We start from the raw sequence: 144,179 nt of genomic DNA, 5'->3' as shown, positions 1-144,179 counted from the left end.
ATTCCCCACAGGCAAATGTATGTAGAGATGTCTATTGTAGCATGGGCAACATATACAGGGATCACCCCAAAGAAGACTATTACTCCCATCAATTTCTTTAGGTTAGGGAAGTTTTCTTCTATAATTTGTTGAAGATATTTATTGGTCCTTTAAGATGTAAATCTTCACTTTTTCTATTCCTATAATCCTTAGATCTGTTTTTCTCATTGTGTCCTGGATTTCCTGGATGTTTTGGGTTACAAGCTTTTTGCATTTTGCATTTTCTTTGACTTTTGAGTCAATGTTTTCTATGGAATCTTCAGCATTTGAGATTCTTTCTTCTATCTCTTATATTCTGTTGTTGATGCTTACATCTATGACTCCTGAATTCTTTTCAAGGTTTTCTATTTGCAGAGTTGTCTCACTTTGTGATTTCTTTATTGACTCTATGTCTAGTTTTAGATCCTGGATAGTTTTGTTCATTTCCTTCACTTGTTTGTTTTTTCCTGAAATTCTTTAAGGAATTTTTGTGTTTCCTCTTTAAGGGCTTTTGCATGTTGACCCATGTTCTCCCATAATTCCCTATGGGATTTTTGTATTGCCTCTTTAAGGGCTTCAACCTGTTGACCATGTCCTCCTGTGTTTCTTTTAGGGATTTTTGTGATTCCTCTTTAAGGGCTTCTGCATGTTAACCCATGTTCTCCCATAATTCCTTATGGGATTTTTGTATTGCCTCTTTAAGGGCTTCAACCTGTTGACCCATGTTCTCCTGTATTTCTTTAAGAGATTTTTGTGTTTCCTCTTTAAGGGCTTCTACCTTTTGATCCATATTCTCTTGTATTCTTAAGGGATTTTTGTGCTTCTACCTGTTGTCCCATGTTCTCTTGTATTTCTTTAAGGGAGTTATTTATGTCCTTCTTGAAGTCCTCTATCAGTGATATGCGATTTGATTTTAAATCTAGTTCTTGCTTTTCTGATGTGAAGGAGTATGCAGGATTTGATGTTGTGGGAGAGCTGGGTTCTGAAGGTGCCATGTTGGTCACAAAACAGATCTCAATAGATATACGAAGATTGAACTAATCCCATGACTCCTATCAGATCACTATGGAGTAATGGTGGTCTTCAATAGCAAAAAAACAAAACAAAACAAAACAAAACAAAACAAAACAAAACAACAACAAAAATACCAAAAAACCAGAAAGCCCACATACACATGGAAGCTGAACAATGCTCTACTCAATGATACATTAGTCAAGGAAGAAATAAGGAAAGATCTGTAAAGTATTGTGTTGGAATTTTGGATGAAGATTGTATTGAATCTGTAGCTTGCTTTTGGATTACTATGTCAATCCTATCTATCCATGAACATGAAGACCTTCCTCTCTTCTGATATCTTCTTCAATGTCTTTCTTCAAAGGCTTAAAGTTTTTGAAATATGAGTCTTACATTTGCTTGGTTAGAGTTACCCCAAGTTATTTTATACCTTTTGCATCTATTGTGAAGGGTGTTGTTTTTCTGATTTCTTTCTCAATCCATTTGTTTTATGTATATAAAAGGGCTACATATTTTTCTTTATTTTTATTTTATTTACTTATTTATTTCAATGAACTTATTCTCTCATATATTACATACTTACCACAGTTTTCCCTCCCTTTCTCTTCTCTACCTTCTCCCTTTCTATCCAATCCTACTGCTTCCATTCCTCAAAAGGGCAGATATCCCAGGGATATGCTGCTAAACATGGCATATCAAGTTGCAATAAGATTAGGCAATTGCCCTCATTATGGCTAGACAAGACAACCCAATAGGAATCAAGAATCCCTAAATCAGGTAAACATATCTGAAATAGCTTCTGCTTCCTCTGTAAGAACACACACACACACACACACACACACACACACACACACACACACAAACACACAAGCTTTACAACTGTAATGTATGTGAAGAAGGCCTAGGTTAGTCCCATGCAGGCTCCCTGATTTTTGCTTCAGTTTCAGTGAGCTCCTATGAGTCTAGGTTTTTTGATTCTGTAGGCATTGTTGTGGTGTCCTTGAACCCTCTGGCTCCTACAATCCCTTCTCCTCTTCAGGAGGATTCCAAGCTCCACCTAATGTTTGTCTCTGGATCTCTGGATTTATTTCCATCAGTTTCTGAATGAAAGCCCTTAGAATGACAATTGAATTAGGCATCAATCTAAGAATAAATAATATCACTAGGCATTATTTCATTAGCATTTTTGACAGAAATATTTGATTCTATCCTATGTCTCTGGGTTATCTGGCCTTTGGTTTCTAATCCTCCAGGCAGTGACTGGGGTAGACTTTCTCTCATGGCATTAGTCTCAAGTTGAAACAGTCCTTGGTTAGCGCCCCCACAGTGCCTGTGCCACTTTTACCCCAGCACACCATGCTGGCAGGACAAATTTTAGGTTAAATGTTTTGTGGAAGATTTGGTGTCCCAACCCTCAGCTGGCAGCCTTGCCTCATTTTTGGAGATGGCTGGTTCAAGCTCAGTTTCCTCACTACTAGCAGTCTTTGCTGGGGTCACACTATTAGATTCCTGGAAGTTTCCATTGTAAAGGTTTCTAACTTGCCCCTAACTTGCCCACCCCCATTTCCAGTCTCTCCCAGTACACTTTCCCTCTATCCTCTTCCTGCCTAATCCCATATGTTCTCAATACAATAAACAAACTGGAGTAGCCATTCTAATAGCTAATAAAATAGGCTTTCAACCAAAAGGAATCAAAAGAGATGCAGGACACTTCATACTCGTCAATAGAAAAATCCACCAAAATGACATCTCAATTCTGGAAATATATGCCCTAAATGCAAGGGCATCTACATTCATAGAGGAAATATTACTAAAGCTTTAACCACACATTGAACCTCACCCATTAATAGTGGGAGAACTCAACACCCCACTCCACCAATTGGTAGGTCATCAAAATAAAAAAATAAACAGAGAAATAATGAAATTAAGAGAAGTTATAAATCAAATGGACCTAACAGATATCTATATAACATTTCAACCAAACATAAAAGATTATACCTTCTCAGTAACTCATAGAACCATCTCCAAAACTGACCATATACTCATTCATAAAACAAGCCCCAATAGATAACACCATGGCTTAAAGCTGGACTTCAGCATTAATAAAAACAAGAGAAAGCCTACATACTCATGGAAACTGAACAACTCAATAATCAATGATCACTGTGTTGGGCATTGGTGAGCTTAGCTCAACTCCCCCAGCTGAGCTGTTTGCACAGGAATCATCCTGCAGAACATCCTGTGGCTTAATTTGATTCCTGTTTTCCCACCCAGTGTGGTAGGGACCTCCCTACCTATGACTATAATTGTTTTTGCCTGTTGTTTTCCCTGGCCTCTAGTATGTATTACTGGTCCCTTAGTAAAGCTTCGCCATTCTTCTTACAGAATGACCTGTGGCTGTGTTTTCTGTTAATCCCCCAGGCCTATGCCCGGTACTCCTTACTGTGGCAGTGCAGTCACAATGAAAACAAAGGCAAAACATACCCAAACTTATGGCACACAATGAAAGCAGCGATAAGAGGAAAGTGCATAGCATTAAGTGCCTTCATAAAGAAATTGTAGAGTTCTTATACTAACAACTTAAAAGCATACCTGAAAGTTCTAGGGGAGAAAGTAAATAGACACCAGAGGTCTAGAAGGTCAAACTCACAGCTGAAATAAATGAATTAGAACAAAGAGAACAATACAAAGAGTTAACAAGAGCAAGAGCTGATTCCTTGAGAAAATTAACAAGATAGAAAACTCCTTAGCCAAACTAACTAAAAGATAGAAAGACAGTACCTGAATTAACTAAATCAGAAATAAAAATGGAGATATAACAATGGATACTGAATGGCTAAGATAAAAAACTCAGGTGACAGCAGATGCTAGCGAGGATCGGGAGAAAGGGGAACACTCCTCCATTGTTGGTGGGATTGCAAGCTGGTATAACCACCCTGGAAATCCATCTGGCAGCTCCACAGAAATTGGACATAGTACTACCTGAGGACCAAGTTATACCACTCCTGGGCATATACCCAAAAGATTCTCTAATATTATAACAATGACACATGCTTCACCATGTTCATAGCAGCCTTATTTATATTATCCAGAAGCTGGAAAGAACCCAGATATCGTTCAACAGAGGAATGGATACAGAAAATGTGGTACATTTACACAATGGGGTACTACTCAGCAATTAAAAATGATGAATTCGAACTGGAACCAGAGGGATCCAGGGACATAGGAACCCCTTCTGACCAGTGGCACTGGTACTTTCTGGTCTGGGCTGGTTTACCTTGGATGTGAATTCTGTAGCCAGTCATGTAACACCCAGAGGAAGCAACATTTTCAGGTGTTCTAATATGCCCAGGATCATAGGATCAGAGAGGACGAGGACATAACATCTGTCACAACACCACTGGGTGTAACTGGTACCAGAAGGATCTAGGGATACAGGAACCCCGCCTGACCACTGGTGTGGATACCTTCAGGTCTGGGCTGGTTCACTTGGGCACAAACTCTGCAGCCAGTGCTGTAGCACTCTCTAGGCACTCTAACATGCCCAGGATCACAGGATCACAGGATCACAGGATCACAGGATCACAGGATCACAGGATCACAGGAGCTTGGTCGCAACAGGATTTCAGGGACTCAGAGGCACTTGACATCCAGGAGCTCTGACACACCCAGAACCTCAGGATCACAGGGTCCTGGAATCACAGGACCACAGAAATAGTTGGACTCCGAGGAGTTCTGACACAATGAGGATCACAGGAAGGACAGATATATTGAGAGCAGGTAGCACTAGAGATAACCAGATGTCAAGAGGCAAGCATAAAAAAAAAAAAAGAGGCAAGCATAAGAACATAAGCAACAGAAACCAACGTGACTTGGCATCATCAGAACCCAATTCTCCCACTATAGCAAGTCCTGGATACACCACCATACTGTGAAAACAAGACTCTGATCTAAAATCACTTCTCACAATGATGATAGTGGACTTTAAGAAGGCCATAATTAACTGCCTTAAAGAAATACAGAATACAAGTAAACAGGTAGACACCTTTAAAGAGGAAACACAAAAATCCCTTAAAGAATTACAGTAAACCACAATCAAACAGGCAAAGGAAATGAGCAAAACCATCCAAGATCTAAAAATGGAAACAGAAACCTCTGCCTGAGCCCGACAAATACAAATGCAGATGCTTGTAGCTAACCATTGGACTGAGCATGGGGTCCCAGAAGGAGGAGTTGGAGAAGGGACTGAAGGAGTTGAAGGGGTTTGTAACCCCATGGAGGGAGCAACTATGTCAACTGGCCAGATACCCCATAGCTCCCAGGGACCGAACCACCAACCAAAGAATATACTTGGGGGGACCCATGACTCCAGCCACATATGTGGCAGAGGATGGATTTGTTGGAACACAGTGGGAGGAGAGGCCATTGGGCCTGAAGGTGTTTAGTGTCAAAGTGTAGGGGAATGCCAGGGAGGGAAAACAGGAGTGGGTGTGTGGGTGGGGGAGCACCCTCATGAAGGCAGGGGGAGGGTGGATGGCATAAGGGGTTTTCAAAAGGGGAGACTTGGAAATGGGAAAACATTTGAAATGTAAATAAAGAAAATACCCAATAAAAAACAACAAATAACCAAAAAACCTATGGGATAAAGGAAGACTTGTGTTTATACAGTTAAAATGTTCTGACTGTTTGTATATGCAAATTTTATTTTAATTTCATGATAAGAATAAAAGAGATTAAGTCTTACAAAAAACAAAAAAAAACATAAAAAAGAAATTAATAATAACTTTTCTACCTTTTGTATTTAGCATTTATATAGGCACACTTTAACCAGTAATCCCCACTGCTAACATTCATAGCTAGTGATTTAGACCTCAGGTCAAAAACAGACACTGTGGTTACTGTCTTGTCATATTTTTCTCTAAGATTACTCAAGATGAATAAAGAGATACTATATAGTAATGCAAGTTTCTTCAAAGTCCCATGATAAACCAAGTCCTCTGCTGGTATTTCATCATTTTGAAGATAACCATAATCTGAGGCAAGTCTTTACTGTATTTACTGTTGATAGCTTAAGTCATACCACACACAAGTACATAAGTCAAAGGTTCTAGGTATTATAAAATTGTAAACCCTCAGAAACCATTTTTAATGAGTGACTGCTATGAAAAAGTTTGCTAGGTTTCAAGAGTTATCTGTGGTACCAGCTAATAAGTAATGTAGACATTGGTCACTGCAGTTAGATGTCATTATACTAAATTTGTAGACTTGTGACAGTTGCTTTTAAACTGGTCAGTGGGAAGAAGTTTGATGAGGTTTTCCAAATGGTTAACATGAGTGAGAGGATCCTTGATGAAACTGTTAAAGAAATTATAGTCATTTCAGTAAAGACTAAATGAAGCAAAGACATAGCATATGTCCATCTAAAGCATACCTTTGTGAGACAGGTTTTACAGTTTTCTCTCAATCTTTGAGTATTGAGTGACCCGCTAAGGATCAAACATTTAAAATATGAGCTGACAGGATGCCTAGCATTATAGTATATCAAAGTGTGCTGTGTTACTAGCACCATGAACTACACAGGACTACATTGTGTGCTTCCCTCTGTTGGCATAGTAGTATGAACATTTGGTTATTTTGAGTAGGATAAGTGGAGTTTACATGTAGAAGAAATGTATATCTTATTCAGTGGCCAGAGGGGATTCTGTGCTGAATAGAAAATATTTCTACTAATGGTTTGTTATTCCTTGCATCAAGACACAGACTAATTTCCATATATTTTTAGATAGACAAGATGTCTAAGTGGTAGTCTCTGACAGTAGATGTATCCGATGGGGTTACTATTGCTGTAATGAACCACCATCAGCAAAGAAACTTGGGGATGAAAGGGTTTATTTGGCTTACATATCCTGAATCACAGTCCACTGAAGGACACCAAGGTGAGAACACACAACTGGATGGAAACCTGAATGCAGAAGCTGATGCAGAGTCCATGAATGAGTGCTGCTTACTGGCTTCTTCCTTGTGGCTTGCTCATGCTGCTTTCTAGTAGAACTCAGGACCACCAGTCGGGTTGTATTCTCATTCACGGTGGGCTAAGCCCTTCCCCCATGAATCACTAATTAACAAAATGTCATGCAGATTTGCCTGCCTGTAGCCTAATCTTATGGTCTTTTGGTGGCATTTTCTCAATTGAGATTTCCTCCTTTCTGATGACTTTCACTAATGTTAAGTTGACACAAAACTAGCTAGGGTACGAGACCATAGGAAAGCAATACTTTTCACTCTTAGTCCCACTTTCTGCTGGGATCATGAAAGGATAGAAAATAATACAGCCTAACTCTAATGACCCCAAGAAGTCAGAAGTTTAAAATGCAATCTCGCTTTGTTAGAAACTAGGTAAAAGGTCACATTCCAGAGCCCGTCCTTTTGTTTAGAGCTAGCAGAAAGTCCTTGAATAGGTGATCCTGGCCCCATAAGGTAACTGGAAATGGGCTAAACTTATCTTGCTTCTGTAAATGGCCATTATCCCTATGCAGGAGGAGTTCACATAGCTATAGACATTCAAGAAAATAGGAAACTAATTGGTCCACTGAGAGTGGGCTTGGATAATTTAAATTGATTGGCTCACATTTTGCGGGCTCTCCATGCTAAGAAATGATTGGTTTGTGATTCAAGGGCTTTGTGGTAAACTTATAAAAGCTGTAGCAATTCGGCACTCATGGTCCACAGTCCTCTAACCCTGCGTGGTGTACGGCTGTGGAACCCAGAATTCTGGAATAAAGTGAAAGGATAGAAAATAATACAGCCTAACTCTAATGACCCCAAGAAATCAGGAGTTTAAAATGCTATCTCGTTTTATTAGGAACTAGGTAAAAGGTCACATTCCAGAGCCCGCCCTTTGTTTAGACCTAGCAGAAAGGCCTTGAATAGGTGATCCTGGCCCCATAGGGTAACTGGAAATGGGCTAAGCTTATCTTGCTTCTGTAAACTTATGCCATTACCCCTAAGCAGGAGTTCTCGCAGCTGTAGACATTATAGGAAACTAATTGGTCCTCTGAGCATGGGCTCCAATAATTTAAACTGATTGGCCTAAAAACTATGGAGTGGTACAAATTGATTGGCTCACATTTCGTGGGCTCTCCATGCTAAGAAATGATTGGTTTGTGATTCGCGGGCTCTGTCGTAAACTTTTTTTTTCTTTTTTTTCTATTTTTTTTAATTTATTGATATATTTATTTACATTTCAAATGATTTCCCCTTTTCTGGACCCCCACTCCCCGAAAGTCCCATCAGTCCCCTTCCCTTCCCCTGTTTTCCCACCCAACCCTTCCCACTTCCCTGTTCTGATTTTGTTCTATAGTGCTTCACTGAGTCTTTCCAGAACAAGGGGCCACTCCTCCGTTCTTCTTGTACCTCATTTGATGTGTGGATAATGTTTTGGGTATTCCAGTTTTCTAGGTTAATATCCACTTATTAGTGAGTGCATACCATGATTCATCTTTTGAGTCTGAGTTACCTCACTTAGTATGATGTCCTCCAGCTCCATCCATTTGCCTAAGAATGTCATGAATTCATTGTTTCTAATGGCTGAATAGTACTCCATTGTGTATATATACCACATTTTTTGCATCCACTCTTCTGTTGAGGGATACCTGGGTTCTTTCCAACTTTTGGCAATTATAAATAGGGCTGCTATGAACATAGTGGTACATGTATCCTTATTACATGCTGGGGAATCTTTTGGGTATATGCCCAGGAGTGGTATAGCAGGATCTTCTGGAAGTGAGGTGCCCAGTTTTCGGAGGAACCGCCAGACTGATTTCCAGAGTGGTTGTACCAATTTGCAACTCCACCAGCAGTGGAGGAGTGTTCCTCTTTCTCCACATCCTGGCCAACACCTGCTGTCTCCTGAATTTTTAATCTTAGCCATTCTGACTGGTGTAAGGTGAAATCTCAGGGTTGTTTTGATTTGCATTTCCCTAATGACTAATGAAGTTGAGCATTTTTTAAGGTGTTTCTCTGCCATCCGAAGTTCTTCAGGTGAGAATTCTTTGCTTAACTCTGTACCCCATTTTTTAATAGGGTTGTTTGGTTTTCTGGAGTCTAACTTCTTGAGTTCTTTATATATATTGGATATTAGCCCTCTATCTGATGTAGGATTGGTGAAGATCTTTTCCCAGTTTGTTGGTTGCTGATTTGTCCTTTTGATGGTGTCCTTTGCCGTACAGAAACTTTGTAATTTTATGAGGTCCCATTTGTCAATTCTTGATCTTAGAGCATATGCTATTGGTGTTCTATTCAGAAATTTTCTCCCTATACTGATGTCCTCAAGGGTCTTCCCCAGTTTCTTTTCTATTAGCTTCAGAGTGTCTGGCTTTATGTGGAGGTCCTTGATCCATTTGGATTTGAGCTTAGTACAAGGAGACAAGGATGGATCACTTCGCATTCTTTTGCATGCTGACCTCCAGTTGAACCAGCACCATTTGTTGAAAAGGCTATCTTTTTTCCATTGGATGTTTTCAGCCCCTTTGTCAAGGATCAAGTGGCCATAGGTGTGTGGGTTCATTTCTGGATCTTCAATCCTGTTCCATTGATCTGCCTGCCTGTCACTGTACCAATACCATGCAGTTTTAAACACTATTGCTCTGTAGTATTGCTTGAGGTCAGGGATACTGATTCCCCCAGAATTTCTTTTGTTGCTGAGAATAGTTTTAGCTATCCTGGGTTTTTTGTTATTCCAGATGAATTTGAGAATTGCTCTTTCTAACTCTGTGAAGAATTGAGTTGGGATTTTGATGGGTATTGCATTGAATCTGTATATTGCTTTTGGCAAAATGGCCATTTTAACTATATTGATCCTGCCGATCCATGAGCATGGGAGGTTTTCCCATTTTTTGAGGTCTTCTTCCATTTCCTTCTTCAGAGTCTTGAAGTTTTTGTCATACAGATCTTTCACATGTTTGGTAAGAGTCACCCCAAGGTGCTTTATACTGTTTGTGGCTATTGTGAAGGGGGTCATTTCCCTAATTTCTTTCTCAGCCTGCTTATCCATTGAGTATAGGAAGGCCACTGATTTGCTTGAGTTGATTTTATAACCTGCTACTTTGCTGAAGTTGTTTGTCAGCTGTAGGAGTTCTCTAGTGGAGTTTTTTGGGTCACTTAGGTAGACTTTCATGTCATCTGCAAATAATGATAGTTTGACTTCTTCCTTTCCAATTTGTATCCCTTTGACCTCCTTATGTTGTCTAATTGCCCGAGCTAGTACCTCAAGTACAATATTGAAAAGATAAGGAGAAAGGGGGCAGCCCTGTCTAGTCCCTGATTTTAGTGGGATTGCTTCAAGTTTCTCTCCATTTATTTTGATGCTGGCTACCCGTTTGCTGTATATTGCTTTAACGATGTTTAGGTATGGGTCTTGAATTCCTGTTCTTTCCAAGACCTTAAGCATGAAAGGATGCTGAATTTTGTCAAATGCTTTTCAGCATCCAATGAAATGACCATGTGGTTTTTTTCTTTGAGTTTGTTTATGTAGTGGATTGCATTGATGGATTTCCTTGTATTGAACCAACCCTGCATCCCTGGGATAAAGCCTACTTGATCATGGTGGATGATCGTTTTGATGTGTTCTTGGATTCGGTTGGCAAGAATTTTATTGAGTATTTTTGCATCGATGTTCATAAGGGAGACTGGTCTGAAGTTTTCTTTCTTTGTTGGATCTTTGTGTGGTTTTGGTATCAGCGTAATTGTGGCTTCGTAGAAGGAATTGGGTAGGGTTCCTTCTGTTTCTATTTTGTGGAATAGTTTGAAGAGTATTGGTGTTAGGTCTTCTTTGAAGGTCTGATAGAATTCTGCACTGAAACCATCTGGTCCTGTGCTTTTTTTGGTTGGAAGACTTTCTATGACCCCTTCTATTTCTTTAGGGGTTATGGGACTATTTAGATGATCTATTTGGTCCTGATTTAATTTTGGTATTTGAAACTGTCACAATTCGGCACTCGGGGTCCATAGTCCTCTAACCCTGCGTGGTGCATAGCTATGGAACCCAGAATTCTGGAATAAAGAAATCCTCATGCTATTGCATCGAGACCGTTTCTCGCGAGTGATTTGGGTGTTGCCTTCCGGGGCGTGGGGTGCTGGGGCACCCTCAGTTTTTGGGGGTCTTACAAAAGAAATCCTCATGTTATTGCATTGAGACTGTTTCTCGAGAGTGATTTGGGTGTTGCCTTCCGGGGTGTGGGGTGCTAGGGCACCCTCGGTTTTTGGGGTCTTACAATCACATACCTCTACCTCTGGACCAGGAGAGACTGCCATTAGACAAACAAGTGTGTTTCATTGTATCTCTTAATTCTTAACTCTCAGTAACTCTTGCCTGCAGCCAAGTGATGAGCAAGTGTCTTAGAAGTCTTAGAGTACTTCCAGGAATCGTCTTCACTTGGATATAAGCGTTTGAGATAGCCTGCTGATGGAAGGGTGACATAGAGTTTATTAAACATGGTATTTGACTTCAAAATTATGCAAAAAAATGAATGAAGTAGACAATGTATTTAGAAACAAATTACATGTTTCTTTTGGTGACCATACAATCACCTCTTTAAAAAGTAAATTATGATTGAAAAATGTGCTTTTGCTCATGTATGATAAGGTTAATGACACTTTATGAAAGTAAGCTATATGTTGTGGTTGGGGTAGTTAGTAAAATGTTATTCTCCATGTTATAGTTACTATAGTTACAATGGCCAAAAGCAATGCCACATTTCCATGTAACAGTTTACCATTAGAGGATGTGTGAGCAGGAGCTGTCTCCTGAGTTTTTGACCTTAGTCATTCTGACTAGTGTAAGGTGAAATCTCAGGGTTGTTTTGATTTGCATTTCCCTAATGGCTAATGATGTTGAGCACTTCTTAAGGTACCTCTAGGCCATCTGAATTTCTTCAGGTGAAAATTCTTTGTTTAGATCTGTACCCCATTTTTAATAGTGTTATTTGGTTCCCTGGGGTCTAACTTCTTGAGTTCTTTGTATATATTGGATATTAGCCCTCTATCAGATGTAGGGTTGGGGAATATCCTTTCCCAATGTGATGGTTGCCATTTTGTCCTTTTAACAGTGTCCTTTGCCTTACAGAAACTTTGTAATTTTATGAGGTCCCATTTGTCAATTCTTGATCTTAGAGCATAAGCTATTGGTGATCTGTTCGGGAACTTTTCCCCTGTGCCCATGTCCTCAAGGGTCTTCCCCAGTTTCTTTTCTATTAGTTTCAGTGTGTCTGGTTTTACATGGAGGTCCTTGATCCACTTGGAGTGAAGTTTAGTACAAGGAGATAAGAATGGATTAATTCACATTCTTCTGCATGCTGACCTCCAATTGAACCAGCACCATTTATTGAAAAGGCTATCTTTTTTCCACCGGATGTTTTCGGCTCCTTTGTCGAAGATCAAGTGACCATAGGTGTGTGTATTCATTTCTGGATCTTCAATTCTATTCCACTGGTCCACTTGTCTGTCAATACCATGCAGTTTTTAACACTATTGCACTGTACTATTGCTTGAAGTCAGGAAGTCAAATTATCACTATTTGCAGATGACATGATAGTCTACTTATGTGACCCAAAAACCTCTACCAGAGAACTCTTTCAGCTGATAAACAACTTCAGCAAAGTGGCTGGTTATAAAATCAACTCAAGAAAATCAGTTGCCTTTATATACTCAAAGGATAAGCAGGCTGAGAAAGAAGTTAGGGAAATGACACCCTTCACAATAGCCACAAACAATATAAAGTATCTTGGTGTGACTCTAACCAAAGAAGTGAAAGATCTATATGACAAGAACTTCAGGTCCCTGAAGAAGGAAATCGAAGAAGACCTCAGAAAATGGAAAAATCTTCCATGCTCATGGATTTGCAGGATTAATATAGTTAAAATGGCCATCTTGCCAAAAGCGATCTACAGATTCAATGCAATCCCCATCAAAATCCCAACTCAGTTCTTCACAAAGAAAAAGCAATTATCAAATTCATCTGGAATAACAAAAAACCCAGGATAGCTAAAACTATTCTCAACAACAAAAGAAATCCTGGGGGATCTTGAGCTTTTTAAAATGTGGCCTTTTTTACTTCACAACAGTCATAGAACTGTAGTCTGTAGTGTTGTTGGCACTAGGGAGGGACCTCTTTCCTAGGTAATAGCAACAAAAAAAATCACAAAAATGAATAAAAATCCCAACCCTGCTTTTTAAAAAATCCAGTCTGTTAAACATTTGTTTTCTGAGAAACTTTGTGAATCATGCTCTATGGTCAGTTATGGAAAATGATTTGTAAATTTCCTTAAAGATTAGCCAGAGTGATTCTGTTCCACAGCATGCACTCTTTTGTAGAAGGTAAAAATTATCAGGCACTACAATGAAACATTTTCATACTTCTATTTCCCAAAGTATTTTGCTTAATCTTGAATTTAACAGTTACTGACAATAATCTGGAAATATATGCAAATGAACTATGATACAATTCTCCACCTTTGCTACTGATCTGATATTGATCAATTCATTTCTACAGTAGACAAACTATTTAAAGTTTCAGAAAGCTGCAAAGATGGGGCTTTAAGGGCATACCAATGCAAATTTCACACAGAAGTTTGATGATTCAGATAGCAAGTGCGAGGGTTTTGTGTGGTCTAATTCAGAATATGGTCTCACTGTAAAAATACAGTAAGTGAAGATAAGTATTTGAGATTTTACAGTTCAGTGAGTAATACAGAGACATGTAAATAGTTGTATTCTGCTATTTTAAATCCATCTCTTTGTGTGGGATACATACATACATACATACATACATACATGAGGATGAAATTTCTTGGTAAGAAGCTGTTACTACAAAGGCCAATTAACTGTTTAGAATGTCAATAATGTGGAGAGGATGGAAAGTTGAATGAGCAGAGACAAGTCACTCTGGGCCATCTCTAGCATCTGTAATAACCATTAACTGTCCTTCCTCACTATATGTGACCAAACAGCTTTATCACTATTAGCAAATCCTTTGGAATGTATAAACAAACTCCTATTTTCTAACAACTAAAAGTCGGAGAGTGCCATCAGATAGTACCTTGGGCCCATAGCTGACATTTCCCCACTTCTCTGTGACCTGCCTATCAGATGTAAATTATCCTGATTTATGATTTTTTTCTTTCTGTTACTATCAAACTCCTGGAAACCATTACCACATAGGAATTGTCTGAAGATATATCTAGGGTCCTGGTCTCTTGACACTCATATTTGCATCCACTGTGTCTCTCTTTTATACCTTCCAGAAGAGAGAAATGTTTTTTTTTTTTTTTTGCCTTGAGACAGTCATAAGGTTTATAACACAGTATATATACTGACATAACATTATTTTGTCTTAATGATATCACTTGGATATGTTTTATCTCTTCTTCATTCTGAATTAACCCTCATCTATGAGCCTGCTTTCTTTTTAATTAGGTTCTTCATGTAATATATTTTGGCCATTTTCCCTTCCTCTACCTCTTTCCAGATCCTGTTCACCTCATCATTACCCTAACCCAGGCCTTTTCTCCCTCAAACAAAACAAACCAATAAAACAAAACTAAAACATTCCTGAATGGTGCTGGAGGGATGGCTCTGTGGTTAAGAGCACTGGTTGCTTTTCTAGAAGCCCTGTTTTCAACTTTCATACCTACAAGGTATATCACAGTTGTTTAGTACCAGTTCCCAGGTACCTGATTCTGTTTTCAGTCCTCCATTGGCAAAAGACATATAAATAGTATACAAACATATTATGGAAAAAACCAGTCATACACATAAAGTGGACATCTTAAAAATCCTTCAAAAAGCAAAATAACAAAAAATTGCAATATGATCAAAAATCAACAAGAACTAAAATGGCAAAAGAAAGCAAATCTTGCCTTTATAACAAATTCATGAGTGTGTGTGTGTGTGTGTGTGTGTGTGTGTGTGTGTATGTATGTTCTTCCTACTTCCTAACACACCAGAAAAGCAAGATTTGGATTTAACATCACATCTCAGTATAATGTTAGAGGACATTAAGAAGGACATATAAAATTCCCTTAAGGAAATACAGGAGGACACAGGTAAACAGCTTGAAGCCCTTAAAGAGGAAACACAAAAATCCCTAAAAGAATTATGGGAAAGCACAACCAAGCTGGTGAAGAATTGAACAAAACCGTCTGGTTATACAGGATCCAAAACTGTAAATAGAAACAATAAAGAAATCACAAAATATGACAACCCCGGAGATAGAAAACCTAGGAAAAAGATCAGGAGTCATAGATGCAAGCATCATCAACAGAATACAAGAGATAGAAGAGAGAATTTCAGGTGCAGAAGATACCATAGAAAACATTGACACAACAAAGAAACCACAAAATACAAAAAGCTCCTAACCCCAAATATCCAGGAAATTCAGGACCCAATGAGAAGACCAATCCTAAGGATAATAAGTATGGAAGTGAGTGAAGATTCTCAACTAAAAGGGGCAGTAAATATCTTCAACAAAATTAAAGAAGTATACTTCCCTAACCTAAAGAAAGAGATACCCATAATCATACAAGAAGCCTACAGAACTCCAAATAAATAGGACCAGAAAAGAAATTCCTCCTGTTACATAATAGTCAAAACAGCAAATGCAAAAACCAAAGAGAGAATATTAAAAGCAGTAAGGGGAGAAGGTTAAGTAGCATGTAAAGGCAGACCTATCAGAATTACACCAAACTTTTCACCAGAGACTATAAAATCCAGAAGATCTTGGGCAGATGTCATACAGACACTAAGAGAACATAACATCTTGCTTTTGGCAAGATGGCCATTTTAATTATGTTAATCCTGCCAATCCACGAGCATGGAAGATTTTTTCATCTTCTGAGGTCTTCTTCAATTTCCTTCATCAGAGACATGAAGTTCTTCTCATACATATCTTTTGTTTGGTTAGAGTCACACCAAGATACTTTATATTGTTTGTGGCTATTGTGAAGGGTGTCATTTCCCTAACTTCTTTCTCAGCCTGCTTATCCTTTGAGTATAGGAAGGCAACTAATTTGCTTGAGTTGATTTTATAACCAGCCACTTTGCTGAAGCTGTTTATCAGCTGTAGGAGTTCTCTGGTGGAGTTTTTTGGGTCACTTAAGTGTACTATCATATCATCTGTAAATAGTGATAATTTGACTTCTTATTTTCCAATTTGTATCCCCTTGACCTCCTTATGTTGTCTAATTGTTCTAGTTAGAATTTCAAGTACTATATTGAAAAGAAATGGAGAGAGAGGGCAGCCTTGTCTAGTCCCTGATTTTAGTGGGATTGCTTCAAGTTTCTCTTCATTTAGTTTGATGTTGGCTACTGGTTTGCTGTATATTGCTTTAACTATGTTTAGGTATGGGCCTTGAATTCCTGTTCTTTCCAAGATTTTTAGCATGAAAGGATGTTGAATTTTGTCAAATGCTTTATCAGCATCTAATGAAATGATCATGTGGTTTTTTTTTCTTTGAGTTTGTTTATGTAGTGGATTGCATTGATGGATTTTCTTATATTGAACCCCCCTGCATCCCTGGGATGAAGCCTACTTGATCATGGTGGATGATCGTTGTGATGCGTTCTTGGATTCGGTTGGCAAGAATTTTATTTAGTATTTTTGCATCAGTATTCATAAGGGAAATTGGCCTGAAGTTCTCTTTCATTGTTGGATCTTTGTGTGGTTTTGGTATCAGCATAATTGTGGCTTCATAGAACGAATTGGGTAGTGTTCCTTCTGTTTCTATTTTGTGGAATAGTTTGAAGAATATTGGTGTTAAGTCTTCTTTGAAGGTCTGATAGAATTCTGCACTAAAGCCATCTAGTCCTGTGCTTCTTTTGGTTGGGAGACTTTCTATGACCCCTTTTATTTCTTTAGGGGTTATGGGACTATTTAGATGATCTATTTGATCCTGATTTAATTTTGGTGTTTGGTATCTGTCTAGGAAACTGTCCATTTACTCCAGATTCTCCAGTTGTGTTGAGGATAGGCTTTTGTAGTAGGATCTGATGATTTTTTGAATTTCCTCAGTTTCTGTTGTCATATCTCCCTTGTCATTTCTAATTTTGCTAATGTGGATACTGTCTCTGTGCCCTTTGGTTAGTCTGGCTAAGGGTTTATCTATCTTGTTGATTCTTTGTATGGTTTTCTTTGTTTCTACTTGATTTCAGCCCTGAGTTTGATGATTTCCTGTCTTCTACTTCTCCTGGGTGAATTAGCTTCTTTTTGTTCCAGGGCTTTCAGGTGTGTCGTTAAACTGTTAGTGTATGCTCTCTCCATTTTCTTTTTGGAGGCACTCAGGGCTATGAGTTTTCCTCTTAGCACTGCTATCATTGTGTCCCACAATTTGGGTATGTTGTGTCTTTGTTTTTATTAAATTCTAAAAAGTCTTTGATTTCTTTCTTTATTTCTTCCTTGACCAATGTGTCAATGAGTAGAGTATTGTTCAGTGTATGTGGGCTTTCTGTTGTTTTTGTTGCTATTGAAGACCACTTTTACTCCATAGTGATCTGATAGGAGGCATGAGATTATTTCCATCTTCTTATATTTGTTGAGGTCTGTCTATATGATCGATTTTGGAGAAAAATTGTTCTGAGAAAAAGGTATATTCTTTTGCCTTAGGATGAAATGTTCTATATATATCTGTTAAATGTAAAAGATCCAAAGTTTCAATTTGTTTCACTGTGTCCCTGTTTAGTTTCTGTTTTCCTGATTGGTCCATTGAGGAGAGTGGAATGTTGAAGTCACCCACAATTATTGTGTTAGGTGCAATGTGTGCTTTGTACTTTAGTAAAGTTTCTTTTACAAACGAGGGTGCCCTTGCACTTGGAGGATAGATGTTCAGGACTGAGAGTTCTTCTTGGTGTATTTTTCCTTTGATCAGCAAGAAGTGTCCCTCTGTGTCTCTTTTGGTGACGTTAGGTTGAAAGTCAATTTTATGTGATATTAGCATGGTTACTGCGGCTTGTTTCCTGAGACCATTTGCTTGTAAAATTGTCTTCCAGCCTTTTACTCTAAGGTAGTGTTTGTCTTTGACACTGAGGTGTGTTTCCTGTATGCAGCAAAATGGAGGGTCCTGTTTACGAATCCAGTCTGTTAGTCTGTCTTTTTATTCGGGAACTGAGTCCATTGATGTTAAGAGATATTAAGGAATAGTGATTATCACTTCCTGTCATTTTTGAATTTTTTTGTTTTTTGATATTATTTTTTATATTTGATTGGTTATCTTTTTTTGGGTTTGAAGTAAGAAGGTTCTTGTTTCTTCCAGCATGAAGTTTCCCTCCTTGTATTGGTGTTTTCTTCCTATTATCTTTTTTAGGGCTAGGTTTGTGGTAAGATATAGGTTAAACTTGGTTTCTCCATCTATGGTGATTGAGAGTTTTGCTGGGTATAGTAGTTTGGCTGGCATTTGTGTTCTTTTAGAGTCTGCATGAGATCTGCCCAGGATCTTCTAGCTTTCATGGTCTCTGGTGAGAAGTCTGGTGTGATTCTGATAGGTCTTCCTTTATATGTTACTTGGCCTTTTTCTCTTACTGCCTTTAATATTCTTTCTTTGTTTAGTACATTTGGGGTTTTGATTATTATGTGATGGGAGGTAATTTCTGTTCTGGTCCAGTCTGTTTGGAGTTCTATACGCTTCTTGTATATTCATGGGCATCTCTCTCTTTAGGTTAGGGAAGTTTTCTTCCATAATTTTATTGAAGATATTTGCTGGCCCTTTAAGTTGTAAATCTTCACTCTCATCTATGCCTATAATCCTTAGGTTTGGCCTTCTCATTGTGTCCCAGATTTCCTGTATATTTTGGGTTACAAGCTTTTTACATTTTGCATTTTCTTTTTATTTTTAAATTTATGTACCTTTTTTTTCTGTTTTTTTATTCGATATATTTTTTATTTTCATTTCAAATGATTTCCCCTTTTCTGGCCCCCCACTCCCCGAAAGTCACATAAGCCCCCTTCCTTCCCCCTGTTCTCCCACCCACCCCTTCCCACTTCCCTGTTCTCGTTTTGCCTTATACTGCTACACTGAGTCTTTCCAGAACCAGGGGCCACTCCTCCGTTCTTCTTGTACCTCATTTAATGTGTGGATTATGTTTTGGGTATTGCATTTTCTTTAACTGTTGAGTGCATGGTTTCTAGGGTATCTTCAGCATCTGAGATTCTTTCTTCTATCTCTTCTATTCTATTGTTGATATTTGCATCTATGTACCCTGATTTCTTCCTAAGGTTTTCTATCTCCAAAGTTGTCTCCCTTTGAGATTTTCTAGTTGTTTCTACTTCTGTTTTTAGATCCTGGATGGTTTTGCTCAGTTCCTTCACTTGCTTGTTTGTGTTTTCCTGTAATTCTTTAAGAGATTTTTGTGTTTCCTCTTTCATGACTTCTGCCTGTTGACCCAAATTCTCCTGTACTTCTTTAAGTGATTTCTGCATTTCTTCCTTATTGGCTTATCCCTTTTGACCCATATTCTCCTGCATTTCTTTCAATGATTTTTTCTGTTTCCCTTGTAAGGGTTTCTAACTTTTGATCCATTTTCTCCTGAATTCCTTTAAGAGATTTATTTATGCCCTTCATGTGTTCCTCTAACAGCATCATGACCAGTGATTTTACATCTAAATCTTTTTTTTTTGGTGTGTTGGGGTATCTCAGACTTGCTGCTGTTGGAGAGTTGCGTTCAGATTGTGCCATATTGCCTTGATTTCTGTTGGTAAGGTTCCTACATTTCTCTTTTGCCATCTGGTTATCTCTGGTGTTAGTTTGTCTTGTTGTCACTGGCTGGTGCTTGAAACTCCTGTTATGGCTATTTCCGCACAGCTGGATGACTGGGTTTCCCCTGGCACAGATTGCTGTTTTGCTGCCCTCTTGGGTGCTGTTGGAGCCCTGGCGTGTTCTGCCCCAAGCAATGTCATACTTGGGTTGTCTCTGTGGACCGAACCTGGTGCTGCCTCTCTGCTCTGTCAGGGAGCGAAGATTGTGGCAGGGATCCTGCACGGCACAGGACCCACACCTGTCTGGCTCTCAGATGAACCACTGCTCTGCCCAGGACCTGGGCACATGTGGCAGTTCGCAGCTCAGTGGTCTTAATCCCCAGAGGTCTTATACTCGGGATATCTCTGTACCTGGGGTTGCCTGTCTCCTCAGCCTGAGCACAAAGATGGCAGCTCCAAAGTACACTTTCAATATGACAAAACAGCAATCCATAGATTGGGTAAAGATCTTTACCAATCCTATATCAGATAGAGAGATAATATCCAAAATATAGAAAGAATTCAAGAAATTAGACTCCAAAGAATCAAATAACCCTATTAAAAATGGGTACAGAGCTGTACCAACAATTCTCAGCCAAGGAATATTGAATAACTGAGAATCCCTAAAGAAATGTTCAGCATCCTTAGTCATCAGAGAAATGCATATTAAAATCACCCTAAGATTCCATCTAACACCAGTCAGAATGCTTAAGATCAAAAACTTAGGTGACAGCAGATTCTGATGAAGATATGGAGAAAGAGGAACACTCCTCCATTCTTGTGGGATTGCAAGCTGGTACAACTACTCTGAAAATCAGTCAGGCTGTTCTTCAGAAAATTGGACATAGTGCTACCCAAGGACCCAGCTATAGCATCCCTGAGCATATACCCAAAAGGTGCTCCAATATAGAGCAAGGGCACCTGCTTCATTATGTTCGAACAGCCTAATTTATAATAGCCCGAAGATGGAAAAAATCTAGATGTCCTTCAACAGAGGAATGGATACAAAAAATAAGGCCCAGCTCTGAATACCCAAGACACAACTCACATATCAAATCATTCCCAAGAAGAAGGAAGGAAAGGGCCCTTGTCCTAGAAAGGCTTGATGCAGCATTGTAGGGGATTGCCAGGACAGAAAAGTAGGAGGGTGTTGATTGGGGGAATGGGCAGAGGGAAGAGGGATTAAGGGACTTATGGGGAGTGGGGAACCGGGAAAGGGAAAATCATTTGGAATGTAAACAAAAAATATAGAAAATAATAAAAAAAGAGAAAAATATGGTACATCTACACAATCAAGTACTACCCAGTTATTAAAAACAATGACTTCATGAAATTCTTGGCAAATGGATTGAAGTAGAAAATATCATCCTGAGTGAGGTAACCCAATCTCTCTCTCTCTCTCTCTCTCTCTCTCTCTCTCTCTCTCTCTCTCACACACACACACACACACACACACACACACACACACACACCAAAACCACTCATGATGAACTCACTGATAAGTTGATAGTAGCCCAGAATTTGGAATACCCAAGATATAATTCACAGACCATTAGAAGCCCAAGAAGGAAGTCCAAAGTGTGGATGCTTCAGTCCTTAGAAGGGGGAACATAATACTCAAGGGAGGAAATATGGAGAGAAAGTGTGGAGCAAAGCCTGAAGGAAAGGCCATCCAGAGACTGCCCCACCTGGGGATTCACCCTATATACAGTCACCAAACCCAGACATGGTTGCAGATGCCTTAAAGTACTTGCTGACAGGAGCCTGATATAGCTTTCTCCTAAGAGGCTGTGCCAGAGCATGACCAATACAGTGGTGGATGCTCACATCCAAACATTGGACTGAACACAGGGTCCCTAATGGTGGTGCTAGAGAAAGAACCAAAGGAACTGAAGGGGTTTGCAATCCCATAAGAAGAATAACAATATCAGCCAACCAGATGCCCCTTAGTTCCCAGGAATTAAACCACCAACCAAAGAGTATACATGGAAGGACCCACGGCTCCAGCTGCTTATGTAGGAGAGGATGGCCGTGTCGGGCATCAGTGGGAAAACAGGTCCTTGGTAGTATGATTGCTTAATTCCCCAGTGTAGTGGAATGCCAGGGCAGGGAGGCAGGAGTAGATGGGTGAGTGGGGGAACACACTCATAGAAGCAGTGGGAGGGGGATGGGATAGTGGGTTTCTGGAGGGGAAACTGGGAAAAGGGATAACATTTGAAATGTAAATAAAGACAAATATTCAATAAAAAAAGAAGAGAGAGAGAGAGAGAGAGAGAGAGAAACCCTAAAAATTAACTTGCATATCTAAGTTGTATAATACTACTGTTCAGAGTGCTAACTATAAAACCAGATCCTTGTATTCAAATTATTCTGATTCTACCATTTAATCTCTATGTACCTTCAAAGTTTCTCTTGATCATGTAATCTATTAAATGGATATTATAAAAAGTATAGCATGTACTTTGTGGGTTTGTTATATTATGTATATTTTAAACAAATAAGGCACAGATATCAGAGTAAACTATATAAATACTTACATTTTATTTTAATAAACATCATTTGAATCTTCTCAAAAAACAAAAATTGAGTCAGAACAATGAATTTTTTCAAGTTCTTTATATCCATCTTACAGTCCTGTTACTAGAAAGGACACATAGTATGCTGTTGACATGTTGTTTCTCTGGCTGGTTGTATGTTTCAGAAGCTCAGTCTCTCTTAGGAGGGGAAGATTACCTTTCTTCTATAGAGCATGGAGGCGTGGGCCCTTGAAGGTGGTAGCTGGCCATTGGTTATGGCCATGCATCTTGGTTCACTCTGAAATGACAAACCTTGTTCATAAGCTCCTCTCTCAACATTGTTATGCCTTTTTCCTATGATTAAATGAATGTTGTGATTCTGTGAACACACATACTTTCTTTTAATTTTTCTATTTCTGTCATTAATATTTGTCACAAAATGTTGGTCATAGCAATGCTAAATTAGCCACCAAGTTTGAAGCTCTAAGTGCAGTTATTCTTCCAAGTCTGATTATGTTGTAGATCATGTGTTGTGGTTTGTGGTACATTTTGGGAGAGTGTGCAGAGGCTAAACTAAACTAAATAATACCTCACAGATGTTTTGTGAGGTTGTCTAATAGGTGACGCTTGATCTTGTTGAATGGACCATCAAAACTAAACACCATAGATTTGTTCCTGCTCAACTTTATACCCAAATAAATCACATTTGATCTGTAATCTTCTACCTCTAGTCTTTGTATTCTCATAAGAAATAAGTAAATGGAGAAATACAAATTATTTAAAAGTCCAAAGTCTCTTTTTACAGTGCCCTAATAAATAGTACTTAATTTCCAAAATCAATAAAATATCTCAACAAAGTCTTATATGATAAAATAGATGATTTACTGCCAGTATTCATGGGAACAGAATAAATGTTCATATTTTTAAAGAAAATAGTTGGAATATAAGAACAAATGACTAGACTAGTTCAAAACATTAAATACTGCAGGTCCATGTCTGGTATCCAGGGTTCATAATGGAATCTTCTGACTATCAAAGGAATTAAGTAGTTTTTAAATATTCTTGTTCATGGCCATAGGTTAGTATTCATGTCACCCACAATAAAAAATGTATTTAGTAGGTGACAGTCACTGAAGTTTCACAAGTAGTAAGAGTAATGAGAATGAAGGAGAGGCCACTGTGGTTGGATAAAGCCACAGCAATTGTCTTGTCTCAGGTTGGAGTCCAGTGGGATAGAAATCCTCAGGAGGTTATCTAGGCTCAAGATTCCACTGCCCTTGACAGAGACAGTATCATTGTCAAGGATGTGGATATAGCACCAATGACCAGGTATGGATGCAGTGAAATTCTCTAAAAAAGATCAAAAGTAAAGCCATCTGAAGGATCTGGAATCTTCTCAGGCTTCCAACTAGATCCAGGCAATCTTGAATAGCCATTGAGACTGTTCAATGGGAAGCAGAAATACTAATACTTATGGAAGTATAAACATTTAAACAAATTCTGTTTTGTTGTAGCACACTAAATAGTTTTGATTTTGTGTTCTTAATGTGCCCTTTCTTACTTCATATCAGAGTCACAGACCACAAAATGTAGTGTTGTTGGCATATCAGGAGAGGCCTGTTTTCTACCAAAAATACGAGAAAAAAAATCTGTGGATTTTTTTCTACTTGTAATCCAGTCTTTTAAATATTTGCTTTCCGAGAAACCTTGTGAACTTTGCCCCATGGTGAGTTCTGGAAAATGATCAGCAAACTCCCTGCAAATTAGCCAGAGTAAATTTGTCCCATGGCATGTTGCCTTTTGTAGAATGTAGAATTTACCAGGAACTACATTCAAGTACTTTTTTATGGAAGTATTTTCCTTAATCTTGGGTTTAATAGAGTAAATGAAAACAATCTGGAAGTTTATTCTGCAAATATATTATGCCACAGTTTTCGACCTTTGCCAACTGACCTGGTTTAGATCAATTAATTTTTTACTGTAAACATATCACTTCAAATTGTGGAGAATGGACAAATACAGTGCTTTAAAGGCTTTCTAGTAAAAAGCTCATGTACATATCTGATGCTTCAAATGGCAAGTGTGAAGTTTCTTGTGGTCTAATATCAGGAATGCAATAAGTGAATGATACCTGTTAAAGATTTTAAAATTCAGTGGCCAATAGAGAGGCACATAAAGATTACATTCAGCTATGTTGTATTTGTCTCTCTGTTTATAATATATTCATACATTCATATATACATACATGTGAATACATTTTCTAGAAAGGAGCTGTTACTACAAAGGGAAATTGACTGTTAATGTCAATGATGATTCTGCAGGGAGTGAGTGAGTTGACTCCCAACTTTGAAGGTCAGGCTACCACCAGCTTCTCTCTGGTGACTGAGCAGCAGGTACAGCCAGGAGGCATGGACCAGGAGCAGCAGAATTGAGTCAGTCTTGGCTCTACCTGCACCCAGAGTGCAGTGGGGCACTCTGGAGTGGGGCAGTGCCACAGCACTCTGTGCCAGGGGAGAGCTGGTAACCCAGGGGTGATGAGACAGGTTTGCAGACCCACAGGAGGGACAAGCACCTGCTAGAAACAGCAGGACCAACTAACACCAGAGATAACAAGATGGCAAAAAGGCAAACATAGGAAAGTTATCAACAGAAACCAAGGCAACATGCCACCATCTGAACCCAATTCTCCCACAATAGCAAGTCCTGGATACCCCCAACACATTGGAAAAGCAAGATTTGGATTTAAAATCACAGCTCATGATCCTGATAGAGGGCTTCAAGAAGAACATAAATAACTCACTTAAAGAAATATAGGAGAACACAAGTAAACAGGGAGAAGCCCTTAAAGAGCTACAGGAAAGCACAACAAAACAGGTGAAGGAATTGAACAAAACCATCTAGGATTTAATAATGGAGGTAGAAACAATAAATAAATCACAAAGGGAAACAACTCTGGACATAGAAAACCTAGGAAAGAAGTCAGGAGTCATGGATACAAGTATCAACAACAGAATGCAAGAAATAGAAGAGGGAATATCAGAGGCAGAAGATAACACAAAACACATTGAAACAACAGTCAAAGAAAATGAAAAATGCAAAAAGCACCTAACCCAGAATATCCAGGAAATCCAGGACAAAATGAGAAGAACAAACCAAAGGATTATAGGTATAGAAGAGACTGAAGATTTCCAACTTAAAGGGCCAGTAAATGTCTTCAACAAAATTATAGAAGAAAACTTCCCTAATCTTTAGGGAAGAGATTCCCATGAGCATACAAGAAGCCTACAGAACTCCAAATAGTTTGGACCAGAACAGAAATTCCTCCTGTCACATAATAATTAAAACATCAAATGTACTAAACAAGGAAAGAATTTTAAAAGCAGTAAGGGACAAAGGTCAAATAACATATAAAGAAAGACCTATCAGAATTACACCAGACGTCTCACCAGAGACTATGAAAGCCAGCAGATCATGGGCAGATGCTATACAGATCCTAAGGCAACACAAATGCCAACCCAGGCTACTATACCCAGCAAAACTCTCAATTACCATAGATGGAGAAACTAAGGTATTCCATGACAAAAACAAATTTACACAGTATCTTTCCACAGATCCAGCCCTCCAAAGGATAATGAATGGAAAACTCCAACAAAAGGAGGGAAACTACACACTAGAAAAAGCAAGAAATTAATTGTCTTTCAACAAAACAAGAAGAGAGACACACAAACAAAACTCCACCTCTAATAACAAACGTAACAAGAAGTAATAATTAATTCTCCTTAATATCTCTTAATATAAATGGACTCAATTCTCCAACAAAAAGATATAGACTAACAGACTGTATACGTAAGCAGGACCCAACATTTTCCTGCATACAGGAAACTCACCTCAGGCACAAAGACAGACACTACTTCAGAGTAAAAGGCTGGAAAACAATTTTCCAAGCAAACAGTCTCCAAAACCAAGCTGGTGTAGCCATTCTAATATCAAATTGACTTTCAACCTAAAGTAATCAAAAAAAGATAAGGAAGGACACTTCACACTCATCAAAGGAAAAAAATCTACCAAGGTGAATTCTCAATTTGAACATATAGCTCTAAACAAAAGGGCACCGACATTCATAAAAGAAACTTTACGAAAGCTAAAAGCACACATTGTACCCCACACAATAATAGTGGGAGACTTCAACACCTCACTCTCATCAATGGATAGATCAGGGAAACACAAACTAAACATAGAAACAGTGAAACTAACAGAAGTTATGAAACAAATGGATTTGATAGATATCTATAGAGCATTTTATCCTAAAACAAAAGAATATACCTTTTTCTAAGCTCCTCATAGTACCTTCTCCAAAATTGATCGTATACTCAGTCACAAAACAGATCTCAGCAGATATAAGAAGATTGAAATAAGTCCATGCACCCTATCAGATCACCATGGTCTAAGGCTGGTCTTCAATAACAACAAAAACAACAGGAAGCCCACATACACATGGAAACTGAACAACATTCTACTCAACAATAACTTTGTCAAGGAAGAAATAAAGAAAGAAATTAAAGAGTTTTTAGAATGTAATGAAAATGAAGACGCAACATACCCAAACTTATGGGACACAATGAAAGCAGTGCTAAGAAGAAAACTCATAGCTTTCAGTGCCTCCAAAAAGAAACTGGAAAAAGCACACATTAACAGCTTAACAGCACAACTGAAGGCTCTAGAAGAAAAAGAAGCAAATACACACAAGAGGAGTAGACAGCAAGAAATAATCAAACCCAGGGCTGAAATAAACCAAGTAGAAACAAAACTATACAAAGAACCAAACAAACCAGGAGCTGGTTCTTTGAAAAAACCAACAAAGTAGATAAACCCTTAGCCAAACTAACCAGAGGACACAGAGACAGTACCCAAATCAATAAAATCAGAAATGAAAAGGGAGGCATAACAACAGATATTAAGGAAATTCATGCAAAAATACTCAATAAAATTCTTGCCAACTGAATCCAAGAACACATCGAAATGATCATCCACCATGATAAAGTAGGCTTCATCCAAGGGATGCAGGGATGGTTCAATATATGGAAATCCATCAATGTAATCCACTATATAAATAAACTCAAAGCAAAAAAACCACATGATCATTTCATTAGATACCGAGAAAGGATTTGACAAAATTCAGCATACTTTCATGTTAAAAGTCTTGGAAAGATCAGCAAATCAAGGCCCATACTTAAACACAGTAAAAGCAATATACAGCAAATCAGTAGCCAACATCAAACTAAATGGAGAGAAACTTGAAGCAATCCCAGTGAAATCAGGGACTACACAAGGCTCTCCACTCTCTCCCTACTTGCTCAATATAGTTCTCAAAGTCCTAGACAGAGCAATTAGACAACAAAGGGAGGTCAAAGGGACTCAAATTGGAAAGGAAGAAGTCAAAGTATCAATATTTGCAGAAGATAAGATAGTATACTTAAGTGACCCCAAACATTTCACCAGAGAACTTCTAAACCTGATAAACACCTACTGCAAAGTGGTTGGATATAAAATTAACTCAAACAAATCAGTAGCCTTCCTATACTCAAAGGATAAGGAGGCGGCTGAGAATGAAATTAGGGAAATGATACCCTTTCCAATAGCCACAAATAATATAAAATACCTTGGTGTTAAGCAAGTGAAAGATGTGTATGACAAGGACTTCAAGTCTCTGAAGAAAGAAATTGAAGATCTCAGAAGATAGAAAGATCTCCCATACTCATAGATTGGCAGGGTTAATATAGTAAAAATGGCCATCTTGCCGAAAGCAATCTTCAGATTCAATGCAATCCCCATCAAAATTTCAACTCAATTCCTCATAGAGTTAGAAACAGCAATTTCCAAATTTATTTGGAATAACAAAAAACCCAGGACAGCAAAAAACTATTCTCAAAAATAAAAGAACTTCTGGAGGAATCAGCATTGCAGACCTCAAGCGCTGCTACAGAGAATCATGATAAACACTGTATAGCACTGGTGCAGATACAGGCAGGAAGATCAATGGAATAGAATTGAAGACCCAGAAATGAAAAAAAAAAAAAGAAAAAAAAAGAAGACCCAGAAATGTACCCATACACCTATGATCACTTGATCTTTGACAAAGGATCTAAAACTATCCAGTGGAAAAAAAAGACAGCATTTTCCACAAATGATGCTGTATCCACTGGCAGTCAACATGTAGAAGGATGCAAATTGATCAAGTCTTATCTCCTTGTACAAAGCTCAAGTCCAAGGATCAAGAACCTCCACATAAAACCAGATACACTGAATGTAATAGAAGAGAAAGTGGGGAAGAACCTGGAGCACATGAGCACAGGGGAAACTTTCCTGAATAGAACACCAATAGCTTATGCTCTAAGATCAAGAATTGACAAATGGGACCTCATAAGATTGTAAAGCTTCTGTAAGGCAAAGGACACTGTCAAAAGGACAAAATGGCAACCAACAGATTGGGAAAAGATTTGTACCAATCCTACATTTGATAGAGGGCTAATATCCAATATATACAAAGAACTCAAAAAATTAGACTCCAGAGTACCAAATAACCCTATTAAAAATGGGGTACAGAACCAAACAAAGAATTCTCAACTGATAAATACCATATGACGGAGAAACACCTAAAGGAATGTTCAATATCCATAATCATCAGGGAAATGCAAATCAAAACAACCCTGAGATTTCACTCCAGTCAGAATGGCCAGGATTAAAAACTCAGGGGACAGCAAATTCTAGAGAGGAGGTGGAGAAAGAGGAACACTCCTCCATTGCTGGTGGGAATGCAAGCTGATAAAACTACTGTGGAAATCAGTTTGGCAGTTCCTCAGAAAATCTGACATAGTACTACCTGAGGATCCAGCAATACCACTCCTGGCATATACTCAGAAGATCCTTCAAACATGCAATAAGGACACATGCTCCACTATGTTAATAGCAGCCTTATTTATAATACCAGAAGCTGGAAAGAACCCAGATGTCCTTCAACAGAGGAATGGATACAGAAAATGTCCTACATTTACACAATGGAGTACTACTCAGCTATTAAAAACAATGAATTCATGAAATCTTAGGGAAATGGATGGACCTAGAAACTATCATCCTGAGTCACAAAAGACCACACATGGTTTGCAATTGCTGATAGGTGGATATTAACCAAAGAGCTTGTAATATCCAAGATACAACTCACAAACCACATGAAGCTCAAGATGAAGGAAGACCACAGCCAACCACTAGAATATAATAGGGGCTCCAATGGAACAGTTATAGGACCTAAGGAACTGAAGAAGTTTGCTGTTCCACAGGAGGAGCAATAATTTGTACCAACCAGTACCCCCAGAGCTCCCATGGAGTAAACCATCAACCAAAGTGTACACATGGAGGGCCCCACCGCTCCAGCTACATATGTGGGGAACCAGGAAAGGGGAAATCATTTGAAATATAAATAAAGAATATATCTAATAAAAAAGAATTAAAAAGATAAAAAGACAATTAGACAACACTTTAGTATGACTCTAGCCAGTTCTGAGGCTGAAGGCGATTTTAATTTTTTCCAGTCTGCTTTTATATAATTTTTTTCTACATACAAAAATATGGGCAGTTCTGGAAGCATAAACAAATAAGTCAAGGAACAAACAAAGCATAAATAAAGAAGTCAAGGAACAAACAGGGCAATAAACAAAGTCCCTTGTCACTATGTTTAGGGGTTTGTCAGGATGATCCATATACCATGACACAATATATTCCTTGGCTGTATTTGCCTTGAGCCTGCTTTACTTTTGTGATATAGGAGTCAAGATTTCCATCCAAAGGAATCCCAGAGAAGACTTGTTTCATTCTAAGAACAGCTTGAGGAAACTTATACCTCCAAGCCCATCTACAGAGATACACTTCCTCCAACAACAACACACCTACTGCAACAAAGCCTCACCTCCTAATAGTGCCACTCTGCATTGGTCAAACATTCAAACACATGAATCTATGAGGGAAAAAATCCTATACAAACAACCACATTCTAGTCCCTGGCCTCCATAGGCTTGTAGTCATAACATAATGCAAAATGCATTTAGTCCAATTTCAAAAGTTACCATATTCTATTACAGTCTCAACAATGTTTAAAAATCTAAAGTTCAAAGTTTCTTCTGAGATTCATGCCATCCCCTATAAAATCGAAATCAAAAAGCAAACCACATACTTCCAACATCAAAGAACATACATTACCATTCCAAAAGATAGGGAAGGGAGCATACTGACACAATACTGTACCAAACCAAGGCCAAAAACCAGCTGCCAAATTCCAAATTCTACATAACCATGTCTGATATCAAAATGCTCCTCATATTTCCAATTTCTTTAACCTTTTTAGACTGCAATACATTTCTTTCTTTTAGGGCAGTGCCTGTTAGCAGCTTTCATTTGCAGACATCCCAAGTCTCTGGTATGTCTAAAATCTTGGGGCCTTTTAAGCAACTTCAACTTCACAGCTTCATGCAATGGCCTCTTTGGGATGTAGGGAGACTCCTATCACACAACAAGACTCAGCAACTTTTCTAAGTTGGCAGAGGGAGATTTTATAACCCCTTCTTTTAATGATTCTAAATCTAGAGCCACATGGCCCAACCTACCAAGTTCTGCTGCTTTCTAGGGCTGAAACACAGGCCCTTTGTTCTATTACATCATCACCAGCTTTTTGTTCTGTATGATTTCCTTTACTGCCTAAACTGGACTATTTTGAAAATTGCTCTGTAGATCAGGCTGACCTTGATCTGCTGATGCTTCTGTCTCCTGAGTGCTGGGACCAACAAGACTGGACATAAGTTTTCTTTACATGGAACTTGCTCTATAACTGTCCTTCAACTTAGAGATCTGTTTGCCTCTATTTCCTGAGTACTGGGATTAAAGGTGTGAATCACGGTGTTTGGACCTAAGCTTCTCTAATTCCTACTTAAAAGATGGAAGCTTAGGTGGGTGGGATCTTGTTCTGAAGGTCACTCATCCCTTAATTACATTTTATATCTCTAACATGGTTATCTCATTCAACACAGAATTTAGTTCCATTTCCTGGTTCCCCTTTAATACTTGAACCAAAATTTTTGAATTTTTCCCTTCTAAGCTTGTTATATTTGATCAAAACTCTCTTTGTAAAGGTGAACCGCAGGTCAGAGTCTATGCTAGGATGTTTTGATATTTCTTTTGTCAATGCAACTAATGTGACTTCTTCTCTTTAGCCTCTTTTAGACTCTTCAAATAAGGACACATGCAGCCACATTCTTTACCAAAATACCACAAGAACAGTCTCTAGGAAACATGCTAAAATTCTTCTCTGTAACCTCTTGAAACAAGCCTCCACAGTCCAAACCATGCTCATCACAACCTTTCTCCATATTCCTTCTAGGATGTCCTATCAAACTCCACTTAAATGGTTCAACTGATTTTCTAATCCACAGTCCCTAAGTCCATATTCCTTTGAACAAAAATATGCCTATCACAGCAATACTCCACAGTTCCAAAGCCCATATATCTCCACAAAAAATAAAACACGGTCAAGCCTGTCACATCAATTTTCCATTCCTTATACCAAGTTCTTAGGGTTTTCTTTGTTATGAAGAGGCACCATGGCCAAGGCAAATCTTATAAAGGAAAACATTTAATTTGGGGTGGCTTAGAGTTTCAGTCTTTTAGTCCATTATCATCATGATGGGAAGTATGCCATCATGTAGGCACACTTGGTGCTGGAGGAGGTAAGACTTCTATATCTTGATCAAACTGGAATGAGACTACTGTGTTTCATACAAAGAATAATTTGATCATATATATGAGACCTCAGAGCCTACCTATACAGAAACACATTTTCTCCAAAAAAGGTCATACCTACTCTAAGAAAGCCACTCCTCCTAATAGTGCCACTCATCATGTTTGGAGACCAAACCTATTCAATCTACCAGAGGTTGTTTACTGGATTAGTTGTTATTTTCACTTTTTTTGCCATAATTGCATGGGAATTCTACTTTGTTTTAGGAACTTATTTATTTTCAATTTACACTTCTCTCATACAATATATCCTAACTATAGCATCCACTTCCCCTTTCTACCACTTCCTTCCCACCTCTCCTATACTCCAGATCTACTGCTAATTCTCTTCTTTAAAAAAATAGGCCTCCCAGTGGTATCAACCAAAGATGATATAACAAAATGTCATAAGACTAGGCATAAACTCTCATATCAAGGCTGGACAATACAACCCAGTAGGAGGAAAAATGTCCCAGGAGGAGGTGTAAGAGTCAGAAACACTCTTGCTCCCATTGTTTGAAGTCCAACAAAACACATAGGCTAAACAACCACAGCTTAGGGCCTGGTACAGACCCATGCAGGCTCTGTGGTTGCCACTTCAGTTTCTGTGAGTCCCTATGAGCCCTGATAAGTTGATTCTGTGAGCTGTATTCTCCAGGTATCATCAACACTTCTAGCTCCCACAATCCTTTCTCACTTTCTTATGAGGTTTTAAGATTTCTGACTAATGTTGTGGTGTGGGTCCCTTTATGTGTTCCAATCTGCTGCTGGAGGAAGCCTTTCTGATAACAGTTGGATTAGGTACCCATCTTTGAGTACAGAAAAATATCATTAGGAATTATTTCATGACTATCTTTTTGGTTGGCCATGTTTGGTTCTAACCCAAGTCTCTGAGCCATCTAGTCAGCCCTCGGCCACATATGTGCTGGGAGCCTCTGACAAGCAAATGTATGCTCTTGGTTTGGTGGCTTAGTCTCTGCGACTAAGTCCAATGGTTGGGTGTAAAAAATCTGCATCTCTCTTAGTCATCTGCATTTAGAGTCTCTCAGAGGACAGCCATGCTTGGCTCCTGTCTGCAAGAACAATATAGCATCAGTAATAGTGTTGTGGGTTTCCCAGAGAATAAGTTACCAAACAAAGAGCATACATGGGCTGATCTGTGACATCTGGCACATATGTAGTCAAGGACTACCTTGTCTGGCCTCAGTAGGATAGGATGCACCTAATCAGATAGAGACTCTCAAGATAATATTATTGGACTGTCCAATGTTATGTTTCCTTTTAGAATTTTAAAATATGTTGGTTAGTGCATAATTAGGTATTAGGCATTTAGATTTTGTTGAGATTGCACTAGAAATACCAAGCACAGCTTGTGAGGCCAGGGAGGAATTGGAAAATGAATTCCTTTTTTTTTCTGCTATGCCTAGATTGTTAGGTTGTGAAGTCATCATTGTCATAGGTTCTCACTAGTCCTCATTAAATTCTGAAGAGAATTCGATATTAGATTTGTAGTGTTTGAAAATGAACCTTCACTAAGTCCACCTATTGTTACAGCATTGGCAGTCATGTCCAGTCCCCGTTGTTAGCTTGGTGCCAAACTGCATTGGGTAAAAACCCACTCCCTAGCTAGCTCTCTAGGTCTTTGCTTCCTAAGCTGAATTTCTCAGGCCACCTACCCCATGTGGCCAGCTACTACCAACTCAACTTCCCTTAGTTCTGTGAAATGAAAACACTAGAGACTTATATTATGTAGCAGCCAGATTTATAATGCTAAATCTCATACCCTAAAATGTCTATGAAAAGAACACAAAACTCAGTTGATATAAATACAAGCTACATACCTAGATTGGGCAAATGTACCCCACACTACTCTATTGCCCACTCTGAAATCTCTAGCTACTTGCAGCTCCTACAGACCATGTGTTTCTGCTCTATCTTCAACCTCCTTTTCTTCCATTTTTATCTTGCTCCATCCTGTCTCTCATTATCCTCCTTCTCTAAAATATTAAACTCTGTCTTTTCCTTTCACTGCCTAATCATAGGCTCTAGTGTTATCTGACCAATTAAGATTTCACCGGACATCACCTCAGTAAGTGCTCTACTCCTTATTGGGGAACTTCTCTTGAGGACACATAAAATACACACAGCATCCACAACATAGATTGATTATCAAATTCCTCATTACATTCATCAAGCTCATTTTCAAGCAATGAAGGTTAAGTATCTCAAGGAGGCTTTAGCAAAAGATTTAGGGAGTTGTCAGCAGAATAGTTATTGGTCATTCTAGTGCTTACTTTTCACTTTGCTTGAACAGGTAGACTCACCTTCCCCCCTCTTACCAATCTTAAGGTTTGTATTCACTCAAGGAATTAGGCATGTTTTCCTCATGATTAATATCCTCCTTGTCTCCCTTAAGCATTTAAAAAACAGTCTAAATCAATGCCCAAGTTACCCAAAATTGAATGTGGACCTTCCTGCCATATTTATATGGTTTTAAAATTTTTTAGGCACTCCCCCAATATTACTGGAATAAAAGTTCCAAAGTTCATTTTCTGGAAACCAGGGATTATAATCACAAACAATTTGAAAGTAATCTAATACATGTGGTGCTCCATTTTTCTTTAAGAAATAATACACAAATTCAATATAAGGCAAAGCTTCCCTGTTCTCTGTCCCATTATTCTCACTCATCTCTGCTGTAAGAGTCTCCACTCTCCTACCTCATAGTCACTTCAAGTTCCTGATTCATGATGCCAAATGTTTACCTCTCTAGAGGCAGTGAGACCATGGGAAAATGGAGCAGACAAATTACGCTGACTAAAGTCTCATGCAATAGCCAACTTTATTCAGAGTACTCATCTACATTGTAAGGGTTAAGAGGAGTCACAGGAGTAAAATGTACAATCACAATGGCAAGCAACATGTGACAGATGAGTCCCTAATTGAAGAAACACCATACTTGGCAGAAACACGTTTTTCCATAAATTTAAGTCAAACGATGATAGCAAGTTGTAATAAATAATGTGAAGTAAATCACTCCTTATCACTACACCTGTGAGGGCCTTGAAACCATTCCTGGAACAATTATGTGTTTTTTAAGAAAATGAAATCAAATAACATTATCTTGATGTCTTGGAGTTTTCTCATAAGCACACAGAAACGTCACACAAATTCATTCTTGGCCCTTGTTCTGACAACCTGGTAAAAAGAACTTAGGTGCATCTTCTGTGTGGAGATACGATAGGAGGTCCATATAGAACTATCATTTAGAAACACAGATGTGCCTCCCAATTAGATGTGGAAGCTTGGAGCCAACCATCAGACTGAGCTCAGGTAACCTGGTGGTGAGATGGAAGGAGCACTGGAGAAACAGAAGGGGACAACTCCATTGGAACAACAGCATATTCTGGCCTGATCATGAAGTTCTTCCAGAGTCTAGACCACCAACCAAAGAGTGTACCTGGAGGGATCTATGGCTCCAGATACATATGTTTCAGAGGATGGCCTTGCCTGACAGCAATGGGAGGGGAGGCCATTGGTCCTGGGGAGGTTTGATGCCCTAATATAGGGGAATGCTGGAGGTGTGGGGCAGGAGAGGGTGGTTGGGTGGGAGAGCACTCTCATAAGGCAAAGAGGAGGGATTTAGGTGGATGTGGGATGAGGGTTGGTGGAGAGGGTAACTAGGAAGTGGGATACTATTTCAGATGTAAATGAATGGAATGATTAATAAAATAAGAGAAAACTGTTAAGTTGTGCTGTAGTATTTTTCAGTAAAGCATTCTCCAAAGCTCTCTAATAATCATGCCTTTAAGAAATAATTAACAGACTGATACTTGCCACAGTACCCAGAACTGACCCTGTGCCACAGTTCTCCATACTTAAATATTGTCAGGAGAGAGATGGTCTCCCAGGAATGCCAACAGACCAGTGAGCATAGGTAAGACCACCACTTTTGTTCAAATTCCTGGCCCAAGAGCAAACCATCCAGAACTATCAGAACATAGGAACTAAGGAACAGTTGGGTACAGGATCCTTCTGGTTTCTGACTGGAACAGGGAGCTGACCCTATGCCACAGCTCTCCATATCCAAATTCCTCTTGGAGAGAATTGGTCTCTCAGGAGCACATAGGCTTACAGGAGTGACAAGCCACAGTCGGAGACAGCAAGACGACCTAACACTAGAATTAACCAGATAGTAAGAGACAAGGGCAAGAACATAAGCAACAGAAAACAAGGCTACTTGGCATCATCAGAACCCAGTTCTCCCACCACAGCAAGTCCTGGATACCCCCAACACACCAGAAAAGCAAGACTCTTATTTGAAATCACATCTCATGATGATGATAGAGGACTTTAAGAAGGACATAAATAATTTCCTTAGATAAATACAGGAGAACACAGGTAAACATGTAGAAGCCCTTAAAGAGGAAACACAAAAATCTCATAATAATTACAGGAAAACAACCAAACAGGTGAAGGAATTGAACAAACCATCTAGGATCTAAATATGGAAATAAAACCACAAAGAAATCACAAAGGGAGACAACCCTGAAGATAGAAAACCTAGGAAAGAGATCAGCAAGCACCACCAACAGAATACAAGAGATAGAAGAATTTCAGGTGTAGAAGATACCATAATAAACATTGACACAACAGTCAAAAATGCAAAAGGCAAAAATCTCCTACCCCAAATCATCCAGGAAATCCAGGACACAAGGAGATGACCAAACCTAAGGATAATAGATATAGAAGAGAGTGGAGATTTCCAACTTAAAGGGCCAGAAACTATCTTCAGCAAAATTATAGAAGAAAACATCTCTAACCTAAAGAAAGAGATGCCCATAAACATACAAGAAGTCTACAGAACTCCAAATAAAAAATAAAAGAAATTCCTCCTGTCACATAAAAGTCAAAACACCAAATGCACAAAACAGAGAAAGAATATTAAAAGCAGTAAGGAAAAAGGGTCAAATAACATATAAAGGCAGTCCTATCAGAATTACAGAAGGCTTCTCACCAGAGACTATGAAATCTAGAAGATCCTGGGAAGACATCATATAGACCTTAAAACAAAAATGCCAGCTCAGACTACTATACCCAGCAAAACTCTCAATTAACATAGATGGAGAACCAAGAGATATTCCATGACAAAACCAAATTTACACAGTATCTTTCCACAAATCCAGCCCTAAATAGGATAATAGATGGAAAATGACAACACAATGGAAACTACACCCTAGAAAAAGCAACAAAATAATCTTTCAACAAACCAAAAGAAGATAGCCACACAAACATAAAAACAACATCAAAATATCAGAAAGCAACAATTCCTATTCCTCAATATCTCTTAATATCAATGGACTCAATTCCCCCAATAAAAAGACATAGATGAACAGACTGGATACATAAACAGGATCCAGCATTTTGCTGCATATAGGAAACACATGTCAGTATTAAAGCCAGACATTACCTTAGAGTAAAGGGCTGGAAAACAATTTTCCAAGCAAATGGTTTCAAGAAATAAGCAGGAGTAGCCATTCTCACATCGGAAAAATCGACTTTCAACCAGAAGTTATTAAAAAGGATAAGGAAGGACACCTCCTTCTCATCAAAGGAAAAATCTACCAAGAAGAACTCTCCATTCTGAACATCTATGCTCCAAATGCAAGCATGCCCACATTCATAAAAGAAACTAAAAGCATAATTAAAGACCAAAGCATATTTTGCACCTCATACAATAATAGTGGGAAACTTCAACATCCCATTCTCATCATTGAACAGATTATGGAAACACAAACTTAATGGAGTCAAAGTGAAACTAACAAGTTATGACTAAATGGATTTAACAGATATCTACAGTACATTTCATCCTAAAACAAAAAAATGTACCTTCTTCTCAGCACTTCACACTAGCTTCTTCAAATTTGACCATATGATTGGTGGCAAAACAGACTTCAAAAGATATAAGAAGACTGCCGGGCGGTGGTGGCGCATGCCTGTAATCCCAGCACTTGGGGGCAGAGGCAGGCGGATTTCTGAGTTCGAGGCCAGCCTGGTCTGCAGAGTGAGGTCCAGGACAGCCAGGGCTACACAGAGAAATCCTGTCTCGGAAAAAAACAAAAAAACAAAAAACAAAAAACAAAAAACAAAACAAACAAACAACAACAACAACAACAACAACAAAAGATATAAGAAGACTGAAATAATCCCATGCATCCTATAAAATTCTTGCAAACCCAATCCAAGAACACATCAAAATGATCATTCACCAAGATCAAGTAGGCTTCATCCCAGGGATGCAGGGATGATTCAATATATAGATATCTATCAATATAATCCACTACATAACCAAACTCAAAGAAATAAACCACCTGATCATTTCATTAAATACTGAGAAGCATTTGACAAAATTCAACATCCCTTCATATACAAAGAACTCAAGAAGTTCTAAACAATCCCGTTAAACTATAATCTTATCAAATCCTCAGAGAACTAAATAATCCTATTAAAATGGGGAACAGAGATAAACAGAGAATTCTCAAATGAGGAAACTCGAATGGCCAAGAAGCACCTAAAGAAATGTTCAGCATATTTAGTCATCAAGGAAATGCAAATCACAACAACCCAGAGATTTCACCTTAAGCTACTCTGAATGTTTAAGATTAAAACTTAGGCGACAGCAGATGCTGGAGAGGATGTGGAGAAAGAGGAACACTCTTCTATTGCTGGTGTGATTGCAATCTGGTATAATCACTCTGGAAATCTGTCTAGTGGTTCCTCAGAGAATTGGACATAGTAGTACTACCTGAGGACCCAGCTATAACACTCCTGGGTATATACCCAGAAGATTCTCCAACATGTAACAAGGACACATGCTCTACTATGCTCATAGCAACCATACTTATAATAGCCAGAAGCTGGAAACAACCCAGATGCCCCTCAACAGAGGAATGGATACAGAAAATGTGGTACACAATGGAATACTACTCAGCTCTTTAAAATAATGAATTCATGAAATTCACAGGCAAATGGATGGAACTTGAAAATGTCATCCTTTTGTAACTCAGTCACAAAAGAACACATATGGTATGTACTCACTGATAAGTGGAAATGAGCCCAAAAGTTCAGAATACCCAATTCAGATTCAATTCACAGACTATATGAAGCTTAAGAAGGAAGATCATAATGTGGATTCTTCAGTACTTCTTACAAGGGTGAACAACTAGTTACAGGAGGAAATATGGTATTAAAGTGTGGCACAGAGAGTGAAGGAAAGACCATTGTCTTAGTCAGGGTTTCTATTCCTGCACAAATATCATGGCCAAGAAGCAAATTGGGGAGGAAAAGGCTTATTTTGCTTACACTTCCACACAGCTGTTCATCACCAAAGGAAGTCAGGACTGAAACTCAAGCAGGTCAGGAAGCAGGAGCTAATGCAGAAGCCATGGGGGGATGTTACTGGCTTGCTTCCCCAGTAAGAATACCAGTCCAGAGATGGTACCACCCACAAGGGGCCCTCCCCACTTGATCACTAATTGAGAAAATGCCTCACAGCTGGATCTCATGGAGGCACTTCCCCAACTGAAGCTCCTTTCTCTGTGATAACTCCAGTCTGTGTCAAGTTGACACACAAAACCAGCCAGTACAATTGTCCCCTTGTCAACTTGATACACAAACACCTCACTATTAAGCCTCAACTCTTACTTTCTTATTCATCCCTAAGATCTAAATAACTTTAAAAGTTCCACAGTCTTTACATAGTAAAAGTTAAATCCCTTTAAAATGTCCAATATCTTTTAAAATTCAAAGTCCTTTAAAAATTCAAAGTCTCTTAACTGTGGGCTCCATTAAAATACTTTCTTCCTTCAAGAGGGAAAAGTATCAGGGCATAGTCCCAATAAAAAACAAAACTTAAACTCCAATAGTTCAGTGTCTGGGATCCAACTCATGATCTTCCGGGCTCCTCCAAGGGCTTGGGTCACTTCTCCAGCTCTGCCCCTTGTAGCATACACCTTGTCTTCTAGACTCCAGCTGCCTGTACTCCACTGCTGCTGCTGTTCTTGGTGATCATCTCATGGCACTGGTATCTCCAAAAACACTGCTGTTTTCCCCTGTAACTAGGCTTCACCAATAGCCTCTCATAGGCTCTTTTCATGGTGCCAAGCCTCAACTCCTATGCGTGACCCCTTAAGCCCTGGGCCATCGATTGCAACTGAGGTTGCACCTTCACCAGTGCCTTTCCACAGCCACTCACAGCGCCAAGCCTCAGCTGCTCTTCATGACCCCTTCATGCCTTCAAAACCAGTACTGCCTGGGTGACTTTTACACAGTACCAAGCCCAGCCACAGCACAAAGTACAACTGTGGCTATCTCTGGAGCACAGCCTCTGTGCTCTCTGAAAACACTTACCAGAAGATTTCACCTCAGTGATGCTGGTCTCTTTTTAATCACTGCTAATTTCTTAGTTCCAGCTAACCAGCATCAATAGTCCCAGTAATGCAAAAGATTTTGCATTAGTAGTTCTGGTATCTTGTTTCACAGATGATTCTTCAGCCCCAGATAACCTAAGCCACAGAATCTTCACAATCAAAACAGCAACATCCCTGATAAAAGTCTTAAATTTTCCCTCTGAAATTTCATAAGCCAGGTTTCCATTTTCTGTACTATTCTCAACATTATCTCACAAGCTCCTACAGAACATTCCACAGAGCTGTTTACACCCAATGCCTCTTTTAGCCCAAAGTTCCAAAGTCTTTTCACAGTCCTCCTGCAAACATGGTCAGGTTGGTACCAATTTGTCTTAGTCAAGGTTTCTCTTCCTGCACAAACGTCATGACCAAGAAGCAAGTTGGGGAGGAAAGGGTTTATTCTGCTTACACTTCCACACAGCTGTTCATCACCAAAGGAAGTCAGGACTGGAACTCAAGCAGGCCAGGAAGCAGGAGCTGATACAGAAGCCATAGGGGGATGATACTTACTGGCTTGCTTCCCCTGGCTTGCTCAGCCTGCTCTCTTACAGAATCCAAAAATACCAGTCCAGAGATAGTCCCATGCTCATGGACTGGCAGGGTTAATATAGTAAAAATGGCTATCTTGCTGAAAGCAATCTCCAGATTTAATGCAATACCTATCAAAATTCCAACTCAATTCTTCATAGAATTACATAGAGCAATTTCCAAATATATCTGGAATAACAAAAAGCCCAGGATAGCAAAGCTATTCTCAAAAATAAAAGAACTGGAGGAATCACCATCCCAGACCTCAACGTATACTATAGAGCAATAGTGATTAAAAACTGCATGGTATTGATACAGATACAGGCAGGAAGATCAATGGAATAGAATAGAAGACCCGGAAATGAACCCACACACCTGGTCACTTGATCTTTGACAAAGGAGCTAAAACCATCCAGTGGAAAAAAGACAGCATTTTCAACAAATGGTGCTGGGCTAACTTGCAGTCAACATGTAGAAGGATGCAAATTGATCTATTCTTATCTCTCTGTGAGATAAGTCCAAGTGAATAAAGGGCATCCAAATAAAATCAGATACACTGAATCTAATAGAAGAGAAAGTGGGGAAGAACCTGGAGCACATGGGCACAAGGGCAAATTTCCTGAATAGAACACTAATAGCTTATGCTCTAAGACCAAGAATTGACAAATGGTATTTCACAAAGTTGCAAAGCTTCTGTAAAGCAAAGGACACTGTTAACAGGACAAAATGGCAACCAACATATTGGGAAAAGATCTTTACCAATCCTGTATATGATAGAGGGCTACTATCCAATATATACAAAGAATTCAAGAAGTTAGACTCCAGAGAACTAAATAATCCTATTAAAAATGGGATACAGAGCTAAACACAGAATTCTCAACTGAGGAATACTGGATGAATGAGAAACACCTAAAGAAATGTTCAACATCTTTAATCATCAGGGAAATGCAAATCAAAAAAAAAAAAAAAAAACTCCTGAGATTTCACCTTACACCTCTAAGAATGAATTGATCCATCCTTGTCTCCTTGTACTAAGCTCAACTCCAAATGGATCAAGGACCTCCACATAAAGCCAGACACTCTGAAGCTAATAGAAAAGAAACTGGGGAAGACCCTTGAGGACATTGGTACAGGGGGAAAGTTCCTGAACAGAACACCAATAGCTTATGCTCTAAGATCAAGAATTGACAAATGGGACCTCATAAAATTACAAAGTTTCTGTAAGGCAAAGGACACCATCAAAAGAGCAAATCGGCAACCAACAAATTGGGAAAAGATCTTCACCAACCCTACATCAGATAGAAGGCTAATATCCAATATATATAAAGAACTCAAGAAGTTAGACTCCAGAAAACCAAATAACCCTATTAAAAAATGGAGTACAGAGTTAAACAAAGAATTTTCACCTGAAGAACTTCGGATGGCAGAGAAGCATCTTAAAAAATGCTCAACTTCATTAGTCATTAGAGAAATGCAAATCAAAACAACCCTGAGATTTCACCTTACACCAGTCAGAATGGCTAAGATTAAAAATTCAGGAGACAGCAGATGTTGGCGAGGATGTGGAGAAAGAGGAACACTCCTCCACTGCTGGTGGGCTTGCAAATTGGTACGACCACTCTGGAAATCAGTCTGGCGGTTCCTCTGAAAACTGGGCACCTCACTTCCAGAAGATCCTGCTATACCACTCCTGGGCATATACCCAGAAGATTCCCCAGCATGTAATAAGGATACATGTTCCACTAAGTTCATAGCAGCCCTATTTATAATTGCCAGAAGCTGGAAAGAACCCAGGTATCCCTCAACAGAAGAGTGGATGCAAAAAATGTGGTATATGTACACAATGGAGTACTATTTAGCCATTAGAAACAATGAATTCATGAAATTCTTAGGCAAATGGATGGAGCTGGAGAACATCATACTAAGTGAGGTAACCCAGACTCAAAAGATGAATCATGGTATGCACTCACTAATAAGTGGATATTAACCTAGAAAACTGGAATACCAAAAACATAATCCACACATCAAATGAGGTACAAGAAGAATGGAGGAGTGGCCCCTTGTTCTGGAAAGACTCAGTGAAGCAGTATAGGGCCAAACCAGAACAGGGATGTGGGAAGGGTTGGGTGGGAAAACGGGGGGGGGGGGAGAGAAGGGGACTGATGGGACTTTTGGGGAGTGGGGGTCTAGAAAAGGGGAAATCATTTGAAATGTAAATAAAAATATATCAAATTAAAAAGAAAAAAAGAATGTCCAAGACCAAAAACTCAGGGAACAGCAAATGTTGGAGAGGGTGTGGAGAAAGAGGAACACTCTTCCATTGCTGGTGGGATTGTAAGCTGGTAAAACCACTCTGGAAATCAGTTTGGTGGTTCCTCTGAAAACTGGACATAGCACTACCTGAGGACCCAGGCATACCACTCCTGGGCATGTACTCAGAAGATGCTCCAACATGTAATGAGGACAGATGCTCCACTATGTTCATAGCAGCCTTATTTATACTATCCAGAAGCTCAAAAGGACCTAGATGTCCCTCAACAGAGGAATGCATATAGAAAATGTGGTACATTTACACAATGGAGTACTACTCAGCTATTAAAAACAATGAATTCATGAAATTCTTAGGCAAATGGATGGAGCTAGAAAATATCATCCTGAATGAGGTAACCCAATCACAAAAGAGCACACATGATATGTACTAGCTGATAAGTGGATGTTAGCCCAAAAGCTTGGAATACCCATGATACAATTCACAGACTACATGAAGGTCAAGAAGATGGAAGACCAAAGTGTGGATACTTGATCCTTATTGAAAAGTGGATCAAAATGCCCATGGCTCACAGAATGAACATAGGGTACCCAGTGGAGCTGCTAGTGAAAGGAGACAGGAGTATAAGATTGTAGCTCTGCAGGAGGAACAATAATATGTACCAACCAGTACCACCAGAGCTCCCAGGCACTAAACCACCAACCAAGGAGTACACATGGAGGGACCCATGGTTCCAGCTACATATGTAGCAGATGACCATTTCAGACATCAATGAGAGGAGAGACCATGGGTGCTGTCAAGACTTGATTCTCCAGAATAGTGGAATATGAATCAGGAAATTGGAGGGGAGGATGAACAGGAGGAGGGGGGGGATGCGATGGGACATTTTTGGATGGGTAACATGGAAAGGGGATACCATTTGAAATATAAATAAAGCAAATATCTAATAAAAAAATGAAAAAAAGACAAAACTTCCCTGATCATTTCCCCATTATTCTTACTCATCTTTGCTGTAAGGGCAGACATTCTCCTATCTCATAGTCACTTCAAGTCACTGATTCACGATGCCAAATGTTTACATTTCTAGAGGCAGTGAAACCACAGGAGAAAGGAGCAGATAATAAGGCCAACCAAAGTCTCATGCAATAGCCATGTTTATTCGGAGTAAAACTTTACATTGTAAGGGTTAAGGGGAGTCACAGGAATAAAATGAACTATCACAAGGACAAGCAACATTTGACAGATGAACCACACTCTGGAGAAAGAGCACCATGAGAGGCATGAAACCATTCTAGGAACAATTCTGTGTTTTTGAAGAAACTGAAATCAAAAGAGCCTTGTCTTGGTGTCTTGGAATTCTCTCATACACAAAAATCTCACTTGAATCAATTATTGAGTCTTGTTCTGAAAACCTGGTAAAGAGAATTTTGGCTCATTATCTGTGCCAGGATTTGACAAGAGGTAAATATAGAACCATCATTTAGAAACACAAATGTGGCCCACCTCCATCTTCTCTCCCAGATGGACAGGACAGGCAGTTCCAGGTACATAGAGATATCCCAAGTTTAGCATCATTTGGGACACAGACCGCCAGGCTTCTGCCTGTGCCCGAGACCTGGGCAGCTCTGTGGTTCGTCTATGTGCCAGCCCTGTCGTGGCTTGTTTGCCCTGCAGAGTAATCAGCACCTGGAGGGGCTCCCTACCACTATCTTTGCTCCCAGATAGGATAGGCAGCTCCAGGTACACAGAGACAACCCAGAGTATAACATTGCTTGGGGCAAGGCACACCAGGCCTCCAATGGCACCCAAGAGTAGGGCAGCCCATCAACAATCTGTTCCAGGGGAAACCCAGTCATCCACAGGAGCAGAAATAGCCTTAGAGGCTTACAGGAGGTTCAAGCACCAGACAGTGACAACAGGCCCAATTAACGCCAGAGATAACAAGAAGGCAAAAGGCAAATGTAGGAATGTTACTAACAGAAATCAAGGTAATATGGCAGCATCTGAACCCAAATTCTACAACAACAACAAGTCCTGGATACCCCAACACACCAGAAAAAAAAAGGTTTGGATTTAAAATCACTGGTCATGATGCTGTTAGAAGAACACAAGGACATAAATTAATCTCTTAAAGAAATACAGGAGAAAATGGATCAAATGGTAGAAGCCCTTTCAAGGGAAACACAAAAATCATTTAAAGAAATTCAGGAGAATATGGGCCAACAGACAGAAGCCAATAAAGAGGAAATATAAAAATCGCTTAAAGAAATACAGGAGAACTTGGGTCAACAGGCAGAAGACATAAAAGAGGAAACACAAAAATCTCTTAAAGAATTAGAGGAAAACACAAACAAACAAGTGAAGGAAATGAACAAAGCCATGCAGGATCTAAAAACAGAAGTAGAAACAACTAAGAAATCACAAAGGGAGATAACTTTGGAGATAGAAAACCTTGGGAAGAAATCAGGGTTCATAGACGCAAATATCAACAACAGAATACAAGAGATAGAAGAAAGAATCTCAGATGCCGAAGATACCATAGAAAGCATTGACTCAGCAGTCAAAGAAAATGCAAAATGCAAAAAGCTTGTAACTCAAAACATCCAGGAAATCGAGAACACAATGAGAAGACCAAACCAAAGGATTATAGGTATAGATGAGAGTGAAGACTTACAACTGAAAGGGCCAGCAAATATCCTCAACAAAATTATGGAAGAAAACTTTTCTAACCTAAAGAGAGAGATGCCCATGAACATACAAGATCCTATAGAACTCCAAACAGACTGGACCAGAACAAAAATATGTCCCATCACATAGTAATCAAAACCCCAAATGTACTAAACAAAGAAAGAATATTAAAGGCAGTAAGAGAAAAAGGCCAAATAATATTTAAAGGAAGACCTATCAGAATTACACCAGACTTCTCACCAGAGACCATGAAAGCTAGAAGATCCTGGGCAGATCGCATGCAGACTCTAAGATAACAGAAATGCCAGCCGCAAGTGTTATAACCAGCAAAATGTTCAATCACCATAGATGAAGAAATCAAGATATTCCATAATAAAAACAAATTTACACAATATCTTTCCACAAACCCGGCCCTACAAAGGATAATAGGTGGAAAACACCAATACAAGGAAGAAAGCTACACCCTGAAAAAAGCAAGATAGTAAACTTCTTTCATCAAACCCAAAAGAAGATAACCACTCAAACATAAAAATAACATCAAAAATAGCAGGAAGTATTAATCACTATTTCTTAATATCTCTTAACAACAATGTACTCAAATCTCCAATAAAAAGACATAGACTAACAGACTGGATATGTAAACAGGACCCTAAATTTTGCTGCATATAGGAAATACACCTCAGTGTCAAAGACAAACACTATCTCAGAGTAAAAGGCTGGAAAACAATTTTACAAACAAATTGTCTCAGGAAACAAGTCAGAGTAGCCATTCTAATATCAGATAAAATTGACTTTCAACCTAAAGTCATCAAAAGGGACACAGAAGGACACTTCCTACTGGTCAAAGGAAAAATCCACCAAGAAGAACTCTCAATTCTGAACAGCTATGCTCCAAATGCAAGGGCACCCACATTCATAAAAGAAACTTTACAAAAGCTCAAAGCACATATTGCACCTAACACCATAATTGTGGGTGGCTTCAACACTCCACTCTCTTCAATGGGCTGATCAGGAAAATAGAAACTATACAGGGACACAGTGAAACTAATTAAACCTTTGGACCAATTGGATTTAATATATATATATATATATATATATATATATATATATATATATATATATATATATATATATATATATAATGTTAATATATATATAAAACATTTCATCCTAAAGCAAAAGAATATACCTTTTTCTCAGCACCTCATGGTACCTTCTCCAAAATTGACCATATAATTGGTCACAAGACAGACCTCAACAGATATAAGAGGGTTGACCTAATCCCATGTCTTCTATCAGACCACTATGGAGTAAGAGTGGTCTTCAATAGAAACAAAAACAACAGAAAGCCCACATACTCATGGAACTGAACAATACTCAATGATGCCTTGCGCATGGAGAAAATAAAGAAAGAAATCAAAGACTTTCTAGAATTTAATGAAAAGGAAGGCACAACATACCCAAATTTATGGGACACAATGAATGCAGTGCTAAGAAGAAAACTCATAGCCCTGGGTGCTTCGAAAAAGAAAATGGAGAGAGCATACACTAGCAGCTTAATGGCACACCTTAAGGCCCTGGAACAAAAAGAAGCCAATTCACCCAGGAGGGGTAGAAGACAGGAAATCATCAAACTCATGGCTGAAATCAATCAAGTAGAAACAAAAAGAACCATACAAAGAATCAACAAAACCAGGAGCTGATTCTTTGAGAAAATCAACAAGATGGATAAACCCTTAGCCAGACTAATCAGAGGGCACAGAGACAGTATCCAAATGAACAAAATTAGAATTGAAAAGGGAGATATAACAACAGAAACTGAGGAAATTCAAGGAAGTCATCAGATCCTACTACAAAAACCTATATTCAAAAAAACTAGAGAATCTGGACGAAATGGTCAATTTCCTAGACAGATACCAAATACCAAAATTAAATCAGGATCAAATAGATCATCTAAACAGCTCCATAACATCTAAAGAAATCAAATTGGTCATTGAAATTCTTCCAACCAAAAAAAGCACAGGACTAGACGGTTTCAGTGCAGAATTCTATCAGACCTTCAAAGAAGACCTAACACCAATACTCTTCAAACTATTCCACAAAATAGAAACAGAAGGAACACTACCCAACTCGTTTTATGAAGCCACAATTACACTGATACTCAAACCACACAAAGATCCAACAAAGAAAGAGAACTTCAGGTCAATTTTCCTAATGAATATCAATGCAAAAATGCTCAATACAAATCTTGCCAACTGAGTCCAAGAACACATCAAAACGATCATCCACCAGGATCAAGTAGGCTTCATCCCAGGGATGCAGGGTTGGTTTAATATATGGAAATTCATCAATGCAATCCACTAAATAAACAAACTCAAAGAAAAAAAAAACACATGGTCATTTCATTAGATGCTGAAAAGGCTTTTGACAAAATTCAGCATCCTTTCATGCTAAATGTCTTGGAAAGAACAGGAATTCAAGGCCCATATCTAAACATAGTAAAAGCAATATACAGCAAACCTGTAGCCAACATCAAACTAAATGGAGACAAGCTTGAAGCAATCTCACTAAAATCAGTGACTAGACAAGGCTGCCCCTTTTCTTTAAATCTTTTCAACATAGCACTTGAAGTTCTAGCTAGAGCAATTAGACAACATAAGGAGGTCAAAGAGATACAAATTGGAAAGGAAGAAGTCAAAGTATCACTATTTGCAGATGATATGATAGTCTACTTAAGGGACCAAAAAAACTCCACCAGAGAACTCCTAAAGCTGATAAACAACTTTAACAAAGTGGCAGGTTATAAAATCAACTCAAGCAAATCAGTAGCCTTCCTATACTCAAAGGATAAGCAGGGTGAGAAAGAAATTAGGGAAATGACACCCTTCACAATAGCCACAAACAATATTAAGTATCTTGGTATGACTCTAAGTGAAAAATCTATATGACAAGAACTTCAGGTCTCTGAAGAAGGAAATGGAAGAAGACCTCAGAAAATGGAAAAATCTTCCACGCTTGTGGATTGGCAGGATTAATATAGTTAAAATGGCCATCCCGCCGAAAGTAAGGTACAAATTCAACGCAATCCCCATCAAAATCCCAACTCAGTTCTTTATATAGTTAGAAAGAGCAATTCTCAAATTCATCTGGAATAACAAAAAATCCAGGATAGCTAAAACTATTCTCAACAGTAAAAGAACTTCTGGGGGAATAAATATCCCAGACCTCAAGCAATACTACAGAGCAATAGTGTTAAAAACTGCATGGTATTGGCACAGTGACAGGCAAGTGGACCAATGGAATAGAATTGAAGACCCAGAAATGAATCCACACACGTATGGTCACTTGATCTTCGACAAAGGAGCTGAAAACATCCGGTGGAAAAAAGATAGCCTTTTCAACAAATGGTGCTGGTTCAACTGGAGGTCAGCATGCAGAAGAATGCGAATTGATCCATTCTTATCTCCTTGTACTAAACTCAACTCCAAGTGGATCAAGGACCTCCATGTAAAACCAGACACACTGAAACTAATAGAAAAGAAACTGGGGAAAACCCTTGAGGACATGGGCACAGGGGAAAAGTTCCTGAACAGAATACTAATTGCTTATGCTCTAAGATTAAGAATTCACAAATGGGACCTCATAAAATTACAAAGGTTCTGTAAGGCAAAGGACACTGTCAAAAGGACAAAACGGCAACCAACAAATTGGGAAAAGATTTTCACTAACCCTACATCTGATAGAGGGCTAATATCCTATATATACAAATAACTCAAGAAGTTAGACCCCAGGGAACCAAATAACCCTATTAAAATGGGGTACAGATCTAAACAAAGAATTTTCACCTGAAGAAATTTGGATGGCCAAGAAGCACCTTAAGAAGTACTCAACATCATTAGTCATTAGGGAAATGCAAATCAAAACAACCCTGAGATTTCACCTCACACCAGTCAGAATGGCTAAGGTTAAAAACTCAGGAGACAGCAGGTGTTGGCGAGGATGTGGAGAAAGAGGAACACTCCTCCACTGCTGGTGGGGTTGTAAGATGGTACAACCACTTTGGAAATCAGTCTGGCGTTTCCTCAGAAAACTGGACATGACACTTCCGGAGGACCCTGCTATACCTCTCCTGGGCATATACCCAAAGGATTCCCCGGCATGCAATAAAGATACATGTTCCATTATGTTCATAGCAGCCTTATTTATAATAGCCAGAAGCTGGAAAGAACCCAGATATCCCTCAATGGAGGAATGGATACAGAAAATGTGGTATATTTACACAATGGAATACTACTCAGCAATTAAAAACAACAAATTCACGAAATTTTTAGGCAAATGGTTGGATCTGGAAAATATCCTAAGTGAGGTAACCCAATCACAAAAGAATACACATGGAATGCCATCATTGATAAGTGGATATTAATTAGCCTAGAAGCTTTGAATATCCAAGGCACAATTAGAATAACAAATGACTCCCATGAAGAAGTAAGGAGAGGGTCCTGATTCTGGAAAGGCTTGATCTAGCATTGGAGGGGAGTATCAGGACAGAGAAAAAGGAGAGAGGTGATTGGAGAATGGGTGGAGAGAAGGTTTATGGGGCATATGGGGAGGGGGAACTGGGAAAGGGGAAATCATTTGGAATGTAAACAAAGAATATAGAAATTAAAAATATAATAATAATAATAATAATAATAATAATAATAAAGAAATTTCTTGGTATCTCCATCCATGGTAATTGAGAGTTTTGCTAGGTATAGCAACCTGGGCTGCCATTTGTGTTGTCTTAGGGCCTACGTGACATCTGTCCAGGATCTTCTGGCTTTTATAGTCTCTGGTGAGAATTCTGTTGTAATTCTGATAGGTCTGTCTTTATATGTTACTTGACCTTTTTCCCTTACTACTTTTAATATTCTTCCTTTGTTTTATGCATTTTGTGTTTTGATTATTATGTGACAGGAGCAATTTCTTTTCTGGTCAAATCTATTTGGAGTTTTGTAGGCTTCTTGTATGTCCATGGGCATCTTTTTGTCTAGGTTAGGGAAGTTATCTTCTATAATTTTGTTGAAGATATTTAATGGCCTTGTAAGTTGGGAATCTTTACTCTCTTCTATGCTGTTTATCCTTAGGTTTAGTCTTGTCATTGTGTCCTGGATTTGCTGGATCTTTTGGGTTAGGAGCTTTTTGCAGTTTCCATTTTTTTTGACTGTTGTATCAATGTTTTCTATGGTATATTCTGTACCTGAGATCATTCTTCTATTGCTTATATTCTGTTGGTGATGCTTGCAACTATGACTGATCTCTAAGTTTTCTATCTCCAGAGTTGTTTCCCTTTGTGATTTCTTTATTGTTTATATTTCTATTTTTAGATCTTGCATGGTTTTGTTCAGTTCTTTTACTTGTTTGGTTGTGTTTTCCTGCAATTCTTTAAGAGATTTTTGTGTTTTCCCTTTAAGGTCTTCTACCTGTTTTCCTGTGTTCTCTTGTATTTTTTTAATAGGATCATGTCTTTCTTAAAGTCTTTCTTAAAGTCCTCTATCATTATCATGAGATGTGATTTTTAAATCCAAATCTTGCTCTTCTGGTGTGTTTGGGTATCCAGGAATTGTTTTGGTGGGAGACTTGTGTTCTGATGATGCCAAGTAACCCTGGTTTCTTTTGTTAGGGTGCTTGCACTTGCCTTTCACCATCTGGTTATCTCTGGTGCTAGTTGGTATTGCTGTCTCTGGCTGGAGCTTGTCCCTTCTGTGGACTTGTAAGCCCATGTCAGCACTCCTGGGAGACCATCTCTCTCTTTGTGGGACCTGTGCACAGAGGGCTGTGGACCCACCCCAGCTCCTGGGTATAGATGGTGATTGGAAGTTTCCTGTTCAGGCTGCACCAATGATCCTGTGTCCTGTGAACTCCTAGCCAGTCTGTTCCAGACAGTTATTGGAGAAAATGTGGAGATCTCACCTCTGAGCGCAGAAGTCTACTTGTGGATTTTTAAGCTCACCTCTTAGCCCAGGAGTGAGAGCAGAGAGCATCTTTATCCTGGTAGCACCCATGTACACAGGCTTATGGAAGAGCCCCAGCTCCTGGGTGTAGATGGCAGCAGGGAATCAAACTGTTTCTGGTGATAGCTGCCCTCGCTATATCTGACTGGAGCCTGTCCTTCCTGTGATTCTGGTTGTGTCAGAACTCCTCAGGGTTCAGCTGTCTCTGTGGTCTTGTGATTTTGGGATTCTGGGATCCTGAGATCCTGTGTGTGTCAGAGCTCCTGGGCATCAAGCTGCCTCTGGGGCCCTGAGATCCTGGTGTGACCAAGTTCCTGGGATCCAGGAATCCTGGGCATGTTAGAGCACCTAGGAGTGGAGCTTCCTTGGGGTGTTATAGGACTGGCTACAGAGTTCGCACCCACTGTAAAACAGCCCAGACCAGAAGGTACCTGTGCCACTGGTGGGCAGAATTCCTGTGTCCCTAGATCCTGCTGGTCCCAGTTATTCCCCGTGGTGTTGTGATAGATGTTATGTCCTTCTCACTTCTGATCCTATGATCCTGGATGTGTTAGAGCACCTGGAAGTGTCTCTTTTTCTGGGTGTTACTATTCTGCTATTTTAAATTCATCTCTATGTATGTGATATACTTACATAAATACATACATACATACATACATACATACATACATACATACATATATGCATACAAGAGAATGAAATTTTTTTTTGTAAGGAGCTGTTACTACAAAAGCCAAGTAACTGTTTAGAATGTCAATAATATGGAGAGGATTTAGAGTTGAAGGTGCAGAGCCAAGTTACTCTGGGCCATCTCTAGCATCTGTAATAACCATTTACTGTCCTTACTCTATGTGACCAAACAGCTTTATTACTAGTGAAGCCTTTGAAATGCATAAACAGATTCCTATTTTCTAACAAACTCCAAGAGTGCCATCAGATAGCATCTGAGGCCCATAGCTGACATTTCCTCACTTTTCTGTGATCTGTATATCTGATGTAAATTATCCTGATTTATGATTTTTCTGTTACTATCAAACTCCAGGAAACTGTTATAAGTAGGAACATTGTTTTTGGCTTCATATGTATCTATGATCCTGGCATCTGGTCACTCATATTTGGGACTACTATGTCTCTTTTTATCCCTTGCAGAAGAGAGGTATGTTTTTGCCTTGAGACAGTTATAAGATTTATAACACAGTGCATATACTGATATAACATTATTTTATCTTAATGATATCTGTTGGATAGTCTTTATCTATTTATTTATTCTGAATTAACCATATTAATATCCTCTATGTGCCTGCATTCTTTTTAATTAAGTTCTTCCTGTAATACATTTTGGGCATTTTCCCCCCTTTACCTCTTTCCAGATCCTGTTTGCCTCACAATCCCCATAACCCATGTCCTTTCTTTCTCAAAAACAAAACAAACCAACAAAATAAAACTAAAACCTGACAAATTTATGAATGGGGCTTGAGAGATGGCTTAGTGGTTAAGAGCGCTGGTTGGTTTTCTGTAATCCCTGTTTTTGATTTCCATACCTACAAGGTGTGTCTCACCATTGTTTAATATTGGTTCCCAGGGACCTGATTTTGTTTTCAGTCTTGCATTGGCATCAGATACACAAGAAGTACACAAACACAGTGCAGACAAAACACTCATATGCATAAAATAAACATCTTAAAAATCATTTGAAAAGCAAAATAACAAAAAGCAAAATAGCAAAGTAACAATATAACCGAAAACAAGAAAGCCAAAATGAAAAGAACCCTGCCCTCACCATAAATATATGTCTGTTTTGTGTTGGTCCCACTTTTTCTTTTAAAATCAGTATATGGTGCCAGTAGCTTATGGCATATCTGCTTACTTTGTGGCGTAATCAGTTAGTAGGGCTCAGGGATGAGATTCTCAATACACTATACAATCCCAAGTGTTCATACATATTCACCTGTATATATGAGTAATACTATATGAACTTGATAGGTTTCACATATATATGTATGTGGGTGATTTGGATGAGAAAAATATAAATGCACATATTGAAGTTCAAGATTTATATTCTTGAGGATCACTCACACTAATGTTTGTACTGGCTATACTAGTTTATATCAGAACTAGCTGAATATAATTGTTTCCATTTGTCTACATCCTTGTCACTTTTTTCCTTATTTTTTGCATAGAGAAACTATATAAATGCAGAAAGGGTCTAAAGAAAGAGTTGGGGAGCACAATAGATAGGCATAAAAACTTGTTTCCAAGTAAGATCTTATTTTTCTATTGTGTGAGCAAGACTTCAACATATAAATGTCATGGATAGGGAGCAGAATTAAGCTTATGATAGATGGTGTCTTAGGGTTTCCATTGCTATGAAGAAACACCATGACCAAGACAACTCTTATAAAGAACAATATTTAATTGGGGCTAACTTACAGGTTAAGATGTGCTGTCCATTACCATCGTTGTGGGAAGCATGGCAGCATTAAGACAGGCATGACATTGGAGGAGCTGAGAGATCTATATCTTCATCCAAAGGAAGCTAGGAACAGCCTGAGTCTTCCACACTGGGTGGAGCTTCAGAGCCCACTCTAACAGGGACACACTTCCTCCAACAAGGTCATACCTCCTAACAGTACCACTCTGTATGGACCAAGTATATTCAAATGACCACATATGAATTTTGTTCATATGTGATTTGTGTTGATCAAAATTTGCCTGAAAATAGTCATAGCTAAAATTTGAACTTTAGAAATAACTTTTGAAAAGTCTGATGGGAAATTTATTCTATTAGCTTTATTTTAATGTTACTTTTTTCTTCCATATGTAAATGTTTTGCTTTTATCAAGTCCACCTCTTACTTCCTCCTCTAACTCTTCTTGATTTCCTTCCCTCATCCCTTTACCAACAGCAACTCTTCCTTTATTATTGTTGTACAGTTTAATCTCAAATAGTGTTTATTCCTGTTTCACAGAATTAACATCAGCGAAGTACTGTGTAAGAGTTAGGCTGAATCAACTCTTCTGTTTCCTCCATATCCTAGAACTCTCAGGATGATCATACCTATGCTACAGGCAGAAGTTCAGGTGCAGATGAATGCTACACTCCTATATTTCTCTCTGTTAAAACCAGTGATTCTTTGTGTTCTTTTAATCCAGTTTAATATTTCCACTTTGCTATAGGGGGTCTTTGCATAGAGAGTAAAGTCTGAACCCCTTTCTTCCCGGTAAAGACATCTTTAATCTCCTGAAAGATTCTTTTCCTTATGTTTTGAACCTGGTACCAGTATTATGAGGGAGGGAACGAAAGGTTGGCACTAGTGTCAAGGGTCTACTTCAGTTGTTTCTTTGCTCACATCTCTGGCTAAAAACCTTCTTATTCATCAAAGAATTTTTAAAATCTGTAGAATAAGGAATATTTGGAACTGTCTAGGTGGTAAGTTATATAGCTTTCATTTTTATGATTTTTGAAAGCTGCATCCCCATGATTCCTGCATACTCAAATCGTATTTATTCCTTCTCAAATTTCTGATGGGGTTGGAAGCTAGTTATAGTCTCATATTAAACTTAAATTGGTTAGGATTTAAAAAATGTTTTTAGGATGGCAATATAAGCTAAGATATGAATATTTATATACAAAATTCTAACCGTGGTAAGATAGATATAAAATATCTCATATAAGTTACAAAATACAAACAAGATTGGATGTTTCAATGTAATTCATAGTTGACAATTTTGTAATTGTTTCAAAAATACTTTTAATTATGCATTTTTTGATTTCTTTTTTTATTCGATATATTTTTTTATTTACATTTCAAATGATTTCCCCTTTTCTGGCCCCCCACTCCCTGAAAGTCACATTAGTCCCCTTCCCTCCCCCTGTTCTCCCATCCACCCCTTCCCACTTCTCTGTTCTGGTTTTGCCTTATACTGCTTCACTGAGTCTTTCCAGAACCAGGGGCCACTCTTCCATTCTTCTGGTACCTCATTTGATGTGTGGATTAGGTTTTGGATTTGATGTGTGGATTACAATTTTCTAGGCTAATATCCATTTATTAGTGAGTGCATACCATGATTGATCTTTTGAGACTGGGTTACCTCACTTAGTATGATGTTCTCCAGCTCCGCCCATTTGTCTAAGAATTTCATGAATTCATTGTTTCTAATGGCTGAATAGTACTCCATTGTGTATATATACCACATTTTTTGTATCCATTCTTCTGTTGAGGGATACCTCGGTTATTTCCAGCTTCTGGCTATTATAAATAGGACTGCTATGAACATAGTGGAGCACGTATCCTTATTATATGCTGGAGAATTCTCTGGGTATATGCCCAGGAGTGGTATAGCAGGATCCTCCAGAAGTGACTTGCTCAGTTTTCTGAGGAACTGCCAGACTGATTTCCAGAGTGGTTGCACCAATTTGCAACCCCATCAGCAGTGGAGGAGTGTTCCTCTTTCTCCACATCCTCGCCAACACCTGCTGTCTCCTGAATTTTTAATCTTAGCCATTCTGACTGGTGTAAGGTGAAATCTCAGGGTTGTTTTCATTTGCATTTCCCTAATGACTAATGAAGTTGAGCATTTTTTAAGATGCTTCTCAGCCATCTGAAGTTCTTCAGGTGAAAATTCTTTGTTTAGCTCTGTGCCCCATTTTTTAATAGGGTTATTTGGTTTTCTGGGGTCTAACTTCTTGAGTTCTTTGTATATATTGGATATTAGCCCTCTATCTGATGTAGGGTTGGTGAAGAACTTTTCCCAATTTGTTGGTTGCCGATTTGTCCTTTTGATGGTGTCCTTTGCCTTACAGAAACTTTGTAATTTTATGAATTTGTCAATTCTTGATCTTATAGCATACGCTATTGGTGTTCTGTTCAGGAATTTTCCCCCTGTATCGATGTCCTCAAGGGTCTTCCCCAATTTCTTCTCTATTAGCTTCAGAGTGTCTGGCTTTATGTGGAGGTCCTTGATCCATTTGGAGTTGAGCTTAGTACAAGGAGATAAGGATGGATCAATTGGAATTCTTCTACAGGCTCACCTCCAGTTGAACCAGCACCATTTGTTGAAAAGGCTATCTTTTTTCCATTGGATATTTTCAGCACCTTTGTTGAGGATTAAGTGGCCATAGGTGTGTGGGTTCATTTCTGGATTTTCAATCCTATTCCATTGATCCGCCTGCCTGTTACTGTACTAATACCATGCAGTTTTTAACACTATTGCTCTGTAGTATTGCTTGAGGTCAGGGATACTGATTCCCCCAGAATTTTTTGTTGTTGAGAATAGTTTTAGCTATCCTGGGTTTTTTGTTATTCCAGATGAATTTAAGAATTGCTCTTTCTAGCTCTATGAAGAACTGAGTTGGGATTTTGATGGGTATTGCGTTGAATCTATATGTTGCTTTTTGCAAAATGGCCATTTTAACTATATTAATCCTGCCAATCCATGAGCATGGGAGGTTTTTCCATTTTTGAGGTCTTCTTCCATTTCTTTCTTCAGAGTCTTGAAGTTCTTTTTATACAGATATTTCACATGTTTAGTAAGAGTCACCCTCAGGTACTTTATATGGTTTGTGGCTATTGTGAAGGGTGTCATTTCCCTAATTTCTTTTTCAGCCTGCTTATCCTTTGAGTATAGGAAGGCTACTGATTTGCTTGAGTTGATTTTATAACCTGTCAGTGTGCTGAAGCTGTTTATCAGCTGTAGGAGTTCTCTAGTGGAGTTTTTTGGGTCACTTAGGTAGACTATCATGTCATCTGCAAATAATGATAGTTTGACTTCTTCCTTTCCAATTTGTATCCCTTTGACCTCCTTATGTTGTCTAATTGCCTGACCTAGTACCTCAAGTACAATATTGAAAAGATAAGGAGAAATGGGGCAGCCCTGTCTAGTCCCTGATTTTAGTGAGATTGCTTCAAGTTTCTCTCCATTTAGTTTGATGTTGGCTACCAGTTTGCTGTATATTGCTTTTACTATGTTTAGGTATGGGCCTTAAATTCCTGTTTTTTCCAAGACTTTAAGCATGAAAGGATGCTGAATTTTGTCAAATGCTTTTTCAGCATCCAATGAATACCAATGACCATGTGGTATTTTCTTTGAGTTTGTTTATTTAGTGTATTGATTTGATGGATTTCCGTATATTGAACCAACCCTGAATCCCTGGGATAAAGCCTACTTAATCATGGTGGATGCTCGTTTTGATGTGTTCTTGGATTTGGTCGGCAAGAATATTATTGAGTATTTTTGCATCAATGTTCATAAGGGAAATTGGTCTGAAGTTCTCTTTGTTGGATCTTTGTGTGGTTTTGGTATCAGCGTAATTGTGGCTTCGTAGAAGGAATTGGGTAGTGTTCCTTCTGTTTCTATTTTGTGGAATACTTTGAAGAGTATTGGTGTTAGGTCTTCTTTGAAGGTCTGATAGAATTCTGCACTGAAACCATCTGGTCCTGTGCTTGTTTTGGTTGGAAGACTTTCTATGACCCCCTTCTATTTCTTCAGGGGTTATGGGACTGTTTACATGATCTATTTGGTCCTGATTTAATTTTGGTATTTGGTATCTGTCAAGGAAATTGTCCATTTCCTCCAGATTCTCCAGTTGTGTTGAGTATAGGCTTTTGTAGTAGGATCTGATGATTTTTTGAATTTCCTCAGTTTCTGTTGTTATATCCCCCCTTTCCTTTCTAATTTTGTTAATTTGGGTACTTTCTCTGTGCCCTTTGGTCAGTCTGGCTAAGGGTTTATCTATCTTGTTGATTTTCTCAAAGAACCAGCTCCTGGATTCGTTGATTCTTTGTATGGTTCTCTTTGTTTCCACTTGATTGATTTCAGTCCTGAGTTTGATGATTTCCTGTCTTCTTTTCCTCCTGGGTGAAGTAGCTTCTTTTTGTTCTAGAGCTTTCATGTGTGCCATTAAACTGCTAGTGTATGCTCTCTCCCATTTCTTTTTGGAGGCATTCAGGGCTATGAGTTTTCTTCTTAGCACTGCTTTCATTGTGTTCCAAAGATTTGGGTATGTTGTGCCTTCATTTTCATTAAATTCTAAAAAGTCTCTGATTTCTTTCTTTATTTCTTCTTTGGCCAAGTTGTCATTGAGTAGAGTATTGTTCAGCCTCCATGTGTATGTGCGCTTTCTGTTGTTTTTGTTGCTATTGAAGGCCACCCTTATTCTATAGAGATCTGATAGGAGGCATGGGATTAGTTCGATCTTCTTATATTTGTTGAGGTCTGTCTTGTGACCAATCATATGGTTGATTTTGGAGAAGGCACCATGAGGTGTTGAGAAAAGGTATATTCTTTTGCTTTAGGGTGAAATGTTCTATAAATATCAGTCAAATCCAATTGGTCCAAAGCTTCAATTAGTTTTACTGTGTCTTTGTTTAGTTTCTGTTTTCCTGATCAGTCCATTGAGGAGAGTGGAGTGTTGAAGTCTTTCACAATTATGGTGTTAGGTTCAATGTGTGCTTTGAGCTTTAGGGTGCCCTTGCATTTGGCGCATAGATGTTCAGAATTGAAAGTTCTTCTTGGTGGATTTTTCCTTTGACCAGCAAGAAGTGTCCTTCCGTGTCTCTTTTGATGACTTAGGTTGAAAGTTAATTTTATCTGATATTAGAATGGCTACTCAAGCTTGTTTCCTGAGACCATTGGCTTGTAAAATTGTCTTCCTGTCTTTTACTCTACGGTAGTTTTTGTCTTTGACACTGAGGTATTTTTCCTGTATGCAGCAAAATGTAGGGTCCTATTTCCTTATCCAGTCTGTTAGTCTGTGTCTTTTTATTGGGGAATTGAGTCCATTGATGTTAAGAGATATTAAGGAATAGTGATTATTACTTCCTGTCATTTTTGATGTTATTTTTATATTTGAGTGGTTATCTTCTTTTGGGTTTGATGAAAGAAGGTTACTGTCTTGCTTTTTCCAGGGTATAGTTTCCCTCCTTGTATTGGAGTTTTCCTCCTATTATTCTTTGTAGAGCTGGGTTTGTGGAAAGATATTGTGTAAATTTGGTTTTGTCATGGAATATCTTGCTTTCTCCATCTATGGTGATTGAAAGTTTTGCTGGGTATAGTAGTCTTGGCTGACATTTGTGTTCTCTTAGAGTTTGCATGAGATCTTCCCAGGATCTTCTAGCTTTCATGGTCTCTGGTGAGAAGTCTGGTGTGATTCTGATAGGTATTCCTTTATATGTTACTTGGCTTTTTTCTCTTACTGCCTTTAATATTCTTTCTTTGTTTAGTACATTTTGGGTTTTGATTATTATGTGACGGGAGGTATTTCTGCTCAGGTCGAGTCTGTTTGGAGTTCTGTAGGCTTCTTGTATATTCATGGGCATCTCTCTTTAAGTTAGGGAAGTTTTCTTCCATAATTTTGTTGAAGATATTTGCTGGCCCTTTCAGTTGTAAATGTTCACTCTCATCTATACCTATAATCCTTAGGTTTGGTCTTCTCATTGTGTCCTGGATTTCCTTGATGTTCTAGGATACAAGGATTTTGCATTTTGCATTTTGCATTTTCTTTGACTGTTGAGTCAATGATTTCTATTGCATCTTCGGCATCTGAGATTCTTTCTTCCATGTCTTGTATTCTGTTGTTGATATTTGCATCTACGGCCCCTGATTTCTTCTCAAGGTTTTCTATCTCCAAAGTTGTCTCCCTTTGTGATTTCTTAGTTCTTTCTACTTCTGTTTTTAGATCCAGGATGGTTTTGCTCAGTTCCATCATTTGTCAGTTTGTGTTTTCCTTTAATTTTTAAAGAGATTTTTGTGTTTCCTCTTTCAGGACTTCTGCCAATTGACTCACTTTCTCCCGCATTTCTTTAAGTTTTTATTTTTTGCGTTTTTTCTTTATTGGCTTCTATCTCTTGAGCCTTATTCTCCTGAATTTCTTTAAGTGATTTTTGTGTTTCCGTTATATGAGTTTCTACCTTATTCATGTTCCCCTGTATTTCTTTAAGAGATTCATTTACGTCCTTTTTGTGTTCTTCTAGCAGCATCATGACTAGTGATTTTAAATCCAAATCTTGTTTTTCTGGAGTGTTGGCGTATCCAGAACTTGCTGGTGTTGGAGAGTTTGGTTCAGATGCTGCCATATTGTCTAGATTTCTGTTAGTAGAATCCCTACATTTGCCCTTTGCCATCTTTTTAGCTCTGGTGTTAGTTGGCCTTGTCTCTGGCTGATGTTTTAGCCTTTTGTGATGCTATAGGGCTATTTCTGCAACACTGGATGGCTGGGTTTCTCCTGTCACAGATTGCTGATGTGCTGCCCTCCTCTTGGGTGCCCTTGGAGCCCTAGTGTGCCTTGTCCCTGATTGTGTCTGTGAACCAAGTTGTGCTGATGGTGTATGCTGTGGGGACCTTTTCTGCAGGGATCAGCCAAGTTCTCTCTGCCAGGCAGCAGCACCCCCAACCAGGTTGGTGCACACAAGGCTAGCCTATCTGCTCAGGCCCTGAGTTTAGGCAAAAGCCTGGCTGGCTTAGGCCTGAGCAAAGTTCGCCTTGGGCTATGACTGTTAATTGGTTCTGTCAGGTAGCCAAGATGGTGGCGTGAGCATGCTCCCTGAAAGTGCTGGGAGAGTCTGCCCTGCTAACAACCTCCTGGCCGGGTTGGCACACAGATGGCCCAACGGACAGCCCAAGGCCTGGGTGCAGTCCAAGACCTGTTGGGCTTAGATCCCCGCTTATGCTAGCCTCAGGCTATGAGTGTTAGCCAGCTTTGCCTGCTAGAACTCTCTGGCATCCTGTAGCCAAAATGGTGGCGTGCACTCTGGGACAGACTGCCAGACAGATAACCGCCTTGCCAGGTTGGCACACGCATGGCCCCCCAAACAGCCCAGGGCCTGGGTGCAGTCCAACGCCTGTCGGGCTTAGACCCCTGAGATGTTGGCCTCGGGCTAAGTCTACGTACCTCGGGTTGTTGGTTCTCTCTGGTGTCTGAGAGCCAAGATGGTTGAGAGCCTCTTATAACTGACTGGTGGGAGGCAGAGTTCTGATGTGGCTTCAGAGCAGTGAAAGGAGCTGTAAATCTGCCACCACTTGCAGCCCAGCTGGCCAGCGATGATCAGTGGTAGTGGGTGCAGGGCCTGCCAGGACCCTGTCGCCTTGGTTCCAGTGCTGATGGCCCTTCCACTGGTGCTCCCACCACTGCCATCCCTGCCGCCACTGCCGCCCCATTGTACCTTTCTTTAGGTGCTTCTCAGCCACTTGAAATTCCTCAGTTGAGAATTCTCTGATTAATTTTGTGCCCCATTTTTAATAGTGTTATTTGGTTCTTTGGAGTCTAACTTCTTGAGTTCTTTATATACTGGAAATTAGTTTTCTATCAAATGTAAGATTGGTAAAGATCTTTTCCCAATCTGTTGGTTGCCTTTTTGTCCTGATGACAGTGTCCTTTGCTTTACAGATGCTTTTCAATTTCATGAGATTCCTTTTTTCTCTAGTTGATCTTAGATCCTGGGCCACTGGTGTTCAGTTCAGAAAAATTTCCCCTGTGCCTATTTTTGAGGCTTTTTCCAAATTTTTCTTCTATATCTGGTTTTATGTGGAGGTCTTTGATTCCTTGGACTTGAAATAAGAATGGATCAATTTGAATTCTTCTATATGAATACGTCCACTTAATCTAGCACCATGTGTTGAATATTCTCTCTTTTTTCTACTGGATAGTTTTAGCGTCTTTGTCAAAGGTCTAGTTACAGAAGGTGTGTGGGATTATTTCTTTGTCTTCAGTTCTATTCCATTGATCTACATGCTTGTCTCTGTACCAATACCATGCAGTTTTTTATCACTATTGCTTTGTAGTAGAGCTTAAGGTCAGGGATGGCAGTTCTCCCAGATGTTCTCTTATTGTTGAGAATTGTTTTCATTATCTGGGTTGTTGCTGTTGTTGTTGTTTCAAATTAATTCGAGGATTATTTTTTCTACCTCTGTGAAGAAATGAGTTGGAATTTTGATGGGGATTATATTAAATCCATAGATTGCTTTTGGTAAGATGGCCATTTTTACTATGTTAATCCTGCTGATCCATGATCATGGGAGACCTTCCTATCTTCTGAGGTCTTCTTCAATTTCTTTTTTTCAGAGACTTGAAATAGTAATGGGTATTATGTATCTTTTTTTTTGTCAAAAGAATACAATTTGCTTTTTGAGTTAACAACTTGTCACACTTAACATTGTCTTTAGTCTCAGATAAGACTGGTCTTCTAATGAGTCTTAAGACTGAATGCCTATGGGTAATTTTGAAAGAGGAATAAATGTATTTGGAATTATGATATGATAAAAAAATTGTGGGGGCCAGAGATGACAATTTGGTTGTTTGAAAGAAAATCACTCCCACGGGCTCATAGATTAAATCCTTGGTCCCAAGCTGGTAGAACAGCTTGTGGACAATAATGAAATGTGACAATGAGTTACATGCAGTGACACAAGCCTTTAATACCATTACTTGAATTGTAGCTGGAGGAGAATCCCTGTGAGTGCAAGGCTATCCTCCTCTATATAGGAAGTTCTAGGACAGATATAGCTATATAAAAAGGCCCTGGGACCCTGGAGAGAGAGAGGCTGGGAAAGAAATTTGTGTGGTCTTCCTTGTTGAAAGAAGAGATTGTGGGAGGGCTTTGAGGATTAAAAAGCCCAAGTCACACCATTCCTGCTGAATCTCAATCTCTCTCTCTCTCTCTCTCTCTCTCTCTCTCTCTCTCTCTCTCTCTCTCTCTCTCTCTCCAAACTGTTGATCTGTATATAAGCTCTTAGATACTACTCCATCAATATATCTATATACCTGCTGCCTTGCTTCCAACAAATCATCATTGATCATTGATTTACTCCCTAAAACTGTATTCTTATATTATTTATCAATTAATTCTTGTATCATTTTGTTTTGTTTTTCAGTTTTTATTCTCACATATATTACTTCCTGACTACAGTTTCCCATCCTTTCTCTGCTCCTAGTCCCTCTCCCCACTTTCCCTCTACCCTAGACCTCTTTATTTCCTCAGAAAAAAAAGTAGGTCTCCTAGGTATATCTGCCAAACATGATATAACAAGTTACAATAAGACTAAGCATGTACCCTCATATCAAGGCTGAATGAGGCAATCCAATAGGAGGAAAAGATCCAAAATGCAAACAAAAGAGTCAGAGATAGTCCCTGCTCCCACTGTTAGGAGTCTCACAAGTACACCAAGCTACACAACCATAACATATATGCAGAAGACATATGTCAGCCACATACATGCTCCCTGATTGTCAGGGAACATCCAATCCCACAACACCCAGAGGAAGCTTAACTCCCAGGTACTCTTTTTTAAATTAGATATATACTTTATTTACATTTAAAATGATTTCCCTTACTTACTCAGAATCACAGAATCTCAGGAACTTGGTCACACCTAGATTTCAGGATCCCTGAGGCAGCTTGACTCCCATGAGCTCTGATACACCCAGGATCACAGGATCATAGAATTACAAGATCACAGAGACAGCTGGACTCTGAGGAGTTCTGACACAACAAGGATCATGGTAGGAACAGGCTCCAGTTAGAGACCCCGAAGGCAGGTAGCACTAGAGGTAACCAGATGGAAAGAGGCACTCACAAGAATATAAACAACAGAAACCAAGGTTACTGGGCATCATCAGAACCCAGGTCTACTGCCATATCAAGTCTTAGATGCCCCATCACACTGGAAAAGCAAGACTCTCATTTAAAATCACATCTCATGATGATAAGAGAGGACATTAAGAATGATAAGTAACTCACAAAAAAGAATAAAGGAGAACCCAGGTAAACAGGTAAATGCTCTTAAAGAGGAAACACAAAAATCCTTTAAAGAATTAGAGGAAAACACAGCCAAACAGGTGAAGGAATTGAACAAAAACATCCAGTTTCTAAAAATGGAAATAGAAACAATAAAGAAATCACAAAGGGAGACAACATTGGAGATTTAAAAAACCTTGGAAAGAGATCAATAGTCACAGATGTAAGCATCACCATCAGAATACAAGAGATAGAAGAGAGAATCCCAGCCATGGAAGATACAGTAGTAGACACTGACACAACAGTCAAAGAAAATACAAAGTGCAAGAAGTTCCTAAACCAAAACATCCAAGAAATACAGGACACAATGAGAAGACCAAACCTAAGGATAATAGGTATAGAAGAGTGCATAGATCCCAACATAAAGGGCCAGTAAACATCGTCAACAAAACCATAGAAAAAACTTCTCTAACTTAAGGAAAGAGATGCTAATGATCTGAGAAGAAGCCTACAGAACTCCAATAGACTGGACAAGAAAAGACATTCCTCCTGTCAAATAATAATCAAAAACACCAAATGCACAAAAGAAAGAAAGAATATTAAAAGCAGTTAAGGGGTCAGGTGGCGGCGGTGGCGGTGGCTGCAGCTGTGCATGCCTTTAATCCCAGCGCTTGGGAGGCAGAGGCAGAAAAACCAAAAAGAAAAAAAAAAAGCAGTAAGGGAAAAAGATCAAGTAATATATAAAGGCAGACCTACCAGAATTACACCAGTCTTCTCAACAGAGACTATGAAAGCTAGAAGATCCTGGGCCGATGTTATATATACTCGAAGAGAACACAAATGTCATTCCAGGCTACTATACCCAACAAAATTCTCAATTACCATAGATAGAGAAACCAAGATTTTCCATGACAAAACTAAATTTACACAATATCTTTCAACAAATCCAGCCCTACAAAAAAAATAATAATAGATGGAAAACTCCAACACCAGGAAGGAAACTGCAATAAAGTAATCTTCTTTCGACAAGCCCAAAAGAAGATAGCCACATAAACATAATTCCACCTCTAACACCAACAACAAAATAATAGGAAGCAACAATCACTTTTCCTTAATATCTATTAACATTAATGGACTTAATTCACCCAAAAAGACATAGACTAGCAGAATGGATGACTAAACAGGACCTAGCATTTTGCTGCATGCAGTAAATGCACCCCAGTGACAAAGACAGACACTACCTCAGAGTAAAAGGCTGGAAAAGTCATTCCAAGCAAACTGTCTCAAGAAACAAGCTGGAGTAGCCATTCTAATATTGAATAAAATTGGCCTTCAACCAAAAGTTATCAGAAAAGATAAGGAAGGACACTTCATACTGATCAAAAGAAAAAATGTACCAAGATAAACTCAATTATGAACATCTACGCTTTAAAAGCAAGAGCACCCACATTCATAAAGGAAACTTTATTAAAGTTCAAAACACACATTACATCTCACATAATAATAGTAGCATACTTCAACACACCACTCTCTCCAGTGGACAAATCATGGAAACAGGAACTAAAACGAGAAACAGTGAAACTAACAGAAGTTATGAACCAAATGGATTTAACAGATATCTAGAGAACATTTCATCCTAAAACAATATATATATATATATATATATATATATATATATATATATATATATATATATATATACACTTTCTTCTCAGCACCTCATATTACCTTCTCCAAAATTTACCATATAATTGGACACAAAATGGGCCTCAACAGATGCAAGAAGATTCAAAAAATCCCATGCATCATAACAGATCACCACAAACTAAGGCTGGTCTTCAATAACAACAAAAACAATGGAAAGCCCACAAATACATGGAATCTGAACAAAACTCTACTCAATGATAACTTGGTCAAGGAAGAAAGAAAAAAGAAGTAAAAGACTTTTTAGAATTTAATGAAAATATAGGTACATCATATCAAAACTTACTGGACACAATGAAAGCAGTGCTAAGAGAAAAAGTATAGCTCTGAGTGCCTCAAAAAAGAAACCAGAGAGATCCTATACTAGCATCTTGACAGAACACTTGGAAGCTCTAGAACACAAAGAAGCAAAGAAATCCAAGATGAGTAGATGGCAAGAAATAATCAAACTCAGGATTAATGTCAACCAAGTATAAACAAAAAGAATCAACCAACCCAGGAGCTGGTTCTTTGAGAAAATCTATAAGATAGATAAACCCTTAGCCAGACTAACCAGATGGCACAGAGACTGTATTCAAATTAATAAAATCGGAATTGAAAAGGGAAACTTAACAATGGAAAATGAGGAAATTCAAAAAATCTTTAGATCCTACCACACAAGCATACACTCAACAAAACTGGAAAATCCAGAAGAAATGGACAATTTTATGGACAGATACCATATGTCAAAGTTAAATCAGGATCAGATAAACCATCTAAACAATCCCATAACTACTAAAGAAATAAAAGAAGTAAAAGCAGTCATTCAAAGTCTCCCAACCAAAGAAAAGTACAGGACCATATGGCTTTACAGCAGAATTTGATCAGACCTTCAAAGAAGATTTAATAACAAAACTCTTCAAACTATTCTACAAAATGGAAACAGAAGGAACACTACCCAATATAAACATAATTAAGTATAATTATGCTTATATACTTAAACCACACAAAGGCCCAACAAAGAAAGAGAACTTTAGAATAATTTTCCTTAGTAATATACATGCAAAAATATTCAATAAAAATTTCAAAAACCTAATCCAAGAACACATCAAACAATCATCCATCAAGATCGAGTAGGCTTCAACCCAGGGATGAAAGTATGGTACAATGTATGGAAATCCAACAAAGTAATCTACTATATAAACAAACTCAAAGAAAAAAACTCATTTCTCACTAGAGAATCATTTGATATGTGAATTGTGTCTTGGGTATTCCAAGTTTCTGGGTTAATATCCACTTATCAGTAAGTGCATACCATGTGTGTTCTTTTGTGATTGGTTACCTCACTTAGGATGATCTTTTCCAGTTCCATCCATTTGCCTAAGAATTTCATGAATTCATTGTTTATAATCGCTGAGTAGTATTCTATTGTGTAAATACACCACATTTTCTGTACTCATTCCTCTGTTGAGGGACATCTGGGTACTTTGAAGCTTCTGGCTATTGTAAATAGGGTTGCTATGGACATAGTGGAACATGTATCCTTATTACATGTTGGAGAATCCTCTGGGTATATGCCCAGGAGTAGTATAACAGAATCCTCCAGTAATATTATACCCAGTTTTCTGAGAAACCACCAAACTGATTTCCTGAGTGATTGTACCAACTTGCAATCCTACCAGCAATGGAGAAGTGGTCCTCTTTCTCCACATCCTCACCAGCACCTTCTGTCTCCTGAGTTTTTAATCTTAGTCATTCTGACTGGTATGAAGTAAAATCCCAGGGTTGTTTTGATTTGCATTTCCCTGATGATTAAGAATGCTGAACATTTCTTTAGGTGCTTCTCAGACATTTAATATTCCTCAGGTGAAAATTCTTTGTTAGCTCTGGATCCCATTTTTAATAGGACTATTTGGTTCTCTAGAGTCTAACTTCTTGAGTTCTTTGTATATATTGGATATTAGCCCTCTGTTGGATGTAGGGTTGATAAAGATCTTTTCCCAATTTGTTGGTTGCTGTTTTATTCAATTGACAGTGTCTCTTACCTTACAGAAATTTTGTAATTTTATGAGGTCCCATATGTCAATTCTTGATCTTAGAGTATAAGCTATTAGTGTTCTGTTCAGGAAATTTCCCCCTGTGCCCATGTGCTCAAGGGTCTTCCCCAGTTTCTTTTCTGTTAGTTTCATTGTGCCTGGTTTTATGTGGAGTTCCTTGATCCACTTGGACTTGGAGATAAGAATGGATCAATTTGCATTTTTCTGCAAGGCATAGCTTTTTAAATAACTGGAAGGCATGAGTCTATCCAGCTTTCTTACAGACAGCTGTTAGCTGCTTTTCCTACAGTATGGATTTCAGTGGATTCCAAAGAGCTAATACAGCTAAAAGATTTATCAATTTTGTAAACTAAAAAGTATCATGTAAACTTTAGGGAGTCCAGACAGTCATAAGACTTGGATTCAGTTCTCACAGGTCAAATGGACTCTAGATAGGCACAGCCTGTCTCCCCATCTGCCTCTTCCTGGGGGCACTATCTTTCTCTCTACCCTGGTCTTGGAACTCCTTCTTTTCCCAAATTACCAGAATTGTGAACCTGAGAGTTCAAAATGTAAGATTTTCCTTTAAATTCCTAAACTTTAACTTCTGTACCCAGACATTATCTGTCACAACAGTTTTCCACTTGACCTATAGACTTTATCCAGAAATCTGTGTGAAGTACAAATTGCTTCAAATTGCTTTGAACCCTGTATTTGCTGAAAGCTGAGGTGAGCAAGTCCAGTTGATGTGATTTCTCTGTATTTCTTCATCTTGATCATTGAACCAGATGTTTTTGATGAATGCTTGATTGCCAGAATCCTCTCCCAGACTTTGACTAGAAATCCAGCCTTCCTGGGCCCTGGCAATTTCAGTAGTAAATAGCCACAGAAGAGAGTTTATTACACTTTATCAGTGAAATGATGGAATATCAGTTCATAAGGAAACTCACTTAGGCATAAGGGACAAAATGACTCCCTATAGTGCTTATTGGTACTTAACAAGAAATGTAACTGTTAAATGCAAATAGACCCAGACCTATCAATAATATTTTACAATTCAGAAACTTGCATAGATGGGTTCTTGCCACAAAGGAATCATTCTATTCCATTTTGCATCAGCAATTGTTTCACCTTCCCCTGGCATAAGAATGCCAGGTACACATTTTGGACCAGGAGTGTGTTGCAGAAAAAAAACTACCATCATTATTACCAGCTTTATTTATGTTCCCTTTCTCTGTTTTCTCTGTGTGACCCTCTATGACCCCCTATCACTGTCCTCGTGATCTCAAAGTGCTGTCTGTCTGTCTGTCCGTCTGTCTGTCTACCTGTGTACACATCCACTTCTCTAATTTTATTCTTTCCCCAGGTCCTCACTCCCTTCTCCTCCATCATTGGAGTTTTTTTGTATGAGATATTTTGCATGCTCAATGTTTTTCAGAGATTCATCTTGGTAGATCCTGCCAAAGATAACACTGGCTGTATTATATTTCATAGCAACCATGCAATACTGTCGATGTTGGACTCTCATGAAATCCTTGCCAATGAAATTAGTTTAAAAGCTTTGAATTTGGCCACTGGAAGATTTCTAGGACAAGGGCAGGAACCAGGCATATTCTCTGCAAAAAAATCACAAGAATGGTCACTATCCCAGTTGCTAATATTATTCCCTTCTGTAACCTCTTGAGCTGAGGTTCCATAGTCATCATTGTGGTCAGCACTGTTGTTTTCCAAGCTTAAATAGAAGCAAATACTAAGTGGATCTTAGTAGATGTGATGTAGTACATTCTAGTCCAAAGTATCCACATTTTCCATATTTCTACAAAAACTTGTATAGCCAGCCCTATAACAGAAATACAACACCCTCTGCTACCAATTTTTGTCTTTGTTAAGGTTCTATCCCTGTTAAGAGACACCAGAACAAACACAACTTATATTTTATTATTATTTTCTATATTATATGTTTACATTCCAAATGAGTTTCCCTTTCCCCGTTCCACCCTCCCCATACTTCCCATAAGCCCTCTTCCCCCCCCCCCACCCGCTCAGTCCCTAATCAACCCCCTCCCACTTCTCTGTCCTGGCAATCCCCTACAATGCTGCATCAAGCCTTTCCAGGACCAGGGCCCTTTCCTTCCTTCTTCTTGGGAATGATTTGATATGTGAGTTGTGTCTTGGGTATTCGGAGCTTCTGGGCTAATATCCACTTATCAGTGACTGCATTCCATGTGTATTCTTTTGTGATTGAGCTACCTCACTTAGGATATTTTCCAGTTCCAACCATTTGTCTAAGAATTTCATGAATTCATTGTTTTTGATTGCTGAGTAGTATTCCATTGTGTAAATATACCACATTTTCTGTACCCATTCCTCCATTGAGGGACATCTGGGTTCTTTCCAGCTTCTGGCTATTATAAATAAGGCTGTTATGAACATAGTGAAGCATGTGTCCTTATCGCATGCTGGGGCATCCTCTGGGTATATGCCCAGGAGTGGTATAGCAGGGTCCACCGGAGGTGTCATGCCCAGTTTTCTGAGGAACCGCCAGAATCATTTCCAGAATGGTTGTACCATCTTGCAATCCCACCAGCAATGGAGGAGTGTTCCTCTTTCTCCACATACTTGCCAACACTGCTGTTTCCTGAGTTTTTAATCTTAGTCATTCTGACTGGTGTGAGGTGAAATCTCAGGGTTGTTTTGATTTGCATTTCCCTAATGACTAATGATGTTGAACATTTTTTAGGTGCTTCTCAGACATTCGATATTCCTCAGGTGAAAAATCCTTTGTTTAGCTCTGTACCCCATTTTTAAATAGGGTTATTTGATTCTCTGGGGTCTAACTTGTTGAGTTCTTTGTTTTGTTTGTTTGTTTGTCTGTTTGTTTGTTTTGGTTTTTTGGATTTTGTTTTTTCGAGACAGGGCTATAAGTTTTCCTCTTAGCACTGCTTTCATTGTGTCACATAAATTTAGGTATGTTTTGCCTTCAATTTCATTAAATTCTAAAAACTCTTTGATTTCTTTCTTTATTTCTTCCTTCACCGTGGCATCATTGAGTAGAGCATTGTTCAGGTTCCATGTGTATGTGGGCTTTCTGTTGTTTTTGTTGTGACTGAAGACAACTCTTACTCCATAGTGATCTGATAGGAGGTATGGGATTAGTTTGATCTTCTTATATTTGTTTCGGGTCTGTCTTGTGACCAATTATATGATAGATTTTGGAGAAGGTACCATGAGGTGCTGAGAAGAAGGTATATTCTTTTGCTTTAGGATGAAATGTTTTATATATATATATATATATGTGTGTGTGTGTGTGTGTGTGTGTGTGTGTGTGTGTGTGTGTGTGTGTGTGTTAAATCCAATCGGCCCAAAACTTCACTTAGTTTCATTGTGTCCCTGTTTATTTTCTGTTTTCCTGATCAGTCCATTGAGGAGAGTGGAGTGTTGAAGTCACTCACAATTATTGTGTTAGGTGCAATGTGTGCTTTGAGTTTTAGTAAAGTTTCTTTTATGAATGAGGGTGCCCTTGCATTTGGAGCATAGATGTTCAGAATTGAGAGTTCTTCTTGGTGGATTTTTCCTTTGACCAGCAAGAAGTGTCTTTCTGTGTCTATTTTGATGATTTTAAGTTGAAAGTCTGTTTTATCTGATATTAGAATGGCTACTCAGGCTTATTTCCTGAGACCATTTGTTTGTAAAATTGTCTTCCAGACTTTTACTCTAAGGTAGTGTTTGTTTTTGACATTGAGGGTCCTGTTTACATATCCAGTCTGTTAGTCTATATCTTTTTATTGGGAAATTGAGTCCACTGATGTTAAGAGATATTAAGAAATAGTGATTATTACTTCTTGTCATTTTTGATGTTATTTTTATATTTGAGTGTTTATCTTCTTTTGGGTTTGATGAAAGGTTACTATCTTGCTTTTTCCAGGGTGTAGTTTCTCTCTTTGTATTGCAGTTTTCCACTTATTATTCTTTGTAGGACTGGATTTGTGGAAAGATATTGTGTAAATTTGGTTTTGTCATGGAATATCTTGGTTTCTCCATTTATGGTGATTGAGAGTTTTGCTGGGTATAGTAGTCTTGGCTGGCATTTGTGTTCTCTTAGAGTCTGCATGAGGTCTGCCCAGGATCTTTTAGCTTTCATGGTCTCTGGTGAGATGTCTGATGTAATTCTAATAAGTCTTCCTTTATATGTTACTTGGCCTTTTTCTCTTACTGCCTTTAATATTCTTTCTTTGTTTAGTACATTTGGGGTTTTGATTATTATGTGATGGGAGGTATTTCTGTTCTGGTCCAGTCTGTTTGGAGTTCTGTAGGCTTCTTGTATATTCATGGGCATCTATCTCTCTCTTTAGGTTAGGGAAGTTTTCTTCCATAATTTTGTTGAAGATATTTGTTGGCCCTTTAAGTTGTAAATCTTCACTCTCATCTATACCTATAATCCTTATGTTTAGTCTTCTCATTGTGTCCTGGATTTCCTGGATTTTTTGGGTTACAAGCTTCTTGCATTTTGCATTTTTTGAGTCAATATTTTCTGTGGTATCTTCGGCATCTGAGATTCTTTCTTCTATCTCTTGTATTCTGTTGTTATTTGTATCTATGGCCCCTGATTTCTTCCCAAGGTTTTCTATCTCCAACGTTGTCTTCCTTTGTGATTTCTTAGGTGTTTCTACTTATGTTTTTAGATCCTGGATGGCTTTGTTAAATTCCTTCACTTGTTTGTTTGTGTTTTCCTGTAATTCTTTAAGAGATTTTTGTGTTTCCTCTTTCATGACTTCTGCCTGTTGACCCCAGTTCTCCTTTATTTCTTTAATTGATTTTTGCATTTCCTCATTATTGGCTTCTATATGTTGACACATACTCTCCTGAATTTCTTTAAATGATTTTTGTGTTTCCCTTGTTAGGGCTTCTACATTTTGATCAATTTTCTCCTGTATTTCTTTTTCTTTTATTTATTTATTTATTTTTTTTTTGTATTTTGTATTTTATTGTAAGAGATTTTGGTGTCACATCCAGAACACCTTTGCCATATCTGGCCACCAATTTTTATTTTATTTTATTTTATTTTATTTTATTTTATTTTATTTTATTTTATTTTTTAATTTTTTCTTAATTTCAACATTTTATTTCCACAAGTATTTTTTTATTTTTTTATTCGATATATTTTTTATTTACATTTCAAATGATTTTCCCTTTTCTGGCCCCCCACTCCTTGAAAGTCCCATAAATCCCCTTCCCTCCCCCTGTTCTCCCACCCACCCCTTCCCACTTCCCTGTTCTGGTTTTGCCCTATACTGCTACACTGAGTCTTTCCAGAACAAGACTCCTCCATTCTTCTTGTACCTCATTTGATGTGTGGATTATGTTTTCAGTATTCCAGTATTCTAGGTTAATATCCACTTATTAGTGATTGCATACCATGATTGATATTTTGAGACTGGGTTACCTCATGTAGTATGATGTTCTCCAGCTCCATCCATTTACCTAAGAATTTCATTAATTCATTGTTTCTAATAGCTGAATAGTACTCCATTGTGTATATATACCACATTTTTTGCATTCATTCTTCTGTTGAGGGATACCTGGGTTCTTTCCAGCTTCTGGCTATTATAAATAGGGCTGCTATGAACATAGTAGAGCATGTATCCTTATTACATGGTGGGGAATCCTCTGGGTATATGCCCAGGATCTTCCGGAAGTGAGGTGCCCAGTTTTCTGGGGAACTGCCAGACTGATTTTCAGAGTGGTTGTACCAATTTGCAACCCCACCAGCAGTGGAGGAGTGTTCCTCTTTCTCCACACCCTCTCCAACACCTGCTGTCTCCTGAATTTTTAATCTTAGCCATTCTGACTGGTGTAAGGTGAAATCTCAGGATTGATTTGATTTGCATTTCCCTAATGACTAATGAAGTTGAGCATTTTTTAAGATGCTTCTCTGCCATCTGAAGTTCTTCAGGTGAAAATTTTTTGTTCAACTCAGTACCCCATTTTTTAAGGGTTATTTGGTTTTCTGGGGTCTAACTTCTTGAGTATAACTAACTTCTTTGTATATATTGGATATTAGCCCTCTATCTGATGTAGGGTTGGTGAAGATCTTTTCCTAATTTGTTGTTTGTCCCTTTGTCCTTTTGATGGTGTCCTTTGCCTTACAGAAACTTTGTAATTTTATGAGATCTCATTTGTCAGTTCTTGATCTTAGAGCATACGCTATTGGTGATTTGTTCAGAAACTTTCCCCCTGTACCGATGTCCTCAAGGGTCTTCCCCAGTTTCTTTTCTATTAGCTTCAGAGTGTCTGGCTTTATGTGGAGGTCCTTGATCCATTTGGAGTTGAGTTTAGTACAAGGAGATAAGGATGGATCAATTCCCATTCTTCTGCATGCTGACCTCCAGTTGAACCAGCACCATTTGTTGAAAAGGCTATCTTTTTTCCATTGGATGTTTTCAGCCCCTTTGTCGAGGATCAAGTGGCCATAGGTGTGTGGGTTCATTTCTGGATCTTCAATCCTGTTCCATTGATCAGCCTGCCTGTCACTGTACCAATACCATGCAGTTTTTAACTATTGCTCTGTAATATTATTTGAGGTCAGGGATACTGATTCCCCCAGAATTTCTTTTGTTGCTGAGAATAGTTTTATCTATCCTGGGTTTTTTGTTATTCCAGAGGAATTTGAGAATTGCTCTTTCTAGCTCTATGAAGAACTGAGTTTGGATTTTGATGGGTATTGCATTGAATCTGTATATTGCTTTTGGCAAAATGGCCATTTTAACTATATTAATCCTGCCAATCCATGAGCATGGGAGGTTTTTCCATTTTTTTGAGGTCTTCTTCCACTTCCTTCTTCAGAGTCTTGAAGTTCTTGTCACATGTTTGGTAAGAGTCACCCCAAGGTACTTTATACTGTTTCTGGCTATTGTGAATGGTGTCATTTCCCTAATTTCTTTCTCAGCCTGCTTATCCTTTGAGTACAGGAAGGCTACTGATTTGCTTGAGTTGATTTTATAACCTACCATTTTGCTGAAGTTGTTTGTCAGCTGTAGGAGTTCTCTAGTGGAGTTTTTTTGGGTCAATTAGGTAGACTATCATATCATCTGAAAATAATGATAGTTTGACTTCTTCCTTTCCAATTTGTATCCCTTTGACCTCCTTATGTTTTCTAATTGCCTGAGCTAGTACCTCAAGTACAATATTGCAAAGATAAGGAGAAAGGGGGCAGCCCTGTCTAGTCCCTGATTTTAGTGGGATTGCTTCAAGTTTCTCTCCATTTAGCTTGATGCTGGCTACTGGTTTGCTGTATATTGCTTTTACTATGTTTAGGTATGGGCCTTGAATTCCTGTTCTTTCCAAGACTTTAAGCATGAAAGTATGCTGAATTTTGTCAAATGCTTTTTCAGCATTCAATGAAATGACCATGTGGTTTTTTTCTTTGAGTTTGTTTATGTAGTGGATTGCATTGATGGATTTCCGTATATTGAACAAACCCTGCATCCCTGGGATAAAGCCTACTTGATCATGGTGGATGATCATTTTGATGTGTTCTTTGGCAAGAATTTTATTTAGTATTTTTGCATCAAATTTCATAAGGGAAATTGGTCTGAAGTTCTCTTTCTTTGTTGGATCTTTGTGTGGTTTTCATATCAGCGTAATTGTGGCTTCATAGAATGAGTTGGGTAGTGTTCCTTCTGTTTCTATTTTGTGGAATAGTTTGAAGAGTATTGGTGTTAGGTCTTCTTTGAAGGTCTGATAGAATTCTGCACTGAAACTGTCTGGTCCTGTGCTTTTTTTGGTTGGAAGACTTTCTATGACCCCTTCTGTTTCTTAGGGTTTATGGGACTATTTAGATGATCTATTTGGTCCTGATTTAATTTTGGTATTTGGCATCTGTCTAGGAAATTGTCCATTTCCTCCAGATTCTCCAATTGTGTTGAGTATAGGTTTTTGTAGTAGGATCTGATGATTTTTTGAAATAACTCAGTTTCTGTTGTTATATCCCCCTTTTCATTTCTAATTTTGTTAATTTGGATACTTTCTCTGGGCCTTTTGTCAGTCTGGCTAAGGGTTTATCTATCTTGTTGATTTTCTCAAAGAACCAGCTCCTGGATTCATTGGTTCTTTGTATGGTTCTCTTTGTTTCCACTTGATTGATTTCAGCCCTGAGTTTGATGATTTCCTGTCTTCTACTCCTCCTGGGTGAATTGGCTTCTTTTTGTTCCAGGGCTTTCAGGTGTGTCATTAAGCTGCTAGTGTGTGCTCTCTCCATTTTCTTTTTGGAGGCACTCAGGGCTATGAGTTTTCCTCTTAGCACTGCTTTCATTGTGACCCAAAGATTTGGGTATGTAGTGCATTCATTTTCATTAAATTCTAAAAAGTCTCTGATTTCTTTCTTTATTTCTTCTTTGGCCAAGTTGTCATTGAGTAGAGTATTGTTCAGCCCCCATGTGTATGTGGGCTTTCTGTTGTTTTTGTTGCTATTGAAAACCACTCTTACTCCATAGTGATCTGATAGGAGGCTTGGGATTAGTTCAATCTTCTTATATTTGTTGAGGTCTGTCTTGTGACCAATTATATGGTCGATTTTGGAGAAGGTACCATGAAGTGCTGAGAAAAAGGTATATTCTTTTGCTTTAGGGTGAAATGTTCTATAAATATCAGTCAAATCCAATTGGTCCAAAGCTTCAATTAGTTTTACTGTGTCTTTGTTTAGTTTCTGTTTTCCTGATCGGTCCATTGAGGAGAGTGGAGTGTTGAAGTTACCCACAATTATTGTGTTAGGCGCAATGTGTGCTTTGAGCTTTAGTAAAGTTTCTTTTACAAATGAGGCATTTGACACATAGATGTTCATAATTGAAAGTTCTTCTTGGTGGATTGTTCCTTTAATCAGCAAGAAGTGTCCTTCTGTGTCTCTTTTGATGACTTTATGTTGAAAGTCAATTTTATCTGATATTAGAATGGCTACTCCGGCTCGTTTCCCGAGACCATTGTCTTCCAGCCTTTTACTCTAACGTAGTTTTTGTCTTTGACACTGAGGTGTGTCTCCTGTATGCAGCAAAATGTAGGGTCCTGTTTCCTTATCCAGTCTGTTAGTCTATGTCTTTTTATTGGGGAATTGAGTCCATTGATGTTAAGAGATATTAAGAAATAGTGATTATTACTTCCTATCATTTTTGATGCTATTTTTATATTTGAGTGGTTATCTTCTTTTGGGTTTGATGAAAGAAGGTAACTATCTTGCTTTTTCCAGGGTGTAGTTTCCCTCCTTGTATTGGGGTTTTCCTCCTATTATTCTTTGCAGAGCTGGGTTTGTGGAAAGATATTGTGTAAATTTGGTTTTGTCATTGAATATCTTGGTTTCTCCATCTGTGCTGATTGAGAGTTTTGCTGGGTATAGTAGTCCTACCTGACATTTGTGTTCTCTTAGAGTCTGCATGAGATCTGCCCAGGTTCTTCTAGCTTTCATAGCCTCTGGTGAGAAGTCTGGTGTGAATCTGATAGGTCTTCCTTTATATGTTACTTGGCCTTTTTCTCTTACTGCCTTTAATATTCTTTCTTTGTTTAGTGAATTTGGGGTTTTTATTATTATGTGACGGGAGGTATTTCTGCTCAGGTCCTGTCTGTTTGGAGTTCTGTAGACTTCTTGTATATTCATGGGCATCTCTCTCTTTAAGTTGGTAAAGTTTTCTTCCATAAGATATTTGCTTGCCCTTTCAGTTGTAAATCTTCACTCTCATCTAAACCTATAATCCTTAGGTTTGGTCTTCTCATTGTGTCCTGGATTTCCTCGATGTTCTGGGATACAAGCTTTTTGCAATTTGCATTTTCTTTGACTGTTGAGTCAATGGTTTCTATGGTATCTTCGGCATCTGAGATTCTTTCTTCCATCTCTTGTATTCTGTTGTTGATATTTGCATCTATGGCTCCTGATTTCTTCTCAAGGTTTTCTATCTCCAAAGTTGTCTGCCTTTGTGATTTCTTAGTTCTTTCTACTTCTGTTTTTAGATCCAGGATGGTTTTGCTCAGTTCCTTCATTTGTTTGTTTGTGTTTTCCTTTAATTCTTTAAGAGATTTTTGTTTCCTCTTTCATGACTTTTGCCTGTTTACTCAAGTTCTCCTGCATTTTTTAAGGGTTTTGTGTGTGTGTGTGTGTTTCTTCTTTATTGGCTTCTATGTCTTGAGCCTTATTCTCCTGTATTTCTTTAAGTGATTTTTGTGTGTCCTTTATACGGGTTTTTAGCTTATTCATGTTCCTCTGTATTTCTTTAAGAGAATTATTTATGCCCTTCTTGTGTTCCTCTAACAGCATCATGACCAGTGATTTTTAAATCCAAATCTTGTTTTTCTGTTGTGTTGAGGTATCCAGGACTTGCTGTCATTCGAGAATTGGGTTCAGATGCTGCCATATTGCCTTGATTTCTGTTAGTAACATTCTTACCTTTGCGATCTTGTTATCTCTGGTGTTAATTGGTCCTGTTGTCACTGGCTGATGCTTGAACCTCCTGTGAGCCTGTAAGGTTATTTCCGCACCACTAGATGCCTGGGTTTCCCTTGGCACTGACTGATGTTGTACTGCTCTACTCTTGGGTGCCCTTGGAGCCCTGGTTTGTCTTGTCCCAAGCAATGTTATACTCAGGTTGTCTCTGTGAACCTGGTGATGCCTGTCTCCTCTGTCAGGGAGCAAAGATGGTGGATGCTGCAGGAACCTTTTCCAAGTGCTGATCATTCTGCAGGGCAAATGTCCCTGTACAGGGCTAGCACATAGATGGCCTGCAGAGCTGCCCAGGCCCTGGGTGAAGGCAGAAACGTGCCAGGCTGAGACCCAAAGGATGTTAGAGTCGGGATATGTCTGTATATCTGGCGCTGCCTGTCAGATCCATCCGGTGTTCGGGAGCCAAGATGGCAGAGACCCCCTCCAAATGCTGATCCCAAACACAATTTATAAAATAACATATTTAATTTAGGGTTTGTACATGAGTCCACATTCATCTTAGAAAGGAGCTAGGCAACACAGTGGCAGGCAAAGCACTGGAGCAATAACTAAGAGCTTCTATAATTATATGCAATGTGGAGGCAAAGACAGAGAAAAGTTCATTAGTAATGGCATGGACATTTTAAACCTCTAAGCATACCCCTAGTGACAAATGTCCTTCATCAAGCTCACACCTCTTAATCTCACCAACAGTTTCCATATACAGAGAGCCAAGTATTCAAACATGTGAGTCTGAGAGGGACATTCTTATTTGAAACAGCATTCATACAGTGTTTTACCTTAGCTAATTTAACTTTAATTCTATTCTTTCACTCTTTTTACAAGCTTTAATAGTAAACACAATACATTGAATAAAAAATAAAATGAGTCACCTTGGAGCCTAGCAAATTGCATGTTCTGGAGTGCATGAAATGTTATAGTTTAACTTTTTTATTTGCTGGGAATTGAAGATCAATGTCCATATTTGACCATGGGGCACTGTGTGAACAAAATACCTTTAAAAATAAATCTTTAACAAATTTAATTGCAGAAATACAAATAATAGTAGCAAGGTTGGTGACTTTAGAAGAAGCTAAAGAGAGAAAAGCTCATGAATGGCATGGACATTTTAAGCCTCTGTTAGCTCACTAAAGGGTAATTGTTCTTTGACAGTGATGCAGAAGTGACTAGGAAGGAACACATGCAGAGCAGCTCAGGATAACACTATTTAGGGTGTGTTTGTGAAATATATTTTTTAATGCTTTGTACTAAAAGATTTTTACAATAAAGTATTATTTGTCTCCCTTTGGAGATAGTTATTCAGCCTCAATGGCTTTTCAGGAACTCCTGAATCAAGTTGGAAGCCTAGGTAGATTCCAGATCCTTCAGATAGTTTTTCTTTTCCTCCTCAATGCCATTGCGATGTCTCATATTGCAATGGAGAATTTTACTGGAGCTGTTCCTAGTCATCGGTGCTGGGTCCCCATCCTTGACAATGACACTGTCTCTGATAATGACAGTAGGATCCTGAGTCAAGGTGACCTCCTGAGGATCTCCATCCCCTTGGACTCCAACCAGAGACTGGATAAGTGTCGTCGTTTTGTCCAACCACAGTGGCATCTTCTTCAATTGAATGGAACTTTCTCCAATGTGACAGAGCCAGACACTGAGCCTTGTTTGGATGGCTGGGTGTATGACAGGAGTAACTTCTTATCCACCACTGTGACCAAGGTAAGGCATTCCCCAAAATGAATTCATGATGTGGCTTTACCAGTGGCACAAATAGTGGATATTCATTTAGCATTGTCTATAACTTTATGCCAAAATTAATTACTGGTATATAAAATGTGAAACATTTATCATTCTTTTAGTATTTTTTCTAAAGATGACTGCCATTTATGAATTAATTTATTGGTGTTTTCTAGAATATAAGTTTGTGTATCACCTATGTGCTTAGTGAACAAAGAAGTAAAAAGGTGTTGCATCTTAGGAAACTGAAATTAGAAATGTATGTGAGCCACTATGTATATGCTAAGAACTGAATTCTGCCCCTGTGCAGCAGCAGTAAGTGCTTCTTCAGTTATCTTCAATGAATGTACTAATTCATTTTTAGCAAATCCTTATGTGCTTTCTTAGACATGTTATGAAAGGACAGTGTTATTCAGCCTCGATTTAAAATTTAAATCGATTATATAAAACCACAAGGTCAGCTAAGGCTATTGCTCAAAGGTATAGTAATTATGTTTCATGTCTGTGATTCAGGAATCTGAGCAGTGTCTAAGAAAAGACATTATATTTTACCTCTGTAACAGGATAGAATGTTTCTCATTGTTAGAACACTTGGTTAAATAATCCCTTTTACCAAATATAACAAAAGGAAATAAGAAAGAATTAACAGAAAGGAGAAAGAGGTGATAATGCAGAAATTCATAGGCTCTATCTACACTTAGTGAAATAACACAAAGTTTATACACTAGTATCTATGATCCTGAAAATTCCTTAAGTATCTCAAATAATTGAATGTTATGACCTATTTGAGAGAACTTCTTAGTATGTTTTCCAAATCATTAACCTATGCTACAGTGTTAGATGAGGATACTTAGAGAAAGTTAATTTTATTTTTTTCATTCGATATATTTTTATTTACATTTTAAATGATTTCCCCTTTCCAGGATTCACCCCTCACCAAAAGTTACATAAGCTCTCTTCCCTCCCCATTCCCCAATCAACCCCTTCTAGCTTCCCTATCCTGGTATTCCTCTACACTGTTGCACTGAACCTTTCTAGGACCAGGAGCCTCTCCTTCCTTCTTGGCATCATTTGATGCGAATTGTTTCCTGGGTATTCCAAACTTCTGGGCTAATATCTGCTTATCAGTGAGTGCATACCATGTGTGTTCTTTTGTGATCGGGTCACCTCACTCAGAATGACATTCTTCAGTTCTACCGATTTGCCTAAGAATTTCATGAATTCATTGTTTTAACAGCTGAGTAGTGTTCCATAGTGTAAATATACCTCATTTTCTGTATCCATTACTCCACTGAGGGACATCTGGGCTCTTTCCTGCTTCTGGCTATTATAAATAGGGCTGCTATGAACATGGTGGAGCATGCATCCTTATTACATGCTGAGGAATCCTCTGGGTATATGCCCAGAAGTGGTATAGCTGGGTTGTTTGGTAGTATTATGCCTAGTTTTCTGAAGAACCGCCAGACTGATTTCCAGAGTGGCTGTACCAGCTTGCAACCTCACCAGCAGTGGAGGAGTGTTCCTCTTTCTCCACATCCTCACTAGCACCTATTTTATCCTGAGTTTTGGATCTTAGCCATTCTAACTGGTGTGAGGTGAAATCTTGGCATTGTTTTGATTTGCATTTCCCTGATGACTAAGGATGTTAAACATTTCTTTAGGTGTTTCTCAGCCATTCAACATTCCTCGGGTGAAAATTTTTTGTTTAGCTCTCTAACCCATTTTTAATAGGGTTATTTGGCTTTCTGGAGTCTGTTTTCTTGAGTTCTTTGTATATCTTGGATATTAGCCCTCTGCTGGATATAGGGTTGGTAAAGATCTTTTCCCAATTTGTTGGTTGCCATTTTGTCCTATTGACAGTGTCCCTTACCTTACAGAAACTTTGTAATATTATGAGGTTCCATTTGTCAATTCTTGATCTTAGAGCATAAGCTATTGGTGTTCTGTTCAGGAACTTCCCCCTGTGCCATGTGCTCAAGGCTCTTCCTCAGTTTCTTTTCTATTAGCTTCAGGGTGTCTGGTTTTATGTGGAGTTCCTTGATCCACCTGGACTTCAGCTTAGTTCAAGGATATAAGAATGGATTGATTTACATTCTTCTGCATGCTGACCTTCAGTTGACCCAGCACCATTTGTTGAAAGGGCTATCTTTTATCCACTGGGTGGTTGTAGCTCCTTTGTCAAAGATCAAGTGACCATAGGTGTGTGGGTTCATTTCTGGGTCTTCAGTTCTATTCCATTGATCCACTTGCCTGTCACTGTACCAATACCATGCAGTTTTTAACACTATTTCTCTGTAGTACTGCTTGAGGTCAGGGATACTGATTCCCCCAGAAGATATTTTACTGTTGAGAATAGTTTTAGCTATCCTGGGTTTTTTGTTATTTCAGATGAATTTGAAAATTTATCTTTTCTTGAATTGTTCTAACTCTTTGAAAAATTGAGCTGGGATTTTGATGGGGATTGCATTGAATCTATAGATTGATTTTGGCAAGATAGCCATTTTTACTATATTAATCCTGCCAATCCAAGAACATGGAAGATTTTTCCATCTTCTGAGGTCTTCTTCGATTTTTTTCTTCAAAGACTTGAAGTTCCTGTCATACAGAACTTTCACTTGTTTGGTTAGTCACACCAAGATACTATATTGTTTGTGGCTATTGGGAAAGGTGTCATTTCCTTAATTTCTTTCTCAGTCTGTTTATCCTTTGAGTATAGGAAGGCTACTGATTTGCTTGACTTAATTTTGTATCCAGCCACTTTGCTGAAGTCGTTTATCAGCTGTAGGAGTTCTCTGGTGGAGTTTTTTTGGTTGCTTAAGTATACTATCATATCATCTGCAAATAGTGATAATTTGACTTCTTCCTTTCCAATTTGTATCCCTTTGACATCTGTTTGTTGTCTAATTGCTCTAGCTAGAACTTCAAGTACTATATTAAATAAATATGGAGAGAGAGGGCAGCCTTGTCTGGTCCCTGATTTTAGTGGGATTGCTTCAAGTTTCACTCCATTTAGTTTGATGTTGGCTACTGGTTTGCTCTATATTGCTTTTATTATGTTTAGGTATGGGCCTTGAATTCCTGCTCTTTCCAAGACCTTTATCATGAAAGGATGCTGAATTTTATCAAATCTTTTTCAGCATCCAATGAAATGACCATGTGGTTTTTTTCTTTGAGTTTATTTATGCAGTGGATTAAATTGATAGATTTCTGTATATTGAACTATCCCTGCATCCATGGGATGAAGCTTACTTGATCATGGTGAATTATTGTTTTTATGTGTTCTTGGATTCAGTTGGTAAGAATTTTATTGAGTATTTTTGCATTGATATTTATATGGGAAATTGGTCTAAAGTTTTCTTTCCTTGTTGGATTTTTGTGTGGTTTTGGTATCAGCAAAATTGTAGCTACATAGACTGAATTGGGTAGGGTTCCTTTTGTTTCTATTTTGTGGAATATTTTGAAGAGTATTGGTGTTAGGTCTTCTTTGAAGGTCAATAGAATTCTGCACTAAAACCATCTGGTCTTGTGCTTTTTTTGGTTAGGAGACTGTCAATGACCACTTCTATTTCTTTAGGGGTTATGGGATCATTTAGATTGTCTATCTGATCCTTATTAAACTTTTGTAGTTGGTATCTGTCTAGGAAATTGTCCATTTCATCCACATTTTTCAATTGTGTTGAGTATAGGCTTTTGTAGTAGGATCTGATAATTTTTTTTTTAATTTCCTCAGTTTCTGTTGTTAGTTATCCCTTTTAATTTCTGATTTTGTTGATTTGGACACTGTCTCTGTGCTCTCTGGTTAGTCTGCCTAATGGTTTTTCTATATTGTTGATTTTCTCAAAGAGCCAGTTCCTGTTTTTGTTGATTCTTTGTATAGTTCTTTTTGTTTCAACTTGGTTGATTTCAACCCTGAGTTTCATGATTTCCTGCCTTCTACTCCTTTTTGGTGTATTAGCTTCTTTCTGTTCTAAAGGTTTCAGGTGTGCTATTAAGCTGCTACTGTATGCACTCTCCAGCTTCTTTTTGTAGGCACTCAGAGCTATGAGTTTTCCTCTTGGCACTGCTTTCATTGTGTCCCATAAATTTGGGTATGTTGTGCCTTCATTTTCATTAAATTCTAAAAAGTCTTTTCTTATTTCTTCCTTGACCAAGGTATCATTGAGTAGAGCATTGTTCAGCTTCCATGTGTATGTGGGCTTTCTGTTGTTTTTGTTGCTATTGAAGACCACTTTTACTCCATGATGATCTGATAGGAGGCATGGAATTAATTCGATCTTCTTATATCTGTTGAGGACTGTTTTGTGGCCAATTATACAGTCAATTTTGGAAAAGGTACCATGAGGTGCTGAGAAAAAGGTTTAGTCTTTTGATTTAGGATGAAATGTTCTATAGATATCTATTAAATCCATTTAGTCCAAAACTTCTGTTAGTGTCACTGTTTCTCTGTTTAGTTCGTGTTTCCCTGATCTGTCCATTGATGAGAGTGGGGTATTTAAGTCACCCACAATATTGTGTAGGGTGTGATGTGTGCTTTATGCTTTAGTAAAGTCTCCTTTACAAATGAGGGTGCTCTTGTATTTGGAGCATAGATGTTCAGAATTGAGAGTTCTTCCTGGTAGATTTTCCCTTTGATGAGCATAAAGTGTCCTTCTGTGTCTTTTTTGATGACTTTTGGTTGAAAGTCTATTTTATTAGATATTAGAATTGCTACTCCAGCTGTTTCTTGGGACCATTTGCTTGGAAAACTGTTTTCCAGCCTTTTATTCTGAGGTAGTGTTTATTTTTGACACTGAGATGTGTTTCCTGTATGCAGTAAAATGTTGGGTCTTGTTTACATATCCATTCTGTTAGTCTATGTCTTTTTATTGGGAAATTGATTCCATTGATTTTAAGAGATATGAAGGAATGGTGATGCTTCCTGCTATTTTTGTTGTAATTTTTATGTTTGCATGGTTATCTTCTTTTGAGTTTGTTGAAAGAAGATTAATTTCTTGCTTTTTCTAGTGTGTAGCTTCCCTCCTTTTATTGGTGTTTTCCATTCATTGTCCTTTGAAGTACTGGATTTGTGGAAAGATACTGTGTAAATTTGTTTTTGTCATGAAATACCTTGGTTTCTCCATCTATGGTAATTGAGAGATTTGCTGGATATAGCAATCTAGGTTGGCCTTTTTGTTCCCTTGGTGTCTGTATGACATCTGCCCAGGCTCTTCTGACTTTCATAGTCTCTAGTGAGAAATCCAGTGTAATTCTGATAGGTCTACCATTATATGTTACTTGACCTTTCCCCTTACTGCTTTTAATATTCTTTCTTTGTTTAGTACATTTGGTGTTTTAATTATTATGCTACAGAAAAATTTCTTTTGTGGTCAAATCTATTTGGAGTTCTGTAGGCTACTTGTATGTTAATGGGCATCTCTTTCTTTAGGTTAGGGAAGTTTTCTTCTATAATTTTGTTGAAGACATTTGCTGGCCCTTTAAGCTGGAAACCTTTATTCTCTTCTATACCTATAATCCTTAGGTTTGGTTCTCATTTTGTCCTGGATTTCCTGGATGTTTTGGGCCAGGAGTTTTTTACATTTTTCATTTTCTTTGACTGTTGTATAAATGCTTTCTATAGTATCTTCTGCATCTGAGATTTTTTCTTCTATCTCTTGTATTCTGTTGTTGATATTTGGATCCATTATTCCTGTCTTCTTTCCTAGGTTTTCTATGTCCTGAGTTGTCTTTCTTTGTGATTTCATTATTGTTTCTACCTTCTTCTTTAGATCCTGGATGGCTTTGTTCAATTCTTTCACCTGTTTTTTTGTGTTTTCCTTTAGTTCTTCAAGGACTTCGCCCCCCCCCCTGTTTACTTTTATTCTCCTGTATTTCTTTAAGGGAGTTATTTATGTGGTTTGTGAAGCCCTTCATGAAGCCCTCCATCAGCATCATGACCTGTGATTTTAAATCCAAGTCTTGCTTTTCCTGAACCAGGACTTGCTGTTGTGGCAGAACTGGGTTCAGGTGGTGCCATATCGCCTTGATTTCTGTTAGCAATGTTCCTATATTTGCCTTTTGCCATCTGGTTATCTCTGATGTTAGTTGGTCCTGCTGTCACTGCCTGGTGCTTGCCCCTCCTGTTTGCATGCAAGCCTATCTCAGCAACCCTGGGTGACCTGATTTCCCCTGGCACAGATTGCTGTGGTGCTTCTAAGCTCCTAAATGCAGGTGGAATCCTGGCAGAGGTGTGTCCCAAGTGATCCTCTACTCTGGTGATCCCTGCTTACCAGTCCTCCCCTCCCCACTGTCACAGGAGCAAAGATGGTGGCTGCCTTACCCCTGAAAGCAAGACTCCCTCTAACCACGGGACTCCCTGCAGGCCAGATGCTTTCTGGTAGGAGAAGTGCCCAGACAGTTTTGGGGGTTGCCCAGGTCCTAGGTGCAGGTGGAACCCAGGCAGGCTGTGCCCTGAGTGATCTTTCACTCTTGTGATCCCTGTATATCTGGCTGAGCTGGTTGCTTTGTCAGAGGAGCAAAGATGGTGACCAAGAAAGTTAATTTTAGATGATATTAGAAAGCATATTGTACTCAAAAGCACTGTTGAAGGGTAATAAGTGCTATAGAGTAAAATCAGGGGTTATAGTGAAGGAAGGGTTAGAGAAAATGGTATTGAGTAGCTCTAATCTCTGTTTTGTCGCTTTTCTTCTTTTCTAGTGGGGCCTAGTGTGTGGATCTCAGACCCTTAATTCTGTCTCTAAATTTTCATTAATGATTGGCATATTCATAGGAGGTATCGTATATGGCCATCTGCCAGACAGGTGAGTATGCTTAAAGTACTCCTACCCACTCTCCATATACTTTTAGCAGCTGTGATTCATTTAAGGGGAAGTATTGATTGTACGTTATACTGTTCTAGTTCTGCCACTTAACAAAAACAAAATCTATGAACAGATGTTTATGCAGTGGGTACACAAGACAATTTAGATATAGAGAATGGTTCAGCTATGGGATAAAGACTAAGAAGTGTCAATAGCATGCCATATCAAGGTGGCACAGAGAGGTAGCTAACCACCCAGGAGTGCAGAGAGGCATGACAACACAGATAGGACCACCCCTGCTGTTCAGAAGATCATGACCTCAGGTGGGAGCCTTCAAGGTTCTCTCTCCAGCTCGGTACCAACCTCTGCCACAGAGCCCCATATCCAGGTGGCATAAGGAGGTAGCTGACCACCCAGGAGTGTGGACAGGACAGACAGCACAGGTAGGACCACCCCTGCTGCTCAGAGGAACCAGCCTGAAACCCTGAGGACACAAGAGTCTAGGAGGAACCTGGGACAGGAGTCTTCCTATTTCCATCCACACTCAGATCTGATCCTGGGCCACAGAACTACATACACACAAAAATACCACCACAAGAGACCTGGTCTCCCAGGAGTACCTAAATACCTGTGTACACAGAGAGAACAGGTCTCCTAGGAGCACAGATACAGAGGCTTACAGGAAAGATAAGCCACAGTCAGAGACAGCAAGACCAGCTAACACCAGCGATAACCAGATGGCAAAAGGCAAACACAAGAACATTACCAACAGAAACCATCTGAATCATGGAACCATCTGAATCATGTTCTCCCATAATAGCAAGTCCTGGATACCCCAACGAACCAGAAAAGCAGGAGTTGAATTTAAAATCACATCTCATGATCCTGATAGAGGACTTCAAGAAGGACATAAATAACTTCCTTAAAGAAATACAGAAGAATATGGGCCAACAGGTAGAAGCCCTTAAAGAGAAAACACAAAAATCCCTTAAAGAAATACAGGAGAATATGAGTCAACAGGTAGAAATTCTTCAAGAGGAACACAAAAAATCCCTTAAAGAATTACAGGAACACACACACACACACACAAATGAAGGAACTAAAGAAAAACATCTAGGATCTAAACATGGAGGTAGAAACAATAAAGAAATCACAAAGGGAGATAGCTCTGGAGATAGAAAACCTTGGAAAGAAATCAGGAGTCACAGAAGCATCAACAACAGAATACAGTAGATAGAAAGAATCTCAGGTGCTGAAGATGCCATAGAAAACACTGACTCAACAGTCAAAGAAAATGTAAAATGTAAAAAGCTTGTAACCCAAAACATCCAGAAAATCCAGGACACAATGAGAGGACCAAACCTAAGGATTATAGGTATAGAATAGAGAGAAGATTTACAACTTTAAGGGCCAGTAAATATCTTCAGAATAATTATAGAAGAAAACTTCCCTAACCTAAAGGAAGAGATGCCTATGAATATACAAGAAGCTTACAGAACTCCAAACAGTCTGGTACCAGACCAGAAAGTCCTCCCTTGCCGGGCGGTGGTGGCACACACCTTTAATCCCAGCACTTGGCAGGTAGAGGCAGGCAGATTTCTGAGTTTGAGGCCAGCCTGGTCTACAGAGTGAGTTCCAGGACAGCCAGGGCTACACAGAGAAACCCTGTCTCTGAAAAATAAAAGAGTCCTCCCTCCTTTCACATAATAATAGAAACACCAAATGCACTAAACAAAGAAAGAATATTAAAAGCTGTAAGGGAAAGAGATCAAGTAACATAAAAAAGCAGACCTATCAGAATTACATGAGACTGTTCACCAGAGACTATTAAAGCTATAATATCCTAGGCAGATGTCATACAGACCCTAAGAGAACATAAATATCAGCCCAGGCAACTATACTCCACAAAACTCTCAATTACAATCGACTCTGAAGAGCAATAGTGATAAAAACTGCATGGTAGTGGGACAGTGACAGGCAGGTAGATCAATGGAGTAGAATTGAAGACTCAGAAATAAACCCACACACCTATGGTCAATTGATCTTTGATAAAGAAGCTAAAACCATCCAGTGGAACAAAGATAGCCTTTTCAAGAAATGGTGCTGGTTCAACTGGTGGTTAGCAGGCTGAAGAATGCAAATCAATCGATTCTTATTTCCTTGTACAAAGCTCAATTCCAAGTGGATCAAGGAACTCCATATAAAACCAGACACACTAAAACTAATAGAAAAGAAACTGGGGAAGACCCTTGAGCACAGGGGCACAGGGGGAAATTTTCTGAACAGAACACCAATAGCTTCTACTCTAAGATCAAGAATTGACATATGGGACCTCATAAAATTACAAAATTTCTGTAAGGTAAGGGACACTGTCAACTGGACAAAACAGCAACCAACAAATTGGGAAAAGATCTTTACCAACCCTACATCCAACAGAGAGCTAATATCCAATGTATACAAAGAACTCAAAAAGTTAGACTCCATAGAACTAAATAACCCTATTTAAAAATGGTGTACAGAGCAAATCAACGAATTTTCAACTAAGGAATATCAAATGGCTGAGAAGCACCTAAAGAAATGTTCAACATCCTTAGTCATCAGGGAAATGCAAATCAAAACAATCCTGAGATTTCACCTCACACCAGGCAGAATGGCTAAGATCGAAAACTCAGGAGACAGCAGGTACTGGTGAGGATGTGGAGAAAGAGGACCACTTCTCTACTGCTGGTGGGATTGCAAGCTGGTACAACCATTCTGGAAATCAGTTTGGTGGTTCATCAGAAAACTGGGCATAATATTACTGGAGTATCCTGTTATGCTACTCCTGGGAATATACCCAGAGGATTCTCCAACATGTTATAAGGATACATGCTCACTATGTTCATAGAAGCCTTATTTATAATAGCCAGAAGCTTGAAAGAACCCAGATGTCTTTCAACAGAGGAATGGATACAGAAAATGTGGTATAGTTACACAATGGAATACTACCCAGCTATTAAAAACTATGAATTCGTGAAGTTCTTAGGCAAATGGATGGAACTAGAAAATATCATCCTAAGCGAGGTAACCCAATCACAAAAGAACACACATGGTATGCATTAAATTTTATGAATGGATAAATATCCGTCAAAAGATGGCAGGCTTATAATCAGGTAGGGAAAGCATTGTCCATGATTCCTTTTAAATATCATATGGTGTCTTTTGCAGAGGAGAGGTAAAAGGCTTCCTTATTATTATAAGGACCGCCTCTCAAGTTCAACCCCTATGCAATCAGGTGTGCTTCCTAGGAACTCAGAGCCAGAAAACGTGGTCCTTCCTATGCAGTGCTTTGCCTCGCACCTCTTACTGGTGCCCATGTCTGCTTGCAAGCAGACACATAGATCTGAGTTCTTTGTAGCTCCAGAAAGGAGATCCACTGGTAAAGCAAATGCCCTGTAAGTGTTAACTGGCTGGCCCTCAGAGCACACCTCTCTTCAAGTTCTGGGGAGTCACTGAGCTGTGTCTGAAAGAGACCTGCTTGAAACACAAAGGAAGAGATTAAGAAGGAAAACAGCTTGAGTGTCTCTGGAAGGCCCATGTTATTCAATTCATGTTGTAAATTAGCAGTTCTCCGAAAACAAAAGCTAACCTCTGGAGTGGAGGAAGTAGCTTTGTGAATCAACAGAGACTGTCTTGTGAACACCAGATAAGCTGGCTGATAAAGATTATTAGCCATCTTTATAATTGGAATCTCCAGTATTGGATTTATTTCTAGACCAGTACATGATTGAGTCAACTGATCACATTAAAGGAAAGAGAAGAGTTATTATAACTTCTCCTTAATATTAATTTTTCTAAGTTAGTTTAACAGTCTCTAATTTCTCTGTCCCACAAATTCTAAAAGCTTGAAGCAAGGAAGTTTATATAATCGGAGACATTTGACAATTAGAGTATATTCAATAGAGCTCTTCTGTTCCTATTTTCTGGGCACTTAGCAAGCCCCCAGTCAACGTTAACCTCAGCATGTCACACCAATCACTCTGGCAACTAGCATGCGTTTGCAGCATTCTGTGGAAAAAACACAAATATGCCTTCCTTCCCAATATTACATACCTGATCAGGATCATGCCATATGCCAATAAGTGAATTTTTCTATCTTATCTAGGCAGCAGTATGTCTAGTTATAGGATGCCATATACACTCAGCAAGGAGTTCCTTGGCATCCAAATTTTAAAATTTTCTTAAAAATATGCAATTATAATTTAAATGATATGCACAGGGATACAATTTCCCCTCTCTTTTCCTTTTAAAAGAAGATATTGTTTTAAAAATTTCACATTACCTTGTATTTGAGGATAATAAAGAATTTAATCGTCAAATACATCTCAGATGTTTGATAACTTTTATTTATTAAATGGCCAGTTCCATTGTCTGTTTTAATTTAAGTTGGAACACCAATCATATATCATAATATAGGCAATAATTATGTAATTATAAAAATAAATATAGCATTTTAGTTGCTTTTCCTGTGAGAGTAGTTGCAACTAGAAATTCTAAAAATGTATCATTAGCCACATGTACATATTTTTATATTATTTTAAATTAGAAATATGAGTATTATTTATCTGTAATAATTAATTAAGTCCTCTAGAATTAACACCATTATGTGGTAGAGGTAGAAATTTAGGACACCAAGAACAAGTCTTTTCAATTTGATGTGTACAAAAAATATGAAATTATATTTTTATTCAATATATTCTTTATTTACATTTCAAGTGGATTTTCCTTTCCTGGATCTCCCCTCCCCGAAAGTCCCATAAGCTCTCTTCCCTCCCCCTGTTCCCCAATCCCACTTCCCACTTCCCTGTCCTGGTATTCCCCAACACTGATGCACTGAGCTTTTCCAGGGCCGGGGGCCACTCCTTCCTTCTTCTTGGGCATCATTTGATATGTGCATTGTGTCGGGTATTCCAAGCTTCTAGGCTAATATCCATTTATCAGTGAGTGTATACCATGAGTGTTCTTTTGAGACTGGGTTACCTTACTTAGGATGATGTTCTCCAGTTCCATCCATTTGTCTAAGAATTTCACGAATTCATTGTTTCTAATGGCTGAATAGTACTTCATTGTGTATATATACCACATTTTCTGTCCCTCCATTGAGGGACATCTGGGTTCTTTCCAGATAAAATAGACTTTCAACCAAAAGTCATCAAAAAGATACAGAAGGCCACATTATACTCATCAAAGGAAAAAAAAATCTACCAGGAAGAACTCTCAATTTTGAACATCTATGCCCCAAGTACAAGGGCACCTGCATTGGTAAAGGAAATCTTACTAAAGCTTAAAGCATGCATCACACCCTTTACAATAATTGTGGGGGACTTAAACACCCCACTCTCTTCAATGGACAAATCAGGGAAACACAAACTAAACAGAGTCACAGTGAAACTAACAGAAGTTTTGGACCAAATGGACTTAATAGATATTTATAGAACACTTCATCCTAAATCAAAAGGATATACCTTCTTCTCAGCACCTCATGATACGTTCTCCAAAACTGACCATATAATTGGTCACAAAATAGTCCTCAACAGATATAAGATGATTGAACTAATTCCATGCCTCCTATCAGATCACTATGGACTAAGGGTCATCTTCAATAGCAACAAAAACAACAGAAAGCCCACATACACATGGAAGCTGAACAATGCTCTACTCAATGATACCTTGGTCAAGGAAGAAATAAGGAAAGAAATCAAAACCTTTTTAGAATTTAATGAAAATGAAGGCACAACATACCCAAATTTGTTAGTCACAATGAAAGCAGTGCTAAGAGGAAAACTCATAGCTCTGAGTGCCAACAAAAAGAAGCTGGAGAGAGCATACACTAGCAGTTTACCAGAACACCTGAAAGCTTTAGAACAAAAAGAAGGTAATATACCCAAGAGGAATAGAAGGCAGGAAATCATGAAACTCAGGGCTGAAATCAACCAAGTTGAAACAAAAAGAACTATACAAAGAATCAACAAAAGTAGGAGCTGGTTCTTTGAGAAAAATCAACAAGATAGATAAAAACTTTGGCCAGACTAACCAGAGGGAACAGAGACAGTCCTAAAGTAACAAAATCAGAAATGAAAAGGGTGATATAACAACAGAATTTGAGGAAATCCAAAAAATCATCAGATCCTACTACAAAAGCCTATACTCAACAAAACTGGAAAATCTGGAGGAAATGGACAATTTCCTAGACAGATACCAACTACCAAAATTTAATCAGGATCTGATATACCATCTAAATGGACCTATAACCCCCCAAAGAAATAAAAGTGATCATTTACAATCTCCCAACCAAAAACAGCACAGGACCAGATGGCTTTAGTGCAAAATTCTATAAGATATTCAAAGGAGACCTAATGCCAATACTCTTCAAACTGTTCCACAAAATAGAAACAGAAGGAACATTACCGAACTCCCTCTATGAAGCCACAATTTCACTGATACCAAAACCACACAAAGATCCAACAAAGAAAGAGAACCTTAGACCAATTTCCCTTATGAATATCAATGCAAAAATACTAAATAAAATTCTTGTTTACTGAATCCAAGGATACATCAAAACAATCATTCACCATGATCAAGTAGGCTTCTTCCCGGGGATGCAGGGATGGTTCAATATACGGAAATCCATCAATGTCATCCACTACATAAACAAACTCAAACATGGTCATTTCATTAGATACTGAAAAAGCATTTGACAAAATTCAGCATCCTTTCATGTTAAAGATCTTGGAAAGAAGAGGAATTCAAGGCCCATATCTAAACATAGTTAAAGCAATATACAGCGAACCAGTAGCCAACATCAAACTAAATGGAGAGAAACTTGAAGCAATCCCACTAAAATCAGGGACTAGACAAGACTGCCTTCTCTTTCCATATTTATTCAATATAGTACTTGAAGTTCTAGCTAGAGCAATTAGACAACACAAGGAGGTCAAAGGGTTTCAAATTGGAAAGGAAGAAGTCAAACTATTACTATTTGATATGATAGTGTACTTAAGTGACCCAAAAAATTCCACCAGAGAACTCCTACAGCTGATAAACAACTTCAGCAAGGTGGCTGGTTATAAAATTAACTCAAGCAAATCAGTAGCCTTCCTATACTCAAAGGATAAACAGACTGAGAATGAAACTAAGGAAATGACATCCTTCCCAATAGCCACAAACAATACTAAGTATCTTGGTGTGACTCTAACCAAACAAGTGAAAGATCTGTATGACAGGAACTTCAAGTCTTTAAAGAAAGAAATACAAGAAGATCTCAGAAGATGGAAAAATCTTCCTTGCTCTTGGATTGGCAGGATTAATATAGTAAAAATGGCCATCTTGCCAAAAGCAATCTACAGATTCAATGTAATCTCCATCAAAATCCCAACTTAATTCTTCATAGAGTTAGAAAGAACATTTCTCAAATTCATCTGGAATAACAAAAACCCGCATAGCTAAAACTATTTTCAACAGTAAAAGAACTTCTGGGGGAATCAGTTTCCCTGACCTCAAGCAGTACTACAGAGCAATAGTGTTAAAAACTACATGGTATTGGTACAGTGACAGGCAGGTAGATCAATGGAATAGAATTGAAGATTAAAAAATGGACCCACAGAGCAGTGGAGCCAGGGCGACACAGGGACCAGTTAGGCCCTGCGCCCACGACCACTGACCTTCGCTGACCAGCCGGGCGGCAAGCAGCTGCAGTTGTGCTGCGCCTTTCCTGCACGGAGGCCACTTCAGAACTCAGCCTCCCACCAGTCAGGAGAGGTGCATCCATTTTGGTTCCGGACTCCGGGGATCAGACAGACTGAGGTACACAAACATAATCCGAGGCCAACACCGCGGTGGTCTGAGCCCGACGGGCGTTGGCCTGCACCCAGGCCCTGGGCTGGTCGGGGGGGCCATCGGGGTGCCAACCCAGCCAGGGGTTTTTTTGCCCAGGCCTGCGCGCGCCGCCGCCATTTTGCCTGCAGGACGACAGAGAGCACTGGTGAGCAGACCTGTAACAGGCATAGCCTGAGGCTAACAAAGCGGGGGTCTAGGCCCCAAAAGGCACAGGACTGACCCCAAGGACTGGGCGGCTTGGTGGGACATCTGTGAGTCAACCCGCCCAGGTGATTGTTAGCACAGCAGACTCTCCCGGCGCTTTCAGGGAGCGCGGGCGCGCACGCCCGCCATCCTAGTCACCTGGCAGACCCAATTAACAGTCATAGCCCTAGGGGAACTTTGCTCGGACCTTGGCCTCCCAGGCTTTTGCCTGGACTCAGGGACTGGGCGGCCAGGCTAACCTTGTGTGCAACAGCCCGGTTGGCGGATCGGCTGTCCAGCGGAGTGAGCGGAACACAGGGGAGATCACAGCAGCATACACCATCGGCACTCCCTGGGGGTGCACATGGGCTCCATCTGCTCCACAGACACAATCTGGGGCAAGGCCTCAGGCGGAAGCCCTCAGCTCTACTCCCTCCGCTTCCGGATCCAGATCAGCCTGGGCGGCAGCACCACATCTCCAAGTCCTGCAAGTGGCTAGCTGGGCTTCCGGGAGGCCAGCTGGGAGAAGTCAGTGTGCTCCAGTGAATCCAGCGGGCCCCAGTGGGAGCCTTCGGGTGCCTGCTTTGGGATCTGAACAGCCTGGGCAGCAGCACCCTGTCTACAAGCAGTGCAGGAGGTAAGCTGTGCACCAGAGGCCAACTGGGAAGGGCCAGCTTGCACTGGTGAGTTCAGCACTGACAAGACAAACTAACACCAGTGACAACTAGATGGCAAAAGGCAAACGCAGGAACGTCACTAACAGAAATCAAGGCAATATGGCAACATCTGAACCCAATTCTCCTCTACCAACATGTCCTGGATACCCCATCACACCAGTAAAACAAGATTTGGATTTAAAATCACTGGTCATGATGCTGGTACAGGAACACATGAAGGACATACTTAAAGAAATTCAGGAGAAAATGGATCAAAAGTTAGAAGCCCTTGCAAGGGAAACACAAAAATCATTGAAAGAAATCCAGGAGAATACAAAAGCCAACAAGGAGGAAATGCAAAAAACACTTAAAGAAATACAGGAGAACTTAGGTCAACAGGCTGAGGTCATGAAAGACGAAACACAAAAATCTCTTAAAGAAATACAGGAGAACTTTGGTCAACAGGCTGAGGTCATGAAAAAGGAAACACAAAAATCTCTTAAAGAATTACAGGAAAACACAAACATGCAAGTGAAGGAGCTAAGCAAAACCATCCAGGATCTAAAATCAGAAGTAGAAACAACTAAGAAAACTCAAAGGGAGACAACTTTGGAGATAGAAAGCCTTGGGAAGAAATCGGGGGACAGAGATGCAAATATCAACAACAGAATACAAGAGATAGAAGAAAGAATCTCAGATGCTGAAGATTCCATAGAAACCATGGACTCAACAGTTAAAGAAAATGCAAAATGCAAAAAGCTTGTAACCCAAAATATCCAGGAAATCCAGGACACAATGAGAAGACCAAACCTAAGGATTATAGGCATAGATGACAGTGAAGATTTACAACTTAAAGGGCCAGCAAATATCTTCAATAAAATTATGGAAGAAAACTTCCCTAACCTAAAGAGAGAGATGCCCATGAATATACAAGAAGCCTACAGAACTCCAAACAGACTGGACCAGAACAGAAATACGTCCCGTCACATAATAATCAAAACACCAAATGTTCTAAACAAAGAAAGAATATTAAAGGCAGTAAGAGAAAAAGGCCAAGTAACATATAAAGGAAGACCTATCAGAATCACAGCAGACTTTTCACCTGAGACTATGAAGGCTAGAAGGTCATGGGCAGATCTCATGCAGACTCTTAAGAGAACACAAATGCCAACCAAAACTACTATATCCAGCAAAACTCTCAACCACCATAGATGGAGAAACTAAGATATTTCATGACAAAACCAAGTTTACCCAATATCTATCCACAAACCCGGCCCTAAAAAGGATAATAGGAGGACAACACCAATATAAGGAGGGAAACTTCACCCTGGAAAAAGCAAGATAGTAACCTTTCATCAAACCCAAAAGAAGTTAAGCATTCAAATTTAAAAAATAACGTCAAAAATGATAGGAAGTAACAATCACTATTCTTTAATATCTCTTAACATCAATGGACTTAATGCCCCAATAAAAAGACACAGACTAACTGACTGGATATGTAAACAGGACCCTACATTTTGCTGCTTACAGGAAACACACCTCAGGGTCAAAGACAAACACTACCTCAGAGTAAAAGGCTGGAAGACAATTTTACAAGCAAATGGTCTCAGGAAACAAGCTGGAGTAGCCATCTTAATATCAGATAAAATTGACTTTCAACCCAAAGGCATCAAAAGGGACCCTGAGGGACTCTTCTTGCTGGTCAAAGGAAAAATACAAAAAGAAGAACTGTCAATCCTGAACATCTATGCCCCAAATGCAAGGGCAGCCTCTTTCGTAAAAGAAACTTTATTAAAACTAAAAGCACACATTGCACCTAACACAATAATTGTGGGTGACTTCAACACTGCACTTTCCTCAATGGACTGATCAGGAAAACAGAAACTAAACAGGGACACAATGAAACTAATTGAAGCTTTGGACCAATTAGATTTAACAGATATATATAGAACATTCTATCCTAAAACAAAAGAATATACCTTTTTCTCAGCACCTCATGGTACCTTCTCCAAAATCGACCATATAATTGGTCACAAGACAGACCTCAACAAATATAAGAAGATCGAACTAATCCCATGCCTCCTATCTGATCACTATGGAGTAAAAGTGGTCTTCAATAGCAACAGAAACAACAGAAAACCCACATACACGTGGAAACTGAACAATACTCTACTCAATGATACCTTGGTCAAGGAAGAAATAAAGAAAGAAATTAAAGACTTTTTAGAACATAATGAAAATGAAAACACAACATACCCAAATCTATGGGACACAATGAAAGCAGTGCTAAGAGGAAAACTCATAGCCCTAAGTGCCTCCAAAAAGAAAATGGAGAGAGCATACATTACCAGCTTAATGACTCACCTGAAAGCCCTAGAACAAAAAGAAGCTATTTCGCCCAGGAGGAGTAGAAGGCAGGAAATCATCAAACTCAGGGCCGAAATCAATTAAGTAGAAACAAAGAGAACCATACAAAAAATCAACAAAACCAGGAGCTGGTTCTTTGAGAAAATCAACAAGATAGATAAACCCTTAGCCAGACTGACCAAAGGGCACAGAGAAAGTATCCAAATTAACAAACTTAGAAATGAACAGGGAGAGATAACAACGGAAACTGAGGAAATCCAAAAAATCATCAGATCCTACTACAAGAGCCTGTACTCAACACCACTGGAGAATCTGGAGGAAATGGACAATTTCCTTGACAGATACCAAATACCAAAATTAAATCAGGACCAACTAGACCATCTAAACAGTCCCATAATGCCTAAAGAAATAGAAGGAGTCATAGAAAGTCTTCCAACCAAAAAAAGCACAGGACCAGATGGCTTCAGTGCAGAATTCTACCAGACCTTCAAAGAAGAGTTAACACCAATACTCTTCAAACTATTCCACAAAATAGAAACAGAAGGAACACTACCCAATTCCTTCTAAGAAGCCACAATTACGCTGATACCAAAGCCACACAAAGATCCAACAAAGAAAGAGAACTTCAGACCAATTTCCCTTATGAACATCGATGCAAAAATACTCAATAAAATTCTTGCCAACCGAATCCAAGAACACATCAAAACGATCATCCACCATGATCAAGTAGGCTTTATCCCGGGAATGCAGGGTTGGTTCAATATACGGAAATCCATCAATGCAATCCACTACATAAACAAACTCAAAGAACAAAACCACATGGTCATTTCATTGGATGCTGAAAAAGCATTTGACAAAATTCAGCATCCCTTCATGCTTAAAGTCTTGGAGAGAACAGGAATTCAAGGCCCATATCTAAACATAGTAAAAGCAATATACAGCAAACCGGTAGCCAGCATCAAACTAAATGGAGAGAAACTTGAAGCAATCCCACTGAAATCAGGGACCAGACAAGGCTGCCCCCTTTCTCCTTATCTTTTCAATATTGTACTTGAGGTACTAGCTCGGGCAATTCGACAACATAAGGAGGTCAAAGGGATTCAAATTGGAAAGGAAGAAGTCAAACTATCATTATTTGCAGACGACATAATCGTCTACCTAAGTGACCCAAAGAACTCCACTAGAGAGCCCCTACAGCTGATAAACAACTTCAGCAAAGTGGCAGGTTATAAAATCAACTCCAGCAAATCAGTGGCCTTCCTATACTCAAAGGATAAGCAGGCTGAGAAAGAAATTAGGGAAATGACCCCCTTCACAATAGCCACAAACAGTATAAAGTATCTTGGGGTGACTCTTACCAAACATGTGAAAGATCTGTATGACAAGAACTTCAAGACTCTGAAGAAGGAAATGGAAGAAGACCTCAAAAAATGGGAAAACCTCCCATGCTCATGGATCGGTAGAATCAATATAGTTAAAATGGCCATTTTGCCTAAAGCACTATACAGATTCAATGCAATACCCATCAAAATCCCAACTCAATTCTTCACAGAGTTAGAAAGAGCAATTATCAAATTCATCTGGAACAACAAAAAACCCAGGATAGCTAAAACTATTCTCAGCAACAAAAGAAAATCTGGGGGAATCAGTATCCCTGACCTCAAGCAATACTACAGAGCAATAGTGTTAAAAACTGCATGGTATTGGTACAGTGACAGGCAGGAGGATCAATGGAACAGGATTGAAGATCCAGAAATGAACCCACACACCTATGGCCACTTGATCCTCGACAAAGAGGCTGAAAACATCCAATGGAAAAAAGATAGCCTTTTCAACAAATGGTGCTGGTTCAACTGGAGGTCAGCATGCAGAAGAATGTGAATTGATCCATCCTTGTCTCCTTGTACTAAGCTCAAATCCAAATGGATCAAGGACCTCCACATAAAGCCAGACACTCTGAAGCTAATAGAAAAGAAACTGGGGAAGACCCTTGAGGACATCGGTACAGGGAGAAAGTTTCTGAACAGAACACCAATAGCGTATGCTCTAAGAGCAAGAATTGACAAATGGGACCTCATAAAATTACAAAGTTTCTGTAAGGCAAAGGACACCATCAAGAGGACAAATCGGCAACCAACAAATTGGGAAAAGATCTTCACCAATCCTACATCAGATAGAGGGCTAATATCCAATATATATAAAGAACTCAAGAAGTTAGACTCCAGAAAACCAAACAACCCTATTAAAAAATGTGGTACAGAGTTAAACAAAGAATTCTCACCTGAAGAACTTCGAATGGCGAAGAAGCATCTTAAAAAATGCTCAACTTCATTAGTCATTAGGGAAATGCAAATCAAAACAACCCTAAGATTTCATCTTACACCAGTCAGAATGGCTAAGATTAAAAATTCAGGAGACAGCAGGTGTTGGAGAGGGTGTGGAGAAAGAGGAACACTCCTCCACTGCTGGTGGGGTTGCAAATTGGTACAACCACTCTGGAAATCAGTCTGGCGGTTCCTCTGAAAACTGGGCACCTCACTTCCAGAAGATCCTGCTATACCACTCCTGGGCATATACCCAGAAGACTCCCCACCATGTAATAAGGATACATGTTCTACTATGTTCATAGCAGCCCTATTTATAATTGCCAGATGCTGGAAAGAACCCAGGTATCCCTCAACAGAAGAGTGGATGCAAAAAATGTGGTATATCTACACAATGGAGTACTATTCAGCCATTAGAAACAATGAATTCATGAAATTCTTAGGCAAATGGATGGAGCTAGAGAATATCATACTAAGTGAGGTAACCCAGACTCAAAAGGTGAATCATGGTATGCACTCACTATTAAGTGGATATTAACCTAGAAAACTGGAATACCCAAAACATAATCCACACATCAAATGAGGTACAAGAAGAAAGGAGGAGTGGCCCCTGGTTCTGGAAAGACTCAGTGAAACAGTACTCAGCAAAACCAGAACGGGGAAGTGGGAAGGGGTGGGTGGGAGGACAGGGGAAGAGAAGGGGGCTTACGGGATTTTCGGGGAGTGGGAGGGCTAGAAAAGGGGAAGTCATTTGAAGTGTAAATAAATTATATCGAATAAAAAAAGAAAAAAGAAAAAAAAACAATAGTGCTCAACTTCAACTGACAAAAAAAAATGGACCCACAGAATTTTCATCACTTGATCTTTGATAAAGGAGCTACAACCAGTCAGTGGAAAAAAGCTAGCCTCTTCAACAAGTGGTGCTGGTTCAACTGGAGGTCAGCATGCAAAAGAATGCAAATTGATCCATTCTTATCTCCTTGTACTAAGCTCAAATCCAAGTGGATCAAGAACCTCCACATAAAACCAGACACACTAAAACTAATAGAAAAGAAACTGGGGAAGACCCTTGAGGACATGGGCACAGGGAAAATTTCCTCAACAGAATACCAAGAGCTTATGCTCTAAGATCAAGAATTGACAAATGGGACTTCATAAAACTACAAAGTTTCTGTAAGACAAAGGACATTGTCAAAAGGACAAAACGGCAACCAACAAATTGGGAAAATATCTTTACCAACCCTACAAAATCGACAGAGGGCTTATATCCAAGATATACAAAGAACTCAAGAAGGTAAACTCCAGAGAGTCAAATATCCCCCCTAAAAATGGGGTACAGAGCTAAAACAAAGAATTTTCACCTGAGGAATATCGAATGACTGAATAGCACCTAAAGAAATAAAATTATTTTTAAGCCATTACTTTTGTGATGATATAAAGAATATGCTTCTATGGCCAATTGTTTTTATATAGTCTGCCTAGGACACAAATTTAATGTGTCTTGCTTTAAGGGGTCTTGTCCAGGCACCTTTTTAAAGATTAATTTATTATATATAAGTATACTGTAGCAGTCCTCAGACACACCCGAAGAGGGTGTCAGATCTCATTACAGGTGGTTGTGAGCCATCATATGATTGCTGGGAATGAACTCTTATATTTTTGTTTGTGAGCCTAGCCTTTAATGGCTGAACCATCTCTCTAGCTCCTGGATCAGCTCTCAAATATTCAGGACAGTCATTTAAAGAACATATCTTTTTAAACTTGAATTACATTTGTATAAATAATTTAGGAATTAGCAGTATCAAAAAAGGAACAATTTTAAGCAATTGTAAACCATTTATATATATATATATATATACACCATTATTAAAAGCTTGATTTTTAACATCTTAAAAATAGCCACTACAGCACCCAAGTCAATTATCTGTGCTGAAGCAGGGGGAAACTCAAAAGAACAAATATGTGACAAATATGTGTTCTAATTATATGAGCTTTACTCCCATAGTAGATGTATTTGGCATGTATAGAAATATAAAAGCAAACTATAACAAATTATCTTTTGGATAATAATTATTAATTTTGCATAAAATTCTTGCCATGTGATAGATTAACCATCAATAATAATCAATTTGATTGCTGTTTGAAACAAGGAACAAATGTTTTATTAGGCTCTTAAAACATTTCTTTTAAAATACCATTATGATTTCATCTTTAGCATTTTACTAATACACCAATATCTTTATTGAAGGATGTAAAACTTTATTTGGAGAGGAAAAAAAGCTGATTTTACATTAATGTTCTCTTTGTCAAGGAACTGCAATGAACACATATCATAAATTGTTGATTCATGTTTATAGTAGCTTTTTCCAAGTTATGCCTCTCACTATTTGTTTTGAAAATATCAGAGGCTTAAATCTTCTTGTGGTAAGCTTAAAGCAATTTTTTGCTTTAAGCATTAAAGCAAACATTGGCTAAAGCAAATGTTTTAGCCAATTAACTTATCCTAACAACTTTCGAAAACCATTTACTTAAAAATTTTAAAAGCCAAGAAAAAATTTAAGAGCCAAGGCCTGTAATAAAATTCTATGAACAATATACACTGAGAAACTTAAGATCCTAGCTTCTTATATTGAAGCAGAGACAAAACATTTTTCTCACATAAGGTAAGACTATATCTGAACTGTATTTTGAATCACACATCTGCTAAAAATGTTCTTTTGGCCAGAAACCCTGTAGGTGAGACCTGTAAGACAAAAGCAGCATCTCACAAGCCTCTATTGAGGCAGCTCTGAGCTTACAACTCAAATCTAAGTGTCTTTTGATCTGAGTCAATTGTCTCTAAGGCCAGATCCACACCCACCAGTCCTGCATGATTGTAGCCTGCGGCCCAGACCTCGTAGTGTGAGTGTTAAAAGAAAACTGTACTTTTAGAGTTTCAGGAAAATTCTACTAGTTTTTTTTCTTAGTAGTCAAAGGAACCTGATTGATATTAAATAAATTTCCACTGAGATCTCCTTTTCAATCTTGGGGGAGGGTTAAATTTTGCTCCCACCACCTCACCAACAAACCTGCAAAAAAGTCGCAACAGGCCCATAATGGCCACAGCTGTATCACTCTTAAAATCAGCCCAATTACAAAATGTGCCAAGAATCATGAGGCACCAACCAGACTGCAAACTGCAGCCAATGGCATACTGACAGTCCTTATTGTAACTCTTAATTTTCTCTTGCAACACCAGAGTATAACCACAACTTTGGAAAGTAAAACCCAATTTTAAACAATCTATTTTCTTTAAAATGAATGGCAAACACGTTACATTCACACCACAACATTGTTTACTGCAATTCGAACAGTTCTTATGTTCGAATGTATGGCAGTAAATCTTATTCCTTATAAGTCTAATTTCTAGGTTAAGATTCACATAAAACATGACAAATTAGAAGTATCTTTAGAGGCCTGTTTTTCTTGAGTTGTGCCATGCCACCTGCTGCTATTTATGATGGCTACAACTCTGAACTACCAGTTTTAAACTAACCTTTTGTTACCAATATTATATCTTTCAAATCATGCATAATAACTTATAAGCTCTGTAGTTGACATGTAAACTCTATAGTAAACTCTATAGTCAAGACATGTAAAACATACTTACACTTTTAAGACCAATTATAAACAAGAATAAAGCGATTACACAAATCTCATAAACTTAAACCAAACACTTTTTCCCTAAAACGTGAGGTTGCTGGCCCTTTAAGAAGCAGGTTTTTTTTTTTTTCTTCAGCCTTGTTTGACTCCTAGTTGAGTGCAGGGTGGTTTTAAATCAGCCTCCACTCTATAAACGGTGGCTAGATTAAGAGATAGACTGCCAGCAAATGAAATTTTTACCAATTTTTCTTTTTAACATGAAACAGAACAACAGTCATTCAAACAATGACACAAAGAGGCACAAATTGGTACTTTGGTGCGCACCAAAGGGAAGCAGGCTGTATAGTACTAAGAATATCCCCAGTAGGGTCCACGGAGGAAACAAGACCTCTCTATATTTCCACTTTTCCCTAGGAGAGTTTAAAAATCCATTTTCCTTCTCTCTTTCTCTCTCATTTTTCAAACCTTCTTGAAGCAGCTCTTGAAAGCTGCGGACATATGCCTATTTTCAAACCCTTTTTCTTTTTGCCTGAATCAGCTCTTAAAGGCTGTGGACAAATGCCTATAAAGTTCTAACACCATTTTCCATTGTCTACTTCTAAGTGGGTTCAGTGTTGGGTCTAGACTGCCACACTTAGTCCGTATCCTCTAGCACCTATAGTTGCTCACTGTGCAGGATACCCTCTTTTTCCATTTTCTGTGAAGCTTTGCGAAGACAGGGTCACCTCAGGAGATCTTCTTGCGTCCAGTCCTGTGTTTGGGTGCCACCAAAGTATGGATACTTTGGTACTTCTTACAAGGGGGAACAAAACAGCCGCAAAGTAGACAAAGTGTAGAGCCGAGACTGAAGATAAGGCCATCCACAGACTGCCCCACCTGGGGATCCATCCCATATACAGTTACAAAACCCAGGCACTATTGCAGATGCCAACAAGTGCTTGCTGACTGGAGCCTGATATAGCTGTCACCTGGGAGGCCCTGCTAAAGCATGACAAATACAGAGGGGGACACTCTCAGCCAGCCATTGATCTGAGCACAGGTTCCCCAATGGATGAGCTAGAGAAAGGACCCAAGGAGGTGAAGAGGTTTGCAGGGCCATAGGGGGAACAACAATATGAGCTACCCAGTACCCTCAGGACTCCCAGAGACTAAACCATCAACCAATGTGTACACATGGAGGGACACATGACTCCAGATGCATGTGTCAGAGTATGGCCTTGTTAGACATCAAAGGGAGGAGAGGCCCTTGGTCCTGGGAAGGCTCGATGTGGCAGTGTAGCAGAATGCCAGGACAGGGAAGCAGGAGTGGGTGGATTGGTGAAGAGTGGGAAAGGGGATGGGTTAGGGGATTTTCTGGGAGAAACCAGGAAAGGGGAAAACATTTGAAATATAAATAAAGAATATATCTAATAAAAAGACTACAAAGTGTCACACCATTAATTTCATCATATATATATATATTATAGAAAATGGTGTTGTCCTTGGTCAAAGCACTTGACTCCATTCCTTCTGGACATTGAACTGAGTAGATATGATGCCAAGTAAAATCTACAGTATTTTGGTTGTTTTTTCATGACAAGCAGAATGCCCTTTGATTACTATGAAGTGTAAAACCATGTGTCACTGGGTATGTGTTGACTGAAGGAGATCATTTTCTGAGTCCAGCCATCTTAGGGATAACATCTCCAACTTGCTGCCAAGGGCAAACTAAATGAATGTTTCCAGGCCAGAAACTAACTCCTAGCCTTTTTATCCAGATGTTTCTTGTTTGTCTGTTAGCCAGTAAATTAGAAATGAACATAAAGAGAGAAGCTGCCCCTTATCTAAACTAAGGTTCACAAGTCCTAAGCGTACATAACTGATTGACTGTTGTGACCTAATTGACATCATGCAGCTGGTTCACTCATTTTTTTCTCTAAACCTGTGACACTTTGAGTCAGGAACCTTGAAACCTGGTAGCCTGGATACGTCTTAATGACCAACAGAAGAATCCTTTCCTATGACTATCTGGCCACATGTCAGGGCAAATCTCCCATGGAAATTACCATGCTCAAACCCTTGGGCAAAAAATATGACTGGACAATGCTACAGCCCACCCAGTTCCCCCTCCCTTTGTGATTTCCTCCTTTAAAAATGCTGTACAGTTTTCATTCGTGGTCAGGGTTCAGACCCTGAGCTGCTTACATCCCTGAGTGCTCAGAGAATAAAGCCTTCAATTTAAGTGCCATTCTTTGAAGTGAATTATACCTATAACTTCTATGATTGTCTCTGCTTGATGCAGCTTTCTGATAGTTGCATATTCCATAATATTATGTAATTAGGCAAGTAAATACTGTAGCAATAAATTATGGACTAAGAATTGGTAACTTTTTGCCTGAATATATTTTCTTTAAATAGACAACTTCAGCAAAATAGCTTGCTTTATTTTTCTTCCCTCTTATAAAAATACTCCTCAGAACAAAGGTTGAAGCAATAAGTGAAGTGAAGTGAAGTAATAAGATCTTCTAAGGGTGGTAAAGAATTCCACTCTGCAGGGAAGCTTAGGAGGTAAATCAGTAACTTTGTGTAGTCCCTGATATTGACCAGATCCACTAGCCCCCTCCTCTTCCATGCATGTAAAAGTAGTAAGCATTTCCGAGAGACATTCTCAGGCAACACAAACTGACCTACATAGAAAAAGCTCTTTTACTCTAAGGTAGTGTTTGTCTTTGACACTGAAGTGTGTTTCCTGTATGCAGCAAAATGTAGGATCCTGTTTACGTATCCAGTCCGTTCGTCTGTGTCTTTTTATTGGGGGAATTGAGTCCATTGATGTTAAGAGATATTAAGGAATAGTGATTATTACTTCCTGTCATTTTTGATGTTATCTTTTATATTTTATTGGTTATCTTCTTTTGGGTTTGATGAAAGAAGGTTACTATCGTGCATTTTCCAGGATGAAGTTTCCCTCCTGTAATATGCATATCAAATGATTCCCATGAAGAAGGAAGAAGAGGGCCCTAATCCCGGAAAGGCTTGATCTAACATTGTAGGGGAGTGCCAGGACAGAGAAAAGGGAGGGGGAAAGATAGGAGAATGGATGGAGAGAAGAGGACTTATGGAACATATGGGGGTGGGGGGGAACTGGGAAAGGGGAAAGCTTTTAGAATGTAAACAAAGAATATAGAAAATAAATAAATAAAAAAAGAAAAAGCTCAAACTAGCTGAATACTCTAGAAGAGTGAGACTACATCTAGGATACCAGGAAGTGCCTCAAAACAACTTTGTTGCCAGCAAAGGCCACCCACCAACCTGCTGAACTCTCTAGGGGCCAGGCAGGGCCCCAGAGTTCCAGCTTTCATGAGCTTTCTCCCATGCTGGATGTGTTCGGTGATGGAACTATCTTTGAGTCATGTTACTCCATTAAGGAACTCCTCACCCATATTTCTTTGATTAAATTCATTGGTTCAACAAGTTTGATTTTGTAGTATCTCTTCTTTGTTCTCTTTTCACTTCCCTTTTCTAAGTGAGTAGACATTAGTTAAAGTATTTCAATAATAATATCACACAATGTTGTCATAGAGCAATATTTGTTTCTACTCTGAGGAGTGTCACACAAAATGTCAATACTCTAAAAAGGGTGAAGTACACTTAATGATATTCTAGGAGATATGTGTCAAAACTTTAGATAGTGTGATGTAACAAAACAGAGACATCAGGGACAACACAAAAGAAAGAAGGCTATTTAAAAACAATAAAATCACAGAAGTGACAGACTACTGAATTTTAACAACAAAATCAATAAAGTTTGGTGTACATGAACAATGGAAAACCAATGTCTATAGACCTGGGAGGTGAGAGAGACTCTTAGGACCGAAAGGGAGGGGACTTACAGTGGGGAGAAAGAACTTGTAGAGCCCACGTCCAGCAGAAAGACAGGGCATCAAGTGAGGGATGGGGTTGGCATCGCACTGTCAAACACTCTGACCCATAATTAATTGTTCCTGAGTGAAAGAACTGCAGGGACAAAAATGGAGAAAAGACTGAGGGAGATGAGGCCCAGTGACAGTTACAAAGTAGGTTCTAGCTCAAGGGGAGGCCCCAAGACCTGACACTGTTACTGAGACTATGGGGTGCTCACAAAATTGGCTTACCATGAATGCCCTCAGAAAGACCCAACAAGCAGCTGAAAGTGTCAGATGCCGATATTTTTACCCAACCAATGTACAGAATCTGGGAACCCCTGTGGTTGAATTAGGGAAAAGTAGGAAGTAACTGAGGAGGAAGTCAAACCTGTAGGAGGACCAGCAGTCTCAACCAACCTTGTCCCCCGAGATCATGCAGACATTGAACCACCAACCAGGCAGCATATATCAGGTAATATGAGGCCCCCAACACATATATAGCATAGGACTGCTAGTTCTTGGTTCAGTTAGAGAAGATGCACCTAACCATCAAGAGACTGGAAGCCTCAGGGAGTAGGGAGGTCTGGTGGCATTGGGGATAAAGGGGATGGAGAAGTCATCATGAAGACAGAGCAGTGGGAGGGGGTATGGGGTATGGAATAGAAAGAGGGTGAAGCAGGAGCATGATAAAATCTGGAGTGTAAAAAAAACTTTAAATAAAATTTAAAAAGAATGAAATTTGAAAACTATAAAAAATATATTCACTACATGATTTGGTGTGGGATCTTTATATGTTAAGTCCAACATAATGCTGTCTTGTATGGCTTGAATTAATGAAATTGCTGGTGAGAAACTGAGGAGAAGCCTGTTTCACGATGTATTTATTCATAAAAGTGAAAAGAATATTTTGAGATCACAAACTTAGATGTTTGTTACTATTTATCATTTGTAATTATAGTTGTGTTGAAGTTTCAATCAAACCACATCATTCCCATAATCTAATTTCTCCCTTTTCCTCAGGTTAGGGAGGAAGTTCGTTTTAACATGTGCTGTATTACAAATGGCCGTCACTGAAACCTGTGCAGCGTTTGCTCCCACCTTCCTCATCTACTGCTCACTTCGATTCCTGGCAGGAATGTCTGTTGAACCCATAGCAGTAAATAGTGTCTTGCTCAGTAAGTCAAAGTTTTTGAAATGGGACCTGTTCAAAGTTTGGCTTTGATCCTGCAAATCCCTTTCAAGTCAACATATCTTTTACTTTCAGTGATAGAATGGACAAGCTCTAAATTCATAGCCATGGCGGCAGTGCTTTCATCTTGTGCTGGTAGTTTTGGAAACATGATACTGGCAGGCCTGGCTTTTTCGTTTCGAAGCTGGCACCACCTCCAGCTGGCAATGTCTGTACCAATGTTCGTCTTCCTTATACTCACAAGGTGGGAGCTTTCTTTCCTTTTATGTTTTATGGGATTCTGTGAAGATAATGAACATGGAATCAGGACATAAGGAATGCATTTCTCCTTGGTCTACTCCTGACTGTGTGCTTCTCTTTGTATTTATGGGTCAGCAGGAAAAGCAAGAATATTGAGATTCATGTATCAGAATATGTGGTAGGTTAAATTAAAGAACACTTATTTTGTAGGTTATTTTTTCTTTTTGTGTTTGCTTGTTTGTTGTTTTTAAATTTTATTTAAGGTATGCATGTTCTGCTGCATATATATCTGCAGGCCAGAAGAGGGCGTCAGATCCCTTTATAGATTGTTGTGAGCCACCATGTGGTTGCTGGGAATTGGACTCAGGACCTCTGGAAGAGCAACTAGTACTCTTAGCTGTTGAGCCATCTCACCATCCTGATGGTTAAATTTTGTATGGAAAATGACAGCACAAATTCTTTTTTACCTCCAACGTCTTCCTTGGCAGGTGGCTGTCAGAGTCAGCTCGATGGCTGATCATGACCAACAGACCTCAGAAAGCCTTGAAGGAACTTAGGAGAGTTGCACAAATAAACGGAATGGATTCTGGAGACTCCCTAACCATGGAGGTAAGCACAAAGGGAGTTGTTATGACATAAAGGAAATATAAGCTTGACACGTGTGTGAGTCCAAGATGACTACGATGTCACTAGATATGGAGTTCTTTTCTAATTAGAATAAAAACACTGATATTTTCTTTTCTTTTTTTTTTTTACAATATTCTTTTCTATGAGAAAACTTGTATTATTTTAATAATTATTCATTTATTTACATTTCAAATATCGTCCCCCCCCCCAAGGAATCCCCCCTCTTTGCCTGGAAGTTTGTATGTTTTTAAAAATATACTTTAATTTTTTTTAAATCCAATCATTATCCCCCTCCAGGTTCACCCTCCAACAGTTTCTCATCCTATTGCTCCTTCCCTGACTCCAAGATGTACTTTCCTCCCCACCCCCAAACCACTGGACCTTCCCACTCCCCGGGGCCTCAGGCCTCTCAATGGTTAGGTGCATTTTCTCTCACTGAGGCAAAGCCAGGCAGTCCTCTTCTGTATATGTGTCAGAGACCTCATATCAGCACATGTGTGCTGCCTAATTGGTGTCTCAGTGTCTGAGAGATCTGAGGGATCCAGGTTAGTTGAGACTGTTGGTCTTCCTATGGGGTCACCATCCTCCTCATTTTCTTCCAGCTTTTCCCTAATTCAACCACAGGGGTCTCCAGCTTCTGTCCATTGATTGCTTGCAAGTATCTCCATCTAACTCTTTCAGCTGTTTCTTGGTACTTTCAAAGGGCACCATCTAGGCTCCTGTCTGTAGGCGCACCATACCATCAGTAATAATTTCAGGCCTTGGAGCCTCCCCTTGAGATGGATCGAAAATTGGGCATGTCACTGAAGCTCCTTTCCCTCAGTCTCTTCCCCATTTTTGGCTCTGCAGTTCTTTTAGACAGGAACAATTTTGGATCAATTTAGATCAATTTTGGATGACAGTTTTTGACTGTGGGATGTCAAATCCATCCCTCCACTTGATGCCCTGTCTTTCTACTGGGGGCAGACTCTACAAGTTCCCTCTCCCCGCTGTAGGACATTTCACCTAAGGCCTTTGAGTCCTCAGCTTCTTTCACATTCCAAGTCTCAGGTACATTCTATAGGGTCCCATCTCCTCCTACATCCCAAGGTTGCCTGTTTTCATTCTTTCTGCTGGCCCTCAGGGCTTCACTCCTGTTTCTCCCAAACCCAATATGTACTCATGTTCCCATTTACCCCTCCCATGATTGCTTTCTACTCCCTCTAAAGTGGGATTAAGGTATCCTTGCTTGGGCCCTTTGGCTTGTTAACCTCCTTGAGTTCTTTGGATTATATCCTGCATATTCTGTAAATTTTTTGGCTAATATTCACTTATTAATGATTACATACCATGCATGTCCTTTTGAATCAGAGTTAACCTCACTCAGGATGATACTTTCTAGTTCCATCCATTTGGCTGTAAAACTCATAATGTTCTGGTTTTTGTAGATTTTTTTTTGTTTTTGTTTTGTTTTTTTTTTCCTCTTGCCTTCCATTTTATTTTTTATTTCTTTTTTTAAATTTTTCTTTTTTATTGGTTATTTACTTACATTTCAAATGTTGTTCCCCTTCCCACTTTCCCCTCCTAAAGCCCCCTATCTCCCTCCTTCCTCCCCACTACCTCTGTGAGGGGTTCCTTCACCCACCCACTCTTGCTTCAGCAGTCTAATATTCCACTATCTTTGGTAATTAAGCCTCCACAGGACCAAGTGACTCCCCTCCCAGTGATGCCAGATAAGGTAACCCTCTGCTACATTTCCAACTGGAACCATGGGTACCCCCTGTGTACTCATTGATTGGTGGTTTAGTCCTGGGAGCTTTGAGGGGAATGGGTTGGTTGGTATTATTGTTCTTCCTATGAGGTTGCAAAACCCTCCAGCTCCTATAGTTCTTGCCCTGACTTCCCCATTGGGGCCCCCATGCTCAGTCCAATATTTGACTGTGTACAACTGCATCTGTATTTGTCTGGCTCTGGCAGAGATTCTCTGGGGATAGATATATCAGGCTCTTCTCAGTAAGCACTTCTTGGCATCAGCAATAGTGTCTGGCTTTGGTGTCAGCACATGGGATGGATCCCTAGGTGGGGCGGTCTCTAGATGGCCTTTCCTCCAGTTTCTGCTCCACTCTTTGTTCCTGCCTTTCCTTTCAACAGGAGTAATTCTGAATTAATATTTTTGAGGTGGGTGGGTGTCCCCATCCCTCAACTGTGTGCCATGACTATCCACTAGATATGGTCTCTACAGGTTCTACTTCCTCTTTGTTCGGTCTTTCAGTTAATGTCCTCCCTGTTTGGTCCAGGGAACCTCGTGGGTCCCTGCTATTTGGGACTTTCTAGTGGCTATGCCAAGATATTCTCCCCTACTGCTACATTTCAAATTCCTGGCCCTCTGCACCCCTCATCTCCTCCCATATCTGAACTGCCCCCTTTCCCCCTTCCTCTCCTCTCTTCTCCAAGATCCCTCTCTCCCTCTACCACCCAGATATTATTCTCTTCCCCGTACTGAATAGGACTGTAGCATCCACATTTTGGTGTGATCTTCTTTCCTCTTGGGTTTCATATGTTCTGTAAATTGTATTGTGGGTATTCTGAGCTTCTTTTTGGCTAATAGACACTAAGCAGTGTGTACATACCATGCATGTTCTTTTTTGACTGGATTATCTCACTCAGGATGATATTTTCAAATTCCATAACTTGAAGATGTCCTGGTTCTTAATTGCTGAATAGTATTCCATTACGTGAATGAACAACATTTTCTGCATCCATTCTTCTATTGTGGGACATCTGGGTTATTTCCAACTTCTGGATACCACAAATGAGGCCGCTTTGAACACAGTTGAAAATGTGCCCCTGTAGCAAGGTGGAACATCTTTTGGGTATATGCCCAAGAATGGTATAACTGGATCTTCAGGTACATCTATTTTCAATTTTTTGAGGAACCTCCAAAGTTTCCAGACTGTTTATACCAGTTTGCCAACTCACCAGCAATGGAGAACTGTTCCTCTTTATCAAAGTCCTCTCCAACAGGTGCTGTCACCTGAGGTTTTGATCTTAGCCTTTCTGATTGGTATAAAGTAGAATCTCAGGGTCATTTTGATTTGCATTTCCCTGATTGATAAGGACTTTGAACATTTCTTTAAGTACTTCTCTACCATTCGAGATTCCGTTGTTGTGAATTCTCTGTTTAGTTCTATACCCCATTTTTTATTGGATTATTTGTTTTTTTATGGTTAGCTTCTTAAGTTCTTTATAAATTTTAGATATTAGCTCTCTGTTGGATGTGGGGTTAGTGAAGTTTTTTTTTTCCCAGTCTGTAGGTTGCCAATTTGTCCTATGGACTAGGTCCTCTGCCTTACAGAAGATTTTCAGTTTCACGAGGTCTCATTTATCAATTCTTTTTCTTAAAGATTTATTTTATTGTTATATGTAAGTACACTGTAGCTGTCTTCAGACACACCAGAAGAGGGCATCAGATCTCATTATGGATAGTTGTGATCTACTATATGGTTGCTGGGATTTGAATTCAGGACCTTTGGAAGGGCAGTCAGTGCTCTTAACTGCTGAGCCACCACCCCTCCAGTCCTATAAATTCTTTTTTTTAAATTTTTTATTCGATATAATTTATTTACATTTCAAATGATTTCCCCTTTTCTAGCCTCCCACTCCCCGAAAGTCCCGTAAGCCCCCTTCTCTTCCCCTGTCCTCCCACCCACCCCTTCCCACTTCCCCGTTCTGGTTTTGCCGAATACTGCTTCATTGAGTCTTTCCAGAACCAGGGGCCACTCCTCCTTTCTTCTTGTACCTCATTTGATGTGTGGATTATGTTTTGGGTATTCCAGTTTTCTAGGTTAATAACCACTTATTAGTGAGTGCATACCATGATTCACCTTTTGAGTCTGGGTTACCTCACTTAGTATGATGTTCTCTAGTTCCATCCATTTGCCTAAGAATTTCATGAATTCATTGTTTCTAATGGCTGAATAGTACTCCATTGTGTAGATATACCACATTTTTTGCATCCACTCTTCTGTTGAGGGATACCTGGGTTCTTTCCAGCATCTGGCAATTATAAATAGGGCTGCTATGAACATAGTGGAGCATGTATCCTTATTACATGGTGGGGAATCCTCTGGGTATATGCCCAGGAGTGGTATAGCAGGATCTTCTGAAGTGAGGTGCCCAGTTTTCAGAGGAACCGCCAGACTGCTTTCCAGAGTGGTTGTACCAATTTGCCACCCCACCAGCAGTGGAGGAGTGTTCCTCTTTCTCCACACCCTCTCCAACACCTGCTGTCTCCTGACTTTTTAATCTTAGCCATTTTGACTGGTGTAAGATGAAATCTCAGGGTTGTTTTGATTTGCATTTCCCTAATGACTAATGAAGTTGAGCATTTTTTAAGATGCTTCTCTGCCATCCGAAGTTCTTCAGGTGAGAATTCTTTGTTTAACTCTGTACCCCATTTTTTAATAGGGTTGTTCGGTTTTCTGGAGTCTAACTTCTTGAGTTCTTTATATATATTGGATATTAGCTCTCTATCTGATGTAGGATTGGTGAAGATCTTTTCCCAATTTGTTGGTTGCCGATTTTAGAGCCTGAGCCATTGGAGATCTGTTTAGGAAATTTCTCCAAGACTGGTGAATTTGAGGCTATTTCCCATTTTATCTTCAGTTATATTCAGTGTATTTGGTTTTACATTGTGTTCCTTGATCTACTTGGACTTGAGGTTTGTGCAAGGTAACAAATATGAATCTATTTTCATTTTTCTATATACCAACTGCCAGTTTGACCAGTACCATTTATTGAAAATTATTTCTTTTTCTATTGCTGTTTTTGTTTTTGGTGTTTGGTTTTTTGTTTGTTTCTTTTTGGCTTTTTTAAAAATCAAACATCAAGTGTCTAGTTTTATTTCTGGATCTTCCATTTTATTCCAATGTTCAACTTGTCCCTGTCCATACAAACACCATGTTATTTTTATTACTACTGTTCTGTAGTATAGCTTGAGGTCAGGAATGATGATTTCCCCAGAAGTTATTTTATTGTTAAGAATTAAGTTTTGCTATTCTGGATTTTTTGTTTTTACAAATGAAATTGAGAATTGCTCTTTCTATGTCTTTGAAGAATTGTGTTGGAATTTTGATGGGGATTGCACTGAATCTGTAGATTGCTTTTGGTAGGATGGCCATGTTTTCTATGTTAATTCTGCCAATCCATGAGCATGGAAGATCTTTCCATTTTCTGAGTTCTTCAATTTCTTTCTTATGAGACTTGAAGTTTTTGTCATACAGATCTTTCATTGTTTGTTACCCAAGATATTTTATATTATTTGTGACTATTATGAAGGGTGTTGTTCCCTTAGTTTTTTCTCAGCCTGTTTATCAGTTGTATAAAGGAAGGTTACTAATTTATTTGTGCTAAGTTTTTTTATCCAACCACTTTATGGAAGTTGTTTATAATCTGTAAAAGTTCACTGGTAGAATTTTTGGTGTTGCTTATGTATACTATCATATCATCTGCTAAAAAGTGCTACCTTGACTTCTTCTGTGCAATTCATATCCCCTTGATCTTTTTTTTTTGTCTTATTGATCTAGCTGGAACATTGAGTACTATATTGAATAGATAAGGTGTGTCGGCATCCTTGTGTTGTCCCTGATTTTAGTGGGATTGCTTCAAGAGATCTTCATTTAATTTGACATTGGTTGTTGATCTGCTGTATATTGCTTTATTTCTTTTTATTTTTAATTTTATTTAATCTTTTATTGATTTATTTATGTTTTTACACTTTAGATTTTATTCTCCCCCAACCCTAGTCCACCCTCTGACTGTTCCATATCATGTAACTCCTCTCCACACTCCTGCATCCAAAACGATGTCCACATCCCTTACCCACCACCCATCCAGACGGGCCTCCTAAGTGTATCTACTCTGACTGAACCCAGACCCAGCAGTCCTATGCTATATATGTGTTGGGGGCCTCATATCAGCTTATGTATGCTTTTTGTTTGGTGGTCCAATGTTTGAGAGATCTTTGAGCATCCAAGTTAATTGAGACTGCTGGTCATCATACAGGGTTGTGTTTCTCCTCAGCTTCTTCCAGATTTTTCCTAATTCAACTACAGGGGTCAGGAGCTTCTGTAACATTGGTTGGGTGCAAATATATGCATCTGACTCTTTCAGCTGCTTGTTGGATCTTCCAGAGTGCAACCATGGTAGGTCCTTTTTTGTGAGTGCTCTATAGCCTCAGTAATAGTGTGAAGCCATAGGGCCTCCCCTTGAGCTGGATCCCACTTTGAGCCTGTTGCTGGACCTTATTTTCCTGAGGCTCCTCTCCATTTCCACCCCTGTAGTTCTTTCAGACAGGAAAAATTATGGATCACAGTTTTGATTATCGAATGACGACACCTCCCTCACTTGATGTCCTGTCTTCATGTTGGAAGTGGGCTCTATAAATTCCCTTTCTCTAGTGTGGGTCATTTCATCTAAGGTCCCTCCCTCCCTTTGAGTCCTGAGAGTCGCTTACCTCCCAGGTCTCTAGTACAATCTGGAGGGTTCCCCTAACCTCCTACCTCCCAAGGTTGCCTGTTTCCATTCTTTCTTCTGGCCTTTAGGCCTTTAGTCCTTTCCCCTCATCCAATACCAAATCAGGTTCCCTCTCCCAATGCCCACCACTTTCTCTCTCAGATCCATCCCTCTCTCCCCACTTGTGATTGTGAGGTGTCCTCACTTCAGCTTGTTGACCTTTTTGAGTTCTGTGGACTGTACTTTGGGTATACTTTTTTGGCTAATACTCACTTATTACTGAGTATACATGTCTTTTTGGGTTTGAGTTACCTCACTCAGGATGACATTTTCTAGTTCCATCCATTTGCATGCAAACTTCAGGATGTCCTCATTATTAATAGCTGAGTTGTATTCCATTGTGTAAATGAACCACATTTTCTGTATTCATTTGTCTGTTGTGGGATATCTGAGTTGTTTCCAGCTTCTGGCTATCATAAACAAAGCTGCTATGAACATAGTGGAACATGTGCCCCTGTGGTGGGGCATTTTTGGGTATATTCTCAAGAGTGGTATTGCTGAGTCTTTAGGTAGCTCTATTTCCAATTTTTATGAGGAACCTCCAGATAGTCTTCTTCTAGAATGCTTGTATTAGTTTGCAATCCCACCAACAATGGAGTCCTGTTTCTCTTTCTCCAAATCCTTGCCAACATGTGCTTTCTACTTGAGGTTTTGATCTTAGCCATTCTGATTGGTATAAGGTAGAATCTCAGGGTTGCTTTGATGTGCATTTCTCTGGTCACTATGGACTTTGACCATTTCTTTAGGTGCTTCTCAGCCATTTGGGATTCCTCTGTTGTGAATTCTCTGTTTAGTTCTATACACCATTGTTTGATTGAGTTGATTGGTCTTTTGGTGCTTAGCTTCTTGAGTTCTTTATAAATTTTGGATATTAGCCTTCTATCAGATGTGAGCGTGACTAAAGATTTTTTTCCCAATCTATAGGTTGCTGATTTGTCTATTGACTATGTCCTTTGCCTTACAGAATCTTTTCAGTTTCATGAGGTCCCATTTATCAATTCTTGATCTTAGAGCATGAGCCATTGGAGTTCTTTTTAGGAAATTTCCTCCTGTGCCAATGAGTTCAAGGCTCTTTCCCACTTTTTCTTCTATTAGATTCAGTGTATTTGGATTTATTTGAGGTTCTTGATCTACTTGGATTTGAGCTTTGTGCAAGGTGACAAATATGGGTCTGTATTGGTCAGGGTTCTCAGGAGTCACAGAACTTATGGGTAGTCTCTATATAGTAAGGGAATTTGTTGATGACTTACAGGCTGTAGTCGAACTCCCCAACAATTATCATCAGCAGCTGTGAATAGAAGTCCAAGGATCTAGCAGTTGCTCAGTCCCACAAGAAAATCGGGCAAAGAAGAGAGAGCAAATCTTCCTTCTTCTAATGTCCTTATGTAGGTCTCCAGCAGAAGGTGTGGCCCAAATTAAAGGTGTGTGCCACCATGCCTGGATCTGGGACTTTCTTTGTACCAGATGACTTTGAACTCAAGAGATCTCCCAGCCTTAATCTTCTGGGATTCATAACCACGATGCTTCAATTTCTCCATGCAGAGATCCAGGTCAGAAACTTGTATCTCCCAGACTCCAGATTAGGATTACAGGTTAGCCTTCCAATTCTAGATTGTAGTTCATTCCCAATATAGTCAAGTTGACAATCAGGGTCTAATTATATTTTTTCCCATACAGACATCCAGTTAGACCAGCACCATTTATTGAAGATGCTTTCTTTTTCCCATTGTATACTTTTGGCTTCTTTGTCAAAGAGTAAGTGTCTATAAGCATGTGGTTATATTTCCAGGTCTTCAATTCTAGTTCATTGATCAACATATCTTTCTCTGTACCAGTACCATGCAGTTGTTATCACTATTGATCTGTAGTAAAGTTTGAGGTCAGGGATGGTGATTTCCCCAAATGTTTTTTTAATGTTTAGAATTGTTTTTGCTATTCTGGGTATTTTGCCTTTCCAGATGAATTTGAGAATTTTTCTTTCCATGTCTTTGAAGAATTGTGTTGGGATTTTGGTGGGCATTGTACCAAATCTGTAGAATTGCCTTTGGTAGGATGGCCAGTTTTGCTATAATAAATCTGCCAATCTAAGAGCATGGGAAATCTCTCCATTTTCTGAGATCTTCTTCAATTTCTTGAGAGACTTGAAGTTATTGTCATACAGGTCTTTCACTTGTTTGGTTAGAGTTATCCCAAGTTATTTTATATTATTTGTGGCTATTGTGAAAGGAGTTGTTTCCCAAATGTCTTTCTCAACCTGTTTATAAAGTGTATGAAGGTAGGATACTGATTTATTTGAATTAAATTTTTATCCAGCCACTTTGCTGAATTTTGTTTATCATATCTATATGTTCTCAGGTAGATTCTTGGGGTTGCTTATGTATACTATTATATCATCTGAAAATAGTGATATCTTTGTTTCTTCTTTGCCAATTTGTATCCCCTCTATTTCTTTTGGTTGTCTTATTGTTCTAGCTAGCACTTTGAGTACTATATTGAATAGATATGGGGAGAGAGGACATCCTTATCTACTCCTCAATTTTTGTTGGATTGCTTCAAGTATTTCTCTATTTAATTTGAAATTGGTTGTTGGTTTGCTGTAAATTGCCTTTATTATGTTTAGGTATGGGCCTTGAATTCCTGATTTCTCCAATACTTTTAATATGAAGGGGTACTGCATTTTGTCAAATGCTTTTCTGCATCTAAGGAGATAATTATGTGATTTTTTTTCTTTGAGGTTGTTTATATAATGGATTACATTAATGGATTTTTGTATGTTGAACCAACCTTGAATCCCTGGGATGAAGCCTACTTGATCATGGTGAATAATGGTTTTGATATGTTCTTGGATTCACTTTGCAAGAATTTTATTGGGAATTTTTGCATTGATATTCATAAGGGAGACTGGTCTGAAGTTCTCTTTTTTTGGTTGGTTCATTGTGTGGCTTAAGTATCAGAATAATTGTGGCTTCACATAATGAATTAAGTAGTGTTCCTTCTGTTTCTTTTTATGAAACAGTTTGAGAAATATTGGTATCAGGTCTTCTTTGAAGGTCTGATAGAATTCTGCACTAAAGCCATCTGGCCCAGGACTTTTTTTGGTTGGGACATTTTTAATGACTTCTTCTATTTCTTTAGGGGACATGGACCTGTTTAGATAGTTTACCTGTTCTTGATTTAATTTTGCTATTTGCTATCTGTCTATAAAACAATCAATTTCATCTAGATTTTCCAGTTTTCTTGAGTATAGGCTTTTATAGTAGAATCTGATGCTTCTTTGAATTTTCTCCACTTTTGTTGTTATGTCTCCTTTTTCATTTCTGATTTTGTTAATTTGGATTATGCCTCTGGGCCCTTTAGTTAGTTTGACTAGGGGTTTATCAATCTTGCTGGTGCTCTCACAGAAACAACTTTTGGTTTTGTTGATTCTTTGTATTGTTCTCTTTATTTCTATTTGGTTGATTTCAGCCCTGAGTTTGACTACTTCCTACTATCTACTACTCTTGAATGAATTTGCGTCTTTATTTCTAGAGTTCTCAGGTGTGCTGATAAGTTGCTAGTGTAAGATCTCTCCATTTTCTTTACTAGGGCACTTAGTGCTATGAATTCTCTTAGCAATGTTTTCACTGTGGCCCATAAGTTTGGGTGTGATGTGTCAACATGTTCTTTAAGTTCCAGAAAGTCTTTAGTTTCTTTCTTTATTTCATTCCTGACCAAATTATCATTGAGTAGAGAGTTGTACAGTTCCTATGTTTATGTGGGATTTCTGTTCTTTTTGCTGTTATTGAAAACCATAATTAGGCCATGGTGATCTGATAGTATGCATGGGATTATTTCAATCTTCTTGCATCAGTTGAGGGTTGTTTTGTAACCAGTTATATGGCTGATTTTGGAGAAGGTACCATGAGGTGCTGAAAAGAAGTATTCTTTGATTTTAGGATGAAATGTTCTGTATATATCTGTTAAACCCATTTGGTTCATAACCTCTATTACTTTCACTGTGCCTCTGCTTAGTTTCTGTTTCAATGATTTGTCCATTGGTAAGAGAGAGAGGTATTGAAGTCTCCCACTATTATTGTGTGGGGTTCAATGTGTGCTTTGAGCTTTAAAGTTATTTTGTATTTTTAGCATAAAGTTTCTTTTTCTGGATGTGGGTGCCCTTGCATTTGGGGCATAGATGTTCAAAACTGAGACTTTCTCTTGGTAGATTTTCACTTTGATGAATACGAAGTGTCCTTCCTCATCATGCTTGATTTCTTTTGTTTGAAAATCTATTTTATTGGGCATTAGGATGGCAACTCCTGCTTGTTTCCTGGGACCATTTGCTTGGAAGATCTTTTTTCCATCCTTTTACTCTGATATAGTGTCTGTCTTTGTTATTGAAGTGTGTTTCTTGCATGCACCCTAATTTTGGATCTTGTTTGCATATCCAGTCTGTTAGCTTCTCTCTTTTAATAGATGAGTTGAGTTCATTAATATTCAGAGATATTAAAAGAGATGACTTTTGGTCCTTATATGTCTGTTTTTTTTAGGTGGCTTTATGTGCTTGTGGTTCTTTCCTTTTGGCTTTGTTGTGAGATGCATAAAATCTTGTCTTTTCTTTGGTATAAGTACCTTCCTTGTGCTAGAGTCTTTCTTCTAGGATCTTTGCAGGTCGGGATTGGTAGATAGATACTGTTTGAATTTGGATTTGTCCCGGAATATTTTGATTTCTCCATCTATGTTGATTGAGATTGTTCCTGGGTATAGTAGCCTAGGGTGGAACTTATGGTCTCTTAGATTCTGCATAACCTCTGTCCAGGCTTTTCCATCTTTTAGTGCCTCTTTAAGAAATCTGGTGTAATTCTGATAGCTCTGCCTGTATATGTTACTTGGCTTTCCCCCCTTCTAGCCTTTAATATTCTTTCTTTGTTCTGTGCATTTAGTATTTGGATTATTATATGATAAGAGAATTTTCTTTTCTGGTCCAATTTATTTTGTGTTCTATATGCTTCTTGTATATTTATGGCTATCTCTTTCTTTGGTTTGTGGAAGTTTTCTATAATTTTGTCGAAGATGTTTTGAAGTTATTTGAGCTGGTAGTATTTGCTCTCTTCTATTCCTATTATTCTTAGATTTGATCTATTCATTGTGTCCTGGATTTCCTGGATGTTTTGAGTTAGGAGTTTTTTATGTTTTAAATTTTCTTTGACCATTGTGCCAATATCTTCTAAGGTGTCTTCTACAACTGAGATTCTATCTTCCATCTCTTGTATTCTGTTGGTGTTGCATCTTTTCTGTAATTCCTGATCTCTTTCCTAGGTTTTCCATTTTAAGTGTTGCCTCCATGTGTGTTTTATTTATCGTTTCTACTTCCACTTTTAGGTCTTGGACCACTTTGTTCAATTCCTTCATCTGTTTGATTGTGTTTTACTGTATTTCTTTAAGAGATTTATTTGTTTCTTCTGTAAGGGCTTCTACCTGTTTTCTTGTGGTTTTTTGTTTTTTGTTTTTTTGTTTTTTTGGGTTTTTTTTTTGTATTTCTTTTAGTGAGTTATTTATATCCTCCTTAGAGGACTCCATTATCTTCATGAGATAGGATTTTAGGCCAGCTTCCTGATTTTCAGGTGTATTGGTGTGTGCAGGGCTTGCCATGGTGGAAGAACGATGCCAAAGTATATTGGCTTTTGTTGTTTATGGTCTTACGCCTGCCTCTCACCATCTGGTTATGTCTTTTGTTATTTGGCCTGGGTACCTCTCTCTGGAGCCTCACTCCTAGGTTGCTACAGATCTTCTGTTAGGTCTGTTGCCCTGGCTGCCACAGATCTCCTGGAAGAAATTCAGACTCTGGCATCTTCAAAGGAGTAGACAAGCAGATGTTCTATTGCTTTGTGTGCAGTAGATCTCCTGTAAGGCCTTCAGACTGTTGGGTCTTCAGAGAAGTATGCAAGGTATTGTTCTGCATGTAACTGTTTACATGGGAGGCCTTTATACTGTGGGATCTGTTGTTCTGTGTGTAGCAGAACTCCTGGGAGAATTTCAGACTGTGGGATCAGTTGCCCTGTGTGCAATAAAACTCCTCGGAGGCCTTCAGATTGTTCAGTCTTCAGAGGAACTGACAAGCTGGTTGTCTGCCCTGGTGGAAGGCACAGGACAGAATTCCAGCTGAATTTGGGGTGGAGAGGGCTTCAGAATGATCAATACTGAATCTTCTGGACTCCTCAAGTTCCAAGCTCCTGTGGTTATTTGAGAGGGTCCCTTACCTATTGCCCTCTGTGTAGCAGAACTTCTGTGATGCCTTCAGACTGTGGGGTCTTTAGAGGAGTAAAAAAGCTGGTGATCTTCCCTGGTGCAAGGCATAGCTCAGTAGGTTTTTGTAATATTCTTTTCCAGAGGATTTCATTCACAAATGAGCCAGCATAGTGGAATATGTTAGTGATATATATTGTATGCTTTATTCTCATGTTTTAATATATGCATTTTGATAATTTCCCTTTTATCTATTCATTATCCTCATATTCACCTACAGAGAGTGAGAGGAACGTAAGGATGATGGTGGAATAATTATGAGTCTTTTCTCCCTGCCCCCAGATCCTTAACTACTTCCTTCTCTCTCCGTCTTTTATTTTTTGATTAGCCAATAATATAAAATAAGATTTCCTAGTAGCATAATGAGAATCTACTTACAGGAGCATGGACAATGATAGGAGAGAAGACCAGTGAGGAAAGCCTCCCTCTTTCCCCAAAGAATCATTACTCACTTATCCTTCCTCAAGTTGGTGGAATTTTATTGTCTGAATTTTGAGAATGTCTAGTACAGATAATCACAGCTATTGAGAATTCAAGAGTGCAATGGTCATATCATGCCTAGACAGCATTACATATGACCTCCCTTACTTTAGACCTTATATTCTATCTGAATTTATTTCTTTAATTATGGTCCCTGACCCTTGGTAATAGTGCTGTAGATATCTAATTGGGACCAACTCGTTTAGCAATCTACTCTTCTCAGCAGATTGACCAGTAACTCTTTAGTAACTTCCTCAAGCAGTGAAAAGATACTTCTCTGAGCAAAAAAAGACTACAGCACTATTCTATGGACTTGAACAAAATGGCACATAATATCCACATAGTTAAATAAAATAACTATATTGCCTCTACTACTAGGGCCTATAACATCCACAGCTATGAAATTCTAAACAGGTATAAAGTATTAAATGTGAATTTTTTTCCTGTAAAACTGGCATAAAATCCAGGTATAAAGTGGATGGTTGGTTACATCCAAAATGGTTTTGCCACCATTGAGCCAGTTACCATATCTTGTATACATGTAGCAATTAGGGCTTTACTAAGCATACCCTAGTTCTTGAATTTTTTTTGAAAAATTTTTTTCATTATTATTTTTTTTGAAATAGGCTTGTGCCCCAACTAACTTGAAGCTTAATTAACCAATATACTATATTCTGTTTACCGAATGGTCAGTTACCTTTCCTGACTTCCTACAAGTCTGAGGCAAATCTTCCTCATCTAACCCTATTATAGAGGTCCTCTCTCTCTACCAGATGTCGCACCTTCTGATCTTGCCTCAGCTTATTGACTATAAGGTTTTTGTTGACAGGCATTGCTTCAAAAATGTACCCAAGAGATTATTACTGCATATACAGGTATATCCATCCTCTAGCACAAGAATCTATCATTCAATAAAATGATGTAGACTATTGTCTAGTAGCAGCCTGCATAGCAACTTACAGTGCAATGAAAATAGTGAGCAGAGAAAAAAATTCCAGGTTTATTTCAGCTTGGTTTTTCTCTATCTAGCATCCAGAACTTGTAGTATATTCAACAACTTAATGTTCATTAATGTTCATTCTGTTTGAAAACTACTTGTACAGGTATGATCATTAATACTGAGTTTAAAGTTTACTGGATCTTTAATCAATGGCAGATGATTTGCCAGACATGTCCAGAGAGATTTATTTTTATTAAGTTAGTCTCTGTGAATGACTGAATTAGGTAATTCTGATGAGTAAAATTGATGAGAAATGAACAATTTAAAGGAAGACAACATTATTCCCTGTGTTTTTGTCCTGGAGTATATAATAAGAGACAGCTAGCTGGGAATAATATTCACTGCTCTCTGCTTCTTGAATGCATATGCAGTGCGACTAGCTGCCTTTTTAAAGTTCCTTTCCTGAAACTACTTCACACTTCATGAAGGTTTCAAAATGATCACTTTCTTCCTTAAAATGTTTTAATAAGACTGTCTTATCACATCAACAGAAACACTAACTAGTAAAAAATGTAGCACTGAGGATGAGGTCTTTGTCATGATAAAGGTTATACGCACTCTCCAGGCCTTTGTACTGATTGTGGGAGGAAATGGAAGAATCATAAACTCTGCAGTAAAAATCCCTCCAATACTGTACGTATAACTCAAGGAACCTCTTGGGTAATGGGAATGATTAAAGAAGCACAGACAATGGAGGTGGAAGTCATGCATTTCAGAAGGCTACAAGAACTCCAATTGTGTTGGCAGCCATTAGTATGAAATTTGACCAAGAACCTATTTCCAGTCTTTTGAAATTCTGAGACAGTGAATTAGATTGAATGTGAAAATAATGAAATAATTTGTTTTGTGAAGTATATTTTATAATGGGTATTTATAGTGTTCATAGTATCACAACTTGTACAGTTTACCCAGATCAACAATAGAAAGAAAACAAAAATATAGACAGAATTTTATAAAAATGTCTAGTTTGTCAAAGAGGAGTCATCAAACAAATTAAAGATTGTTGCCAAGGCATTACTTAAGAATTTGTATCACCTGCAGTGATGCATCATGTTTCATACCAACCAGAAGGAAAATAGCCATGAGTGCAAGAGTCCAGTCATCAAATGATCCAACTTGTGAAAATGCAGAAAAACTCTAAAAGGAAGGGGCTTGAACTAAGACCTTTGAGCTCAGTCCATGGGAATCCATGTACAAGGAAAGATATAGAGCTGTGGTCCAGGAGGGATAGATTACTTTTTGAACTGCTGATAGACTGTGAATGACTGCTTACATAATACTAGTTTGGAAACATGAAGTCAAGAGAGATTCAGTGAGTACTGATCTAGTTCTAAAAGCAACAAAAAGTCCCATTTATTACTGCTTGATCTTAGAGCTTGCACCACTGGAGAGCTGTTTAGGAAATCCCCCCTTGTGCCCTGTGCCAATGAGTTTGGGGCTCTTTCCCACTTTCTCTTTTATTATATCCAGTATATCTGGTTTTATGTTGTGGTTCTTGATCTACTTGGAGTTGAACTTTGTGCAAGGTGACAAATATGGATATATTTTACTTTTTCTTCATACCAACAGCCAGTTAGACCAGCACCATTTATTGAAAATTCTTTCTTTTTCCATTGTATATTTTTGGGTTCTTTGTCAAAGATCAAGTATCCAGAGGTGTGTGGTTTTATTTATGGGTCTTCAATTGTATTCCATTGATCAACTTGTCTATCTATGAACCAATACCACATAGCTTTTATCACTATTACTCTGTAGTATAGCTTGAGGTCAGGGATGATGATTCCCACAGATATTCTTTTATTGTTGAGAATAGTTTTCACCATCCTGGGTGTTTTGTTATTCCAGACGAATTTAAGAATTGCTCTTTCCATGTCTTTGAAAACTGTGTTGGGACTTTGATATGTATTGCATTGAACTTGTAGATTGCCTTTGGTAGGATTGCAGTTTTTACTATGTGAATCCTACCAATCCATGAATATGGGAGATCTCTCCATTTTTGAGGTCCTCTTCATTTTCTTTCTTTCAAGTTTATGTATTGAACTTGAAGTTCTTGTCATACAGATCTTTCACTTGTTTGATTAGAGTCACACCAAGATATTTTATATTGTTTGTGGCTATTGTGAAGGGTTTCAATAAGAATAATCCAGAGTGTCAAACTATTATATACAAAATAGAAGGCAGTAACAAACTCACATGAATTAGAATGACATATATGGCTCTGTCTTCTTGGGAACCATTAGAAAAAAGATAGTAGTTATAAATGTGTTGGACTCTATTCTGGTTTCTGTAAAGCACAATTACTATAATTTACTGGAATTTGCCAATGGAATCAAACTTATCATATCAGGGGAAAAGTAAAAGAGTGTATATCATGAGACACATGTACCTAACATTGTCCAGGATCGATACGCATAGTTCCTTTCTACCCTTAGATTTTTCTATTCAATAGAACATTCATTACAAATGGAAGAAATAAATTCTTCAGGAGATTTAGGAACTAGTTTAAGAGATATCATTAATAGGTAACATTACAGGGATTTTCCCAAAAAATATCTTTTCTGCATCTCATTTGGTCTATTAGTCTGTCTGGTTGTCTGTCCCCCTTCCATCGCTACTTTCTCTGTGGGGGTCCTGTCCAACAGTACTCTACTCTATGTCATACAAAGGCTATATTACTATATTATATTACTATATCACACAGACTTAGAGACTGAAATCTTAATGAGATTGTAATAAATTTTTGCTTTGTACAATGACTTCATGTATCTGGTAATTATTTTCCTTGTTGGTTGCTTTCACAATACCACAACCAAAATTACTGGCAGGAACAGTTTAAAGGCAAAAATATCAGTTTGGGTCACAAATTCAAGATGTTCAATCAATTATATTAGACAGAATTTGGCAGCACTTGGGGAAGTTGGTATTTGTGGCTAAGGATTCTCATATCATGGAAGACAGGACATACAAATGTAATTGAAGGTCAGACCACAAGTGACCTATTTGGCAGGAAGAACCTACCTCCTAAAGGGTTATCACCCACTGAAATATTACCAACAGTTTTCTGAAGTGAATCTAGGAGATGTAAATCTTAATATCATCCACGACTAAATTCTAGGCATCATGAAGACACTGTGTTGTGTTTTGCTTTAAATAGCATGAGTTATAAATTAAAGAATCTGCATATAATTTTTTTCTTTTTTATGTTTTCCTTTTTTCCTTTTTTTATTCAATATATTCTTTATTTGCATTTCAAATGATTTCCACTTTCCTGGATCCCCCCTCCCCAAAAGTCTCATAAGCCCTCTTCTCTCCTCCTGTTCCCCCATCCACCCCTTCCCACTTACCTGTTCTGGTATTCCCCTATACTGCTGCACTGAGCCTTTCCAGAACCAGGGGCCATGCCTTCCTTTTTCTTGGACATCATTTGATATGTGGAATGCCCCAGAGTTCTTGTCATTTTGTTACAACTAAGCAGACTTGGATTTATTTTCAAAGGTTGTGAGAACAAGTATGAAGAAGGAACTTGAGGCAGCAAAGACAAAATCTTCTCCAAGTGACTTGTTCCACACACCCATCCTATGTAAGCAGATATATCTCCTGTCCTTTGTGAGGTAGGTAGGCTCACAGTGTGCCCACTGAAACAGTGCAGAGTTGTATTTTCTCCTTGACATATTTGAGGTATAACAATTTCTGTAGCTACAAGTAGTGAAAACTTTTGAGTTTAGCAATGCAGAGCTTGTTGTATGATGATTAGTATGTGTGTCCAAACTCTCTGCCAGGCTCACAACCACAGGCTGATGCTGAGAATGCCTATCAGGTGTAAACTTGGATGTTGTTACTGCTCATTTGTCTGGATCCATTTCAAAGATGATAAAAATTCTAATATGTATTAAATAAATACATTCAAGTCAGGAACATGTATAGGCATAAAGATGTAATCTTCACACAGGTCAGCTTATGGAAAAATATTCTAAGTACTGATGGGACCCACCATGTATTCTACAAATCCATTAACACTTTTCAAAACTTCAAAAGTGATTATGTGTTCCCTCATCACACAATTGCTTTATAGTAGGTATAAATTATTCCCTATAAGTAAATAATCCATAAAAGTCAAGATACCTTCATAGTGAAACCACTAAAACAATGTCTTGTCTAATAATATTAATATTTGTTGAACATAAATTTTACACCTTCTGATATTATTTTCCTCTTTTTTTTTCACTACAGACTTCTAGCACTATTATCAATTTGTGGCCTGGCAATTAATCTCCAACACCTGAGTCCTAATGTTATCCTGTTACAGTTTCTCCTTGGTGCAGTGGCCATACCAGTCAATGTTATTGGACATTTTGTACTTAATCACATGGGTCGTAAAGTAGGCCAACAGGTTATCCTGTCCTTTGGCGGAATCTGTATTCTGACTACCATATTTGTGCCTGAAGGTGAGGAAAGTAAGTAAGATATATATATATATATATATATATATATATATATCTTTCATTTCTTCAGATTTGTCATTCCCTACTTTTAACAGATTAAAGTTATTAAACGATGTCTGGTAACCATGTTGGATATTTAGCAAATGTGCTTCAGTGGGTGCTGATGAAAAAGAAGTCAAAATTCAGCAATGAATATTATAGTTAAAAGTAATTATTTCCACTAGAGATTATTAATTTTTGGTCATTACATTTTGTTTTTTTCTTGCTATGTATGCTTTATGCCTTATAATTCTGCCCCAGGAGGCCACCAAAATATCTGACCAACTGTATATGTTATTATAAAGTTGGTCATTTTGAATTATTTATCAAGAAAATAATTTTTACTCCTGTTAAAATACAGGAGATCTGCACAGAATTACAAATGGGTCGAACATTAAAATTCTCATGAATGAGTTCACTAATTAAATAAATATATTTAATGAGTAGGGGTATCCATATAGTTAACTAGCTTTGCTAAAATGTAGTGTTGCAATGTACTACTTTTAATTCTATGACGATGGATTCTATAGCCCTGGAACACATGTACTAGTATCAGTTTTTCTCTCTCTTTCTCTTAGTCACCATTCAATTTCTGTTTAGGAATTGTGAAATACAAATTATAACAGGTAAGCTAAATAAACCACTGTTCTTGACCTTTCTCTCCAGAAATGCAGACTGTGCGTATTAGCATGGTCATATTGGGAGGAGCAGTTTCTTTTCTAAGTAATGCGAGTAATCGTCTACATGAAAATGAGCTACTTCCCACATCATTAAGGTACAAGTTTCAAGCCTGGCACAGAATAAACTTCTCAGTATATTCTATGTAATTTAAGGAAGAAAATAAAGACTGGGTAGTTATCTAACCAATTAACCATAATGATAATGTGTGTAGCTTTAATATACTGAAATATCACTTTGTGTTGGGACTGCTATTTAGAATCTCATGTAAATATTTTCAGCCAATGAAAATGTGTGTTCCATGGCAAACATCATGCTCTAAATTTCTTTATCTTTGATATATGTGTTTAAGGTAAATAAATATATTTAATGAGTAGGGGTATCCATATGGTCAACTAGCTTTGCCAAAATGTAGTGTTGTACTTTTTTTAATTCCATGATTTTTTTTAATTCCATGATGATGGATACTTCATAAAGGTATGGATTATATTTTAAAATCATATTAATTTTCATTATTCACTCTGATATTATTTCTAATTTATTCATTATTCTTTCCAACTGAATGTTCTCATAACCTAATTTTTTTGAGGTTTAGGAGGTGTGGATATAGGTCCTTGAATTTGCATACAATGTAATTTGTTGCATTATAATATTGTCTCTGAGATACTTCTTCTGTTGATTCAACTCTGCCAGTCCTTGGTCCACACATTTGCTGGTTCCCTTTTACTACTAGAAAACCCCTCTACTTTTAATTTCACAAAACACTTATACCTCTTGAAACCTGTTTTTACCCTTTAATATATCCATCCAAGTCTTAGAGCCTATACCTATAACACACACATGTATGCACACATATAAAGTTAAAATATAGAATTTACATATAAGATAAAACATACAGTATTACTATCTCTGTTTCATTGTGTTGGATAAGGAAGTGTCTTCATATTATGAATCTGACCAAAAAATATTACAGAATAAAGCAAATTTGAGAAACAAGAATAAGTTGCCAAGATCCTTAAGTTTCATTGCACTGTTTTCTGACTACCAGAATTCATGTATAATCCTAAATCACAAATATCAAGTGTGTCTCTTTACCAGATTACTTTTTGTGTATTGTATTCTTCCCCCAAGGTCAACAGCTTTAGGAATCATTGGAGTGATTAGTAATACTGGATTATTCATGGCTCCCCTAATCATGATGCTTGTGGCATACTCTGCCTCCTTGCCCTGGATCATCTATGGAAGCTGCTCCATCCTCTCTGCCTTTATTGTGTTTCTTCTTCCTGAAACCAAGAATCAGCCTCTTCCTGAGTCCATCCATGATATTAGAAATGAGTGAGTAAAACCTCTTCCATATCTTTAGGGGAGTAGGTTGCTAATGGACTTTGCCAAGGGAGGCAAAGCAACAATGAAGAACTGGATAAATTGGGTTAATTTAATAGTGGTCACTACTTTGAATGGGGACAGTAACTTCTAGGTATGCTGCTACTTGAATTGCATTGTTGTCACTGCTTTTGAATGGGAATATTTTGTTAATCTACTTATTCAGTGGATTCAGATACTGTGGATTCAGATGTCCCTGGAAACTCTCTTGCTCAAAAAGTCTACCTATGTAAAAGCTGTGCTAGGATACCCTCACTGGTATTCCCTCCCCTCTCTCATATCTCTCTCTCTCTCTCTCTCTCTCTCTCTCTCTATCTATCTATCTAAGTATTTTTATTAATATATTGATATGTGTTGGATTGATATGAGGTGTTGGATTTTGTCAAATGCTTTTTCAGCATCTAATGAAATGATCATATGTATACATATGTATGTATATGTGTATGTTTATATATGTGATATATCACATATATAAATATATACACACATCATATATATATGAAACACACATTATATATATGTATATACATATATATGAAATCTTGTGATACACCAGAAGCACACAAGCTTGCACAAATATAAATGTCATATCATCCTTCAGGCTCAGTTACCTTTCAGGTCATTTAATGCTAATAAACTGTCTAAAACTAACAGTTTCTGTATGTTTGATTAATGGTGACTGAATAATTCAGGGGAAATAAGATACAAGATTAAAGAACCTGCTATAGATAACTGTGCATCTAAGGGAAACACTCGTCTATTTTATGTGACATTCTGATCATCCTGGTTTCTCTAGAAATGAAAGTGTTCATGATAGAGTAGAATGGACAGATTAATAAAGGGAATATAACAAGGAAGGGATGGGGTCAATTTTTTGACTGCCTTGACCATGTGCATGGCTTATGTATCCAGTAACAGCAGCAGCCACTCAGTACTTAGTTTATTTCACAATGGCACAGTCCCGTCCAGAAAACAGTCTCACTGTAGTCATCTGCAAATAGTGATATTTTGACTTCTTCCTTTCCAACTTGAATCTCATTGAGCTCTTCCTGTTGTCTAATTGCTCTGGCTAGGACTTCAAGTACTATATTGAACAAGTAGGGAGAGAGTGGACAGCCTGGTCTAGTTCCTGATTTCAGTGGGATTGCTTAAAGTTTCTTTCCATTTAGGTTGATGTTGGCTACTGGTTTGCAGTATATTGCTTTTACTATGTTTAGGTATAGGCTTTGAATTCCTGATCTTTCCAAGACTTTTATCAGGAAGAGGTGTTGGATTTTGTCAAATGCTTTTTCAGCATCTAATGAAATGATCATATGGGTTTTTTCTTTGAGTTTATGTAGTGGATTACATTGATGGAATTCTGTATATTGAACCAACCCTGCAACCCTGGGACGAAGCCTATTTGATCATGGAGCATGATCGTTTTTGCCCCTTCCCCCTCCAGCATTGAGCTAGGCTTTTCAGCCTCTTCGGTCAACCTGCAACAGTCCTGGCCGTCAGCCCCCACTTTCTGCTTGTGCTATTCCTGGCCTTTGTTCTTCAGAGAGCAATATAGCTGCTGTTTTCACCTGGAAGTCATGGCAGCCTCAGGCCAGTCTCAGCTGGAAGCATCCTGGACCTGTTAGACATGAAGTGCTCTGATCTTAGAAGGGGACCTGCTGTGATTGGAGCCAACAAGTTCTTGGATCTCTCCTTGAAGTCTGGGGGAAGGGCTTGCACAAAAATTGTTAAAAGGTCTGACTGACTTTAAAGTTCGGGCCTTGATCAGTAAAATATCGCCCTGGCCTCTTTCTTTTGCCCTTTCCCCATACATCCCTCAGCTTCTGTTCCAGGAACCCAGTTCTATGGAATACAAGTGTTTTAATATGTTCTTGGATTCAATTGGCAAGAATTATATTGTGTATTTTTGCATAGATATTCATAGTGGAAATTGGTCTAATGTTCTCTTTCTTTGCTGGGTCTTTGTGTAGTTTAGGTATCAGAGTAATTGTGGCCTAATAAAACGAATTATGTAGTGTTCTGTATTGATATTAGGTCTTCTTTGAAGGTCTGATAGAACTCTGCATTGAACCCATCTGGTCCTGGGTTTTTTTTTTTTTTTTTTTTTTTTTTTTGGTTCGGAGACTATTAATGCCTGCTTCTATTTCTTTAGGGGTTATGGGATTGTTTAGATAATTTGTCTGATCCCAACTTAACTTTGGTATCTGGTATCTGTCTAGAAAATTGTCCATTTCATCTAGATTTTCCATTCGGTGAGTACAGGCTTTTGTAGTAGGCTCTGATAATTTTTTGGATTTCCTCAGTAACTGTTGTTATGTCTCACTTTTCATTTCTCATTTCGCTGATTTGGATACTGGCTATGTGCCCTCTGGTTAGTTTTGAAAGGGCTTAAAAGGGGAGAGTATAGGGGGTTAAGGGAGTGTGGCTAGGCGGCATGGGGGAAGGTGTCCAGGCGGGCCCTTGCTTGGGCACCTCTGCCCCTGAGGGACCACACACACAGAGGCATAGTATAGAATAGAGTTTATTCAGAGTAGGGGATGGGAGTTAGTGGTAGAGAGAGGGAGAGAGAGGGAGAGGGAGGGAGAGAGAGAGAATAGAGAGAGAGAATAGAGAGAGAGAATAGAGAGAGTGGAATGAAGGCCGACCATGACCACGTGGAGCGGGGAAGAGCCCCAGGGGCAGAGAGGTGAGAAAGTGGGAGAGCAGAGAGCAAAGAGAGAGAGGAGGAGCAAATAGCCCCTCTTATAGTGGGCCAGATCTCTGGGGCGGGGCATACCTGGCTATTGCCAGGTAGGTGTGGGGTGGAGCTTAGACAAAACCCCAACAAGTTTGGCTAAGGGTTTATTTATGTTATTGGTTTTTTCAAAGAACCAGCTCCTGGTTTGGTTGATTCTATGTATAGCTCTTTTTGTTTCTACTTGGTTGATTTCAGCCCTGAGTTTGATTATTTCCTGCCATCCACTCTTCATGGGTATATTTACTTTTTTTTTGTTCTGGAACCTTCAGCTGTGCTGTTAAGCTGTTAGTGTATGCTCTTTCCAGTTTCTTTTTGGAGGCACTCAGCTCAGAATTTTCCTCTTAGCACTGCTTTCATTGTGTCCCATAAGTTTGGGTATGTTGTGCCTTCATTTTCATTAAATTCCAAAAAACTCTTTAATTTTTTCGTAATTTCTTCCTCGACAAAGTTATCGTTGAGTAGAATGTTGTTCAGTTTTCATGCATATGTGGGCTTTCTGTTGTTTTTGTTGTCATTGAAGACCAGCCTTAGTCTGTGGTGATCTGATAGGGTGTGTGGAATTATTTCAATCTATAGTAATTGAGAGTTTTTCTGGGTGTAGCAGCTTGGGTTGGCATTTGTATTCCCTTAGGGTCTGTATGACATCTGTCCAGGATCTTCTGACTTTCATAGTCTCTGGTGAGAACTCTGGTGTAATTCTAATAGGTCTATCTTTATATGTTAATTGACCTTTTTCCCTTACAGATTTTAATATTCTTTCTTTGTTTAGTGCATTTGGTGTTTTAATTATTATGTGACAGGAGGAATTTCTTTTCTGGTCATATCAGTTTGGAATTCTGTAGGCTTCTTGTATGTTCACGGGAAAGAGAAAAACCTCTTTCTTTAGGTTAAGGAAGTTTTCTTCTATAATTTTTTTTTCTGAAGATATTTACTGGCCCTTTAAGATGTAAATCCTCGAGCAGTGCAGCAGTGGCTGGTCCAGCTGAAGGGCCATCAGCAGTGGAACCAAGGCGACACAGGGTCCAGTTAGGCCCTGCGCCCACGACCACTGACCTTCGCTGACCAGCTGGGCTACAAGCAGCTGCAGTTTTGCGGCGCCTTTCGCTGCACGGAAGCCACTTCAGAACTCGGCCTCCCGCCAGTCAGGAGAGGCTCACCTCCATCTTGGTTTTGGGCTCCAGAGAGATCGGATAGACTGAGGTACACAAACATAATCCGAGGCCAACACCGCGGGGGTCTGAGCCCGACGGGCGTTGGCCTGCACCCAGGCCCTGGGCTGTTCGGGGGGCCATCGGGGTACCAACCCAGCCAGGAGGTTTTTTGCCCTGGCCAGCGCGCGCGCCGCCATTTTGCCTACAGGACCCAGAGTGCTTGGGAGGGCAGAGACAGCTAACAAGCATAGCCTGAGGCTAACAAAGCAGGGGTCGAGGCCCCAAAAGGCCCAGGACTGACCCCAAGAACTGGGTGGCTTGGTGGGCCATCTGTGTGTCAACCAACCCAGGAGGTTGTTAGCACAGCAGACTCTCCCAGCGCTTTCTGGGAGCGCGAGCGCACACGCCCGCCATCCTGGTCACCTGGCAGACCCAATTAAGAGTCATAGCCCTAGGGGAACTTTGCTCGGACATTGGCCTCCCAGGCTTTTGCCTGGACTCAGGGCCTGGGCGGCCAGGCTAACCTTGTGTGCGCCAGCCCGGCTGGGGGATTGGCTGCCCAGCGGAGTGATCTGAACACAGGGGAGGTCCCGGCAGCATACACCGTCGGTGCTCCCTGGAGGTGCACACGGGCTCCATCTGGTCCATAGACACAATCTGGGGCAAGGACTCAGGCAGAAGCCCTCAGCTCAACTCTCTCCGCTTCCGGATCCAGATCAGCCTGGGCGGCGGCACCACATCTCCAGGACCTTCAAGAGGCTAGAGGGGCTTCCGGGCAGCCAGCTGGGAGAAGTCGGAGTGCTCCGGTGAATCCAGCGGGCCCCAGCGGGAGCCTTCCGGTGCCTGCTTCGGGATCTGAATAGCCTGGGCAGCAGCACCCTGTTTACAGGCAGTGCAGGAGATAAGCTGTGCACCAGAGGCCAACTGGGAAGGGGCAGTTTGCACTGGTGAGTCAGCACTGACAAGACAAACTAACACCAGTGAGAACTAGATGGCAAAAGGCAAACGCAGGAACGTCACTAACAGAAATCAAGGCAATATGGCAACATCTGAACCCAATTCTCCTCTACCAACATGTCCTGGATACCCCATCACACCAGTAAAACAAGATTTGGATCTAAAATCACTGGTCATGATGCTGGTACAGGAACACATGAAGGACATACTTAAAGAAATTCAGGAGAAAATGGATCAAAAGTTAGAAGCCCTTGCAAGGGAAACACAAAAATCATTGAAAGAAATCCAGGAGAATACAAAAGCCAACAATGAGGAAACGCAAAAAAACACTTAAAGAAATACAGGAGAACTTTGGTAAACAGGCTGAGGTCATGAAAGAGGAAACACAAAAATCTCTTAAAGAATTAGAGGAAAGCACAAACAAGCAAGTGAAGGAGCTAAGCAAAACCATCCAGGATCTAAAATCAGAAGTAGAAACAACTAAGAAAACTCAAAGGGAGACAACTTTGGAGATAGAAAGCCTTGGGAAGAAATCAGGGGACAGAGATGCAAATATCAACAACAGAATACAAGAGATAGAAGAAAGAATCTCAGATGCTGAAGATTCCATAGAAACCATGGACTCAACAGTTAAAGAAAATGCAAAATGCAAAAAGCTTGTAACCCAAAATATCCAGGAAATCCAGGACACAATGAGAAGACCAAACCTAAGGATTATAGGTATAGATGAGAGTGAAGATTTACAACTTAAAGGGCCAGCAAATATCTTCAATAAAATTATGGAAGAAAACTTCCCTAACCTAAAGAGAGATGCCCATGAATATACAAGAAGCCTACAGAACTCCAAACAGACTGGACCAGAACAGAAATACGTCCCGTCACATAATAATCAAAACACCAAATGTTCTAAACAAAGAAAGAATATTAAAGGCAGTAAGAGAAAAAGGCCAAGTAACATATAAAGGAAGACCTATCAGAATCACAGCAGACTTTTCACCTGAGACTATGAAGGCTAGAAGATCCTGGGCAGATCTCATGCAGACTCTAAGAGAACACAAATGCCAACCAAAACTACTATATCCAGCAAAACTCTCAATCACCATAGATGGAGAAACTAAGATATTTCATGACAAAACCAAGTTTACCCAACATCTATCCACAAACCCAGCCCTACAAAGGATAATAGGAGGAAAACACCAATACAAGGAGGGAAACTTCACCCTGGAAAAAGCAAGATAGTAACCTTTCATCAAACCCAAAAGAAGTTAAGCAATCAAATTTAAAAAATAACGTCTAAAATGATAGGAAGTAACAATCACTATTCCTTATTATCTCTTAACATCAATGGACTTAATGCCCCAATAAAAAAACACTGGATACGTAAACAGGACCCTACATTTTGTTGCTTACAGGAAACACACCTCAGGGTCAAAGACAAACACTACCTTAAAGTAAAAGGCTGGAAGACAATTTTACAAGCAAATGGTCTCAGGAAACAAGCTGGAGTAGCCATTTTAATATCAGATAAAATTGACTTTCAACCCAAAGTCATCAAAAGAGACTCTGAGGGACACTTCTTGCTGGTCAAAGGAAAAATACAACAAGAAAAACTCTCAATCCTGAACATCTATGCTCCAAATGCAAGGGTACCCTCATTCGTAAAAGAAACTTTATTAAAACTCAAAGCACACATTGCACCTAACACAATAATTGTGTGTGATTTCAACACTGCACTTTCCTCAATGGACCGATCAGGAAAACAGAAACTAAACAGGGACACAATGAAACTAATTGAAGCTTTGGACCAATTAGATTTAACAGATATATATAGAACATTCTATCCTAAAACAAAAGAATATACCTTTTTCTCAGCACCTCATGGCACCTTCTCCAAAATCGACCATATAATTGGTCACAAGACAGACCTCAACAAATATAAGAAGATCAAACTAATCCCATGCCTCCTATCAGATCACTATGGAGTAAAAGTGGTCTTCAATAGCAACAAAAACAACAGAAAACCCACATACACGTGGAAATTGAACAATATTCTACTCAATGATAACTTGGTCAAGGAAGAAATAAAGAAAGAAATTAAAGACTTTTTAGAACACAATGAAAATGAAAACACAACATACCCAAATCTATGGGACACAATGAAAGCAGTGCTAAGAGGAAAACTCATAGCCCTGAGTGCCTCCAAAAAGAAAATGGAGAGAGCATACATTACCAGCTTAATGACACACCTGAAAGCCCTGGAACAAAAAGAAGCTATTTCACCCAGGAGGAGTAGAAGGCAGGAAATCATCAAACTCAGGGCCGAAATCAATCAAGTAGAAACAAAGAGAACCATACAAAAAATCAACAAAACCAAGAGCTGGTTCTTTGAGAAAATCAACAAGATAGATAAACCCTTAGCCAGACTGACCAAAGGGCACAGAGAAAGTATCCAAATTAACAAACTTAGAAATGAACAGGGAGATATAACAACGGAAACTGAGGAAATCCAAAAAATCATCAGATCCTACTACAAGAGACTGTACTCAACACAACTGGAGAATCTGGAGGAAATGGACAATTTCCTTGATAGATACCAAATACCAAAATTAAATCAGGACCAACTAGACCATCTAAACAGTCCCATAATGCCTAAAGAAATAGAAGGAGTCATAGAAAGTCTTCCAACCAAAAAAAAGCACAGGACCAGATGGTTTCAGTGCAGAATTCTATCAGACCTTCAAAGAAGAGTTAACACCAATACTCTTCAAACTATTCCACAAAATAGAAACAGAAGGAACACTACCCAATTCCTTCTACGAAGCCACAATTACGCTGATACCAAAGCCACACAAAGATCCAACAAAGAAAGAGAACTTCAGACCAATTTCCCTTATGAACATCGATGCAAAAATACTCAATAAAATTCTTGCCAACCGAATCCAAGAACACATCAAAACGATCATCCACCATGATCAAGTAGGCTTTATCCTGGGAATGCAGGGTTGGTTCACTATACGGAAATCCATCAATACAATCCACTACATAAACAAACTCAAAGAAAAAAAACCACATGGTCATTTCATTGGATGCTGAAAAAGCATTTGACAAAATTCAGCATCTTTTCATGCTTAAAGTCTTGGAGAGAACAGGAATTCAAGGCCCATACCTAAACATAGTAAAAGCAATATACAGCAAACCCGTAGCCAGCATCAAACTAAATGGAGAGAAACTTGAAGCAATCCCACTGAAATCAGGGACCAGACAAGGCTGCCCCCTTTCTCCTTATCTTTTCAATATCGTACTTGAGGTACGAGCTCGGGCAATTCGACAACATAAGGAGGTCAAAGGGATACAAATTGGAAAGGAAGAAGTCAAACTATCATTATTTGCCGACGACATGATAGTCTACCTAAGTGACCCAAAAAACTCCACTAGAGAGCTCCTACAGCTGATAAACAACTTCAGCAAAGTGGCAGATTATAAAATTAACACAAGCAAATCAGTGGCCTTCCTATACTCAAAGGATAAGCAGGCTGAGAAAGAAATTAGGGAAATGACCCCCTTCACAATAGCCACAAACAGTATAAAGTATCTTGGGGTGACTCTTACCAAACATGTGAAAGATCTGTATGACAAGAAGTTCAAGACTCTGAAGAAGGAAATGGAAGAAGACCTCAAAACATGGGAAAACCTCCCATGCTCATGGTTCGGTAGAATCAATATAGTTAAAATGGCCATTTTGCCAAAAGCAATATACAGATTCAATGCAATACCCATCAAAATCCCAACTCAATTTTTCACAGAGTTAGAAAGAGCATTTATCAAATTCATCTGGAACAACAAAAAACCCAGGATAGCTAAAACTATTCTCAGCAACAAAAGAAAAATCTGAGGGAAGCAGTATCCCTGACTTCAAGCAATACTACAGAGCAATAGTGTTAAAAACAGCATGGTATTGGTACAGTGACAGGGAGGCGGATCAATGGAACAGGATTGAAGATCCAGAAATGAACCCACACACCTATGGCCACTTGATCCTCGACAAAGAGGCTGAAAACATCCAATGGAAAAAAGATAGCCTTTTCAACAAATGGTGCTGGTTCAACTGGAGGTCAGCATGTAGAAGAATGCGAATTGATCCATCCTTGTCTCCTTGTACTAAGCTCAAATCCAAATGGATCAAGGACCTCCACATAAAACCAGAGACTCTGAAGCTAATAGAAAAGAAACTGGGGAAGACCCTTGAGGACATCGGTACAGGGAGAAAGTTTCTGAACAGAACACCAATAGCGTATGCTCTAAGAGCAAGAATTGACAAATGGGACCTCATAAAGTTACAAAGTTTCTGTAAGGCAAAGGACACCATCAAGAGGACAAATCAGCAACCAACAAATTGGGAAAAGATCTTCACCTATCCTACATCAGATAGAGGGCTAATATCCAATATATATAAAGAACTCAAGAAGTTAGACTCCAGAAAACCAAACAACCCTATTAAAAATGGGGTACAGAGTTAAACAAAGAATTCTCACCTGAAGAACTTCGGATGGCGAAGAAGCATCTTAAAAAATGCTCAACTTCATTAATCATTAGGGAAATGCAAATCAAAACAACCCTGAGATTTCATCTTACGCCAGTCAGAATGGCTAAGATTAAAAATTCAGGAGACAGCAGGTGTTGGAGAGGGTGTGGAGAAAGGAACACTCCTCCACTGCTGGTGGGGTTGCAAATTGGTACAACCACTCTGGAAATCAGTCTGGCGGTTCCTCCGAAAACTGGGCACCTCACTTCCAGAAGATCCTGCTATACCACTCCTGGGCATATACCCAGAGGATTCCCCACCATGTAATAAGGATACATGCTCTACTATGTTCATAGCAGCCCTATTTATAATTGCCAGATGCTGGAAAGAACCCAGGTATCCCTCAACAGAAGAGTGGATGCAAAAAATGTGGTATATCTACACAATGGAGTACTATTCAGCCATTAGGAACAATGAATTCATGAAATTCTTAGGCAAATGGATGGAGCTAGAGAACATCATACTAAGTGAGGTAACCCAGACTCAAAAGGTGAATCATGGTATGCACTCACTAATAAGTGGTTATTAACCTAGAAAACTGGAATACCCAAAACTTAATCCACACATCAAATGAGGTACAAGAAGAAAGGAGGAGTGGCCCCTTTTTCTGGAAAGACTCAGTGAAGCAGTATTCGGCAAAACCAGAACGAGGAACTGGGAACGGGTGGGTGGGAATACAGGGGAAGAGAAGGGGGCTTACGGGACTTTCGGGGAGTGGGGGGCTAGAAAAGGGGAAATCATTTGAAATGTAAATAAATTATATCAAATAAAAAAAAGAAAAAAAAGTTTAAATCCTCGTTCTCTTCTATACCTTATAGTTCTTAGCTTTGGTCTTCTCATTTTGTCCTGGATTTCCTGGATGTTTTGGTTTAGGGGTTTTTTGCATTTTGTATTTTCTTTGACTGTTGTGTCAATGCTTATGATATCTTCTGCATCTGAGATTCTCTCTTCTATCTCTTGTATTCTGTTGTTGATGCTTGGATCCATGACTCCTGACTTCTTTTCTAGGTTTTCTATGTTCAGAGTTGTTTCCTTTTGTGATTTCTTTATTGTTTCTACATCCATTTTTAGATCCTGAATGGCTTTGTTCAATTCTTTCACCTGTTTTTTTGTGCTTTCCTGTAATTGTAATTCTCTGAGGGCTTGTATTTATTTCCCTGTGTTCTCCTGTATTTCTTTAAGGGAGAAAAGACATTTATTTATGTCTTTCTTGAAATACTCTATCAGCATCATGTGCTGTGATTTTAAATCCAAATCTTGCTTTTCAGGTGTGTTGGGGTATCCAGGACTTGCTGTTGTGGAAGAATTGGGATTGGATGGTGACATATTGCTTTGATTTCTGTTGGTAGCGTTCCTATATTTGCCTTTTGCCATGTGGTTATCTCTGGTGTTAGTTGGTTTTGTTGTCTCTGGCTGGCACTTTTCCCTCCTGTGGGTCTGCAAGCCTCTCTCAGCACCCCTGGGTGACCAGCTTTCCCCTGGCATAGAGTGCTGTGGTGCTGCCCAGCTCCTGTGTACAGGTGGAGCCCAGAAGGCTAGCCCAGCTGCTCTGCCACTCCTGTGTACAGGAGGAGCCCAGAAGGCTAGCCCAGCTGCTCTGCCACTCCTGTGTACAGGAGGAGCCCAAAAGGCTAGCCCAGCTGCTCTGCCACTCCTGTGTACAGGAGGAGCCCAGAAGGCTAGCCCAGCTGCTCTGCCACTCCTGTGTACAGGTGGAGCCCAGAAGGCTAGCCCAGCTGCTCTGCCACCCCTGTGGTCCCTGTTCTCCTGTTCGTACCGACCTGCTTAGTCAACAGAGAGAAGATGGAGGCCTTACCTCTAAACCCAGGGGTCAGTTCACTACCTACAGAGCAGTTCTGTCCTGGCAAGATTGGTACACAGATGGCTGTGGAACTGCCTAGCATCTGGCTGCAGGTGGAGCCCAGAAGAACCCTGGCCCAGCTGCTCTGCCATTCCTGTGTTCCCTGTGCCCCCGGCTGTATCCACCTGTTCCATATGGAGTCAATTTTAATATGTTCCTATACTTTACATGCTTATTTCCAAAATGCACTGGCTAATACCATGATAACCACCATAGAAAGTACCAAAGCTGACTCACAAAACTCCCTAGAGAATTTATTTTATAAGATTTACTCAAATACTCTGGAAGTAGTCATTGTTGCAAAGGTGATGGATGAAAAGTTAGTATTCTCTGAAGAACACAGACCTCCTTTTCTCTATATTGTATCAGACTTCCTTTCCATATTTATGGGTTTTTTTTGTTGTTATTGTATGTGTTCTAGGAGAAAACACACAAAACAAGCAAAGAAGGAGGATCTCATCATCAAAGTCACAAGGTTTTAAAGAACACCTGGAATTGGCATCTGGTCAAAAAGCTGCTGAAAAAATGCTAATGAAGACATGGAGACAAATTTCCCAGGATGATTTACTCAGGATTATTTATTGATATTAGCTGACTTTTTTTAATTCAATATATTTTTGATTTAAATTTCAAATAACTTCCCTTTTTCCCCTCCACTCAGTCGCCTTCCCTCCCCCTGTTTTTCCACCCAACCCTTCCCAGTTCCCTGTTCTGATTTTGTTCTATACTGCTTCACTGAGTCTTTCCAGAACAAGGGGCCACTCCTCCGTTTTTCTTGTACCTCATTTGATGTGCAATGAAACCCTAAGACAATTACTTATGTGCCATACATGTCTTATGTAAATATAACTCAATTTAGTGTAGGACCTTGAAAAGCAGCCTGGTTCCTGGTTGAACACAGACTGGAAACTCCGGTGACCCTGAGGAATGGCAGGCATTTTGCCATGCTCCTGGACACTAGGCTCCCGACTTGAGGCCAAAGTCCTCCATAGATTTGTGGCCATCAATCACATAAGGGCAATGCCCCAAGCCCCTCCACAGGTAGAGGATATGACCACAGGTCATGTAGCCTCAAGACAGATCTCCATTTTAATGAGGTACCTATAGACCTGGAGGCTTAGCCAATAAACTCTCCTTTCCAGAAACTCCTCCCTGCAAAAGATATTTATTCTCAGGCCCGCCCTGAAAAATGGGATACAGCTTTTACTCATCTACTTTCTGCCGCGACAACAAATGTCTTAAAACCATGAACTGTCTCTTTTCATGGGGATCTGCTGTGGGAGCAATGGAGCAGGCCTTTGCCTAAAGAGCCAGCCACCTAATCTCCTGCAGAAGGCCTCTCTGTGCACCCAGCGACAGTGACTACCAAGCCTAAGCCAAGCCAGCTGCCAACAAACCAAGGGCTCTATCCCTGTGGGGGATACACATATCATTCTCCTTCGGCCCCTCACTAGATCCAGCCACACCATTCCTGTTTGACCCTTGACTAGATCCAGCCTA

General features: G+C 38.9%; 1 protein-coding gene across 2 annotated transcripts; it reads left to right on the top strand.

Moving 5' to 3' along the window:
• The first annotated feature begins 80,328 nt into the window (after window positions 1-80,328).
• On the top strand, window positions 80,329-143,161 carry LOC127678386 (solute carrier family 22 member 27-like). 2 transcript variants are annotated; one of them, XM_052173305.1, is made up of 10 exons: window positions 80,329-80,730; window positions 87,442-87,545; window positions 109,497-109,651; window positions 109,741-109,909; window positions 110,394-110,514; window positions 128,345-128,460; window positions 129,080-129,294; window positions 129,997-130,105; window positions 131,140-131,343; window positions 143,101-143,161. In XM_052173305.1, exons 1-10 carry the CDS (start codon window positions 80,329-80,331, stop codon window positions 143,159-143,161), a joined length of 1,656 nt encoding a protein of 551 aa, XP_052029265.1. The 2 variants fall into 2 exon arrangements, with proteins under 2 accessions (XP_052029265.1, XP_052029273.1); XM_052173313.1 differs by lacking the exons at window positions 109,497-109,651; window positions 109,741-109,909.
• Window positions 143,162-144,179: the final 1,018 nt, after the last annotated feature.

This window comes from Apodemus sylvaticus, chromosome 1, assembly GCF_947179515.1.
Source record: "Apodemus sylvaticus chromosome 1, mApoSyl1.1, whole genome shotgun sequence".
In the NCBI taxonomy this organism is placed as follows: Eukaryota; Metazoa; Chordata; class Mammalia; order Rodentia; family Muridae; genus Apodemus; species Apodemus sylvaticus.
The sequence above is the reverse complement of the archived record's forward strand: the minus strand, read 5'-3'. Positions and strand labels throughout refer to the sequence as shown.

Coding starts and splice junctions, on each gene's coding strand:
- LOC127678386 (XM_052173305.1), top strand. CDS start 80,329: ATGGCTTTTCAGGAACTCCTGAATCAAGTTGGAAGCCTAGGTAGATTC. Junction 80,731..87,441: donor TATCCACCACTGTGACCAAG/GTAAGGCATTCC, acceptor CTTCTTTTCTAG/TGGGGCCTAGTGTGTGGATC. Junction 129,295..129,996: donor TACCATATTTGTGCCTGAAG/GTGAGGAAAGTA, acceptor CTTTCTCTCCAG/AAATGCAGACTGTGCGTATT.